The 144,179-nt window shown below is 37.5% G+C and overlaps 3 protein-coding genes and 1 long non-coding RNA gene across 11 annotated transcripts in view; 2 read left to right on the top strand and 2 right to left on the bottom strand.

The window, feature by feature from the left end:
• NEUROG2 (neurogenin 2) overlaps positions 1-1,098 on the bottom strand; it is a 1,112-nt gene extending 14 nt beyond the window's left edge. Inside the window, exon 1 of the mRNA XM_072623480.1 lies at positions 1-1,098. This exon is cut by the window's left edge and continues 14 nt beyond it. Coding sequence (XP_072479581.1) covers positions 126-992 — 867 coding nt within the window. The 5' untranslated portion in view covers positions 993-1,098 and the 3' untranslated portion in view covers positions 1-125.
• Positions 1,099-26,564: 25,466 nt separating this feature from the next.
• Positions 26,565-113,908, bottom strand: ZGRF1 (zinc finger GRF-type containing 1). 7 transcript variants are annotated; one of them, XM_072623555.1, is made up of 28 exons: positions 113,757-113,908; positions 109,618-109,749; positions 109,426-109,506; positions 108,437-108,496; positions 104,838-105,017; positions 101,029-103,282; positions 95,256-95,335; positions 86,948-87,031; positions 83,219-83,404; positions 73,975-74,098; positions 70,648-71,279; positions 69,904-70,042; positions 67,874-68,058; positions 65,888-66,084; positions 64,870-65,009; positions 64,033-64,176; positions 63,615-63,729; positions 62,019-62,278; positions 59,201-59,360; positions 55,202-55,279; positions 45,599-45,746; positions 41,398-41,525; positions 40,025-40,148; positions 36,691-36,867; positions 36,429-36,563; positions 35,372-35,633; positions 34,962-35,137; positions 26,565-34,882 (listed from the first exon to the last, which is right to left on the bottom strand). In XM_072623555.1, exons 2-27 carry the CDS (start codon positions 109,636-109,638, stop codon positions 34,986-34,988), a joined length of 6,246 nt encoding a protein of 2,081 aa, XP_072479656.1. In that variant the 5' UTR covers positions 109,639-109,749; positions 113,757-113,908; the 3' UTR covers positions 26,565-34,882; positions 34,962-34,985. The 7 variants fall into 7 exon arrangements, with proteins under 7 accessions (XP_072479656.1, XP_072479655.1, XP_072479659.1 ...); XM_072623554.1 differs by having other exon boundaries at positions 26,565-35,137; XM_072623558.1 differs by having other exon boundaries at positions 26,565-35,137; positions 101,563-103,282.
• Positions 80,047-103,774, top strand: LOC140513675 (uncharacterized). The gene is made up of 3 exons (XR_011970280.1): positions 80,047-80,155; positions 102,808-103,047; positions 103,144-103,774. It is a non-coding gene; the product is annotated as an uncharacterized lncRNA (long non-coding RNA).
• Positions 113,901-142,169, top strand: LARP7 (La ribonucleoprotein 7, transcriptional regulator). Of its 2 annotated transcripts, none has more exons than XM_072623563.1 (13): positions 113,901-114,063; positions 122,518-122,737; positions 128,303-128,403; positions 128,504-128,587; positions 128,898-129,062; positions 129,215-129,323; positions 129,403-129,789; positions 129,868-130,012; positions 131,812-131,951; positions 133,134-133,252; positions 135,827-135,986; positions 136,579-136,670; positions 141,921-142,169. In XM_072623563.1, exons 2-13 carry the CDS (start codon positions 122,536-122,538, stop codon positions 141,999-142,001), a joined length of 1,785 nt encoding a protein of 594 aa, XP_072479664.1. In that variant the 5' UTR covers positions 113,901-114,063; positions 122,518-122,535; the 3' UTR covers positions 142,002-142,169. The 2 variants fall into 2 exon arrangements, with proteins under 2 accessions (XP_072479664.1, XP_072479662.1); XM_072623561.1 differs by having other exon boundaries at positions 113,904-114,063; positions 122,534-122,737.
• Positions 142,170-144,179: the final 2,010 nt, after the last annotated feature.

Genomic DNA, 144,179 nt, shown 5'->3' with positions numbered 1-144,179 from the left:
AGTACTTTGCACCCACGTAACATACAACTAAACTGTCAAGTGAGCTGACTCGCGGGTTTGGGAGATGAAGGGGATGACTGAAGGAGCGCGCAGGGGCTCAGGGGGCAGTGTGGACAGCCATGATGTTACATACAGTCCCTGGCTATGGGGTGCAGAGGTGCGTAACGGTGTTTGTCTGGGGCCGGGGGTTGCCAGTAGTCCAAGTCGGAGCCGCCCCCCGAGCTGGCCGGGCTGGCGGGTGATAAAGTGCAGCTGTATGGAGAAGTAGAACTGGTGGGCGTGCAGGACGCGGACGCCGGACTGTCGCTGCAGCTCCACGTGGAGGCTGACGAGGGGCTGTCCGCGCCGCAGCTGCCCAGGGCCGCGCTGGCTCCCCCGGGGCTCAACAGCACCGCGGCGTCGGAGAAGAGAGCCCCGGGCAGGCAGCCCGCGCCCCCGCCCACGCCCCCGGCCCCGCAGTGATCGGCCAGCCGCAGGGTCTCGGTGAGGGCCCATATGTAGTTGTGGGCGAAGCGCAGCGTCTCGATCTTGGTCAGCTTGGCGTCCTCCGGGAACGTGGGCAGCACCTCGCGCAGCGCGTCCAGCGCCGCGTTCAGGTTGTGCATCCGATTACGCTCACGGTTGTTGGCCTTGAGTCTCCGGGTCTTCTTGATCCGCTGCACGGTCTCCGCGGTCTTGGCGCCCCGAGAGCTCCCCCGGGCCCGGCTCGGCCGTCGCTTGCACTCATGAGCCAAGCTTAGAAGGCGAGACGCGGGCTTGCCCTCCTCCCCACCCCCTCCGCCACCACCGCCTCCGTCTCCGCCCGACGCTTGCTGGGCTTGGGCCAGCCGTGGCCGCCGCCCGCGGGCCGGCGCGTCCGGGTCATCCTCGTCTTCTTCTTCCGAGCTGGAAGTCAGCGGGGTCAAGGAGGACGAGGAAGGGGAGGAAGAGCCCAGGAGCGCCAGAACGTCCTCTTCTTCTTTCAGTTCCAAGGTTTCGGATTTGATGAACATTTCTGTCCACGAGCGAAGCGAAAGGCACCTGTCGGGAAAGGGGCAAAAATACAAAGAAACTCAGTAATGACATGAATCGACCATCCGAAAGGTCTTTTCTTGGAAAGTATGAGAGATGGGTATCTTCTTAACAAATAAAATAAAATAAAACCCGCCACGACACTCTAATAGAATCCAGTATTCTTTTCTCCTGCCTCCAGTTGCACCTTCGGGTGAAGAATTAGTCAAATGCTTTTCCAGGCTCACACTCGTCGCCACTCTGCGCCCCCATGCGACTGTGTTTAGCCCTTTACTGTACCCTATTCTTGAACTGCTAGGTCGGCTGTGTCTTCTCACCCACCCTTTACACCTTTGGATCGCAACTCGATCCCCAGGGAAAGACACTGCGGGTCCCTGGCATTAAAGCGTCTTAAAAGAGAAAGGCAGCAGACAAAGAGCGACCACAGGGGTTAAATGGTGGCCATAAAAGGTACGGATAAATAAGAGAAGGAAGATGAGCGCTCGAAAGTCTGAAGCAGCTCCGAAACTTACTTGGTTCTCCTTAATTGCGTTTTATAATCTCTCTCTTGGGTTTGGGCTTCAGCCTGTGCCCTAACCTTCTTCTTCGCGTCCTGGAGCAGCCGGGCTGTGCTCACCACCTGGAGAGCGACCTCGTGCTGCCGATGTGCTTGTCCGGGGGAGCTCCTCCCCAACAGCCCCTTTGCCAAGAGTCGATGCAGGGGCCCTTAGCCCCCTTGGTCTTGTGTGTTTTGGTGGTGTTGCGTGTCTGTCTGTCAGTCAGTCCCGGTGGTGCAACTCCTGGCACGCGACTCCTCGACACTCCAGTTAAAGTGAAGCTGCTTGTGGTTCAATGGCTGTGTGTCTGGCACACGACTCTCCTTAAAACCCCTTATATACTACCAAGAAAACAATCAAATCTGCCCCCGGGGCCCCCCAGATCCCCCTCCCCCTGTCCTCCTCCTCCCTCGCCCCCCTCTTCCCTCCCCGGGTTTATTCTTTTCATTGCATTATCATCACTCATTTCTTTCTCTTTCTTAGCCCCTTCCCCCCTCCCCTATGCTGCCATCCATCCATCCTCCCCCTCTTCACCCCCCCCTTCACCCCTCCTCTTTATCTAATCAGCATAAAGTGGTTCTAAAGCTCCAGTCTGAGCTGGGAGCCGCAGCCCAGGCTGCAGAAGCGGCGGTGGCGGCTGCTGCTGCTAAAGCTGCTGTTGTCGCCGCCGCCGCCGCTCCTCTTTGTGATTGGTGGCTCGCGCTCGGCTGGAGCGTGCCGCTAATTTATTAATGAATGGTGGTCGCGAGGCGCAGCTGGCCAATCAGTGCACCCCGGACTCTGGGAGTTCTGCAAGCCACGCGCACCAGAGCCAGCTCCCTTTCAGCAGCCTCATTAGGGTCGGGGTTGGGGGGGCGGTGAGAGTGGGGGGCATAGGGGAAAAGGGGACACCGAGAAGCACGCACCCCCACCCCCACCCGCTCCCACATCCTCCCCATCCCGAAGCAAGAGGGCGGGAGTGCGCGCACACATGCTCACACCCTTCACTCTTTCATTCTTCCCCTCCTTTCTTCTCCTCCAAAGGGAGTTGAAGAATTAGTAGGATTCAGAATTCTAGTGGAATTAGTCCGGACTATGAGGCTACCTTCTTGAAAAGGTAGACCTTTTCTTTTTTATTTTTGCAAACCTATATTATAAGATGAGTAGATGGGAGTATCGATCCGTGACGATTCGAGCAGATATGGAAGTGGTGAAGACTCCCTTCAGATGGCTTTGGGGAGTAGAAGTATTTCTAAAAGATATACTATATTACAGCAGAATATAGAAATCATCTAGTCCACTCTCTTCATTTAACACAATGAGTAAACTGGGGCCCACCGAGTCCCAGAGTGGAGAAATTAATTGCTTAAGGTCATACAACTAGATAGCCGCTGAGCGGTGTCTAGAGATGTGTTCTTGTGTGTGTCGGGCGAGGCATGGTTTCCCAGGTGGGCCAAGTCTGGTTCTTTTGACTCTCAAGCGGTCCCTCAAGGTCTCGGGAGACTTTGGATAGGTACGTGATTCCAGTCCTAGAAGCTTTTCTATGAGATGAAATTGAAGGGTTGCTCTATTTCAAAACTTTCTGGCTGACCATCGCTCCTTTGCCTCTTCTGTCAGCTCTCAGTCATTTGACAGCTAATGTTCCCTATTCTTTGCCCCAACTACATCCCTTACCCCGAGACAATACACATATGGGAGGGGAGGAGGGCAGTTGAACATGTGTTATACCCGTGCATGGAAGGAAGGAGTAGATGGGTGGAGTTACAGGATAGTCTGGCGTGAGTGGTTAAAGACGTCCAGGACCCCTGTAGACAGGGAAACCGTCCTTTGCGTCGCAATTTGGAAAGGAAGTTGTGTTTGTTTGAATCCAACAGTTAGGTGCTAAATTCTTTTTCCTAAGTAGAAGAGATTTTGCTTCGATGTTTTTATTTTTACTTCGATGGATGTAGGGAAGGTAAGGGAGGGACAAAGATGAGGAGGAGAAGGTTCGCATTGTAAGCTCTCTCTCTCTCTCTCTCTCTCTCTCTCTCTCTCTATCATACTCTGTAATGTGAAGACTTTGGGGGTCTTGTTTTAGGGAAGGGAAACAACCAGAAAAGTCGTAGGTGTTTGGGAATTTTTTGTTTGTGTTCTTTAAAATAAATTATTTAATTATAGATTTTTAAAACTGGGAATCCTGGGGTGGTACCAAGAAAATAAAACACTTGCAAAGTGAAGCTCTCTGTACTCTAGGTTAACCTCCTTCCTCACTTCCTCGTTTTTGCAAACCATTTTAATTTTTCTCAGTTGGTAGGAAAGTTGATTTTTTTTTTCTCCACATCTTTTTTTCCTCATTGAATCTCTTTTGTAATCCCTTTCATTTAGAACGGGGATTTGTTCCCTTTCCTCCACTCAGTCCCTAAACAATCTTGATATTTTTCTTTGCAAATGGGATATTTCAAAGTAAATCTTTCCTAATTTTTCCTAGTCCCTTTCCTCCCTGTCCCTTCCCTTATTTTATTTCACTGTGCCAATAACCATGATGCTGTCAAATCTAAATCAAAGAGAACTCCTTGAGAAGTTAAACGTTGTGTGTCTAAAGATCGGATGCTAAGAAAGTCTAGGGGATGATCTTCCTACGATTTTCGGTACATTTCTACAAGACGTTATCAGTGAAAATCAAACAATACACACACACACACACACACATACACACACACACACACACACACACACACCAAGAAACAAAGAATGAAAAAGCAAATCCTGAGACCAGGGGATCCAAGTCTAAGCAGAAAAGTTATAAAGGCACGGAAAAGCTGGGTCTTTCGTCCAAAAGAACTAAACAATGGAAATAAAAGTGCATCATAAGGCATAGTCATCTTCAGCCATCAGCATCTATTCAGGGAAGCTGATAGTAAAGAAAAACAATCCACCAAATAGTGATGGAGACAAAGAAAAGATTTATTTGGCATCTGCTTTGGAAATGTAGTCAACCTGCAAAAATTCTCTAAGAAGTGCTGGTTTGTTGGAAGTAGTCAAATGAATTAAGAGAAGCGAGAGAAAAAGAACTGAGTTCCAGATCAGCCAATCTGCAGACCTTATGAGCCTCTTTTTTTCTGGGCTATAACTAATATTTAGTTTTATCAAGCTGGATGATTTGTTCTGAAGTTTATGGAATCTCGGGTTTACATTCAAAGCTTCTAAGAGGAAGTTAAAATGAGCTTCTTCAGTGAATTTGCCATTAAGTTACAGATTTATAACTGAAAGAGATCCTGGAGGCCTTCTAGGGCAGTACTCTTATTTTACAAATGGGGACACTGAGGCCCCAAGTAGGTTACATGACTTGCCCATTGTCATACACAAGTAGTTAGTAACCGATGCAGAATTTTAAGTCACATCATCTGCCTCCGAATCTTACTCATTTTCTATTGCATCTGCTTCCATGTGACAGGAGGAAAATCCCTATAGTTTGCACGGAAAAACTAAGGAGAAAACACACCATTTTGCTTGGATTCTGCGAAGACTTGTCTGATAACTTGGGGATAGGGGAACAGAGAGAGACGGGTGAGTGATTATGTCTAGTAATGCAAGTCAACTCTTTCTGTGCAAATTTATAGTCTTGTAGACGTTCTGTGAGTCCTGAAAAGTTAAGTGACTTGCCCAGGGTGACACAGACAGTATTGTGTCAGGAGTGAGATTCAAACTCAGGTGTTCCAGATTCTGAAGCTTGCTTTCTGTCTACGATGCTACTCTCTCAGGTTCTGTCTTTATCATTACAAAAAACAAAACAAAAACAAAAACAAAAAAACCACCCCAAAATAAAAACAAATAAAAATTCCAAAGTGCTTGCAGAGTCTTTTCTCCGCTGGAAATGGTTTACAATAAAAAGACAGGGAAGTTTTCTGAACAATCTATTCAGACAGCATTAATTTAAACGTTAAACCATACCTGGAAGCTGCTTGTACATAATGGATAATAAAGATATTACCAGCGTTTGTCTTGGGAAAGGGTCTATCAGATTCGATTTCTCTTTGTTCCCGGTAATAGGTTTGAGTCAAACCAAAACTTGAAGCGCAGTTTGAGAAAAAACAAAAGCAAAAACCTTTTAGCCTCCTCTCTCAATTTGTGCCCTTGGAATTTGGGTTCTTACTAACAGATCCCTTCAAATATTCCTAATGGATCCTCAAGGACCAGTTTTCCCTTGAATTTAGAAATACATCCTTGCTTAAAAACAAAAGCAGATGTTTAAGAACGTTCTCAAAAGGACTTCTTCGGCGCAGCCCCAGGGACACACACATACAGATACTGTCCCCTCAAAGGGTCGCACGGTCTTCGTGAAAGAAAGGCGATTTTGATTCAGACACAGATTCGAGGGCAACGTGACACAAACTAAACTTTCTTAGCACTCTTTTAACTTAGATAAATTCAAGAGGCACTTGTGTGGTCTAAAAAGATTGTCCAGATGAAACCAAGCTGAAATGTTCTGCCAAAAAAAGGGCGGGTGGGTGGGGGGAGAGGAAAGGACTGAATAGCATTGGTGAGGCTGGTGACCGAGGGCCCTACTGTCCAATGCCTGAACTGTCTGTCCTAAAGGGTCAAACTGTTCATCTTCAGCCCCTTTTCTATGCCCAATCCTACTTTAAGGGAAACAAAAGCTCAAAGCAGGCAGTTATCAAGAAACCAGAGCACAATGATTTAAACTCCTGGCAGGGTCTTAAGAACTGTGTGTGTGTGGGGAGGGAGGGGGGACCAATAGAAGCGGGGGGGGGGGGGGGGGAAGGAAGGGGGCAGGGGGGTGGAGATCTTTAGAAAAGTCTTTGTTGCTTCTAAGAAGCTTGAACTCTGAGACGACCCAACAGCCCTAAAAGTTTAGGGTAGGTGTTGCTGTGGGGCCTTCGGCGGCAGCCAATGCACACACACTTCGACCTCACAAGTGGCGCGTCCCCGCGGTCCCAGCCCCGACAACCCGCCTTTGCAGGTGAATGGGGAAGGGAAAATGGAGGAGCATCCCGTAGGAACAGGGTACCAGCCCCTCTTGGGCTTCAGACTCTCCACCTCTGGGGCAAAGACGAAGGGCACGAAGTGTGCTTCTCTAGGGGAACACACTCCACTTTCTTCCTCTACTCTAGATCAGCTTCCCTACTCCTCCAAGGAGTACACGTGCTCTCCCGAGACTCTGACCTGAAGGGCGGCTTCGTGAATTGCTCTCAAGCTTATGGATGAATATCACCGAGAAGTCAAAGGAAATGAGAAAGTGGAATCCCTAATAAGGTCACGTGTCCCACAAGTGGCTCATCCACGCTTCTGCGTCAGAATGCTCACCCGAAAGCATCTGAGCAAGGCAGAGATGGACGGTGAAAATAGCTGGGCAGGGACAGATTTGATAACTAAAAAGCAGGCTGATTCTCACTTCGCCCGACTTCATCCCCAATTTTTCGTTGCTCTGAGGTTTGCGCTCTCTGTGTCTCTTAGAACATTTAAGAGCTCGGAAAGCCTTGGGAAACGGGATGGAGAACTCCCTAAATTAAGCCCTTCCTGAGCACTAATGCACTTTGCGTTCCTTTCATATACGCGACCTTCTGGTCATCTGTGGGTTTCTCTCTCTCTCTCTCTCTCTCTCTCTCTCTCTCTCGCTCTCTCGCTCTCTGGCTCTCTCTGTCTCTCTGGCTCTCTCTGTCTCTGTCTCTGTCTCTCTCTGTCTCTCTGTCTCTGTCTCTCTGTCTCTGTCTCTCTCTGTCTCTGCCTGCCTCTCTCTCTCTCTCTCTCTCTCTCTCTCTCTCTCTCTCTCTCTCTCTCTCTCTCTCTCTCTCTCTCTCTCCCACTCCTTTCGGTTTGACTTTCCAAGATCTGAAAGCACACTTTCGTGAACCCTCGGGACTGACTACCTTGCTGAATCCGCTTCTTCTAGTTCTTCCCATCCTCACACATGTGTTTGGAGAAGGCGACGGAACTGGCCCAGTGCTAAAAGCAAACATGCAAACAAACTAAAAGTGGAGGGACTCTTTGGGGTCCTGCGCCTGCCCGAAGTAAGTTAGGGAAGCGGAAAGAGCAGAGCCCCTTATGCAATCGAGAAATTCCCAGTGGTCTCTTCTCATCTAGATACTCCCACTCTAGCAATCCTCCCTAAATCCTCCCTAAAAAGAGTCCTCCACCGGAGGGCGGGGCAGATTTAGGGTCTGCTGTGCGTGTTTGCCATCAGATTTGCAAGGCAGATGCAGAGAAGGATTCCTAGGTCTGAGGATCCTCTTGCCTTTCTAGTCCCCTACCTTTCTACCTCATCACACCCTGAAGAAAGTTACTTCTCTCCAGTCTTCTCACTTTTCCTAATTCTACTCCTGGTCTGTCCCTCTTCTTTCCCACGAAGCAAAGGAATCACTTGGGGCTTTGGTGAAGGCGCTTCAGCCTACGGATTATTTCCTGCAGGTATGGGCAGAAGGACAGCCGGCGGTTTAAATGAGGAACGAAGAATAGAAGGCCAAGCAACTCCTTCTCTCTCTTGCCCCCCCCCCCCCAAGAAAAAGCCCTCTGTGCCTGCAAAAAGGGACATTGGCTATCCAGGCGAAAGTGCAAGAAAGAGCGCTAATCGCTGAACCAGGAGACAAACACGATTACCAGCTCCGAGTCTTGAGTCAGAAAGTCTCATAGACTTTAAGATGTTAATCCCCAACATAATCCTTCCTTTGGCGTGTAGGAATAGTGCAGCCACAAGAGTGGTTTTGTTATTTATATTGGCGTTTAATAAAACTCAGCCAGTGGTGAATGGGCTGCCCACTCTCCAATGGTAATTAATTCCCTATTTCAGTGACCCAATTGTGCTGGGATAGAGCAGTGGGACCGTCCCAGTGCCCCAATCCCCCTTTGTGCAGATACACAGCTCTCGTGCTTCAACAGCTATGGAAACTCATTCTTTTGATGTCATTCAAGGAGCTTTCCTTGGGCATCTTCTCAACTTTAAGGACCCTTTTCTTTCTCCGATTCATGAAAAGCAGTGCGAGCTTGACCACCTCTGTAGAATTTAATGATTTGGTGAAAGGGCCTTTGGGGGTTTGTGTAAGGAGTTAGACAGAGAGAAAGGAAATTTGGTAGTCTGCGCTCCAGCGAGAACTGTCCCTAACCTGGAAAACATAAAACTCATTCAGGGGAATGGATAAAGATCTTAACAGCTGATTTCCCCCACCCCCACCGCCACTCCCCTTCACTGACACTCCCCTTTATTAAAAACGCATCGGTTTCTCTTTTGGAAATAAGTGTATTGTTTGAGGTTGCTAATGCAAAGGGGACTGTTAGGAAGGAGAAAGTAAAGGTCGACTCTTTCCACCTCCCAGAAATGCTAGGATTTTAGCTAAGGCTGAGGGCGAGGGAAATTGGTTTTGCATCAGAGTTGCAAGCAAGAACCAAGGGGTAGAGTGACCCGTTTCTTTTCAGAGTACAGTCTTAGTGAGTGGGTGACGCTAAGATCTGAGAAGGGTTTGCCCTTCTAAAAAAAAAATCTTCCTTGTATTCTCCTGTTACAACCAGGAACAAGTACTAGTAAAAAAAAAAAAAACCTACATACTGGAATTCTGCTAGCAAAACTAATAACGCTAATGATATTTCTCTACGCACAAATCCACGTTGGGAGTGAGGGGCCTGAAGTTTCCTCACTGAAAAGCAGAGGAACCCGGGGGCCCAACAGACTCGCCAGCGGGGGGTCGAGGCAAGAGGAGGGGGAGAGGAGGGAACAGAGCAGCAGGGGAGGAGGAATACCTCGTCCCCCCAAAGATCCTGCAGTGGCGTGGGTCGGGGCGGCTCCGCCAGACCTCCCCTCCCCGCACAAGTAGCTGTTCTATGTCTTTATACGCACTTCCAAAAAAAACTTCGCAAGTCACAGAAACAATTCAGAATTCAACTAAGAAAATACAGAGTGAACCATATGGCCTGGGTGGCTCGAGTCGGCTGCATTTTTCCCCAGACAAAGAAGGGATTGAGAGTTGAAGGAAAGGAGAAAAAAACCAACTTTCCGGCTGATGAAGCTGTTGTCTGGAGGCAATGATCCCAGATCTCAAGGCTTTATTCCAGGCTCCGACTGAGACGTGATATGTCATATGATTAGCATCTTTCATATTTACAAGAGTAGTATGGGCTGCCAGTCCTTAGAGAAAGGCGATAGAAAGAAGGGGGCATATGCTGGAATGGATTTAGCATTTGAAAGAGAAAAAAAGAGATCGGATAAATACACTTAAACGAGGATTTCGTTTTACTCCTGTTGAGTTCTAATGGATTGTTGATTGAGATTGTAGCGGACTCGGACCGAGGTGTCAGCAGCAGACATGCAAAGGAGACACGCAGGCCCCCGGCGTCTCCTGTTTCCATTTCCCACCTCCCAGCCTCCCTCAGTCCCTCTCTCCCTCCCTCCACACCTCGCCTATTAATGCCTTCAATCACCCCGAGGTGGGAAGGGGAGAGAAGAAAAGCTTTTAAAATAATAGAATAAGACACTCGTCCTGGTGCGCTCACATCTGGGCGTCTAGGAAACAAGAGAAGTGAGTGCTCAGCAGTAAAGTCAAGCTGAGAGCTTGGATGGGACCTTTCTCCCGGGCGCCCGCGGGGTCCTGCGCGGAGCGCCTGGTTCTGGTTCTGGCTTCCTTTCTCCTTCTTTCTCTTTCTAGGAGATTTAAAAATTTTCTTGGAATCCTGCTGGTCCGTCTGGGTTAAACAGCGAAGGTCCTGGCGCCACCCAGTGGAAACAAAAATCTCTTCCCTGGGTCCCAGAAGTGTCCATGGTCTTGAAGAATTTGGGGTTCAGGGCAGAAAGCACCGCAATCCACAAGCATTTATCAAGTGACTACAATTTGCTACGCACTATGGAATACAAAAGCAAAGGAAAACAGGTCCGTTCCTCAAGGAGTTTACATTCAATCGTGGGGAGCCTCAAAGAGTCCCATTCCGTCCTTATTTCACTCTGGAGCAAACCTAGATCCAGGGAATTTAAGGGATTTACCCAAGGTTACACAAGGCAGTGCAATGAATGTGAGAACTGAGACTTGAACCCAGGCTCTCTAACTCAAGAGTTGTTTTCAAAAAATGTACAGGGTTTATTGATATCTTTTGTTTTTACATTGCCTCCCGTATCTTGACCCCTCTCCCTAAAGAGTTATCCCGTACAGCAAAATAAAACAAAACAAAAAGATGAAGAAGATACTAAATTAGTGAAACAAATCAACACATTTAAATATATTGCATTCCATAGTCCGGGATCCCTCACTTCGGCAGAGAAAGGGGAAGGGTGTGTTCTCATATTTCTTCTTTGAGGCAAAACTTGTTTTTATTTTTTTATCATTTCCATTCATCTTTCATTGTTTCCTGGTAGTTTTTCTTACTATTTATATTGATGCAGTCATTGTATAATTTTTTTCCTATCTACTCACTTCATTTTGCATCAGTTCATGTTTAAGTCTTTTCATGTTTCTTTTACTCATTTCATTCATCATGTTCCTTATTGTAGCACAGCAATATTCCATTACACCCATTTGCCACAATTTATTTAGCCATTCCCTAATCTATGGTAATTTACTTTGTTTCCAGTATATTGTTCTCTCTCTCTCTCTCTCTCTCTCTCTCTCTCTCTCTCTCTCTCTCTCTCTCTCTCTCTCTCTCTCTCTTTCTTTCTCTCTCTCTCACACGCACGCATGCACGCACACGCACACACACACGCACACACACACACTCAAAAATACTGCTATAAATATTTTGGTGTATAAAGAGACATTATTTCAATGACCCCCTTGGGGTATATATATATACATATATATATATATATATATATATATATATATATGTATATATATATACATATATATATATATATATATATATATATATATATATATATATATATACACATCAGAGGACCCTCTGGATCAAAGAGTATAGATATTTTTGACAGTTCATTTGCATAAAATTGCTTTCCAGAAGGGTTATACTGATACACAGATCCACCAACAATACTTTAGTGTGCCTATCTTTCCACACCTGTTCCAACATTCACTATTCCCATATTATATCACCTTCCACAATTTGAAGAGGTTAAATCTCAAGGTCATTTTTATTTTAATTTTGATTAATATTAGTGATTTGGAGCATTTTTATGGTTGTCAACAGAGTTCTTCTCACTGTACCAATCTGTGTCCAATCATATCTGTCTTCAAAGTGTACACATGACACTAGGCAGAATTGTGAGTGAGGTAAAACTGTCCACATGAAAAATTGTTCCATTGCCTCCAAAGTGTGTCCTCTTAAGCCAAGTGCTCTTGATCTTCTGGCCCTAGGTAGAAATTGATATAACCTTGTGAGGAGGGGAGGAGTTGGGGTGTGGTGAAAAAAGTACTAGATTCAGAATGCCAAGGTTTAACCCCCAGATCTGCTCAACTTACTAACTCTATGATTTGGGGAAAGTAACTTAACCTCTGGAGCTTCAGTTTGCTCATCTTTAAAAGTGAAGAGATTGGACTCAATAAACCTTGCAGTTCCCTTTCCAGTTCTTAATCCCATAATTCTTCTCTAAATCCTAAATGAATGCAGACCTTTGTTTTTAACCCAAAGGAGGAATTTGAATGATGGAGAGTTTCAGGACAGGTAGAAGGTGGTGCCAAAGTAGGCTGAAAGGAGGTTTTGACTAGAGATAGGTATTTCAAGTACAGCATAGGTACAATATTGGGGCAGCTAGGTGGTGCAGTGTATAGAGCACCAGTGCAGGAGTCAGGAGGACCTGAGTTCAAATCTCATCTCAGACACTTGGCACTCATTAGCTGTGTGACCTTGGGCAAGTCACTTAACCCCAATTGCGTCATCCTGGGTCATCTCCAGTCATCCTGTTGAATATCTGGTCACTTGATTCAGATGGCTCTGGAGGAGAAGTGGGACTGGTGACCTGCACAGTCCCTCATTCAAAATAAAGTCAAGTGCAAGTCTTGTCATTATTTCTCTGATGGCATGGTCTTCTTTGGCAATGAAGGACAAACACACACAGGTACAATATCCCATTCCATAGGTGGTTTCTTATGACCTTCATTAAAGATAGGCCTGGGATTTATGTGTGATTGCATGGGAAACTGAACTTTAGGTTAGCACCAGAAGAATACTATAATTAAAAAAACAAACAAACAAACAAAAAACCTCTTTGTCTTAGTTCCCCATCCCTGTAAGCCATTAACACAAACCTCTCTCCAAAAAATAGAACTTTATGGCTTATAGTAATTTCAATTTGTTTTTATTGAATTCCAGAATCCTAGGACCAGAAGACCATTTAGTCCATTATCATATCACAGATGGAGAAAAGACCACATCCAATTGTTTTACAGGAATATGGCTACAGACTGTTTTTTAAAGATACATGGAAAAATAAGTCCTACAGACATTCTCCCTACTTCCCCCCCCCCCCCTCCACACACACATTCAACAGCAAATACATATGGGAAATTCTTCTTTATGTATAGTCTTCCTCATTTTTTTTCTATTCCGTTCTTTATATTCTGATGTATATATAATATATACATACATATATATGTACGTATGTCTATATATGTATGTGTATAATATATGTGTGTATATACATGAATATATGTGTATGTGTGTATACATATCCTAGCAATTTTGTATTATAGACAAACTCCCTTAAATTTAAAATGTATTTTAATTTTAAAAAAATCAATACTAGGGAAATTTACTGTACTAGAAGATTTTTCTTGACTATTTTTTAGTCTCTTCCCTTCCCTAGTTGATGGAAAGTACATCTACCAAGGAGTAGAATGCTATGAATTTCTATGAAACTCTGCATTTTTATAGCACCAATCACCCCAGCACATTGAAACTAGGTTGTATTATTGTCAATGCATGAGACAGCAGGATTGAGTAGAGAAAAGAAAGGATTTGCAAGAGGATAAAGGCATTCTTCTTACCAAATTCTCTTCTTCTCAAGGGATTTTATTTTTAAGGAGTTAGGGAGACCATTTTCTCCTGAAAAGATAGAAGGGGAGGCATAATCTCCCTTTACCAAGGATGTACTAAAAAAAAGAAACAAACCCTAAAACTAAGAGTTAGCTGTTTTCTAAAGTTTATCATGGAAAAGACAGCAAAGAAATTCTGAAAAGAAGAATAAGCAAACAAACAAACAAAAAAACCAAAACAAAACCTGTCTCCCCCACAAACACACATTTGTAATGACCTAAATTCCATCTACTTCAAATATATTGAATAGAACGGTTTTCCCTGCTCTTTTGAGAAAAGACTTGGAAAAGTTCTAAGATTAGCCAATGTCATTAAAAACTAAAGAAAAATGGGTGTTACTATTTGAGCAAATATGAGTAATCAGAAACTTTTGAGCAATCCTTTTGGCATATGATTTTAGCAACATGTGTATTAGGACAAAGTAAAATAATTAATTTATTGATATACAATGAAACCTTAGACCTTCTTATGGCTTTAGAAATCTTTTAATATACACTGTGTCCTCTTTTTGTTGTAATTATTTGTTTTTACATAATTTGGCATTAAGTTCATAAAATTTTGATGCATTCTTTAAACCTTCATCATGAAACCAAAGTGTTATCACATTGGATATTAATGAACTTTTGATGAAGATCCCATTTTCCCAAGCTTAGGCTTCATTATAGATTTTCATTGGAGTTTCCAAGTAGGGGACTTCCCACACCACTGAAGCATGTTTATTTATATCCAACCCTTGGATACATTTTTTAACTTTGTGAAAGGTAGCATGGCACCAGGTCGTGTTGTAAATAGTCTATTTGCTTTAGGAAATTATCCTAATTTCTACATAATTCCTATTTTCAACTTTTGTGAATTTCTCTAATTCTCAGTACATATTTATCAGAGTTCATCATCCCCCCCCCCCCCAGGGGGATATGACTTCCAAATTCAAAGTAAAAAGATCTACCTACACTTCTAAATATTGAGGGGCTTTCCATATTCTCATGAAGGTGCCCACATCTTCCAGGTATATCTAGATTTATTCCAGCAACAGTTTTACTGTAGCCATGGATAATGAAGTGAGTTTCATTATTAAAAATTACCTTTCCTCTCAATTTTCAGCACTTTAGCTTTTCTATCACTTAGGCTGTGAAAAGTGGGTGGCTATTGTTTTTGTATCAGTGGTTAGCAGTTCCTCTTTTTGTTTTAAACTGGTCTTCTTACTATTATTCCAACTCCATGAAACCTATATCACAATGGAAACGGATAAACTAAAACCTTTCCCACTGCCAGGTTCCTCTGAAGGTCTTTGCTTGTTTTCTGAGATTTAATTGAGCTGTTTTGCAGTAAAGGTTTCTCAATTTTTGGCATTGCTTTTAACCAGTCTTTCCCTGGTCTTTCAGTGTGACTGATTCTGTTTTGCTGAGGGTTCAAATGAAGCTTGAAGTGCTTTTGTAATTAGGGTGGTATTGTCACTACTCCCACAAGAGACAGACCAACACAGTTACAATCAAATTTTCTCAGGGTCCTATGGGTAATTTCCCCTGTTGAGAGGAAATACTCATCACTCTAGCTCCTGAACCTCCTCTGATGTGTTTCTATTTTTACAACCAGCCATTCACAATAAATGTACCCACATGGTACAAGATATTTATACAACCAACCTCCCACACTGATATTTTAAAATCTTAAAGAAAACCATTTATTTAGCAAAAAAAAAATACAAAATAAATAATATTTTCATGTATCGAAACAAGCACACAAATAATAAAATAAATCAAATTCCACCCATACATCTGGGTTATATCATTACTGGGAAAAATGAGAACATACTTACAGGAACTTGGCAGGGAAAAACATGGCAAGGGGTTGGGGGTGGGGAGAATCTCATGCTTGAGATAAGTCATTATTCTATATTTCGGGCTTTGATATCATTAGTGTGTTCAGATCTGCAGCACTATATAGATTTGATTCTGTGTTCACAGCTGCACAGTTGTTGGTCCTCACAAATCTTTACTTGGACAATTTCTTCTCTAATAGAAAGTGCCATTTACCCTCTTTAAATTTACTGTCACTCCTAAAGTGGCATTTAGAAAGTATTACCTCTTAAAGTGCTTAGCAAGCAATTCTCTCTAAAGCAAAGAACTGTAAAGCCATCAAAATGGCTGTCTCTAGGCTATACAGACCAGACACTGGATCCAGATGGCTCAGGAGGAGAAAGTAAAGTTGGTGACCTTGCACAGCCCTCCCTCACTCTAAACAAGGTCAAATGCAAGTCATGTCATCATTTCTTTGATGTCATGGCCTTCTTCGAAAACAAAGGATGAACACAATCTATGAGTAGACTGAGCTGCTGGAGTGGGGACCCAGCTAGATGGGTTACCCAGCTCAAACTCTCCTACTCTCCTGTCACCCCCTCCCCTTCCTTTGAGGTTTACTAGCTAGAGGTCCTTTTTTCCTTCCTTCCTTGACTGGACAACAATGGGTTCCTACCCAAGCTTCACTTAATGACTGGCTTACAGTGATTATCAATAATAACAGTTTCTGTTCCCTCCCAGGTTGATTTAATTATTTTTTTCTTTTGACACTTAAAAGGGTCATTCCCTGACTACTTCTTAAAGAGGCCTACTCACTCAATGGGTGTTACCTCCCTCTAAGTGAGTACCAGAAAAGGGCAGCCTAAGAAGACCAAGGTCTCCCATTGCATCCTGGGACATCTCCAGTAATCCTCAAGAATATCTGGTCACTGACCCAGATGGCTCTGGAGGAGGTGAGGCTGGTGACCTTGCACAGCCCTCCCTCACTCAAAACAAAGTCAAGTGCAAGTCATGGCATCATTTCTCTGATGTCATGGTCTTATTCAAAATTAAAGGACGAACACAACAACAGACCAGACAAGTGATTGCTTCACTGTCTGATCAGAATAGAAATCATAGAAACGTAGCTTGGGTTATCTTTAAACAAGGCAAATAAATCTAACCAGCTCACCAGGACACAAAGTAGCTGCAAAATCTATCTTTATGTTTTCTTCTCTTACAAGAAATGGAAGCAAAGAGTAGCAGACATTTATAAGAAATTTGGTCATTTTTTGACTGTAGATGGTGCTGAAGGGCAATACCTGTCACTCTAGCTCTTGGTTAGTGAAATAAGTTTTTTCTCCCACCAGTCAGAGGAATCATCTAGCTGAAGCCTTCTGTCAACTGACTGCTCCCCAACTCCAAGAGTTTTTAGGCCTTGTAGTATCTTGAATTAGGTTCCTTTCTCTAGTTCCCAAGTCAGGTTGCTCTCCCCTAGATGACTTAAATGAGAACCTCCTGATTCTCAGTGATTTATCTTCATTTAAAAATTAGCAACTCCCCCAATTTTTCCGGTTAAATTAATAGTCCTTTTATAATCACAAGTATGGGACCAACTATTTACATAATTTCTTTTTTTTTTTTATTTTTATCCTCTTCAGCAATAAAATAGTTATATTCAAATGTGATGAGGTACCATAAGTCCCTATTACCAAAGTCTTTAATACAATCTTCAAGCCCATTGGTTGTTTCATTGTACTCATACTTTTCCAGATTTTAAATAAATTAAAGTTATTTGTCTGACTCTTTAAGCCATAGACTTTTTGACACACAAGTAAGAACTCTTCCTACATTAAATGACAGGGTGGTTTAAGTCTTTATATTTATGTCACAATTCATTTTCTGTCCAAAACTTCTAAATTCCCATCTGAAAGCTGTCTTCTGCCTTCATACATGTATTTTAACAGTTTTAATAAGACAAAGTTATTTTCTACTCCCTTTTAAAAAATGTTCATGTACAATAGCAGCAGCATCTTATATCCTTTAATAGTTCATACAATTCATTCACTTCACATAAAATATCTTTTCTGTTCCTTTTACCACTACACCATTCCCTATGAACCTAACGGTATCAAAAAGGAACAACATACCTTACATTTGACTTCCCCAGACCAAGTGCTGTTGCAATATCTCTAACAGTCATTGAAGTGTGCTCAGTGCTATGACTTTAGCATGTTTCCTTGGAGAGCATTTATTTTTAGAATGTACAAAACTAAAAATACAACAAAAGAGAACAATGAAACTTATATGTATGGTATAAATCTAGCACTCATCAGACAGGACTAACTAAAGACGGGGCAATCAGCTCCATCTGTTTTCATTTAGTCAAACTTAGATGTTCTGAGTTAGCCTGGTATTAGTAAAATCATACGTGCATGACCATTGCTGTCATATAATAAAACCACATCAAAATTATTCCTTGACCTAAGTAATTCATGCAGCACTATACTTCAGATATAATTACATATAGGGGTAACAGTGCTTACCTGGAACCAAAATGTAGAGACTTGAGGAAGCTGTTGTAGTGCATTATTTTTTTTCCCTTGAAACTTGACAACTGCCACCAATTTTAGATGGTTTTTAATGGATTCCTCTCTGAATTATCTTTTGACTATTAGTATCCTAAGGATACTAAGGCCCTGGAAACACTTCATTTTTTAAAAATTATTTTATTTGTTTTCAGCTTTCTACACTCACTTTCATATATATTAGATTTTTTCCCCTCCCTCCCCCTCTTTTCTCCCTCCCTCCCTGAGATGGCATGCAATCTTATAGAGGTTCTACACATACATTCTTATCAAATACATTTTCACCTTTGTCATGTTGCATAGAAGAATTAAAATGAATGAGAGAAATCATAAAACAAAACAAAACAAAACATAACACAAGAGAAAATGGTCTGCTTCATTCTGCCATCCAATTCCATAGTTCTTTCTCTGGATGAAACACTTCGTTTTGGCAGTACTGATACATGAAAATATTTGTGCAAAATAGAATAAAGCATATTGTAGACTGTTTTATTTTATTTTTTTAATGTTATTGGTAGCTCTTGTCTTTGCATTGTAGTTATTTACCATCATCCCCTCAAGGCTGATTCCTTTCTTGTGACAATATAAGACAAATAAACAAAAAGATTCAATATAAAGACCATTCTGATATACGCAATAATATGTCCTAATATTCTCCCTAGTTAATCCTTAATAAAGTATTTGTCTTTTCTCCTTGGTCTTCAATAGTCTTTCTATTACTCAGTTCTTTTTGGTGATCTGTTCATTTAGATTATAGAAACTGTAAACTTTTAGAGGGTTCTGTTTATTTTATACTACAACAATTCATACATTTTTTTGCACATTTCTTTGAATTCTTTGTGTATGTCATTATTAACTGCACAATAATATTCCAATACAGTCATATATCTGTAATTCTTCAGTCATTTCCAAATTGATGGACACCAGTTTGGGTTTTTTTTTTCAGTCCTTTTCTGTAATAAAGAGCACAATTATGCCCGTTTTCTTATATCTTGGGCCTTCGTTTCTGTCTTTGACTTTCTTGAAACATGGATTTGAAACATCCCAGTGGTGGATCAAAGAGTTAGTCATAGTTCCAAACTGATATCCAGAACAGTTCATAGCTCCACTAGCTGAACCTCAGTGGACTTTCCTTCCCACAGGCCCTCCAATACCGACTATTTCTATCTTTGGTCATCCTTGCCACCTTGAATGGTACAATGTAAAACTTCAACATGGTTTTATTTTGCATTTCTCTTAATACTAGTGATTTAGAGTATATTTTCATGTGGTCATTTAAAGTTTGAAATTCTTTTCTAGAGAACTATTTATGTTCTTTGACAATTTATCTATTGGAGAATGGCTTTTGGTGTCATAAATGTGACAATTTTCTATATTTTGGATTGAACCATAATCTGGATATTCTAAATATTTTATTTATTCAGTATATTTTGGATATTCTAATACTTGGATATCATTAAATGACATTTAATGCACATATTTTCTCAGTTTTTGTTTCCTAATTCTGTTTTCATTTATTTTATTCTTGCAAAAGCTTTTCAATTTTATATAGTCAAAATTATCTTTTTTATCTTTAATAATTTTCTTTATCCTTGTTTATGAATTTTACCCTTAGTCATAATTGTGAATGGTACTTGATCTTACTCTCATTTTTTTTAATGGTGTGAGAGGCAGCATATCCAATTTGAGCTTTTTATGGTATATGGTTTACAATATTAAGATATTAATATCAATAACTTTCTATTTTTCCCAAGAGTCCTTGTCAAAGGGAGAGTTCTTTCCATCAGTCATTTGTTCTTGGGTTTAATAAACATTGTATTGCAGTTTTAAATTGTTTCTGTTGAAGGGAACTAGCAAAATAGTGAAGGCAATACAGCCCAGCTCTTTCAAACTATCACTTTAGCTAAGATCAAGGAAAAGCAACAGCTTTAGTGGTGAAAGAGAAATCCAAGGATAAACTAAGATTTTTTTTTTTCTTCCAGCCCAGACCAGCACAAGAAAAACAGCTATAGACCTGGGAACTGGAGAGGTAGTTCAGTCAGGAAGGACCAATGCAGAAGCAGTCTAGCTCAGGGACAAGGACTATGGTTTCCAACTGTACACACCTAGCAGGGAGCTCCACAGACCAAGGGAAAGCCTAAAGCTATGTCACTGATCTTAGATCAGGATGGTCTCATAACAATACCAGAACTAGAGCTAGAGCCTACAGCTGTGTATACGGAAGGGAATAGGGACCAAGGTGAAGCTAGTCATTGTGTACTGGAGCTGTGTAATGGTAATTTAGATGGGAAGATCTTTCCCATTTATTAATAGGCCCATGTGACCTGCCTGGGTCACATGGACGTCTGAGTCTGTGGTGGGAGGAGTTTGCTTAATGCATGGAGCAGGAATAGTGGAACAGGAAGAGGCAGAGCTAGAGCAGAGCTCAGAGAAAGTTAGTCATGAGAGCAGTCAGAGTGAGGAAGGATGAAGGCAAGCAGGCAGCTGAATAGTGTGAGTGAATGAGCTTGTTTGTGATTTGTTTAATGGAGCTGGTTTGTGAGAAACCTAGCAGGGGGAAGACTTGGGGATGTGTTGTCCTCTGCATTGTTGCTGTGTATAGATTTTATTACTATGGTGTCTGAATAAATGTTTTGGTTCTGTCTTCCACGTGGAGAGTCTGTTGTATTTTGCGATTCAGAATTGCACCAGGATGTTCATGGCCTCTGTAGATACTATGAATATTGCATTGGCACTACACTATGAAAGGGGGTGAATGTGCAACTGTATTGTCCAGTCTCCAAATCAAGCTCAGGACCCTGAAAAGCTCAGATGGGGAGGGATCCTATGAAACTAAGCCCCAGATTGGACTTCTTAGGCTTTGGAAGTTTTCAGATTACTGACCCAAGCTTTCCTTTAGGTTCTTGAGGAAGCAGCATCAGAATCCCAGATCACTCAGAACAGGATCAAACAAGGTCCCACCAATTCCTTCAGAAATAAGACCTTGTTTGGACAAGTCTTTTCTATTCTCCAGGTCAGTTTCTTCACCCAAAAAATGAAGAGGTTGGATTAGATGATCTTTAGGGTTCTATCCAGATCCAATTCTTCTGATCAAAAGTCACTCTTTGATAGACTCCTTAATTTACCACCTAAGGAAAATGGTGGCTAGTAGCACAAGGTCAATGGAAATGTGGCCTTTATACTCAATCACTTGAATGGATCTTTGATTTCACTGATTTAAAATTTCCTCCTAACAATTCAAATCACAATCCAATCATGCCTATCCATCGTGTGCTATTCATTTCTATGTCCTTCTTGAGGTATACGACAGGAAGTCTACCCAACATACCAGAGAGAGACCTTTTTATGAAGGTGGAGTGTATGGAGTGTTCAAGGAGGACTAGAATCTTTGGTATGATGGCTTGCCAAACCTCACCTCCGTAAAACTGTCTGGCAGACAGGCTAGTTGAACATAACCAATAGACCTCAAACCCATCAGGGAATCCCCCATTCACTTTTTCCAGAAGAATGGGCAAATGAGAACAATTTGTTCCAATGGCCATGGAGGTGGCTGAAGCAGGTGCTATAGAGAACTTAGAGCTTGGTCAGACAGTTTAGTTCAGGAAACAAGTGGATGAAAGATGTCTGTTGCCCAGATTTCAACATGTGTTTGGTTGGTCTACCTGTATAGCTTATCCATCAGTGTGTAAATCTGGGGAAGATAATACAGATGGACAATAAGTTGGGCCCAGAGCTGAGCAGGAGGAGGAAAGAGGGCTGAATTGACTTTGGGAAATTGTAAAGCTCCTTTAAAGACCTAAGCATTAACAGGAAAATGAAGGCCCATCTTTCTAATATCAACATTCTACCAATGTTGGGATATGGCAGTGAAACATGAAATACAACCAAAAAAATTAAAAATGAATGTCACAGAGAGTGCCATGGAGAAGGGTATGGTGAATATCAGTAGGCTAAAATACATAGCCAGTGAGGAACTCCAAGGAAGAACAGGACTAAATAAATGGTTAAAGAACTATATAATAAGATAGTTTGCCTAATGGAGAAAGCAAAGGATGATACTCTCTGGATAACTTCATTATATGTTGTTTGTTTGTCCTTCAGTTTCTGAAGCCAATCAATGACATTAGGAGGTGATGTCTTGACTTGAGCATGAATTGAAATGAGGAAGAGTTGACAGCCTCACTCCCTCTTCCAGAATCATCCAAGTTCAGTGGCAGGACAAAAGTCAAGCTAACTGACGGAAGTCACTTGTGCTAGGGAATACCAAGACAAAAATTAAAAAGTCCCAGCCCTCAAAGAGCTCACCTTCTCTTGGGGAATAAAACATGTAATCATGAACATAAGATAATCTAAGCAGGGTTAGAGCACTAGTGTCTAGGTTAGAGTTCTTAACCTTTATTGTGTCAAACACTCCTTTGGCATTCTGGTGATATCATGGACTCCTCAAAATAATGTTTTTAAATGCATAAAATAAAATACATAGGATCACTAAGGAAAACAATTATATTGATATAAAGATATCAAAATGTGTGTGTGTGTGTCAGAGAGAGAGGAGAGACAGAGAGAGAGAGACAGAGAGAGAAATGTTGGAGGTCACTGCAATACAAAATAAGGCAAAATTCAATGAATAGTTAACAAAAAAAGGTTTAGTTTGCCTTAACATAGTATGAGTAGGTAAAAAGGATACATGGATTCAGCTCTCATCTTTATATGGAAATTTGGCTGGTTATTAAGGTATGATGTGGTGAAGGACATGGTCTTCAGAAATTAACTGAGTCTGAGGAGCCCTGACTACACAGGTGGGACTTTTGTTATGCCCTTAGTTGACCAGAAAGCTTTGTCAAAGAAATGGGTCAGTGAGGTCCTGGGACTGCTTTGTTTCCTTCAATAGAAAACTAATCCTTATCACAAGAGGGAGGGAGAGGGGTGGGCAATGCTGGTACATATTATTCCTATCATATCTGGTTAAGATTTCCTATCAGGGGATTCAATTGGATTAATTCCAATCTAATAAGCATTTTTAAGTACCAACATCCAAAGCATTGTGCACCTTGGAGTTAAAATGACAAAATGAAAAACAGCCCTGCAGAATCCTCCTCTATATCATGCCCTATAACCATAGGTGTCACTCAGAGTTCTGTCCTAGGTTCTCTATACTATTTCACTTGTGATCTCATCATCTCCTATGAATTTAATCTTTATTCAGGGGTAGGGAGCCTATGTTCTGTGAAGTTTGGATTTAGTTAAAGGGCCAGACTTAAGGACCTAGACACCATATATGGTCTCAAGGCTGAGGGTTCCCCATTCCTAAGCTGATGATTTCCAGATCTACCTTTCTTGCCTTCATCTCACTACTGACCTATAATCTCCCATATCCAACTGCCTTTCAGATATCTCAAACTAGATGTCCAGTAGACATCTCAAACTCAGTGTGTCCCAAACAGAATCACTCTTTCCCCCTAGACTCTCCCCACTGGATACCTTCCCTGTTACTATAGAGGACATCACCATCATCCTAGTCCCTGAGACTCCCAGAGTCATCTTGGATTCCTCACTGTCTCTTACCTCCTATATCCCAAGGCTTTTTGATTTCACCTTTGCAACACCTCTTGCTTATACCTCCTTCTCTCCTCTGACATGGCCACCACTCTGGTGCAGACCCTCATTATCTCATACCTCCATACTGCATTAATCTACCCATAGGTCTGCCTGCCTCAAGGCTCTCTACTCCAGTCCGTTCTCCACTCAGTCATTAAAATTATTTTTCTAAAGTATAGGCCCAACTATGTCACCCCCTACTTTATAAACTCCAGTGGCTCCCTATTGCTTCCAGGAGCAAATACAAAATACTCTGTTTAGCCTCCTAAGCCCTTCATAACCTGCCCCTCCTATCTTCCCAGTCTTCTTATACCTTACTCCCTGACTCTTCCATTCAGTGACACTGGCCTCTGGCTGTTCCACCAATAAGATTACATGCCATCTCTCTGGTTGTCCCCCATGCCTGAAATGTTTTCCCTCCTCAACTCAGATTACTGATCTCCCTGGCTTCCTTTACATGGCAACTAAAATCCTAATTCAAAAGGAAGTCTTGTCTAATTCCTCTTAATTCTTGTGTCTTGCCTCTATTAATTATTTCCTATTTACTAAATATAGTTTACTTTGTATGTATTTGTATGTATTAGATTATAAGCTCCTTGAGGGCAGGGACAGTTTTTTGCCTCTTTCTATATCCCTTAGCATGGTGCCTGACCCATAGTAGAAGCTATATAAATGCCTTTTCTTTTCTCTTCCCTCTTCTAGATCTATGATCTTTGATTGCTCCCCTAGAAGACACAGTTTGGTATCAAAGAGATGCCCAAACCAAACCACCCAACTTAGGTTCCTAGTCCTTCTTAATAGCTTTGATTTATGTTGCTTCTTGCTTTTGTCTTTCACCTCCTTAGCATTTCAGATAATGCCCAAATACTATCTTGGCTAGTCCAGATCTGCCTTAAATCAGGAAGTATAGGCAGAATTTGGGAAACAAAGAATAAAGAGATAAGTTTAAAATAAACAAAGAACTTAAAAAATAACAACAATGTTTCAGGATCAAAAAACTGAAAAGACTGCAGTACAATTGGGATTATATTTTTTTCTTCTATAGCTTGTAATCAAATTCTAATTATATAAAACAAAAACACATCTTATATTAAAACATTCTTTTCACTCATCATCAATTACAAAGCAGACATTTCAAATCAGTGCTGAGCTAATTTTTGATAAAGAATATTTTATTTACAATTCAATAACCTCCCTGTAAAGCACCAATTTCCAGTTCTTCCTTTATTTAATGGGAAACAAATCAGATTAGTGTAAAGCTATTTCACAGCTGTCTTCTCTCAATTAAATGAAAGTCAACAGCATCCAACATATAGGGGTTTGCTCTTAGGGCATTCCAAAATCAGCTGCAATTTTTGGTCACAGGTATGTTAGTAAGCATTGTCACACACAGATACAATTTTCTGTGCAAGTTATCAGTCACAATACTCATGTGAACTTAACACCTTCCATAAATAAAGTTACAAATAACATAAAATCATCAAGGGAAAAATGATAGGGATACTTTCAATATACTATATGGAATTATTTTTATTTACATTTGGGAATTAAATCACTGCAAGTATTAATATGGAATTATCAATTATTAGTGAAATTTCACTAACAATTGGATTGTTCTGCTAATTAAAATGTAGCAAAGAGTAATTTGTCAAATTATTTGTAAAATGTTCTGATGAAAGGTATGAAAAATATCACCTAACTAAAAGAGTAAAAAAAGCTGTGTCTCCCAAAATGAAATCAAGCCTGTAGTAACTTGGCATAAAACCCAACTAAGTCAAACATTTTACAGCTCAAGCTGGGAGGAGATCAATAAGTTAATGAATGGAGAAGGAGTCTAATTTATAGCATTAAGACCACTTTCCCCTGGATCCTGTGTTTACTGGTGGAATTCTTTTTGGAGGGATGTTTTCTATCAACTGTTCTTGCCAAACCACTTTGGTAAACACATCTTTATAAAAATTACTTAAGACAGGCTAAATAAAATGATGTTCAATTAATAATCTTCAGGGGATTCACACCAGTCGGAGCTACAGTTGATGACAATGGAGAATTACAATACCCATACATTAGAGATACAACAGAAAAACTAATGTGGCTATGTACCCTTGCTCTGAGACCTGAGACTTAGCTGTGCGAGTGGGAGTTGGGATAAAGATGACCCAGAGCTTATATAGGTTAAACTTATAACAAAGAAGAAAAAAAGAAGAAAAAAAAATTCTTCAAAACTCATCAACACATTGAAAAAGTCTGAGATATTCCACACCTGTGGACTGCTATGTCTGCAAAGGAACAGGGGAGGTATTTTTTCATATCTCCTACTTGAGTCAATTGGTTATTATAATTTAAAAACTTTAAATTTTTATTATTTTGTTATTGTCATTCTTTCATATGGCAGATACTATAAAACATCTGGGAGTCTACCTGCCAAAACAAACCCAGGGACTATATGAACACAATTACAAAACACTTTTCACACAAATAAAGTTAGATCTAAGTAAGTGGAAAAACATCAATTGCTCATGGGGTAGGCTGAGCCAGTATAATAAAAATGACAATTCTACCTAAATTAATTTACCTATTCAGTGCCATACCAATCAAACTACCAGATAATTTCTAGAGCTAGAAAAAAATAACATCAAAATTCATCTGGAAGAACAAAAAGTCCAGAATAACAAGGGAACTAATGAAAAGAAATGCTAGGGAAGGTGGTCTAGCCCTACCAGATCTCAAATTGTATCATAAAGTGGCAATCACCAAAACCACTTGGCACTGGCTAAGTAACAGAGGGTAGACCAGTAGAATAGGTTAGGTACTCAAGACACAGTAGTCTGAATATAGAAATCTACTGTTTGATAAACACAAGGACCCCAGGTTCTGGGATAAGAACTTACTGATTGACAAAAATTGCTGGGAAAACTGGATAACAGTGTGGCAGAAACTAGGCATAGACCAAAGTCTGACACTGTGCACAAGAATAAAGTCCAAATGAATACATGATCTAGGTATAAAGACTGATACTATAAACAAATTAAGGGAGCAAGGAATAGTGTATTTGTCAGACTTATGGAGAATGAAGAAATTTATGACCAAACAAGAGATAGAGAACATTATGAAGTGCAAAATGGATAATTTTTATTACACTAAATTGAAAAATTTTTGCACAAACAAACCCAATGCAACCAAGATTAGGAGGGAAGCAGAAAACTGGGAAAGAATTTTTGCAACTAGTATCTATGATAAAGGCCTCATTTCTAAAATATATAGAAAACGGAGTCAAATATACAAGAATACAAGTCATTCCTCAATTTATAAATGATCAAAGGATATGAACAGAATTTTCAGAGGAAGAAATTAAAGCTATCTATAATCATACGAAAAAATGCTCTAAATCACTGCTGATTAAAGATGCAAATCAAAACAACTCTGAGGGACCACATCACACCTATCAGATTGGCTAACATGACAAAACAGGAAGATGATAAATGTTGGAGAAGATGTGGGACAGTTGGAACACTAATTCATGGTTGGTGGAGCTGTGAACTGATCCAACCATTCTGGACAGCAATTTGGAAATATGCCCAAAGGGCTACAAAAATGTGCATACAGTTTGACCCAGCAATATCACTTCTAGGACTCTTATCTCAAAGAGATCACAGAAACGGAAAACGGTCCCACATATACAAAAATATATATTGCAGCTCTCTTTGTGGTGGTCAAAAACTGGAAATCAAGGGGATATCCATCAATTGGGGAATGGCTGAACAAATTGTGGTATATGAATGTAATGGAATACTATTGTGCTATGAGAAATAATGAACAGGAAGACTTCAGAGAAGCCTGGAAGGACTTATTTGAACTGATGCTGAGTGAAAGGAGCAGAACCAGGAGAACTTTGTACACAGCAACAACCACAGTGTGCGAGGAATTTTTCTGGTAGACTTAGTACTTCATTGAAATGCATGGACTTAAAAAATTTCTAATGTACTCGAGGCAAAATGCCTTCTACATTCAGAGAAAGAACTGTGGAATTGAATCGCAGATAGAAATCGACCGTTTTCTTTTGTATTGTGTTTTGTTTTATTTTATCATTTCTCCCTTCATTTTAATTCTTCTATGCAACGTGTATTTAATAAGAAAGTACGTGTAGAACCTATATAAGATTGTACACCATCTCAGGGAGGGAGTGGGGAAGGAGAGGGGGGGAAGGAAGGGAAAAAATCTAAGATATATGGAAATGATTGTTGAACACTGAAAACAAATAAAATATTTAATTTTAAAAAATAAAACATAAATTTAAAAAATATTGTCATTCTTTCCATTTACATTATTTGTAGTCAATGTACACGCTGTTTTCCTCACTCTGCCTAATTTACTTTAAACTAGTCTACATGTCTTTCCATTCTATGTATTCATGATGTTCCTCATTTTTTACAGACTAATAAATTTCTACTAAACTTATGAACCATAATCTAGTTAACCATTCCTCACTTAGTAGGCATTCATTTTGTTTAAAGTTCTTGACTACTACTATGACTACAAAAAGTAATGTTCTAAACAATTTTTGGTATGGAGCATGCCTTTCTGTTGTTTTCCTCTTTGGGATATATTGCCAGGAGTAGGATTTCTAGGTCAAAATGTTATGGACGTTTTAGTTACTTTATTTGTATAATTACAAATTTCTTCTTATAATGGTTGTATTAATTCACAGCTCCACCAATAGTACATCATTATGTCTGTCTTTCCACTTCTCCCTCAACATGGGCTAATATCATCTTCTGTATTTTTTGACAATTTACTCAGCAAGAGTGAAACCTTGGAACTACTGTGATTTGCATTTTTCACATTAGTAATTTGGAGCATTCTATCATTTTTTTTAAGAGTTTATAATTCTTCTTTTCAGACTGTTAATATTTTTTCATCATTTCTTTACTGAGAAATAGCTTTTGGTCTTATATATTTCTGTTAGCTGTCTAAATATCTTGGATACCAAATCTTTATCAGAGTCATTAGATGCAAAGATCTTTTAAATAGCCTACCACATCCCTGATCCAACATCCTTTAATTTTGCTTGTGGAAAAGTTTTTTTAATTTCTTGTAATTAAAATGATCTATTTTATCTCTGGCAATTGCCTCTATTCTTTGTTTGGTTAAGCTACTCATAGCTGTAAATGACATATGATGTCATCTAATGTTTTTATGGCATGAGTTTTAATATTCAGGTCACACATCTATTTTTAATTTATTGAGGGATAAATTAAAGTATAAGAAGTTGCTCTAAGTCTAATTTATGCCAGACTGCTTCCCAATTTTCCTAGCAGTTTTTATCAAAGACAGTGTTCTTTCCTAGGTAATTGGTTTTCAAGTTTACACAACACTGAGTTCCACTATTTCTGATCATTCTTTGTCAAGTTTGTACCACTGTTCTGCTTTTTTAAAAAATGGTTTTTGATGATTGCTGTGATATAGACACACATAAATGCTGTGTGGATGTTTATACAATAATATGCATATTCATACACATAGTTTGAGGTCTATTAGTGCTATTTTCTTTTCATTCCTACTTTTTCATCATTTCCTTTTTGATATTCTAGATCTTTTGTTCCTCCCAATTTTTATCATCATTATTATTATTATTTAGCTCTGTAAAGATTTATTTTGGTAGTTTTATTAGTATAGCATTAAATTTATAAATTAACTTCAGTAGCATTTTTGGCATGATCAAACTGTGAACACTGATTTTTACATTGTTCTTTATTTCTTTGAGGAACATTTTACAATTGAATCTCTACAAATACTGGGTATATCTTAGTAGACTGATTCCCAATATTTTATGTGTTTGTAGTTATGTGTGGGACTTCTCTTTCTACTATGGCCTCTTGGATTTTGTTATTATTATATAGAAATGCTGTTGACTTTTTTTGGCTTTACTTTGGAGCTTGTGACTTTGCTGAAGTTATTGTGCCAATTAATTTCTTTGCCAATTCCTTAGGATTTTTCTGAGTAAACTATCATGTCATCAGCAAAAAGAAATAATTTGGACTCTTCTTGGATTATCTTATGCTTTTAATTTCTTTGTCTTTTTTTATTTATCAATTTGAGAAAATATTTATAAAGTGCTTAGCATGCATTCCTGGCACAAAGTTGATGCTTAATACCTGCTTGCTCCCTTATTGTCACTAGTTTTAGTTTTTTTTATCATGTTAAGAAAAGATCCCCCTATACCTTTACTATGCAGAGTTTTTAGGATAACCGAGTAAAATATTTTGTCAAAATTTTTTATAGCATTTACATATAGTGATCTATTCTCAGTATCAATGACAATGGAACCACCATATTTATCTAACAACAAACAAGCATAAAGTACCTACTATGTGCCAGGCACTGTGCTGGGTATTAGAAATACAAACACAAAATGTTTAAAATCTCAACTCTCAACAAGCTTATATCCTTATATAAGCTTATATCCATATATATATATGTATATATGTATATATATATGTCTCCTTATATAAGGATATATATATCCTTATATGTAACATATATAAGAATATACAAAATAAATTAAAAATAATACAAAATACTTAAATACGAGTTAGGAAGGGAGGGCATTAGCCCTTGGTAGGGTCAGGAGATGATTCATGTAGAAGATAGTGATTGAACTTCATGTGGTAAGTGGGTATTTGGAAGCAAAAGAGAGATGCTATGAGGTAGAGGTAAGAAAGGGAATGTATATGGGAATGGAGATGAATGGCCAATACAAACGCCCAGATATAGGGAGGTGGGGGTGATATGTGTGAGGAACAGAGAGGAGGCCAATATGATTGGATCATACATTGAGGAAAAGGGAGAGATATGTAAAGAGTCTGGAAGGACTGGTTGTATTAAGGCTGCAAAAGGCTTTAAAAGACAGGAAATTACAAGAATTTACTGAATAGGAAAGTAGTAACATGGATACATTTACTTTTAAGTCTTTATGGTGGATAACATATACAGCCAAAGAAGAAACTGAGACACGTAGAGACTATAGTCTATAGTGTTTGTTGATCATGAGGGAGACAGACAGACAGAGAGAGACAGAGAGACAGAGAGAGAGAGAGAAAGAGAGACAGAGACAGAGACAGATACAGAGAGAGAGAGACAGAGAGAGAGACGAAGGAAGGAAGGAAGGAGGAAGGGAGGACAGTAGGAAGGGGAAAAAAAGAAAAGTATTTGACGCAATAGAGAAACTCCAAACTTAATGACTCTTTTCTAACAAGCTGTTTCTCACTGATTTAGGGCCTATTCTAGCCTCTCATGTTATATACATAAGGCACCTCAATATAAAATGCTATATAAAATTGAATGCTAACATACTCACTATACATTTGGCATGCTTTTAGAGTGTAAAGACTGACATAGTCTCTCTTGAGGACCCATCCCATAGTCAACTGTCAAAAATGAATATTTCAAACTGGATATCCCATAGACATCTTAAACTCAACATGTCCAAAATAGAACTTACCTTCTCCCTGAAACCCAACCCTTCTAAACTTCACTCTTTCTGTCAGGGGCATTATCATCCTGCAAGCCAGGGTCCCAGATAAATCCACCATTATTCTTGATTCCTCATTCCCCTACCTCACCAAGTCAGTCAAATGCAAAATCTTCCTATGTCCATCTCCATAACATCTCCTAATTTGTCTCTTCCACTCACACGTCCACTCCCTCTGTTCAGGTTCTTGTCCATTGTCAGGCTCTTTCCTCTTCAATCTATCCTCCACACAGCTCTATTATTATTATTACAATTAAATATAATTGTCTGTTATTCCCCTCTCCAAAAGCTCCCTTTTACCTTTAGACCAAAATATAAACTCCTTTGTTTGACTTTTAAATCCCTCACAAACTGGCCTAATCTGCCCTTTCAGCCTCTATTCTAGTCACTGGTCCTTATTCTGTTTCTCATTCATGGCACTCCAGATCCTATCTCTATACCTCTGAACAGGCCATTCTCTATGGGATGCTCTCCATCCTCATCTCTGCTTCCTGGAATCTCTTACTTTAAGACAGCTAAGGCACCATCTTCTACAGAAAGCATTTCCTGATCCCAGCTGCTGTTGCCCACCCACTCTCCCTAAACTACTTTGCATTTATTCTATATGCACTAGTGTCATTTATGTGTTATTTCTCATGACAAAATGTAGGTTTTTTGAAATCAAGGACTGTTTCATTTTTTTTTTTTTTTTGTATTCCCAATATCGAGCAGCTTCTTTGACATGGGGGGCATTTAACAAATAAACGGGAGAAGAGTCAGAAATTCAGGGTATGAATAAACTTTGGCATCTTTTCTGTTGTGTAGTCCTTTATAGGCTCAGGGCCATCTTTCAAGAGTGAGGTCCTGGTTTCTAGGAAAGTTCCTCAGAGACCACTTGAGGCCATGAAGATCATGTGTTTATGAGAACAGGTTCCACAAAGTTTGGCATAGGGGTGAACCTCTTCTCCTTCCTTTCCTTTTTCTCCCTCAATCAATTACAGAGATCTTAAAGTGTAGAAAGGAGATAACACCTTGTTTCTCCATCAATCACTGTCTTAAAGCTGTTGGAAAGGAAAACTGGTGAAGCATTATTGATGGCCTACTTCAGACATGAGGCTTTTCTTAATCAAAAAGGGAAAGTCATCTTTGGAGCAGCTGTCCCCATGAGCTGATCTGACATTGCTTTAAAGATTTGCAGCCTTACTGTTGTTAGCTCTCTTGAAGCTTTATTTAATGGGAAGTAGTAGCCTTTAATAAATCTCTTTTGTTTTTGTGAGCTCTCCTTTTCCTTTCCTACCATGGTCATGATAGAACACACAAAAAATTCACTCATTTGGAGGAGCATCTGCTGCCCAATGTAGCAATAAGAATGGGTAGAAATTGACAAATTCTTCTTTCATTTTAAGGGGAAAATATCCTAAGAACCAAAAAATTGCACTGTTTCCCATGTATATTACAGAAAATTCCTTGGGATGTGCAACCATAAAAGTTATTTTGTTTAGAATCCTCTCAGCAGTATCACAAAGCATGATGGGAACAGGTGGGGAACCTGTGCCTCAAGGCCACATATGGCCCTCTAGGTCCTCACTTACAGCCCTTTAACCGAATCCTTGAACTTGAGGTTAGGATTCAGTCAAAAGGCTGCACATGAGGACCTAGAGGGCTCCATGTGGCCTCTAGGCTGCAGGTTCCCCATCTATAAGGATATACTTGCCTAAGGTGTTTATCATAGACTCTGTGCAGAATCCAAATGTGAGAGGAATTGTTAATAGACAGTGAGATTCTCCAGATGCTGTTTGTAGATGACATTCTCTCTGCTGTATCCAGCCCAGAACACCATGGTACCTATTAAATGAGATTCATGGTCTACAAAAGAGTTTAGCCTAGCAATACACAAGGAAAAACCAAGTGGATGAAGACAGAATGTATTTGCAGGGGTTATGTTATTCGGTCAGAGGAGTGGCTGCTAGTTATTCCATCAATACTCGTCTTGAACAAGCACTGCAGATGGACAGTGAGGTCAGATCTCACAGAGAACTGATCAAGAAGAGAGCAGGCTGGTTAGGTTGCATTTAGGAAATTATGTTGGGCTTAATGATTATATATTGCTACTTTATACAAGCTTCCATCTTATTAATGCCAATATTTCCCCAGATACCATATGGGTCTTATGCATCATGGATCATTGTGAGTGAACTAAGACTTCAGGTGACCCTGTAATGGTACTTGGCTGTAAATAGAGTATAACATATTGTCAATGATGATGTACATGCAAGAAATAGCATGAAATCATCAGACACTGTGTAGTTAGAAATGGAGACTTCTCTAGTTAGGTAGTAACAATATATGTGGCGCCCTGGTATTCAAAGACACTAAAACACCTAGAGGAATGTTTTTGCATATTAGGTAGATCTTCTGTGGAAGACTTGTGGAAAAGACGGAGGACACGGAAAAGAATCATGCAGGATGAGATGGCATGTGTAGGCTGCAAACTGCGCTCACGAAAGAAATGCTTGCTTACTCAGTGAATACCCAAGTATCTACGTAGCTTATGGTTAAATGAAGTCATGAAACTTATCTCTCCAGGATGAAACTTGGAAATCTCTCGATGTGGAAGTGTTTGTGCAAACATACTGAGTTCTCCAAGTGAGGGTGATTTTGTACACAATAAGGCCAAATTACAGGACTTAAGCCAATTTGGGGGATTGTGCTTTCAGTATCCCTGTTTTAGCCTTTCTTGGTATTGTTTCTCAGCTATAAAATGAGGGAAATGAATTAAATGACCTTTACTCCTATGATCTAAACTATAATAGTAATTAAAAGAAGTTTGTCATAATTAATGGTGAAAGACTGAGGTCTAGACAATTTATGTTACATTTAAGGAAAGACAAAATAACCTAACTTCCTACTATTATGAAATTACTATATTTATTATAGGATTTACTATACAAAGACATTCCTTTATATATTTTATAGTCAATGACATTTCCATCAATTTTATCAGCAGAATAAAAATGTTATTGTTTTAGGCTTACACAATGTTTAGATCATAAGACAAAAACATATTTTTGTCTTATTTTAAATTGTTTTAATTGGATACAAAGTTAGGAAGCATAATTTTAGTGTAATTTCAACTGGAGGCTACTAGATGGAGTTATCACTATAAAGACAGGATACTTTAAATACCCTTTTCCTTTGTAAGTATCTCATTATATCTGAAAAACCTCAAAATTACATTTGCCTATGTTGTTTTCTTTTCAAAAAGCAATGCATAAGTTGGCAAAACTGGCAGGCAGGTGCTGTAGTGGATGGAACACTGGGCTTGGAGTCAGGAAGCCTCATCTTCCTGAGTTCAAATCCAGCCTCAGACACTTACTAGCTGTGTGACCCTGTAAAATGAGCTGAAGAAGGAAATGGCAAACCATTTGTTTTCTGCCCAGAAAACCCCAAACGGGGTCACAGAGTTAGACACAACTTAAATGAATCAACAACAACAAAGCTGGCAAAAACAAAGCAACAAAAAGAATATTGCTTAGAATTATTTATAAGGTGTAGACACTGCCAATTAGGGTACTGAGAAATACTAGACCATATTACCCTTCTCCTGAAACACAGTTGTATTGTGAAAGACTCTGATAAGGATCCCAAAAGCAACCCTGAAAAAACCAGGAAGACGCCTCGATCCAGTAGGTGGAGTTTGGGAAACAACCACTTCAGAAGTTGCGCGGCTCTAGTTACCAACACCCCAAAAAGTTATGAGAGCGCAGCATTTTGTACTCCACTCCACTTCACCACATTTACATGATGGCAATAAGTTGTATTTCTTTAGATGAAACCACTGCTGATGTGTTTATTTACTATCAGGCGCTTATTTACAACATGTGTTTATTTACATCCGCCTCTCAGTTAAATGAAAAACTGTGGGAAAAAATAAGAAGAACAGTCACATTTCCTGTATCCAAAATTTGCTAATAAAAAACAAATTGTTATCAGATACCTTTTAATGTGCATAAACAGTAGGTTATATCATGTCTTTTTGTGAAAGAGACTTGTTTTTAGAGTTCTCTTTTTTATTTTTTTCTTTTTCTTCTGCCTTTTTCTCCAAATAACTTTTCAGAAGGAGGTTCAGGTCTGGCTCACATTGACTTGAATGCTGTAATCCGTTCTCTCTTCCTGAAAAAAGAAAAAAACACAGGACACAGATCTTTACTTCATAGAAGGCATGTTGGCAGAACCTCCTAGGCTAGTGAAATCAACTTCAGTGTTTGAAAGAAAATGAAGGTAAGTTATAATCATATCTGAATCATGCTGAAAACATAATGCTGCATTTTTTTACCCAAGGAAGAAAAATCTTTCAGAACACAAGTTTAATTCAATATTGTTAAATTTTTCCCATTTCCACTCTACCTTCACAGTGCTGGATCACCTGCCCCCACAGTCTGTTCTTCTTCAAACAGTCCAAATTCCCCACAATCAACAAGTGTCTTTTCCCTCGTGTCAGAGCGACATTCATTCTCTTTTCTGAGTCAATGAATCCAACTTGTTTTGTCCTGACACAGGACAGGATGATGATCTCCTTCTCTGCACCCTGAAAAGCGTCAACGGTGGACACCTGGACGGCCTTGAGGTCAGGGTGGTCACACTGCACGGTGCCAAAGAGAGCGCAAAGCTACAGAAGAGAGAAGATTGATTGTTCTTTCAAAGGTCCTTGTTTTGGGGGCTACTCTTTGATGTCTCCAGTTAGGACACTGAAGAACTCTGCTCATGCTCAGCCTACCAGAGAAACATTCTTGAAGCACGTGCTGGCTGAGCACAGATCACAAAACCCTGTGGCTGTTGGGTGCAAATGCTCAAGCACAAGCTTTCGGTTTTTCCAGCCAGGGGTCGACAATTTGTAATTCTTTATCCCTTTGCAACCCTAACTTATTTTGGCTAAATCACTTCTGAATTATTAGCAGGGCAAACAATACTAATTCCAAGACAAAACAGAACCAATCACTCATCCATTGATAATAGAATTTTTCTGGATGTACAAATTTGGGGCAGATGGACACACCACAGATGAAAACAGATTTTTAACAAGTACTTCAACGTGTATACATTAATATGTAGTGTCTATCCTTGATTTGCTGCTGAAATGTAATAATAAAGCCCATTTTTTTAAAACAAATTCAATACCATCTGTTTCAAAACACAAAGCATGCACCACACTCTCTCCTCTCTAATTTGTTTATTTGCATTCTTTTTGTAACAGCTGTAAAATGAATTTAATTAAACCTTGTTAGACTTACATTTAATTAAACAGACAAAAAGCCAGACCATTCAGACCAAAACCAGAACATTTTAGTTATAATTCTGTAAGTAACAATGGACTTTAAAAACCAAAGATGGAAAATTAGTATAAAATAAAAATGCCAAACAAGAAGGTTTTATGGTCACATCTGGCTAAGAGTGTAACACAAACCTTGTACATCTGTGATTTGTATAATGTTATCACCCCAATCATGGATCCTTCTATTCCGCTTGCAATCAGTGATTGAATAAGCTTGAGTGTAAAAGCAGCTTCTGCCACATTATGGAAACTGTTATCTCTTTCAATCTGGAACAGGAAACGGGTCTTAAATTACTCTCCATGAAAGGCCAACAAATTTTATAAGCAAAATTTTGTGGAGATTAAAAAAAAAGCTGTAAGAACCTAGTCTCTGTTAGAAATTAAAATTATTTACCTGTTCAATTCCTTTGACATTATAGAAACACAGAGTTGGCAACCATTCCAATAAAGGACTCCTCTCAATTTCTGAAATGCCATTTATTAAATGTCCTTCATAGAAGAGGTCATTTGCTATAGCACTGATGGCAGGGTGACAACGGTATTGAGTTCTCAGTAGGATTGCTTTGTGACCCTATTGAGTTTAAATATGGAAAAACAAGATAGGTAAAAGAAAAAAAAAACCAACATATTTATTTTTTTTCCAATTAAAAGGAACAATAATATTAAAAGGAATTTTTAAATTGCCAGATGTGCTATTAGGTGGGTTAAGAGTTAAATAATGTCAAATAAACAAATACTGAAAATCAAAGATGTTAACAGAAAATATTTCTACAAGAAAATTATATAATTCTCCCAAACTACAGAATTTAAATATTTCTATTTTAGACCAATAAATCCAATAAATAATAAATCCAATAAAATCTAATAAATCTTATCTGGTGTTGTTTTCATATGCTAAGGGAAGTTAACCTGGGCCAAAATTTGAATAGTGATCCTTAGGAAAAAAAATTATGGACAACAGAAAAAGTAATTCAGTAAACCATTTTCTTTCTCAGTTTATGGTAGAGAAGTTTTTCCACAATAACACTGCTGGAAGTGAATTCTTTTTATAAATCATAAAATCAAGATTCCAACTGCTTCAGGCTTAAAAACATCATTATACTTGAGAAGTATAATGGAATTCCTAATCTGTCTTAAATACTCTTAGAAATCTATGTGAAAATAGTTCTGAAATAATATTAAAGCATTTTGAAGAGCTTTTAAAATATTCCATATTAACAAATATAGGGCTAATGAATATATAAGCAAGCATAACCTATTAGGGGAAAGGCAACAGTTTCTATATGAGAAAAATATACCTCAGTAATCAGACACATTTCTTTGAAGGGTAAAAGGGAGTCAGTAGATATTCCTTTGGGTCAGCAAGGTGGCTTAGTAGATAGAGTGCCAAGCCTGGAGTCAGGAAGACTCCTCTTCCTGAGTTCAAATCTGGTCTTAGACACTTACTAGCTGTGTGACCCTGGGCAAGTCGCTTAACCCTTGTTTGCCTCAGTTTCCTTATGTAAAAAATGAGCTAGAAAAGGAAATGGTAAACCACTCCAGTATCTCTGCCACGAAAACCCCAAATGGGGTCATGAGAAACCAGACATGATGGAATGGTTGAACAGCAGCAACAAAAGACATTACTTTAATGTCTCAAAAAAGCCTTTGATTAAGTTCCATCTTAAAGGCTCTGAAAAACAGAGCTATCCTGAGATTTGAGGGAATTGTATGTTATTCCATCCCATTCAGCAAGGTCATAAATAAATGTCTTAAAGATTAGAAACAAAGGATAGGATTAAATGGATATTTCTGAGAGTAGAGAAGTGTTAATACTGAGGTCCTTTAGGGACTGGTGGCAGAACTGTTTGTATTTAGCAATTTACAAATATTGGGGAAAATACCAATAATGTTGAATATATAAATGAAGATTTCAAAAGGTTATTAAGCATATGAGTTTTAAAACATAAGCAAGTTATCTATGGCTAGCCTCTTTTGCCAGTGATTTCCACCTGCTAAAAATCTACCTAATCTTCAAGCTGAATTTTAAATATGATCTCTTCCATGAAAACTTTCCTTATCCTTCAAGCTGAAAGTATCTCTTCTAACCTGAACATTCTCATAACACTTTCTTTGTAATTCCCTTATGGGCTTACTATTTTCCTTTTTTGTAGTATTAATTGTTTACATATACGTCATATTTCTTCTACTTGATTTCTAAGCTCCTTGGGGACAAGGATCATGTTCTATTTATCTTTCTATATCCCTCAGTACCTAAGAAAATAGGTGATTAGTAAATGTTGGCTGAATATTAACAGAGATGGCAAGGATTGGGCAATTAAAAGTAATAAAAAGAGATTTCTATATGAGACTGAAAAAAATTAGGATTCAACTCTAGAGAGACAAAGACTACAAAGGGATAAGATTCAAGTTCATAAAATCTATGAGGATGTGGGAATGGAGTCACCAATTAGAGAACAATACCTGAAGCTTAGAATTAATTTTAGGGCACATTTTACACAGCTGATAAACCTAAGGAATTCGTGATCCACAAAAAGTGACAGAAGGTGGAAACAAAGAGACTGAAGAAAAGTTTAGATAAATTCATGGGAGAAAAGCACCCTAACGGATAATTCATGCAGTGGAAGTTGAAGTTATAGGAGATACCGACCCCCCTTCAAACAATCCTTGGCATGTCACTGTTGGAGTCATAATATTGGCCGGGATGGTCCATTGATTGTGCTTCATCTACCAGGAAGCCCTTTCCCTTTAGATCTCTAAGCTGCTAACCAGGCCTGGGATGAGGATACTCAGCAGCTCCATCTTCACAGGCAGGAGCTCCTGCCTTCACCAAAGACAGAAAGGGCTGAGAGCCTGAACCTCATGCCTCAATCAGGGAATTCCCCTCTTGTGATGCCCCTTACATTCTTAGGCATCTGTTTAGGAGGCCTAACTAGGACTCCTGGGTTTGATGTTTGTGTCCCAGTGGAAGGGAATTCCTTTCCTGTCATGGTCAAGGTGAGGCTTGTACTGCCTATCACACAGCATCTACTATGTGCTAAGCATTGTTTCTAGCCTTTGTAAAGTAACTCCAAAATACTATTTAATGTAGACATCATAATTCATCACCAGGTAAAGTTTTTCTTTGGGCTAAATTTCTTTTATTCAATGTGTAAGGCATCGTACTAGGTCCAGAAAAAAAAAGAAACAAGTTGTATTCTTTGTGATTTACTTCATTTGAAAAAGATATTTTCTACTTAAAATACTATGTGCTTCAATATGAACAGCAGAAGTCTATGCTGGACCAGATGTTAACAAATAAGAATAATGCACGCTTCAGATCGGTACTGTCACTGTAAAAATGTGCCTATCCACTATCTATCTATCATCTATCTATCTATCCATCTATCTATTTATCTATCTACCTATCTATCTATCTACCTATCTTATCATCTATCTATTATCTATCTACCTATCTATCATCTATCTACCTACTGGTGTAGTGAAGTGTTTTCTATTAAGATTTACTGCTATTATACAACATGACCCATCCAGCTGTGATTCTCTTGTATTCTGGGATGAGTCTTCACATAAGCATTTAGCTTATATTATCTGAATCAGCACTCATTACATTGCTTTTGTAAGTGTGCTTTTTCACATGGAGTATTTTGTTTTCCCAAATATAAGTTCCTTCACAAAAGTTGTATATTATGCCCAAAATTACTTTGGAGAATGTTAATTTTACATACCATTAAGCAGAGCCGGTCAAAGAGAGTCTGTTCCAACCCACTATCATGGGCACTTTCGGAACCCTGAATGGTAGGGGGTAGCTGTTTGGGATCTCCAACTAGAATTAGTTTTTCACAATCAAACCTAAAACAAAAATTTCAAAAAATCATAAAATTTAAATCTAGCTGACTGAAAAAAGATGTCTCTAAAACTAATTAAAGCAATGAAGGAATAGATAATTCACATTCATTTAGCCCAAAATCCATGTAGCTTTGATTGGTTTGGCTTTCTTAGGATACACACACATGCGCACAGCAGCATTCTATCAAATGCTTTATGAAAAGATTTTCCTGGTTTTAGACAAACATTACCCACCTGTGATTTCTTCCTTATTCCGAGCTGACTCTGCACTTTAAGCATGTTCTGATTATATTAATCAGCATTGTCTACACTGATGTATATATATATGTGTGTGTGTGTGTGTGTGTATACATATACACACACAGTCAATATATGTATATATATGCAATATGCAAATGTGTATACACACATGTACCCACATATATGCATAGACACACATTATATATAGAGAGTTAAGTTTATGAAGAAAGAGACAACTTTTATTTACTATCCAGTTGTTTTTCCTTATTCTGATACAGGGGTTCTTAACTAGAAGTTCATGAACTTGTCTTTTTAATATATTGATAGCTGTAGCTCAATATGACTGGCTTCCTTTGTACTCCTATATATTTTATACGTTTAAATTTCTGAGAACAGGCCCATCATGTCCCACAAATAAGGTGAGAATCACCGCTCTGGAGCCTCAAAACCAGAATAAAGTTAAAGCTGTGGAATGGGAGAACACCCTCTCAGAGAAGGGGAATCCTTAGTCTGACTTAGGATCAGCGATGATAGAGCTGGACATGGAAGGAAGTTCAGGAATCATCTAGTTCTATCCCTTCATTTCACAAACTGAAGAAGGTGAGGCCATGGGAGGCTGACAGCATTCCCTGAGATCTCACAGGTAATGTCAGGTGGGATCTGAAGGCAGGTCTTCCAATGTGAATGCCATTACTCCTTGCACTCTTACATGCTGCCTCTCCTTCTCATCCCTCAGTAGAAAACAGTCTATCTCTGTTACAATCTGATAGTTATTAGTAAAAAAACTGAGATTTCTCAGAAAATTAGACCTAGATGGTACTTCATAAAGTTTATCTGGACCAACTTCTGAGGAACAGAGGAAGTGTTTTTCTTCTTTCATTTAAAAAATAATCATTTTCTTTACCAATTTTCCGCTTAAAAAATAGTTAATTGATGGGATTTGAATCGCTAAGAATCTTCATGATTGTGGGATTTTAAAGCCATTTTTTTTTAAACAGAAAAATTTAATTACCTTGCAATGGGCAAGAGTGAAGCAGGTTCTGTCATCTGGCTGCACTCATCCAATACAACTACAGGAAACTTAAGATTATTCATGCATGGAAATGGGCAGGCTGCACAGGTTATTCCAACTACTTGTACCTGTATTTCAAAAAAATTATTCTTTTGTTAGTTGGAAAGTACTGACAGTTAAGCATTACTAAAAGGCTACCAAAAACTGTCCTATAGGGCAGAATCAGAGTTCTAATCTAAGAGTGGTAAATGACAATCTGAAATCTGGACCAGCTCATTAAAGTTCCCAATGTTTCCTTATCTCCACAGTTTAAACGGAAAAAACAGGATTGTTTGCTACTTAATTCATAGAACTACTAATAAGAATGGGAAGGATATTAGAATTTAGAATAATGACATCAAAAATGTCAAATATGAAATATCACAAATGTTTTAGCCTTTCAAATGTAGCTGAATGCATAATTCTCCCCTTCCCCAGGTTTAAATTTTCAATAGAGAAGAGTAATTAAGTTCATGAATTATTCTTTATTTACAATTCAAATAAACCAGTGCATTGTTTGGAATTTTAATATAACAACCTGTATTGATTATAGGCCAATACTTAATATTAATAAATAAAAGGAGGGGTGGGAGAGAAATTATATTTTGTAAGTAAATGTGAATCCCACATAGTCCTGAATTTCACTCCAGGCTTCTAGATTCAGAGACTACTTACACAGGGGAAAACCTCTGATCAAAGCATTAATCTTGACCACATTTATATTTACCCTTTGGAAAGAGAAAGATAATCTGTAAATTTAACAGAATCCTCAGCATTCCAAGTAGTCCATTCTGCACTCAAAAGGAATCTCCATCCTAACATACTGACAAACGGTCTTTCAATCTCTGCTTGAAGGCTTTCAAGGAAGGCAAACTCACTCTCTCCTGAGGCTGACCATTCTACTTCTGTAAAGCACAATTTATGGAGTTTTCCTGACATCAAGCTTAATGTGCTTCTGCAATTTGCATCTGCTGCTCCTGGTTCTGTCCTCTCGAGCCAAACAGAACCAGCCTAATCCTTCCCCCTTCAAATACTTGAGGATTCTCTCATGCCTCCTTCTCCCTCCCCACCTCCAGCCTTCTCTTTTTCAGGCTAAACATTTCTAGTTCTTTAACACAGACTCCAGGCCCTCAGCCACCTTGATGTGCATGGGGCTGTCACCTCTCTACTACTGGAAGCCAAGTTCCCATTGTAGTCTCAAGTTCACATTAGCTTGTTTTGGCTGCCACATCCCATTCATATGGAGCTTGCATTCCACTAAAACCTCTGTATATTTTTCAGACAACCTTCCTTCTAACATGCCTACCCCTTCTAATAATCATAGAATAATTTTTTTTAATCCAAGTGCAAAACTGTGGACTTCTCCCTGACAGATTTCATCCTATTTGATTGAACCCTATGCTCTAGTCTATTGGCATCAAACTCAAGTGGAATGGGATTCCCGATGGCTACATGTGAACTTTATTTATCTTGTTAAACATTTCCCAGTTCCATTTTAATCTGTTTTTAGAACACCAGAGACTTTTGCAGAATGAGGATCTTGAGTTGGATAGTTCTGCTCTTTCAGTCAGAATCTTTTTGGAGTCATCCACTTCTAGCCAGCCATCCCACTTCTGTGCCATCTGCAAAGCTGAGTGTGACACCTATGCTTTTATCCAAATCACTGATAAGAATGTCAAACAGCACGGGATGAAGCAAGAATCCCTAGGGTACTCCACTGCTGACATGGAAATGTTAATAACTATTCCTTGAGTCTGACCATCCAACCAGGTACGGATCCATCTAATTCTATTATAATCTAGACTTGCATCTTCTCCCCAGGAATATGAGAGATTTTATCAAATGTTTTGTTAAAATCTAGGTAAACTGTATCTATAGCATTTTCCTCCTGGACCAGTTTAGGAATCCTGTTAAAAATGAAGTAAGGTTAATCTGGCACAACCTGCTAATGAAACTGTGATGGCTCTTTCTAATCCTTTTCTAAATGTTCACCAACCTTCCCTTTAATGATCTGTCCTAAATTTCCCCAAAGACTGAAGTCAAGTTCACTGGTCAAAAGCTGATAGATCCTATTCTCTTCTTATTGTTGACAATCAGGACATTTATCCTTCTGCAATTTCGTGGCACCTTTCCCATTTTCCATGATCTTCCAGATATGACCAGCAGTGGCTCAAAAATCATACCTGTCAGTTCTCTCAGTACCTGAGGATGTACATCTGGACCAGGGGACTAGAATTTATCGAGGAAAACAAAGTGCTCTCTTATTGTCTCTCAGGCACCAACTTCCTCCCAGTCTTTTTTTTTTAAATCATCTTCAGTGCAAAGTTCACTCTTCTTGGCAGAGAAAACCAAGGTAAAGCACAAAATGACCTACTCTCATTTCTATTTTTAGTTCTCACTGTCCTATACACCTGCACAAAACTCCTATCCCTTCTTTAATCCTGCTTTTCTCTCAATATGTTTTAAAAAATCTTGTTGTCCTTTGTGTCCCTCACCAGCCTCAGCTCATTCTGAGCTTTGCTAAATGCTTTTTTTCAGTTACAGCATAAACTTAGCATGGATACTACACTCATGCATAGCTGAAGCTTGATCACGTCTTGGTGGTCGAGCTAGCACGTGTCAATTTCATATTTGCAGAGCTAATTTAAATGTTTCCGGGGGCAGATGTAAGAGAAACATTTCTGCGAAGACTGATCCATGAAGACCTAGGGCGCCCCTGGAAGCCATGGTTTCTCTGACAGAACATCAACAGCAGAGATGTTCATGGCTCTAGGAGCACCAAGTCCTTATCCTCTTCTCATCCCTATTCCACAGCTGCCAGGTATGGATTAGTTACAACTGCCTTATTATTTAGACTTTCTTCTGCAAGATCCTGGAGAGCTGGGCAACTATGATCAGAAGGCTGGATGTTAGCTCTTTTCAAACGAAGATGACTTGGGAGGCCAAAAGCTAACCTTTTCTAGCTTATCCCTACCCGGGAACGGTCACAACTAACGGCCTGGAGCTCTTGGATCATACAAGCTATGTTCAAACTTGTCTCTGTTGGAAAAACAGAAAAATGCCTGAAATGGGCTGGACTCCTTGGGTAGTGTATCTAAGTTAAAAGGAAAGGTTTCAGAATTTCTCAGAACCACTCTTCTCCCTGAGCTTGTGACACTGCTTCCTTCTAGATTTTATGACTTCTCAGTCTCCTCTGTAAGAACATCACACATGTCCCACTCTCAGAGCTCCATCCTAGGTGGGATTCTCTTCTTTTTCTATTCTCTCTCTTGATCTCACAGGATCCCATTATCATTTTCATGAAGACAAAACTCAGATCTGTATGTTCATTTCTCTCCTGAGCTCCAGTCCCACAATACCAACTGCCTGCATGTCCTATGGCCATATCAAATGTAACATCCTACCTTCAGGGAGAGCCCTGCCATCCTCCTAGTCACCCAGCCTCACAGTCTCTAAGTCAAGCTCAAGTCTTCCATTTCTCTCACGCCTAATATCCAATCAATTGCCAAATCTTGTCAAATCCATCTCCATCACATATCTAACAAGGGGAAGGAGGGTTGGGAAGGAGTTAGCTGTGATAAGCTGATACTGGGGTATGGGGGAGGGGAGTACAGAAACCAGAGACACTTGGTAAGAACAGACAAGAACCAGGGCTATATAGAAAATAGAGGGTATGCAATGGGGTGTTTTATGTTATGTGCAGCTATACAAGTGTTGCATAGCTTAAAGAAAACTATGTTTTCAAAACATTCTTTTAAGGAGATGAATGATAATGTATTCATGTACTGGAGAACAGATATCCTCTCATCAGAGGTAAATATGGTGTCTTAAATGTCTGGCCTATGTTTTTAAGGGGAGAACTTTTCCCCATCTCATATAATCAGTGAAATGAATCTATTTTTCTTACCTCACTAGTTTGTAAATTGAATAACAGTATTATTCAATGAATACAAAAATATTTCCTACTATGCAGTATAATGGACTGCTTTGGGGGTTCATAAGAAAAACTAAAAGGAAATTTTTATCGATAGAAATTTTAAAATACTACATTAAAAACAATTTAACAAAATGTTTGAGAAATGTCTACATACATTTTGGTTTTGCAGCCTCGATGTCTAACATACAGTAATTACTTAATATATGCTTCTTGACTGTCTGGTACCTGCTTCAGCAAAGCTCTGTTGGTGCCCAGTTTATGTTGTTCGATACTTTTTCTCACATATATTTTTTCTACAGGTGTCAGGTCTTCTTTCATCAGTGAGTGTAGCTCCTTTAATTGCTCATTTTCATTTCCTACGCCGGCATGCAAACTTAATGGAAAAAATTAACACAATATTATTATTAAGTTTCTATATCAGTGATAAGGAAGTCAGTTGCCTTTCCAGGGCACATATCTGGGATGTGACAGAGAGCTTCCAAGACTTGTCAAACCTGGTAACCACTGCTCACTTGCAGTGATCTGAGTAGGACTGAATGATGCCACCAGAAGGAACCTAGGTAGCATTTCTGGAAATTATAAAGTATTGGGCAAGAAACTGAAGCCCCCAGGAGAGCAGACAGAGTTTTTATCACTGCTGCTGACTGAAAGGGTAGAGCCTTAGGAAGAGAAAAAAAAAGTATCTGGGAAGAGCATAACTGGCTAAGAAGATGGTGTCTGAGAATGGCATACGGACTTCTACACTGATTAAACAATCAGCAGCAGAGATGAAAATACTGAGTTAAGAATTTTTTAATTCAAAAAATCTTGATAAGTAGAGCAAGGTGGAAGCTAAGGGCAACACAGTATTAAAATGTTCATCTCCAAAACATTTTGGAGAAAAGAATTATCCAATTTCCAAAAGCTTTGCCTCTAAAACTGAGAAAAGCAGGAAAAGAAAAAGAGTCAGTCAAAACCGAAGTACAAGACTAATTAAGTCAGATCATTCCAAGAGCATTTACAAATGAAGTGGGAAGGATCATGCAAAACGGAACAGATTTTCTAGCCTTAACAAGTAACCTATCTAAGTAGCACAGTAAAGGAGAAAGAGTACAGCCATGGTTCAAATCCTGACCACTTACTATAATTGTGATTTTAAACATATCACTTCAAATCGCTGGGTCTGAATTTCCTTATCTGTATAATGAGGTAGCTGGACTAGATGACCTCCCTTCCAGCTCTAAATCTAGGATCTTATGATCTGTTTTCAACCTCAGTGACAGTGAAACCCTCACATTTAGACTCAACTCATGGGTACTTCATGTGCTTTATGAAAAAGTAGACTTAGCACTCAAAAAAAAAAAAAAAGATGCTGAGAAGAACATGACCAAATATACACAGAAGAAATCTAGCCTAGAACTGCCAAAATTTTAAAGCTAGTCAAGGAGTGATTTTAAATACATCTAAAAGAGGGGAAATATTTCAAAAGATTAGGAAATATTGTTTTATCATCCAGAAAAGCCAATAGTGAAGACATTAGTAACTCCTGACCCATGTGCCTATTTTATCTATAAAAATACTGAAAATTATATAAAATATTTATAAGAAATGTCCATGTATATGTCAAGAGTAACCTTGATGAAAATATGTGAAAGGAAAAAGCAGGCTTTCCAGTGGATTATCCAGGGTAATTCACATCTTCACTGTCACATAAGTAACTGAGAGAAAGAATCAAAAATCCAATTGTGTGTATTTGTGGATTACTTTTTTAAAAGGCATTTTTAATGTAGATAAAATTAGGCCTTTAAAGTTCTACCTCGATATCTGTCTGCAAATATACGCTAAGACCTATCAGATCCTCTCAAAAAAGCAGAGAATACAAAGAACTTTTTTCAACAAACCTCCAAGTAAGGAAGGCACAAAAAAAAAGGAAAACGTGCTTGCTGGAGATGTTTATCACTATCCTGGACAGCCCAGGAAGCCAAGAGGGGCAAAGTCCAAATAGAAAATGGCCTTAATGTTGATGGTAAGGTCCGCCAGATGTTCCTGTTCATGAATAATGTTACATTTATTGTATCAAGCCCCACAGTATCACAGGGCCTCTTCAATGAGATCCATAGGTACTTAAAAGGAAATTAATCTAGTAATCCAAAGAGGAAAAAATTAAGTAGATGAAGAATGCATGTTAGCCATAGAATAACATGTAGCTCGATGTTCATTTTTGTTGGAGTTCATATATATTGCATAGGTATCACAGACAGACAATGAACCTGGCCCCAAATCAATGAATAGGAGAATAGTGTGTTGGGATATATTTCTGAAGTGGTGAAGCAATCAGCTAATAAATGCCATTTAAATATTTTCAGGACAATTAATGCCAAGATCTCAGAAAAATCAAAACGGCAAAGGACAACAGAAAGACGTATGGTGGTTATAAGAAGGCATTACCAAAAATGACATATAAGCAAGTAGTATTAAAAACACCATCAGGGAGGGCAGAGCCAAATGGAAGAGCAGCAGGAAGCTGAGAGAAATTATTATTTCTCTCTCATATCGTTAAAATTATTAAATTTTAATTATTAGCAAATTATTATTAATTTAATTATTAGCCAATTAATTACTAGTTGATTATTAAAATTGGAAAGATTCAGGTTTTTTTCCCATCCTACTTCCTTGCCCAATCTCTAGCCAATTAATGCAGTTGGGGAGACCCAAGCTCTTTTTCCCCCATCCTATTTCCCTGTCCAATCTCTAGAGGACAGGGCTGATAGAAAAGAGGATTAATATCCCCTCAGTCTGGGTATTGCTGCTCCACCCAACTAGGTCTAAGGGGAAGCTCCCTTTTGCTTAGGCTTTGGTGGGGGACACAGATTCTCTGTCTAGACTGCTCAAGTTCTCAGTATAGGAGTAGTCTCTCAGCCCCTCACTGTAATATTCATTCTCTCATTAACTGTTAACCAATCAGAGCTAACTGCCACCCTCAGGAACACCCCTCTTTCAAGGACATAGAAGCCACAAGCCTGCCACCATTACTGTCTTTGGCATTTGAGAATGCCACTGACCTTTTATTTAAAATGATGGCATTATTAATAAAATGACTAATTACCTAGAAATTACATTTCTTGAACTTTTAAATTCTACAAACTACAGTAAGTACTCTGCCCTACCCCCCCCTGGCAAACAAACAAACAAAAAACCTCTTCCAAACAGATCTAGAAAACATACTAGACCAAATTCTGATAGCGAATAATCTGAGAAAAAAATCAGTCAGTAATGATTTCTGGGCTGGGTCAGCATAGGGAGACAGACAGAGAGGTCTAAAGACCCTGATGACTGGGTCTGGTCAGGAGTACAGTTTGGAATATTCCAGGGCAGGGAGAGGTTGTGTATCATGGCAAGAGGATGTCCAAGATCAAAACCAGGGCACCACAAACTACAGTAGTATGCAGGAACAGGTACCAGTGAGCTCTTCTGTCACCCACTGTCTAGTTCCAGGTAACAGAGTAAGGGTGGACTGAGAATGCCCCCTGGGGTGGCATTCTGGAATAAGGAGTGGTCATAGGCCCAAGAGAAGCAAATCTAGCTGGGTGGTTCAAGGCTCAGGAATAGAGAGAGTTCCTGGTTCTTCTAGCCCAGATGGAAATTAAAGGAAAATAATCATGGTAGGGGGCTTCCAAAGGGAAGCTTGTATTTCTGTCCCTATGAACTATCAAAGCTTTCCAGCTGGCAGAGAGTGGCTAAGTCCAGCAATGTGTACTGCCGCTTTGACACCAACCCTGATCAGGAACTTGCAGAGCTCAGAACAGAGAATAAACCATCAGACTTTGCTCTGTATCAGACCACTCTGAGAGTTCCCAGCCTATTCCCGAGTTCATGACCATGACCACAACACAGCACTCGATACTCCTTCTAAACCAGCAACAGAACAAGCCCAGACCTTCCCTCCAGAAGTGCACAGAGCCTGAAGTCAAGACACAGGCCAGAAGAATGAGTAAACAAAAGAGAATCTTACCATTAAAAAGCTATTATGGTGGTAGGGAGAATCAAGATACAAATTCACAAGAAGAAAATTTAAAAATGCCTATGAGCAATACCTCAAAGGAAAACAGCTTGCGCTACAATTCAACTAGGATTCCTAGAAGAGGTGAAACAAAGAGCTGAAAAATGTTTTTTATAAATGGAATGAGAGTGGTGGGGGGAAATGGAAAAGCATAAGAGTTATGGAAGAAAGATCTCGAAAGGGTATTAACCACTTGGCACAAGAGGCACAAGACCTGATCTAAACAACAAACTCTCAGAAAATTAGAATAGACCAAAGAGAAGCCAACGATTACATCAGACAACAAGAAATATTAAAATAAAGCCAAAAGCCTGAAAAACCATAGAAGAGGCGGAGCCAAGATGGCGAAGTAGAAAGACGCACATACACATAGCTCCGAACCCACAAAACACAGAACGGCAGAGGGGACTAACCCAGGGCGAATTCTGCACCCGGAGACCACGGAATATTGGAGCGAGGGAGATTTCTGTTCCGGAGAGATCTGCAAACCTCTCGCGGGGGGTCCTTTGTGCCGTGGACTGGGCGCCGGGGCGAGAAGCAGAGAGCAGCCCTACCACGGCAGCGACAACGTGGGAAGAAGATCCGAGAGGGCTGCGAGACTGGATCTCCAGCGGCCACGCGGGTCCCCCCACCCACAGAGGGACCTGCAAACCTCTTGCAAAAGGTCCGTTGCGCTGCAGACGTGGAGCCCAGCCCGGACCTGTGGCTCTGAGAGGCACAGTCCTAAGAGGGCTCCAGAGGCGGGATCTTCAGCAGCAGCACGGGCCCCCCCACCAACAGGTGACTGACGGGGGTAGGTGAGAGAGTCTCTTTCGCAGGTTGAGAGGGGAGTGAGGTGCCCCCATGGCTCGGGCCCCCCGGGGGGTGGGGACTGAGAGGTTGCGGACGGTGGATCTCCAAGCAGGCGGGAGCCTGGATCCATTGTGGAAGGTCTGTGCATAAACCGCCTGAGGGAATTGAGCCAGAGAGGCGGCCCTGCCCCTGACCACCTGAACTTAATTTAACACTGAATAACAGCTCTGCCCCCGCCAAAAGCCCTAAGGCGGGAAGCAGCATTTGAATCTCAGTCCTCCCAAACGCTGGCTGGGAGGAGTAGGAGGCGAGGTGGGTGTGAGGAGAACATTCAGAGTTCAGGCCACTAGGTGGAGAATATGCCAAGAAAAGGGAAAAGAAATAAAACTATTGAAGGGTACTTTATCGGAGAGAAAAAAACACTTCCTCCCCTCCTTTCTGATGGGGAGGAACAATGCTTGCCATCAGGCAAAGACACAGAAATCGAGGATTCTGTGTCCCAGCCCACCCAATGGGCTCAGGCCATGGAAGAGCTCAAGAGGAATTTTGAAAATCAAGTTAGAGAGGTGGAGGAAAGACTGGAAAGGGAAATGAGAGGGATGAGGGAGAAGCATGAAAAACAGATCAGCTCCCTGCTAAAGGAGAACCAAAAAAATCTTGAAGAAATTGGCACCTTGAGAACTAGCCTAACTCAGCTGGCAAGGGAGGTGCAAGGGGCCAATGAGGAGAAGAATGCTTTCAAAAGCAGAAATAACCAAATGGAAAAGGAGATTCAAAAGCTCACTGAAGAAAATAGATCTTTCAAATCTAGAATGATACAGATGGATGCTTTGGACTTTTCGAGAAAGATAGATATCTCAGAACATACCGCGCAGATTCGAAAAATGGAAGATAAGGTGAAATATCTTATTGGAAAAACAACTGACCTGGAAAATAGAATCAGGAGAGACAATGTAAAAATTCTGGGACTACCTGAAAACCATGATCAAAAGAAGAGCCTAGACATCATCTTCCATGAAATTATCAAGGAAAACTGCCCTGAGATTCTAGAACCAGAAGGCAAAATAAATATTCAAGGAATCCGCAGAACACCACATGAAAGAGATCCAAAAAGAGAAACTCCTAGGAGCATTGTGGCCAAATTCCAGAATTCCCAGGTGAAAGAGAAAATATTGCAAGCAGCTAGAAAGAAACAATTCAAGTATTGTGGAAATACAATCAGGATAGTACAAGATCTGGCACCTTCTACATTGAGGGACAGAAGGGAATGGAATAGGATATTCCAGAAGTCAAAGGAACTAGGACTGAAGCCAAGAATCACCTACCCAGCAAAACTGAGTATAATACTTCAGGAAAAAAAATGGTCTTTCAATGAAATAGAAGACTTTCAAATTTTCCTGATGAAAAGACCAGAACTGGAAAGAAAATTTGACTTTCTAACACAAGAATGAAGAGAACCATGAAAAGGCGAACAGCAAAGAGAAATCATAAGGGACTTACTAAAGTTGAACTGTTTACATTCCTACATGGAAAGACAATATTTATAACTCTTGAAACATTTCAGTATCTGGGCACTGGGTGGGAGTACACACACACACACACATGCACACACGCACACATACATAGAGACAGAGTGCACAGAGTGAATTGAAGAGGATGGGATCACATACTAAAAAAAAAAAAATTAAATCAAGCAGTGAGAGAGAAATATTGGGAGGAGAAAGGGAGAAGTTATATGGGGCAAATTATCTCTCATAAAAGAGGCAAGCAAAAGACTTAGTGGTGGGATAAAGAGGGGAGGCAAGAGAAAAACATTAGGTCTACTCTCATCACAATCCACTAAAGGAAAGAATATAATGCACACTCAGTTTGATAGGAAAACCTATCTCATAATACAGGAGAGTGGGGGACAGGGGCACAAGCAGGATGGGGGGGAGGATAGAGGGGAGGGCAGGGGGAGGAGAATGCAATCCGAGGTCGACACTCATGGGGAGGGAAAGGACCATAAGAAAATAGAAGTAATGGGGGACAGGACAGGATGGAGGGAAATATAGTTAGTCCTATACAACACAACTAGTATGGAAATCATTTGCAAAACTAAACAGATATGGCCTATATTGAACTGCCTGTCTTCCAAGGGGAAGGGGTAGAGAGGGAGGGAGCCAAAGAAGTTGGAACTCAAAGTGATAGGACCAAATGTAATGTTATTACCACCGGGTAACAAGAAATACAGGTTAAGGGGTCAAGAAAGCTATCCGGCCCTACAGGACAAAAGAGAAGATGGAGACAAGGGCAGGGAGGGAGGATAGAGGAGCTTGGATCTGGGGGGTGGAGGGGAAAAAAGGCGAGAAAATTTGTAACCCAAAAATGTGTGAAAATAAATGTTAAAAGTTTAATTAAAAAAAAAATACAGTATTTTCTTCCACAAATATTCTCTCTGTAAGCAGATTAAAGATGATTTACTGAAGCCCCAGTAAAAAAAAAAAAAAACCATAGAAGAAAATATAAGGAATCACATAGCAAAAACAAATGACCTATAAAACAGAGTGAGGAAAAAAACCATGAATATTATGGCCAAAATCTAGGGCCAAAATCCAGATCAAAGAAAAAAAATAATTCAAGCAGTCAGAAAGAAATAATTTGATTACCAAGGAGCCACAGTCAGGATCACACACAATATAGGAGCCACATCTATTAAGGAGCAGAGAGCTTGGAATATTGTAATGCAGAAGGCAAAGAATATAAACTTATAGACAAAAATAACAGTCAAAAACACTAAATATAATCCTGGGGGAAGGGAGGACCTTTAATGAAATAATTTGGAAAAAGGAACAGCATCTTAAAGAATGTAAAGGATTATCATGCAGGAGAGGGATTAGACCTTGGCCCAGAGGGCAGAAGCATAGGATCAGCGAATGAAAGTTGCAGAGAGGCAGGTGTAGTCTTGATGTAAGGAAAGAATTCCTAACAATTAAAACTTTCCCAGAATATGAGGCAATAGTTTCCTGATCACTAAAGGCCTTTAAAAAAAAAATCAGAGAGGATTTTTATTCAGGTACAAGTTTGATTTCTGAGGTCCCAAATTTTGCGAAATTCACCACATGCAAAATGTAGAATTCTTCAACCTTTCATATCTATATGAAATAGATATGGTTCTCCTGTGGGTTGTCAGAATGTCTATTGTCTGGAATAAGATATTAAGCTGGATGGACAGCCCAGGGCAGACACTGCAGATGCACAATGAATGGGGCCCAAAATTAAAGAGGAATATGATAGTGGATGAAATTTACATTTAGGAAACCATACAGGTCTTTCAATGACCTCAAGTTTCTTTCTGAAACAAAATACAAACTTTCTGAAACTAATGTTCTTTTGGTGATAGTATAATGCTGTGAGTTATGTAATACCACAACTTTTGAGGAATCAAAACTTCAGGACATCAAAATGTTTTAATTTTATCTCATTTTTGAGATAGTCATGGTGAGCAAAGATAGATTATAATGTAGTTAGAACAGTGAAGTATGTACATGAAAAAGTATAAAAAATATTACCAAATTGACAAAGGACTAGAAATGGAGGTCATGTAGCAAAAGTGAGAAATAACAGATGGCTGGTTCGCATACTGCACTGATACCAAGATCAGGTTTAAGAGATGAAGGGCCAGGGTCCCAGTTACATTATATGGGTCTCCTCTATAGGAATAATGGAGGTCTCCCCAATTGATAAATGGTCAAAGGATATGAACAGGCAATTTTCAGAGGAAGAAATTAAAGAGATCTATAGTCACATGAAAAAATGCTCTAAATCACTGTTGATTAAAGATGCAAATCAAAACAACTCTGAGGGACCACATCACACCTATCAGATTGGCTAACATGACAGAACAGGAAGATGATAAATGTTGGAGAAGATGTGGGAGAGTTGGAACACTAATTCATTGTTGGTGGAGCTGTGAGCTGATTCAACCATTCTGGAGAGCAATTTGGAACTATGCCCAAAGGGCTACAAAAATGTGCATACCCTTTGATCCAGCAATATTGCTTCTAGGACCATATCCTCAAGAGATCATAAAAATGGGAAAGGGTCCCACATGTACAAAAATATTTATATCAGCACTCTTTGTGCTGGCCAAAAACTGGAAATCAAGGGGATGCCCATCAATTGGGGAATGGCTGAATAAATTATGGTATATGAATGTAATGGAATACTATTGTGTTATAACAAATGATGAACAGGAAGACTTCAGAGAGGCCTGGAAGGACTTATATGATCTGATGCCAAGTGAAAGGAGCAGAACCAGGAGAACTTTGTGCACAGCAACGACCAAAGTGTGCAAGAGTTTCTTCTGGTAGACCTGCAACTCCACTGCAATGCAAGAACTTAAAAAAATTCCCAATGATCTTTTAAGGCAAAGTGACTTCCACATACAGAGACAGAACTATGGAATTCAATCGCAGATTGTAACAGATCATTTGTGTGTGTGTGTGTGTGTGTATGTGTGTGTGTGTGTGTATTGCGTTTTGGTTTGTTAGATGACTTCTCCCACTCATTTTCATTCTTCAACACAGCATGACTACAGTGAAAATGTATTTAATAGGAATGTACGTGTAGAACCTATATGAAATTGTATGCTGTCTCAGGGAGGGAGGGGGTAAATGAGGGGGAGGGAGGAGGGAAAAAATCTAAGTTATATGGTAGTGATTGTAGAACACTGAAAACAAATAAAATTAACTAATAAAAAAATAAATAATTTTTAAAAATTTTTTAAAAAAAGGAATTAAGGAGGTCATGGATAAAAGTTGCCTAAGATGATAAATGGATAAATTGCAATCTGTACCCTCAGAAGGAGTATTCACATCAAGGAGAGATTATAGATCCACTGAAGCATGACTTTTTTCCCTTTATCTTCTAAAAAGCACAAAATTAAGTCAATGTTTCTGGAGATTGTGTAAGGTTCATTGACTAATACTGTAAGTCCTAGAACTAAAGATTCTTACCTGTAAGGTAGAATCGGCTTGGAAATCTTTCTAATGCTCCCAACTCTGATAAATTTATCAAACCCAAGACTGAGTAGCCTATATAAGGAAGACAAGAAGTAAGATTCTGATCATTTTGGAAATGAATTACAAAGTAAATATCTCCCCGCAAAATTAAAGTGAATGCCTCCCAAGAAGTCACTCTATGATACTAAAATATAAACTAAATGTCATCTAAATCAACTTTATATTGAAGGTACATGTCATTAAAAGTATCCTCAGTGAAATCAGATGTGAAAAGTTATAAATACAAAATACTTCAAGGATGCTACTGGCTTTTAAAAATTGATTTAAGAATGTTCAACAGCAAAATCCATGTCACAGGATTCTAATGTCGGTTTACAGCAAATAAACTCATTTTTCCAGTCACACTATAATTAGTCCTAGTCAAACTTTTCTTTTGAGACTGAAATATAATTGGCTATGTAATACTTAATGACATTCAAATATTGCTTTAAGATTAGTAAAGTGATTTATCTTTATTACAAACCACTGTGACAAGTGTTATAGCTATCACTGTTGCCAGTTTTCGAAAGAGAAAGCCAATGCTGAGAAAGTAACTTGGCCATCTTCATACAGTTATTAAGAATGTAAGGGAATTCCCCAACTGATAAATGGTCAAAGGATATGAACAGTCAATTTTCAGAGGAAGATATTAAAGAGATCTATAGTCACATGAAAAAAAGCTCTACATCACTATTGATTAGAGAGATGCAAATCAAAACAACTCTGAGGTACCACATCACACACCTTTCAGATTGGCAAACATGACAAAACAGGAAAATGATAAATGTTGGAGAAGATGTGGGACAGTTGGAACACTAATTCACCGTTGGTGGAGATGTGAGCTGATCTAACCATTCTGGAGAGCAATCTGGAACTATGCCCAAAGGGCTACAAAAATGTGTATACCCTTTGACCCAGCAACATCACTTCTAGGACTGTATCCCCAAGAGATCATAAAAATGGGAAAGGGTCCCACATGTACAAAAATATTTATATCAGCTCTCTTTGTGGTGGTCAAAAACTGGAACTCAAGGGGATGCCCATCAATTGGCAAATGGCTGAATAAATTGTGGTAAATGAATGTAATGGAATACTATTGTGCTATGAGAAACAATGAACAGGAAGACTTCAGAGAGGCCTTGGAAGACTTATATGAACTGATGTTGAGTGAAAGAAGTAGAACCAGGAGAACTCTGTGCACAGCAACAACCAGTGTGTGAGGAATTTTTCTGGTTGCAATGCAAGAACTTAAAAAATTCTCAGTGGTCTTTTAAGGCAAAATGCCTTGCACATTCAGAGAAAGAACTATGGAATTCAATCGCAGAATGTAGCAGATCATTTTCTTTTGTATTACGTTTGGTTTGTTTTATGATTTCTTCCATTCCTCTTAATTCTTCTATGCAACATGACTAAGGTGAAAATGTATTTAATAGGAATGTATATGCAGAACCTATATAAAATTGTATGCTGTCTCAGGGAGGGGAAAAAAATCTAAGTGATCTGGCAGTGATTGTAGAACACTTGAAAATAAATAAAATAATAATAATAATAATGATAAAAATTCCCAGTGGTCTCTTGAGGCAAAATGCCTTCCACATCCTGAGAAAGATTTCATCTGCCTTCTCACTGAGCCAGGACTCCTGCCTCTAAGCTTTGCTTGTACTGTGCTTTTGATGGAATTAAATGCTGCCTTCTTGGAGGTGGATGAACTATCCTGCTGGTAAATCCTGTGCAGTTCTCGTTTTTCATTTAGCAGCTTCTGTATTTCCCCATCATTTTCATCAAACCAGTCTTGGTGTGTGTGAGTGTTCTGACCCACATGAGTGAATGCGGTGCTGCGCACCAAATCTCTGAAAGCTGCCCACTCCTTTTCTGCTCTACTGTTGCTAGCTCTGTGTTGGCTCATTTTTCCCTCCAAGTCAGCAGCAAACTGTTCATGCTCAGAGAAGAGCGCTGATTTGTTGACATTAATTCTTCTGGTAGTCATTTTGTCTTGGGGTCAGCACTTCTGATGAAGGTAAATATTTAGCTTGGACAGGATAAGTCTATAATCAGTCCAGCACTCTGCACCACACATTGCCTTTGTCACTCTCACATCTTGTCTGTCTCTTCTCTTTACAATCACATAGTCTATTGGATGCCAACGTTTGCTGTGAGGGTGCATCCATGAAGTTTTATTGCATTTAGGTAAATGGAAGACAGTATTGGTGATGCACAAGTCTTCAGCAGTAAATGACCATTGATTGCTGTTGCTCTTTCCAACTTCATTCCTCCCTAGAACTCCCTGCCAAGCCGGGTAGTCTGAGCCTGCTCTAGCATTAAAGTCGCACAGGATTATAAGCTTGTCCTCTTTTGTCACATTGATGATAAGGATCTCTAGGTCTTCACAAAATTTTTCTTTGATTTCATCAGGTTTTGTCATGGGGAGGGAGCACAGGCACTGATGATAGTGGCATGGTGTTTTCCTGCAAGTGGCAATTGCAGTGTCATGAGTTTGTCATTCACTCCTTTTGGCCGGCATACCAGCTTGCTGATTAGATAAGTTTTGATTGCAAAACCCATGCCAGCTTCATGGCACTCCCTTTCACTGCACCCAATCTAGAAAAATGTGTATCCAGCTCCAGCTTCAGTAAGCCGGCCTTCATTTACCAACCTTGTTTCAATCAGGGCTGTTATTTGGATGCGATACCTGTTGAGTTCTCTTGCAACAAGAGCAGTTCTTCTTTCAGGTCTACTGGATTTTGTGTTGTCTATTAGTGTATGCACTTTCCATGTGCCGATGGTGAGTGGAATCATCTTTGCAGATGCTTTCATATATTTTGTACATTTTTTTTGTGTTTCGACAGCATAGTGGAATTCCCTGCCTGCTGCAGTAATCAGGCTAGGGTTGGGTAAGCAGGCAATGTTTAGGACACCTTTTCTAACCCCCTTCTTCACATTAGGAGGTAAGCAGTGCGATCCTTAAAAGGCTGCTCAGACACTCAGGGGGCTGCCGAGTCCCACTGCTGCTTCCAGTGAGAAATGACCTATGGCCTGGGCCGCCTGTGTGCAGGGTTGTGACTACAGCTCCCAGTGTATCTGCACCTGCTGCTTCATCACTTGCTTGTCGCCACAAGACTTTGAGGCACAATAGTGAAATGGTATGGGTGATGTCTTTTGATTTGTGCGTAAATTGGATTTAAGTGAGGCAGGATTACACAAAGTCATCAGCCTCACTCTCTCCTCCAGAGTCATCATAGTCCAGTGGCAGGACAGAGTCAAGACGGTTGGCGATGGCTCAGGATGCAGTGGATGACCTTGGCATCTTCAGTGTCTAACCAAGCTCTAAGAGCTCCACATCACCTGCTTCATCTGCCTTCATGGCCATTGGAACAAATTGTTCTCATCTGCCCATTCCACCAGAAGTCTTCACATGCTTGGGGCAGATACCCCCCTAATTCACCAAAGGGTCTGAGAACCCTTGGCTACCCTTAACCTGGTTTGGCCTGTCTGCCGAAACGGTTTCCCGGGGTGTGGCCACTGCACATGCTGTAGCTTCTTGGAGCCACAGTTGATAGGTGGAACAGGTGGACACCAAAGGTGGAAAGAACCCCGAAAAGGGCTCAGCAGCCATCACACCAAAGGTGCTAATCCTCCCTGAATACACCCTACACCCCTGACAATAAGTACAGTAGCCTAAATCCTATAAAACATTTTAATCTAGTACATTTAACAGCTGTGATACACTGTATTGTTCTTTTCATTTTTAATAGGATCCTACTCTCTCAGAAATATGATCCATGTTCAAAATATATCCTTAATCTTTCTTCTCCCATTCTGAATCCTTCCAATTTAAAATTATAATAGAATAATTACACAGTCTAGACATTTCACTATCATCTGCCCATGCAGATGGACAAATGATTAATGTATTATCTACATAGTTAACCACTGAAATAAAAAGTCTATACCTACCCAAGAAGTACTCTGTCCACTGCAACATTGGTAGAAGAAGAAATCAGAATTTTCCATGGCCTTCCATCAACACCTGTAGGAGTTGGACTCTTTTCAAAGAGCTGCACAAGGAATAAGATCACCACGGCCAGTAAGTAACTCTTTCCTGCTCCAAAAACACCTAGTTGTTTTGGAAGGTAAAGAGAGAGGGAGAGATAAAGAAGCAGCATTCTATATAAATGAATTCCAGAGACATGAAAAGGAATGTAGCCCAAATTATGTTGTATAGAGAATATTGCTACTTTCATTAGATCCATTCCCCATCTTTGCTTTCACAAAATTCAGCTCTGCCTCATAAAAGTTCACTTTGGTTCAGGGTAAATCCAACAGAGATTAGCTTAGGGTGGGAAAAGCTCCCCATGCAACTTACAGCTAAAGTCCTTGAAACTAGACAGAAGCATGATGTGTCAATTGCTAAAATGTCTTTTTGCTATGGTAATGTGAAAAGTTGTTAGCCTTAATCATGTTCCACCTTCCTTTGCAACAGTGCAAGACAGATGTTGCTAATTTTAGACAGTGACAGATTAGATCTCAGATTACTCTCCTCATTTTTAAGTGCTGAGGCAACATAAGAAACTTAACCAAATCTTTTTATTATCTTCCAAGACCACGAGGCAGCGCACTGGACCTAGAGTCAGAAAGACCTCTGTTCAAATCCAACTTCAGACACTTACACCAGATGTATGACCCTGGGCAAGTGCGCCACTTCACCTTTGTTTGCCTCAGTTTCCTCAATTGAAAATGGGGATAATAATAGCTCCTCCCTGACAAGGTTGCTGTGAGGCTCAAAGGAGATATCTGTAAAGCATTTAGCATGGTGCCTGGCACACAGTAGGAGCTATCTAAAGGCTTATTTCCTTCTGAGATGAGGGAGAAGAGAGGGAAGCAGCACAGTCATGTCATTTTCAAAATGTTAAAAAATGAGTTGTGACATACAGTGAGGAGAGAAATATGAAAAGTGAAACACTAAAATAGACACTGAAAATTAAATTAGCTATGCATCAGACACTATTATTTCATGAATAAATTGATGTTGTCTTCTGAAAACTCTGTGGAGTCTTTCTGTGTCCAAAGATTCCAAGATGGAAATTTACTCAAGAAGAAGGATGGGACACTCTTCAGACATAATCACAAATAATTCTGATGAGAAAGAAAATGGGCATGCCATAAAAAATATAGAAAACAAGATCAGAAACCTTTCATGACTTAGGTTAGAGGGAGAATTCTTAACCAAACAAGGCAGAAAGGAAATCACAAGAGACAATTTTGACCACATAAAATTAAAGATTTTGAGGGAATTTAAGCCAATGAAGATAGGTTTAGAAGTCACTTAATCCAAAACCCTTTACTAAATGTCTACTATGTACCTGTCACTGGGGGGGTACATGAACAGAAAATGGTTCTTAACCTCAACGATCTTGTATTTTATTGGAAGAGACAACACATATTTATATATAAATACACATAAAACAGATCGGCAATAAATACAAGACTGGAGGGTGGAGGGCACATACACTAGCAGCCAGGGACTCCAGAAAGGCTTCCTGGGGTATTTGGCTGAGTCTTAAGAAAAGAGAGAATCTAACAGACAGAGGTGAAGAGAGAGTGCCTCCCAGAGATGGGGCACAGCCAGTCCAAAGGGATGGTGATGCATACTGGAAAGTCACATATGGGGAAAAGCAAGAAGTCTGGTTTGGCTGAACTGCTGAGTAAGAGAAAGAGTGTGATGAGAGGCAGGATGGAGTCACCAGACAAAGATGTTTCTATTTGGTCCCAGAAGCAACAGGGAGCCACTGGAATTTATTGAGAAGGTGAGTGACATAGTCATACCTGCATTTTAGGGGAAGAAAAGAGAAAATGGCAGAGGAAAATAATTGCATTAAATATCACCAATAAATTTGGCATCCAAAACATTCAGGGAAATAACACAAATATGTAAAGCAAAAGCCATTTCCCAACAGATACATGGTCAAAAATACAAAAATTTTCAAAAGGAGCTATACAAGCTATAAATGGCCATAAGAAAGCATCCTTGGGGATAGATTATCTGTGAACTATATTATTGTATGATAGATTTAATATTAGTTGACTGATTTAACCTCAACAGCATTGACTAATATGCCAGGGTCAGCCAGAGGGTATCTAATCCCCTATGGTTCAGTTCTTGCCCATATTATTCAATAATTTTACCAATAATTTGGATGAAGGCATAGACAGCATGTATATCACATTTTTGAAGACATAAAACTTGGTGAAATTACCAGTGTTTGTATGATAAAATCAAAGTCTGAAATAGAGCTTAATAAGTATAGACAAGATATAATATAATAAAATCTCACCTGAACAAACATAAAATTCTGCACTTAGGTTCCAAAACATAACTGTACAACATAGCACAGCTGAGATTTAGCTTAATAGCAGCTCATGTGAAAAAGATTTAATGATTTTTGCTACCTGAAAGATCAAACTATATCAGTAGAGTAAAACAGCAGCCAAAACATCAATGGAATCTTAGACTGAATTTACAGAAGTTTAGTATCCCAAACAAAATGAAAGACCCACCATTATTCTTTGCAAAGGTCACACCTGGAGTACTATGTACAGTTTGGAGTGACACATTTTAGGAAAGACACTGGTTAACTGGAAGGCAACCAGTAGAGGTAAATGAGGATAAGGAAAAGAGAGACTATGTCACAACACAATCCATGGAATAAACAGGAATGTGTGTCCATGAGAGATAGCCAAACAGAACAACGGGCTTTCTCTTTTCACTCCTTACCATGTATGATTGTGATAGGAATGGTATGCTGCTCTTGGAGGTCTCGGACATTTTCATGTGATGTTATCATCTGTGCTATCTGAATAAGAGCTGTGGCCTGATCCATGTTTAATTTATATGTTTGAATCATCTCATCGGCTAGTTGTAATGCTGCTTCTGGGCTGAGTGGCTCACAGTTCTTGTTAGTACTCCTGCTGAAGGCTGGTGGAACAAACTTTCTTTTGTTGGTTCTGTTATTGCTGTGTTCAGTTTGGGAAGACCTAGCAAAAATCCAGCAAGGAACATTAGGTGAATTAGGAGTTGACTTTAGTAACTTAGAGAAATTACTGACAAGGAATTAATTAAGGAATAAATCAAAAGTAAGAAACTACCTTTAAAACGAGTATATAAGGCTTTGTTTTTTCTAGGACACTAAAATCTATCAGGATTCTCAAGTTTAAGAAAAATAAGTTTCAACTCTCTTAAGATAAAGTTACATTCCAAAGTGAATTAGTTACATAAGAACTTTCTTTGACTTCACTGTGATCATCAAAATAGACCTCTTCTAGATCAGCGCTTCTTAAACTTTTTCTGCTCACAAACCATTCAGCACTTCTTAAATTGTGGGAGACAACCAGGACCCTGACCTATCTAGATCATGTACTGATATCTATCTTATTGGATAGATGGAATAATTTTGAATTTTTATTACAGGTAAGAATATTTGAATTCCCAATGCATAACAAAAATATTAGTATTGAAAACTCAGATAAAATCTGATGAAACAATGTAGAAGAACTAGATATATAGTTCTCCAAGATCTTACTGGGGAGTGAAAGTTATTTAACAACACCATTACTTTTTATGTCTGCAGTTTATATATTTACACATAGTTCCTGTGTCCTGTTCAAAGCCTTTGCTTTGCTTCCATTATGTGCCTCATGCATAACAGATGCTTAATAAATGTTTGATGAATTGAATTATGACTATCACAGCCTTGGATGTTTTAAAGCATACATACTGTGAAATACTTCTTAGAAAAACCCATGAGAAGATAGTTTGAAGTAGAAAACACTTATTTTCATATTTTTTAATATATTTATCCAAGTTATTCTCTAAATAAGAAAAACTGGGACACAGTACTTGGGAAAATCATGAGTTATAAAGTCTGTTAATAATGATTAACATATAATTATATATACAATTAATAATAAAGCAATTATGAGCTGCCATGATTTATATTATAAACACATCTATAATACTCAATTTAAAGTAAATCTTCATAGTAAGTATAAAAAGAAGGTAGTGAGGAATGGATACACAGCATATGAAATTAATATGAATGATACTTGGAAATTAATGCTTGATTTAGACAGACAATGCCACTAGTATGCTTAATAGTCTAATGGAAAAGCAAACTGATTTATGATGAATTTTTTAAAAGAAACTAACAGTGTAATTACATTCCTTGAATGACACTTTGAATTTCATTTTCAATATTTATGGACTATGTGGATAGTATTTCCACATTCCTCTATACATATGTTGATGGTATTTTCACTGTCTTCCATATATCATTTGTGAATACTACTGAATCAATGATGATTAATTACATACGTTGTTAACAGGTGCTGTATTATAGGTAGAGTGGTTGGATTGAAGTATTCTTGCAAGTTCCTCAAAGTTGTCAGCTCTGTGCTAGCATTACAAATCAGTAAAGCATGAACCACCGCTAGAGAAAGATCACAAAAATGAACACTGATTTTAAAGGAAACCATTCACAAAAGTCTCTATAATAAATATTACTCAAAACTAAAACTTCATCTTTATGACTTTATCTCATTCTATTTAAAAAACACCCTTTGAGTAACCAGTAACAGGTCAAATGTGGGCACTTATGTGCCAAGGGAAATCAGTTAGAATACCATAAAACTTTCTCCCATACAAGTGCTATGCTTATACTGCATTTCCATCTTTTAAAACAAACAAAAAATAAAATTGAAAAACTACAGAGTAAACTAACAGCATTACTTACTGTCAGATGGCCAATTTGAAGGGAAATAGCCTTTCAGAGGCAAGAGTTCCACCTCATTGTATGATGATGGTCCAAAAAAGGCGCTACAAGCAATGAAAGTATCCAGTTCAAAGTCTAGGGTCTTTGAAATCACCCAGAGGTCATCTGCAAAAATATAAGCAGGACTTTAATGGAATCTTCCCCACCAAAGGTGACAGACCTGTTCTCAGTGTTCATTAAAGTTGAATTTCTCAAGTTTTTCTTACTGTAACCGATTTGGAAAGAAAAAAACCAGGGGAGAGAGTCAGAGACCCTTGCCAATCGAAGCCCTGAAATAGGCACACAGGGTAGGCTCACTATGTGCTGCTCCAGGTTGCTGGTGGGTAGGATTTGGTGCTGAAAAGTGGGTTGGCTACTGTCTGTGAGGTCACCATCTCTATCTACTCATGCCCAGGGGGATCCTGTTCCAGAGCTACCCCAGGGAAATGGGAGAGTCAGATGGTGTTATGATCATCTTTGGGAAACTTCAACAAACATGATTTAAGTACATACCAAGTGCAAGGAATTATGTTAGGTGCTGTGGGTACAAAGACAATACAAAGGGGTCCCTATCTTCAGTGACTAGGATCCAGGAAAAGAACTTGCATTCAGGAGATCTTCAGGGCCAAGGTGTCTTAGTTCAATTTTAGTGGGACCTTCCTGGTCTATCAAATCCAATTACAAGCATTTAACAGAGGTAATCTATACTATCAAAGTTATGTATGTGATATCTATCTATCTAGTAATATGTGTATATGATGCTAATGAGACACCCCATAAAAGGGGAGAATTTCCCCAAAGAGGATTAGAACAACTTACCTTTGCCATAGGAAGAAGAACTTTCTCTCCTACTCAGTTTAAGATAAAGTTTGCTTTTAGATTCATTATGAAATTCTGGATTTACGTGAGCAAATCTTTTTGATTTGCCATACTGCTTATTCTGAAAATCAAATCCTTTCCTGCAAAATGAAAGAAAGATATGCCTACAGTCTAAATAATCAGGGTGACAAAGTTGGGTTTGAAATAGCAGCACATGAGTCAATCTGAAAGTCTTAACACAGCATAAGAGAGTCATACTGGAGCGGGAGCCAAGATGCCTTCATTCTGGTCCCACTGCTGCCATGAACTGATGCAGAAACTGGGAAAACTTGAGTTCTCTGAATCTCAATTTCTTTATCTATAAAACTGGGGAAACAGATATGTCCAACCTAGCTCACAGATTGCTACAATAATGGATGTGAAATGATCTGAAAAGTATAAAGGCATAATATGCTATGCAAACCCTATGTATTAATACTATTATTTTGTAAATTTACCTCATCTGGTGCAAAAAAGTATATTTCTAAAAATGGTGCATGTAAATTTCAATGTATTCCAAATCTATTTAAAGGAATCCTACTGTGAATTATTTGTAAAGTTAATCTCACCCAAATGATTTTTGTGCAAATTTTTATGTAGGTAAGCTAATATTACACAAGATGGTATAATCATATATATATAAAATGTTTTTATCTACTTAAGAAGCACAAAATAAAAAATTAAAACCTTGCATTTTCTCACCTATAAGATAATGAAGAATTACTTCGAGGTAACCAATGATAACAGGTGCTGTTTCATAGGTAACTATGATCTCCCTTTGTATTTTAACACATCCAATGACAGGGAGGTAGTCTCCCTGCCACCTGCTCTCATATTGTTATGGTCTGCTGGTGTGGAAGGAAAAAGAGCTTTTGATCTGCTGCAGATCTGATTCGATTAAGGTGAACCTCGATTTCGATCAATGTGTTAGGATCACAAGTCTATTCTTCTGACAGAATCTTTAAAATATCTAACATACCTCACCAAAAGCTGACACTCCTCATAGATGGGTACATTTTGGCATCTTAAGTATATTCCAGTACTCTTTATATCATGTAACGCTGTGCAGGGTACAGAGTCTGCCTGTGTCAAATTAGCTGGGCTTACTTCTTCAAACCACTTAAAAAATTTACACTGGTTGGCCTTTGGTGCATCACAAGTATAAAAGAGACGACCCTAGGAATAAAAGAAAAGTAGTTAAAATTTAATTATAATGAAGATAAAAAATGGCACTGTTCTACTATGGTGTATTATTATAAACACAACAGAAGAATGAAATGATTTTTTCCTTGGAAATTGCTTAATTAAGTTCAAATCAAGAACTTTAATAGCTAATTATTAATACTGAGCACAGCACTCAAACAAAAACATTAATAGTACATTAATAAAAAGAACTAGGAATGAAATAGATGTCTAGTAATTGGGGGAAAGGCTAAACAAATGGTTGTACATGAATATAATGGAATATTCCTGTGCAGGAAATGGCAAACATCATGAATACAAAAAATCACAGGAAAACATACATGAACTGGTGGAAAAGTATAATAAATAGAGCCAGGAAAACAAATATACACCATTACTACAGGAATGAAGATGGGAAGAACCACAAAAAAATAGATATAAAGTAATGTTGTGAAGCTATAAAGAGCAAAGTTGGCCCTAGAAAAGATATATGAGATGATACCTTCTTCTGTTCCTGTGTAGAAGTGGGAGTAGAGGAATTCAGGTCTGAAACATTGCATATATAGATTTTCAATACATTGATCAATTTTCCTGAGTTTTTTTTAATTAAAAAATATTCTGTTATAATTGGATGACTCTCTGGTAGGGAGAAGGAGGAGGGATGTAGAGGGAAATATAGGCTATACAAAAAATGTTGATAAAAATCTACTTTTAAAGGTGTATATTCATATCGTATACAATTGCCCAGTCTTTATTCAAGTCCGTCCAATTTATCAAGCATTTTTTAGTTTTTAAAAATTACTGTTCTCTTTTTTTATCCCAAACTTAACAAACATCATCTCATATGAGAATAAACAACTAAAATGAGGGTCATGCATAAAACTGCAAGTCTCTATTATGTACTGGCTTCTTCCCTTTTGAAATCTAAAATAAATTCAACATGTTACTCTCAAAGCTATTCTGCTTGTCTGTGGCTTCCTTCTTTTGTCTTCTGTAGATTTCAAAAACATGTTTCAACGACCTTTTATTTTTCTTTCTTTTCTTTTTCAGCCTTGTCCCTGGTCCCCCTTTACCCTCAACTTCCCAAAATGATAAATAAGAAAAACAAAATCTCTATAACAAATATTCATAGTCAAGCAAAACAACTCCCTACACTAGCTATACCTGAAAACATATTCTGCAATTTGAGTCTAACAACTTTCTGGTAAGAGGTAGGTAGCATGCTTTAATATCAGTCTTCTAGAATCATGCTGATCACTCACTGCATTAGTCAGAGATCTTAAGTCTTTCAAAGTTGATTGTCTTTACAATGATGTTATTATATAAGCTGATCTCTTGGTGGATTTTGCTCACTTTTCTCTACATCAGTTCATACAAGTTCTCTCAGATTTCTCTGAAACTTTATATTTACAGACCATAATTTGCTCAGCCATTTCCTAAGTGGTGGGAAACTTGCAGCTCTTTGATTGAGTATTAATTAAGTACTTTCAATATGCCAGGCACTGTGCTACATGCCAGAGATAAAAAGATAAAAATGAAACAGTTCCTACCCTTAAGCTGCCTTTATTTATATGAATATAAGTACAAAAATAACTTGCTAGTCCACAAATGAAACCCTCTTCCAGGGTAAATTAGTACCAAGAAAGATGAAGTAAAGTTCCCTGGCAAACTGCATTTTGCACTGAATGAAAAGGTGATTGTTAGTTTAAATTCTACCAAATAGCTTCACTTTTTCCAAAGACATACCATTTTACAGTACCTAGTTGAAGCATCATTAGGATACCTTATTTAGGCCTTCCTTTTTAACCATAACCAGCTTTGCAGGCTGTTGATGATGACATGTTGGAATGCTGTTTCCTGTGTTTTTCTTTTTCTCTGCTTTCATTGATGTATAAAAAGAAATGTCAACTTTCAAAAGAGCTTGGTGCAACCTTTTGGACACTTCAAATAGCAATATGTTTAAGTGTTCTAGATTTGAAAAGAAGATAAAAAAGAGATGAAAATTTAAATTTACCTCTAAATATGTATACAGATGCTTTCTTTGTCTTACCATTAGGAATGAAATTTCTTGAGAGGCAAAGATATTGGAAATAACACTGGAATTGGGAATCAGAGGATTTGGTTTCTAGGTCTTACTCCACCACCTACAAGTTGCGACCTTGGACAAATCATTTTATAATACTATAAAATGGGAATAATACTTGGAAGTTCCTGTCTCACAAGATTGTTGTGAAAAAATTATTTTGTAAACCTAAAATCATGAGGATTAGAAATGAGATGATTATTATTAAATTTAATCTAAAAACATAACATGATTTGTCCTCATGACAAATTCTGAAATCAGACATTACTAAAGATCATCATTATTCATGAATCAATGAATGAGAGCAATAGCTATTTCATTTTTTATCTCTGTTGTCTATGCCCAGCACCTGGAATAAGCAGGAGATTTATCAGGTGATAATCAGATACCTATCAGGTGATTTAATAAATGCCTCAAGGACCTACTTGAACAAAAACAGTCTGTTCACACCTTAAGTTTCTTCTCTCATGCCTCCAAACCAATATTATTGCTACCATTAACACTAACATGTCATCAGCATTAAGTAATGTTTACAGAAGGCTCAGCATTTTATCATATACTTCAAGGAACCTAGCAAATAAAAGTGCCTAGTATGGAGCCTTGTGAAATTTTCAATCAATGAAAAATGAGTTCAAAGATGATCTTATTTTTGATCAGATAAACTTCATATGAGGAAATGGGCTACTGGCTACAATAGTGATGTAGAGCTCTATAGCTCTGAAGGACAGGAAGGAGATGATTTGATCAATCACCAGGAATTCATCTGTCCTTTTAAAAAACTGCCTACTTCCTTGAAATGCATAGAGAAGACTTCTTTGCTGATGAAATGAAATACTGGTGTTCATTGATTATTTCATATTTGTAGTTTGGTCCCAAGAAACCAAAGCATGCAAAATAATCTTTCCCACATTCCAAAGCCAGTTAATTTAAAACAGTAGCTTAAATATCCTTCTGCTTAGCTAGGACTATTTCAGATCATCATGGTGTGATGCCTGATACCTTAGAAGGAGAAATACATATTAGACTTGGGAATTCTTGGATGAGGATGCTCCCCACCCCCCACCCCACCTTGGTGCAGCTTAGCTCCTTCTCCGCAAGTTATATAGTCTTAGAGAGCTATGAGGTAAGCATTATTATTATTATCATCCCCATTTTTACAAATGAGGAAACTGAGGCTAGGAAAGTGTACATGATTTGCCCAGGGTCAGACAGGCAATATATGTGAGAGGGGGCACTTGAACCCAGGTCTTCCTGGCTCTAAGGCTGGCTCTCCATCCACTATGCCATGCTTTCTCTTGGTGATCTTATAAACTGCTCAAGACTTTGGACATGACATCTGAGCTAAGGTCTAGTTTTGACAGTCACAGAAGGTCATACACAGAGTGAAACTGGAGTTTCATTTTGTTCTCTTTCAGCTTCCTAAAGATCTTACTGTTCTTTATTTGGTTATTTCTGTGGATCAGCATACAGCAGCATTCTACAGAAACTTTAGCTTTGAAAAGCCAACCACAACCTCTGCAGTGTTTGGACCCACCAGTCAGCCATCTGAAGGATGTCCCTGTGGGTATGCTGACTCGGCTGGGCATATTCTCAGTCTACAGATCTTGCTCCCACCTTTTACTCTAGTTCTATATCTTTTTTCATAGATTACAGAACAAAAGTACAAAAGCAATCATAGTGGAACAAATCTCCCAGCCATGTTTTTTTTTCATTGAAAGACAATTTCATACCTATCAGAGAGGTTGTAAAGATCTGTTTATACTGAGCAGGTGACTGAAAAACAGCAGGGATGTGAATCTGTCTTTTGGGAATACCAGCACATTTTGATATTTGCCCACTGGGAAATGACAATGCACTGGCATTTATCTCCTGAAAAAGAACAAATTAACTCATCATAAAAATGATCAATTAGCAAGATTTTTTCTACTGATATGTCTAATAAAATGCACAATCCTTTTATTTACTAACATAAGACTTCATTTCTGAATTCCAGATAAGTATATTTTAATTCTAAATAAAGAACAACATGCCAGGGATAGTTATATATAACCCCATAAGGTTAAATAAGCTTGATTTTACTCTCCCTTCCCTCTCAAGACATTGAAATATTTTACTTCAGGGTAAACAACAGCATCAAAATATAAGTGACATGGATGAATCATTTTCTTGGCACAGTATATTCAAAATATATTACTTGATTCCTGGTATCCAGAAAAACCTTATATCAATGAGTGACATTTTAACAAGAATAATTCTATTAAGAAAACTCTTTAGTAGCAATACAAATGAGTTAATGACTATATATTATTATTTGAAAAGGTTAAAGAGAATAGCATGGGTATAGACCAAAAAATATTCATAGCAACAGTGAAATAGTTTTATTTGCAGTTTATTGTGCTGTTTTTTTCCTCTAAAAGGAAATGCTTTGAAATAGAAGAACTTTTAGAGATAACTAACTTATTACAGCTCCTCACCTGGGTACTGAAGCCACTGTGGGCGGTATGACTTAACATCTTTTGTATTTCTTCAGTCTGGGAAGTTTGCTCTAAATTCTCAAACAGTGTTTTCTTTCTGAAAACTGATTTCTGACAGAAATCTGCTTGCTGTTGATGAAGCATGCCTTTTATCATTTCCAAATGCACAGAGTCTTTAGGGTTTTTCTTGGCAGCCCCATTGTGATAATTTTCTGGTTCATCAAATTGCATTCTAGAGGCAGCAAAGAAGTTTTCATTCACTTTGACATCACTTGTAATCAAGCCACTTCGGGATACGTTCTGATATTTCAGCCACTTGCTTTGTTTGCTCAGAGGAGGCACCAGAGAGGAGAAAGAAAGCCTTACAGGTGTTTCTTCCCCAGACTTCTGAGAAAAGGAGGTTTCTCTATTCCTATCCTCAAGGCCAAAGAAGCTGACAGGAGAACCTGTTGACTCCTCATATGAGTCAAGCATAGGGCTACCAAAACACTTCTGGACTTCTGAGTCCATCCTATGTGAACAATTTTCTGAGACAGAGTGCACTTTAACAGGTGGCAGTGTAATAAGTGGTGTTCGAGTTCTGTGAAGTCTTTGGACGTGGACTTTATCTGAACAATTGAACTCTTCTATGCCTGAAAGGTGAAAAAAAAATTGATTAGGGGTCATTACCAATCCCATTGAAATCAATGTGTGTAGAATAAAAAGAAAAAAACTGCCATTTGACTTACAAGATATTATATAATTTAATATCCCATATTAAAATAAAAAATAAAGTGGATTATGTTATTAAATAAGAACTGTAAAACTTCACTTCTCTGAAATGAAGTTTTAGACTACTTGATCACTAGAGATGGAATGCTAAATTTAGAAAATACCAAGTACATCACTTTGGTTAGAAAATAAAGTACATTAAATCGAGAGATATGAGAGCAATCTAGAAAGGTTGTTTTAGAACCCTATGAAGGAGGGATTTAAGTGCCAGGTATCAATATCACTGTCAAGAAAAATATATCAACAACAAAAACAAAGATACCTAATGGCACAGAAGTGAAATTTCTAAATTTTACAGAAGTTATTTGCAAAAAAAAAAAAGGCAGAAAAATAATAGTGTGCGATTTCAATATTCTACTACTGAAACATGACAAATCACAAAGAATGATAAATAGAACACTATATCCCCAAGTCTTCCCTCCATTAGGCCTCCTTACAAACAAGTTCCCTTAGGCAAAATTCCTCTCTCTCACTAACTTGTTCTACCTTGGCTCTGTCTTGCTCTCTCCCAGCTCTGCCCCACTCTCATTTCTTGCTCCACCTTTCCTGCTTCACCCATTTGACAAACTCCTCCCACCATGCCATGTGACTCAGGAGCCATGTGACTCAGGCTCCATCACAGCAGCCAGCTGGGTCCAAGCTCAGAGCAGGTCACATAGGCCTATTAATGGGTGGGAAAGATCTTCCCATTCCATTAACATTACAGTAGTACTCTGTCATAAGATATCACTACTGAGAGTCCTTTAGTTCAAATACTCTGAAACTAAAAAGTCCAGGAAAGATGAAAACCTAGAACTCTTAGCATGGACACACGCTTGGAGGTAGAGGGAAGCACAGGGACCCAGGCCAAAGCCAATCAAGGTCAGTTATCGAAGAGACCAGCAAGGGGTCAAGTCTGGTCCTGGCACAAAGCCCTAGTTCAAGAACTAAGTCTGGAAAGGGAACCAACAACTATAAAGAATTATTACAGATACAGAGAGCTCTAAAAACTCAACACAGAAGAGATAATCACATTTAGGGAAATAAGCTAGATGACTTGGTTATTATTATTATTACACATAGTATCTTCTGCATGGGGGTTAACAATTGATAGATAATAGAAGTTTAAGGATTCATGTGCAAGCAATAATAATATTCTAACTTCATTCCATTCATTTACTATCTTTTCTCATATTCTTGTTCATATATTTGGACCTCTATACTCTCCAAATAGCATAAATAAAAAAACACCATAATCTCTGACAAGATTACTGTCCACTGCAAAAAGTGTCTGGAAGCCATCTCCACGAATGAAATAATAGGATGGTGAGAGCTGGGTGAATGGGGGACATCAAGGGGAGATATGCAGCCCCAAAAAGGGGCTCTTACACCAGAGAGGGGCTAGTCCTCTCTGAATACATCATATCCCCACAGTGATACCACTGAGCTCCTTTAACAAGTATTATACTATGAATGCAAGTAGCAATAGCGTTTTAAGAAGAGCACCAGATGGAGCTAGAAGACCCAGGTTCACATTAAAGCTCTGGGAGATGTTAGCTCCTTCATCTGTAAAGTGAGGAAGTTTGATTAGTTTATATGTTAGGGCATCTCCCAACTCTAAATCCTATGACCCTCAAGTCTGAGTGTTGGTGTAAACCCATTAAGTCAATAAAGCAACAGTGATAGAAAGTAGTAAACAATTCTAGTATGCTTTTTTTCAAAAGCAACTGCCTAGAATAGTCCTAGGACATTTGCTTTAACTCAAAACTTAAGCTCTCATCCATATTCCATTTTCCATATACTTTCTTCTTCCTGCCTCATCTCTACTTCCTCTTGTCTACCTATTATAACTTTCTTGCATTTCTTTTTTCATCAGTTTCTAACCATACTCCCCCTCTTCCACCAGTTACTCTTTGGAAACAGAGGACATAGCAGCAGGAATTTAGAGAAACAGGAAAGAAAGAGAATGAAAGAAAGGGAAGGATAATGCAGAGAACCACTGCAGATGTAGTGGAGGAGATGGCTTTCCCTTGCCTTTTCAGCCTTTGAGCAGTGGGCTAGAGGCTCAGTTTGGTAACTGTTTCACAACTCCCATGATTCTAGTGGGGGAGGCAGAATATATGCACTTGAGAAGAACTAAGAATGTGATGGGTGACAGCAGAGGTTGAGGCTTCCCAGACATTTCTAGGAGTCCAGAGGAAGTTGCAGTGATGGGCTATTGTAAGGACTCCTGGCAGGTGAAGGAACTCTTAGGGAGCTTAGGCTCCTGAATCCCCACTGGGGAAGTGCTGAAAATGTCTGTAGCTCTGCACAATAAGGAAGGAAATACAGTAACAGTAATGGCAATGGTAAGTGACTGGGGGTGACAAGCATTAGAAGTGTGTGACTAGAGGAATCAAGGGTCAGAGAGGGCACTGAAAATAGAATCCTTAGCAACAATTTATTTGGAGTTTAATATCAAATATATTGTTTTTAGTTCAGTAACAGTCACTCAATTACAAATGAAAATTTGCACAGATGGGCAAGAATTAACAAAAGAGTAACAGATATATTTAATACTGCAATAGCGAAGTTTACCAGATGATGTGCTTGCTTTCAAAGACTCCTCAGGTGACTTTATCATAATGTCTTCATTTTTTGGGCTCAAAGGAAAGGTTGAATCAGGGCTCAGTGTTGAGATCTTCTGCATTGGTAACATCATCTAAGCAAAAAAAAATTTAATAATGAGTCAAAAGAAATACATCAGCACACTAAGGAATTTGGATTGCCTATTATTCAATGTCTCTATTTTCTATAATCTAAATGTGCACATCAATAAATATTTAATTCTAATAATGCGTATCACTTAGGGACAAAGGAAATTGGAAAGTCCTTCCAAATAGGGTAGAGATAAAACTCCTTGATTCATTAAATCACATAAAATAAAAGGTAGAATGTGAACAGAAGCTACATTCTCTAAATGACTAAAGATTATCTAATTTGGGTCTGTTTTGGATATGGTCTTAAAAATGTATACAAGCATAGGCTTTAGAACTAGAAAAGTCATTTGAGATCACGTACTCCAACCTTCTCATTTTGAAGACAAGGAAAATTTAGGATCCCAGAGATTCAGTGCTTTGAACAAGGTTGCAAAAAGTAATAAGCAACAGGGCCAAGATTTAAGTCCAGAGGACCAGCTTCTAATTCCAAGGATTTCCATTACACCATGCACTCTCTCAGCTAACAATGCTTCCTCTGAACTCCTTAACACTGTCTCTTGTTCTAGTGTTTAATCATAAGCCAACATGGACCACTCCCTAACTCCCTGTGTCCTATTTCCACAACTAGACTACAAGGTCTTCCAAGGTAGGGAGTGCTTCTTATTTCATTATGCATTTAGCACCAAACCTTGCCAAGAGAGCTGCCCAAAGAATGAACTCAGCACAGGAATGAGAAACAGGGGATTAACGCTAAATGCTGTGTGAAACTGGGTAAGTCACTTCAGCCTTCTTGGCTTGTCTCTCATCTTCAGTAGGAGGCTGAACCGCATGAAGGTTCCTTACATTTCTAGATCTGAGAACCTGTGATCCAGAACTCTATCAATACTTGGTGTTTAAAAATTGAGTCTGACTGAAAATGTTACCATTTCATCCTGTAGACTAAGGGCCCTGGGTAAAACAGGATGGGTTCTAGGAACAGGGTTTGAGTCACTTTATTATAGACTAAATGAAGCAGATCTTCAGACCAAGAACCTTAACAGATACTCTTGATGGTCTCAGACCTAAGAATTACCCTACACAAGGCTAGTCCAGACAGAAGTGGCTACAGCCCATCAAAATGAACTTTCCAGACTAAGCCAGATTTGAACCCAACAGATTTAATTGGGCTCTATCTTAAGTTATTGTGTTAAAGAAGAATATGGTGAGTAAAGTGGCTATTAACTTGTAGATACTATTAAAAGGTGTAAAAGAATAACAACTTTAATTTTCTATTATATTTCTATACTAAAAGTTGCAGAGGAAATGCCAAAAATTTCCTTGAATGGTGAGAATTTCTTCACCTAGGAGTCTGATATTCTCAGTGAAATCACAGATCCATTCTCTGTCTCTTATTCTATTCTGTCCATCTGAGAATATGATTAAATTACCTTAAAATAGTTCTTCTTGGTGGAATGAAAATGGTGGAGTAAAAGCAGGGACTCCCCCTAAACCCAGTCAAATACCTGCAAAAGATGACTCTAAAGAAATTCTGGAGCTGCAGAACACACAGAATGAAGTGAAGCAAATCTCTAGCCCAAGATGGCCTGGAAGGTCGACAGGAAACACCTATCAAGCTAGGCTGGGAGCAGAGCACAGTCCAGCAAGGGCTGTGCTGGTACAGATGGGACCTGAGCGGACCTTGGGGGAACTGAATCACTGGCACCTCAGCAGTTTTCCAGACCTCACAATCCCAAAATGCCAAGGCCAAATTGGAAGGTCAGTGGAAAAAAACCTGTCAGACAGGTGTGAGGGAGTAGCGTGGTCTGGCCCCAGCCCCAGGGCAGAGAAGGCAGAGGAGCCTGTGGCCACAGTAGTAGCAGTAGGGACATTAACAGCTGCTGTTTCTGGAGCTCTAGGCCCACAGATTGTGGGGGAATCACGCAGCTGAAGGTACATCCTCCATCCCCATTGGAAGCAGAGAACTACCTTGACAAAGAGCTCAAAAGTCAAGTAAATGGTTGGGGAAATTAACAAAATTAACAAAAACCAGATAAAGAATCAGACTACAGAATCTTACTTTAGTGACAAGGAAGACCAAAATATACAAACAGAAGAAGACAACAAAGTCAAAGCTCCTCCATCCAAAGCCTCCAAGAAAAATATGAATTGATCTCAGGCCACGGAAGAGCTCAAAAAGAAGTTTGAAAATCAAGCAAGAGAAGTGGAGGAAAAATTGGGAAGAGATATGAAAGTGATATGAGAAAAATCATGAAAAATGATTAGGCTTAAGGAGATCCAAAAAATGATGAAGAAAAAGCAGAATTAGCCAGCTAGAAAAGGAGGTTCAAAAACTAATGAAGAAAATAATTCCTTAAAGATTAGAAAGGAGCAGATGGAAGCTAATAACTTTACGAAAAACCAAGAAATTATAAAACAAAACCAAAAGAATGAAAAAAATAGCAGACAATGCTAAATATCTCATTGGAAAAACAACTATCCTGGAAAATAGATCCAGGAGAGACAATTTAAAAAGGATGGGACTACTTGAAAGCCATGATCAAAAAGAGAGCCTAGACATCATCTTTCAAGAAACTATCAAGGAAAACTGCCCTGATATTCTAGAACCACAGGATAAAACAGATATTGAAAGAATCCACCGATCACCTCCTGAAAGAGATGCAAAAAGAGAAACTCCTAGGAATATTGTAGCCAAATTCTAGAGCTCCCAGGTCAAGGAGAAAATACTGCAAGCAGTCAGAAAGAAACAATTTGAGTATTGTGGAAGTATAATCAGGATAACACAAGATCTAGCAGCTTCTACATTAAGGGATAGGATGGCCTGGAATATGATATTCCAGAGGTCAAAGGAGTTAGGATTAAAACCAAGAATCACCTACCCAGCAAAACTGAGTATAATACTTCAGGGGAAAAAAAACAGTCATTCAATGAAATAGAGAACTTTCAAGCATTCTTGACAAAAGACCGGAACTGAACAGAAAATCTGACTTTCAAATACAAGAATCAAGAGAAGCATGAAAATGTAAACAGGAAAGAGAATCATAAGGGACTTACTAAAGTTGAACTGCTTACATTCCTACATGGAAAGATTAATACTTGTAACTATTGAGACTTCTCAGTACTAGGGTAGTTGGAGGGAATATAGATTATATATATATATATATATATATATAGACAGAGGGCACAAGGTGTGTTGAATATGAAGGGCTGATATCCAAAAAAACAAAATTAAGGGATGATAGAGAAATATATTGGGAGAAGGAGAAAGGGAGAAATAGAATGGGGCAAATGATCTCTCACATAAAAGAGGCAAGAAAAAGCATTTCAATGGAGAGGAAGAGGGGAGGTGAGAGCATAAGAGTGACTCTTACTCTCACTGGATTTGGCTTAAGGAGGGAATAACATGTACACTCAATTTGGTATGAAAATCTATCTTACACTACCGGAAAGTAGCAGGGAAGGGGAGAAGTGGGGGCTCGGGGATGATAGAAGGGAGGACAAACAGGAGGAGGGGCTAATTAGAAGTAAACTCTTTTGAGGAGGGACAAGGTCAAAAGACAGAACAGAATAAATGAGGGACAGGATAGGATGGAGGGAAATAATTATTAGTCTTTCACAACATTACTGTTATGGAAGTTTTTTGTATGACTACATACGTATAACCTTTATTGAATTGCTTGCCTTCTCAATGAAGATGGGTGGGGAGGGAAGGGAGAGAAGTTGGAACTCAAAGTTTTAAAAATGAATGCTAAAAATTGCTTTTATGTGCAACTGGGAAATAAGACATACAGGCAATGGGGTATAGAAATCTATCTTGCCCTACAAGAAAACAGAAGGTAAGGGGATAAGGGAAGGCAGGGGTGTTATAGAAGGGAGGACAGATTGGGGGAAAGGGTAATCAGAATGCATGCTCTCTTGGGGTGGGCAGAGGGGAGAGATGGGGAGAAAATTTGGAACTCAAAATCTTGTGAAAGTGAATGTTGAAAACTAAAAATAAAAAAATTAATAAAAGATAGTTTTTCTGTACTTTATACGTACACTACTCTGATTAGAGTACTATGGAAAACAACTGATGATTAGCTTAATTTTACGCATTTAGATTTCGGATAGCCAAATTAAGCTGCTAAAAGAACAGGCATTGGGTCGCTACATACTTTCTCACAACCCAAGGAGAGAATTTCTTGAAATTCACTTAAAATTAGGGAACTCAGAAATTTGAACTTACAAAAGGAAGAACATTAAGCAGTTATTTCTGTTGTTATGTAACACCAGAAAACAGGACAGAAAAACAGATCCTTTCTTCTCAACATAAGATAGCCCTTTTATAACATGTATATCCTCTCTTGCCTCTAGATGCTTGTATATGGAAAAAGATTTATAAACAGCTATGGATTTATACTGGTAAGACAAAGGGCTAAAGGAGTTTACAGAAGAGCTAAAAGAACAGATGAACTAACTGCTGAAATTTACAAATGGAGATATTAAACCTGCAAAAAAAGTGAAAAATGGGTCTTTCAAGCACCCCTGATAAGCAGAGGGGTAAAAATTGAGGGGTTAAAAAGGAGGTAATTATAGCAATGGGATGGAATCCTAAAACAATTAGAGCAAAAATTAATTAAGAGGAGATAAAGAGGGTAGGAATAGATCCTCAGGATTTCAATTTTTAATACCTTTTATCATTTTGATATTATAATCTTTCAGTTCAAGTAAAAGCCTGAAAGGTGGGTAGAAATGATAATGATTAAACTTAATGGGCAAAATCTCAAAAAAAAAAGTTTTCTTTCCAATGGGAAATATCCAAACTGGAGATTTCTGTTGGGAAAAATTAATTTATCATTAGATTTGCTTTCTAGTTTCCTAAAACTGAACAATGAGACCATCTGTGATATTATATTTCAATTCATGAAAAATTCACGGAAAAGAAATGCCAGGATCATATCATATACCTCAGTAACTTGGAATTAGGAAACTAAAAAAGCAACAGAAATGAGAACTATCACAAAACCAGTAGTCATGCTTAGTTGAGCATTCTCTGTTGAAAGGGATGTCCACTGCATTATAGTTTTCAATTAATTCAAGTGATTATCCAACATAACCACTCCTTTTTATAATGTGGTACTAAAAGTTGAGGGGCAAGTTTAGTCTACAATAGAATTAGAGAGAGCAAGAATATAATCTTAGCTGACATGGTATCATCCACATCCCTTTAACAATAATATGTAAAAATAAAAATCTCCCCAAGCTATGAAAGGTCCGTTTATACCTTGTTTGTTTCCCATGAGGACCATTCTGATAACTTCAAATTATGGTCCAAAGAATAAGATGACACAGTATTGCCAAAATCTGTAAAAGGGAAATCCAAAACTGTTGTGGGGGAAAAGAGACAACTGTACTTAGTAACCACCCCCAGTATTACTTGGTAATTTACAAAGCTAAATCTTACTTACAGGTATTATTTTCATTTGAATCCTTAGTAAAGTCAGTTGCCATTTGAAAATCATCATCTCCCCTGAAGTTTAGTCCTTCTTCCAAAAAGTTTTCTCCATCTGAGGACTTCAATATATGTACATATATAGATCTATATATAGATCTACTTACCTCAGTAAGACTAACTATATATACATAAAAAACTTTTTTGCTATGAAAAGAACATTTTTAAATCACAAATATGTCACTCTGGTCATTTAAATTCTGAGAAAATTTAAGAATATTATTCACATAAAAGCAAAGAAATTGTTTTCTAAATAAGCTACCACACCCTCATGAAAATCATTCAGCTTTGCTAACAAAGGAATGCTAATAGCTGTCATTTACATGTTTAAGGTGTGCAGAGCATTTACATATCTCTTTGGAAACTCGGAACTCTATGAGGTAGCCATTATGAGCATTAGCCCATTTCAGAGGTGAGGAAAGTGACACAGTTAATAACAGTTAATAAGTGTCAGAACTGATCTAGAACTGGTATCTCCCAACCACAAGTCCAGCACCCTAACCATCACGCTACACTCCTTCAATCCTTGGCAAACTTTGAGTCCTGTCCCCCTTATACGCCAACTCAGACGGTAAGAAGGTTGAGATTTGCAATCTCATAGTATGGACATTCTTTCCATTGAGACAGAATGACACTCATCTGTACCTCATAAGGCAGTGAGTTACTACGGGGCCCAACAAATCTCTAACTACTATAATACTTTTGTTAATATCTAGTCTGTGCAAATATATTCTCCTTATGAATAAGAAGGATACATTTTTGCCTCTTAGGATTTTGTCACTGTAAGTGCTATACTTTTTCACTGAGGAACATAAATAAACTAGTATTTTTTGCTAGAGAATACATACATGTAGGTATATTAATAAGTAATGCCTTTATCCATGTGTTAGATCTTTGTGAGCTGGAAATACATTCCCTTTCTCTTATAGAATCTGAGTCAGAATTTCAAATGTAGAGTCTCAAGGGAGGAATGACAAGGGGTGTGCTGTAACTAGCTTGAACTTATGGGAGCCACTGTTCAATTCTTACCGTGAGCATTTATACCTTGAAAGTCAGCAAATATAAATCAGGGCTTGATTTAAAGACGTATCATTATACCATGGGGTCTATACACACCTCTATAAGACTTCTGATTGCTAACATGAGAGAAGAAATCAAGAATACCCTAGGGACATACTAGATAATTATAAAGTATCCCAAAAGTGTTAGTTGTACCTTGCACCTTTAAAACTTCATCTAATTGCCCAATAATAACTTCATAGATAAATATCTGGCATCATAACACCTTCCATATCCCACTAATTAGCCAAATGAGAAATAAAGGAGTCTTACACATTTATACTGTCATCTATCACAACCAAGATAAGGACCAAACATAAACAAACTGGAGGAGAGAATGGAAGAAATCATCTTTCAAATTTATGGCTAGGGGAAAAGTTATAGACAAAATGGGACACAAAAGATTAAATGGACAATTATTATTACATGAAATCAAAAAGGTTTTGCACAAACAAAATCAATGCAGATAAAATAAGGGAAATAGGTAACTGGTAGAAAAATGTGTTGGCAAGTCTGTCTGATGAAGGTTTCATTTTCAAGATGTCTAAGGAACTGATTCAAATTTATAAGAGTAAAAGCCATTATCCAAATGATAAATGATCAAGGTATGTGAACAATAAGTTTCTCAGGGAGAAATTCAAGCTTTCAATAGTTATATGAAAAAATACTTCAAATCACTTTGATATGTAAAAAAAACAAACAAATCAAGACAGTCTAAAGTTCTACTTCATACTATTCAGACTTGCAAAGTTGACAAGGAAGGAAAAAATGACCAATGCTGGAATGACTATGGGAAAACAGGCATATTAATGCTAACTATAGAGCTTTGAATTGGTCCAACCATTCTGGAAAGCAATCCAGAGTCAAAAAATTAACAAACTGTGTGTACTCTTTGATCTAGCAATTCTACTCATAAGTCTATACTGCAAAGAGAAGAAATAAGAGGGAAATGAGTCCATATATACCAAAATATTTAAAGTAGCTTTTTGTAACAGCCAAGAACTAAAAACTAAGGTGGAGGGCATCAACTTGGGAATGGCTGAAAAAATTATGATACATGGATATAACAGAATACTATAAAAATGACTGAAGGGATGGTTCCAAGAGATCTGGGAAGACTTGTATGAACTGATATAGAGGGAAATAAACAGAAGCAGAAGAACAAATTATGCTCTAACAATAATGCTGTAAAGATGAACACCTTTGAAAGATTAATGAACTTGGATGAACACAATTCTCAAGCAAGATTTTAGAGAAGCAATTAGAAAGTATTTTGCCTATCTCCTGACAAGTAAGTGATGGACTCAAGAAACAAAATATATTTATTTGGATATATATTTGGAATATATATTTTTGAACAAGGCCAATGTGGGAATTTGTTTTGTTTAACTATGTCTATTTATTAACAAGGATTTTATTTTTCAAGGGGGAAGAAACCCCTCTTTTGTTTACATTTGTCTAATGTCCACTGTTTATATATCCAAATGATAAATGGGTGGGAAAGAGAAAAAATAAAACTTTTAACTGAAAGAATAAGATTAAATTTTTAAAAATAAGATGGCCAGAAGCAATAGACTTAATAAATTTTTAACGTGTTTCGTGAAAGTAGGAAATAGAGAGACCCAGGATTCACTATAACAAATTATTTCCCCTGAAAATTTCCTGTAAAAGATTAACAGGAAAAAAATAATAATAAATTCAACATACTGTGTATGGAAAGAGAGAATTAAATTAGAAGTCAGGAAAACTCAATTCTATTCATGGCAGTACCACCGATATTGGGCAATCTGTTTCAGTTCTCTGTATGTCAGTGTCTCCATCCATTAAATGGGGATAACATCTGTCCTACTTACCATGAAGGATTTAATGAGGACAAATGACATAAAAAATCTTTGAAAAGCATAAGATGTAATATAAATATTAGGTCAATTACAATAATCTATTCAAATGGTATGTATGAGGCATATCTGACAAACATTCAGAAAAGGCATATATATCACATGCACAATTAAACATTTAGCCTCTCACCCTTATCAATCAGCCTTAAGATTTGACTCAATTGCCTAATGGTATAGTAAATGAAGGAAGATCTAAAACAGCATGAAGATGTTCCACATGGGGCCCAATCAAGAGGTGGTTATATTCAATTTAGGGTTCATTTCAAGAGACTAAATTCTGAGATTATGTATAATTCTGAATCAGACTTTTTCTATTAAAACATTTATTATCATGCATATAGACTTCCATGGTGAGAGGCATTACTCTGCATATCTTTATCAATTTGTATTCCTACTTAAAATGGTGAGATTTTCTTTAGTGGACCAATTATCTTTTTCATTAGCTATCCTTTTATGCAGAAAGTAACAATTCTTTGAATACTTTTTTCTAAACAGTAAGTGATCTTTAAAATGATTTTTTTCAATCCTAATTATTTTTATATGAAGTTGTCTGCCCATGCACTATGATTCAGCTCTATAACTACTTTTGCTAGTATTACTATCTTCATAGAATGTATTTAGGTGTTAAAATAAGGAAAAATGATGTGCCAAAATGCAAGCATAAGAAATCTTTTTACCTGTAAGAAGTCAATCATCATACAACCACTAGGCAACTCTGGGGCCCACAAGCAAGGCCCTCCTGTGAAGTTTTCGTACTCCATGCTATCTGGATACTGATTCCACTCCAGTTGGGAGCACAGTCCTCTGACCATGACCTCACTAGAAGCTGATCCTGCCACTTGGTGCCCCTGAAACTCAACTGGCTAGAAACACATTAAAAATGAAAATATTTAAAATGCAAAGGGAAGATGAATCCATTTAAAATACCTATTAAGAAAATACACAGTTTGGTTTTCTATAAAACGTCAATTAGGGTGAATAATTGCCGAGGCATTGATTCTTATCTACTACTAGAATAGCAAGTGCCAAATTACTCAAATGTTAAAACTCAGGAAACATTTGCTATTCTGTCCTAAAGTATAAATAGAGAATAACTGAAATATAAATTTAAAAAAGAAACTAAGTATAAGAAGCAATACCTGTTCTGGTTTCCTCTAGAATATACATAGTAAATCCTCAAGATGTGTAATAGGCAAGTTCTTGAAAGTTACAAGGAATAACTAAACAGTGAACAATAGGGCCAACTAATCTTGTGTGTTTTGTTTTGCAAAGAGCTCTGAACACTTATAAGAAAGGAAAGAATTTCCTTTCCTTGGACAAGGAAAGTAAGAGTCAGGTTGTAGGGTAGGGAGGGAGAGAGAGAGTGGCCTGAACAGACTAGATGCTTTGGGAGCAAAGGTTAGAATGGAAATAGTAAGAAGGTTCCTGTATCTCTTCTATCCCTAAGAATTGTTTACTAACTCTGAGCTGCTCTCTGCTGCCCTCATGGGGATTATTAGTACTATACAGTAGGTAATCACTTTTTTCCACTCTGTAAGAAACTAACAAAGAGGAAGCAAAATGTGGGAAAAAGAACACTAGATTTAGAACTGGAGGATCTTGCTTTGAATTCTCTGTTACTCACTATGTTGTGACCTTGGGCAAGCCACTTCCCTCAATGGTCTTCAGTTTCCTTATTTATGAAATAAGGAGTTTGGTTAAATGATCTCCAAAAGCCCTTCCAGCGCTAAGTCCTATGACATTTTACTATGATGTTTAAAGGGAAACATAAAGGATTTATTTCTAAATAACCAATTGGCAAAACAATGAATAAAGATTTACTAAAATTTAACACAGAAATTCTAAGCCACAAATTTGAAAAGAACATAAGACCCCTAATATGCAATACAGGCAACAACTGAGGAAGATTTTCTTTTGAGCATAACGAAACATAAATTACACTCTTATCTGTTAAATACTTGCTTTTACTCTACTGTACTAGAAAATAAATATTTTTAAAATCCACATAGAAAAAGAGCCTTCTGTTTTCCCCCTAAGAATGTGTTTCAAATTCCTAATACATTCCTAATAGGGAGGATTATATCCCAAAGCCCGAAATCTATTTGACATCTGCCTCCATCACAAATGAATGCATTAACAATTGATTTGTTTATAGGTCATTGCCTACAATTAAGGTTTTATAAAGCTCCCAAGTTATGCAATTTGTATACTAGAGGACATACCAGGAATAGCTCAACAACAACGATGATGTAAGAATTCTAATCAATTCAGTGATCAATAGTGACTCCAAAGGATTAATGGCAAAGCACACCTCCCATCACTTGGCAGAGAGATGGTGTGGGGAATGAAGGACACATTTTCAAACATGTCCAATGTGCTGATTTGTTTTAACTCTACATGCTTGTTATAAAAGAGAGTTCTGTTTGGAGTGAGAAGAAAGCCACTTGGAAGTGAAAGTGATGCTCATTTTTTCAATGTATACACACATACATATGACATATGATATACAATATATGCATATGGTGAAAGAAAGAGAGATACAAGATATATCTCCATATAAATATATCTCTGGTAGATGATAAAAGACAATGTAATGGGACCAGAACAAAACAGAAAGAGATTAAGCTTTGGTGGCTTATTTAGTAGCTATTGCAAGTGGCTCTGTGCAACAAAAATTCAACTTTTCAACACCAATTATTCTCCCAATAATGTTACATGACTACAAACTATGGATAATCACCATTTCGAAAGAATCAGAATTTCAGCTGAACTTTGCCAAGACTCTTGACATATTTAAGGAGAATATCAAATTGCCAATGATGACTTCCATAGAAGAAATGATGAAAATAGCATCATCAAGGACATGGATGACTGGAAATGAAGGCCTGACTGTCGTACTGGAGTCCATGAAATATTAAAAGAACCAGAGAAAGGCCATCAATAATATTTGATGAAATGAAAAAGACTCACATATAGAAAAATATTTGTATAAGCACTTTTTGAAGCAGTAAAGAACTGAAATTTACGACGCGAATGTCAACTGAAGAATGAATGACTACACAAGTTAAGGTACATGAACATACCGAAGAAATGACTGGAGAGGGTTTCAAAAAAACCTGGGAAGCCTTGTATGAACTGATACAGAATGAAGTAAGGAGAACCAGGAGAACAATTTATACAGGAACAACAAAATCCAGGACTCATGATAAAAACATGCCAACTAACTCCTAACAGTGGCGATAGACTCAAAGCGAGGAAGGAAACCTATGTTTTTGACTTGTTTGGCTATGTGCTTAGCAATCTAGGGTGAAAAAAGGTTTTGGTTTAAACTTTTTTTTTATATACCCTTTTTCCAATTTGTCCAGTTAGATCATCTCTTTCAAATGGCTATATCCAACAGCATGAAATTTACTTACTAGATAAATGATGAAAGATGATAGAGACCACAGGACCAAGAAATTTTCACTCTAGTGAAAGGATGAGATATAAATAACCTCTAACAAAAGTTTGAATGTGAGATGTACATAAGAGAGGTCAATCACAAAAGGATGAGAAATTGGTGATACTGGATCATTTCTAAATGGAGGCTTAAGTAAGGCTTCACGGAGGAAAAGGCCTCTGAGCTGCACCAAAGGGAAAGAATAAAATGAGTGGAAATACATTCTAGATACAGAGGAAAGTCTATACCAAGTGCTCTTTGGCAATCAAGGGAAGACTATCAACCCCTTTCCTTCTCAGAATAACATTTTTAAACACATACAATAAGCAGGATTACAAAAGAAACCAATTATTCTGAAAGTTAACAAAATAGTTTTAAAAACAAGTTAATGCATCCTAAATTAAGAACCCCTGGTCTATGCAGATGCATGGGCCTCATTCATTAATTACTTCTATTTTATATTATTTCAAAAAAGAAAAAAACTTTATATGTAAAATATACTATGCTATTATGAAAAGTGCCTGATTTTAAAAAAACTAAACTTGTGATTCCATCAACATAGCAAGCTCTTGTGAGGAATATCTTCCTCTCTAATGCAGATCACGGACTGTTCTGCAATCTACAGAGTTGCCGGGGACACAGAGGGGATAACCTGCCTAGGGTCAAGCAGCCAATATGAGTTAAGACGCAGGCCCTGCTGTGAAGTCTTCTGACCCTGAGGCCAGTTTTTGCTCTCTTTTATTCCTTTGATAGAGCTGGCAGATAGAATATGTATGAACTAACTACTAATAAGGAAGAAGTCAACATTAAAAAAGAAATGGTCATAAAATATTCTTCTCAATCTTTAAACGATATCATGTCATTTTGGTCAGTGGTGTTCTGACTAGAAGAACGAAAGGCTGGGGCAAATGTCAGGAAATGTTTGCAAATCGACAAGGTGATCTGAAGAGTTCTTCATCATTTGTACCTTAGGTTTACAGGATTTCCTCTCTTTTTCCTTAGGTATGAGAGCTACAAAAGCATTCTCTTCTTCATCTTTCAAGGAAGAGGGCTGAAAAAAATAATTAATTAAAAAATAAGCATGTTAGCTAGAATCTGGAGTATATGTCAGGCCTTGATCAATTCATAATACCTGGTTTTTTATTTACTACGATAGGGGGAAGACAAGGTCTATACCTGTGATTTCATTAGTGTAAGGAGTTCCTAGTGAGGTAACTGCCTTCACCAATGCAGATCACCAACTCTTCCACAACTTAAGAGTCTTAGAGTTGCCCAGAACAGTAAGAGTTTAAGTGATTTGCCCAGTATCATGTAGCCAGAAGGTGTCAGAGGCAAGACTGGAACTTGGGTCTTCATGACTCCAAAGTTGCTTCTCACTTTCTATAAAGGTCCAGAAAAGGGTAACCAAAAGCCTTGAGAAAATGCTACATGAGGTTCAGTTGAAGGAACAAGGGATGTTCAGCTTGGAAGCTAAAGGGAAACATGATGGCTATGTTGAAGTATTTGAAGGTAGGACCATCTCTCATGTACAAAAGTAATTGTATTTGTTTGGCCCACAGAGGAGAGCCAGGTACAATCAAAGAGGCAAAAGTAAGCTTGACCTAATTAGGGAAGTCCAAAAGCAGACTAGACTGCTTCAAGAGAGGGTAGTTTTCCCTTTATTGGAGGATTTCAAGCAGTGGCTGGATGATCACTGGTTAGATATACTGTGGTGGGGATTCCTCTCAGGTGTATGTTGGGCTGGTCCTTTCCAACTCTCAAATCTGTGTTTCTTTTTACAAAGTAATTCACCACAACAACCCTGTGAAGTAGATCAAGTAACTATTGTCCCAAATGTACAGATGAGTAAATTAATATCCTATTCTGGTGCCTAATTATAGAATGGAGGTAAACTCGAGTTTTTGAAGACTATGTCAAGTACAGTACAAGCCAAGTTATCTCTAATAACTCTGGAATTTTTCAAGTATAGGTCCAGCAAAAAAGGAAAAAAATAAAAGGACTCTCAACTGATAGACTTCTAATTGCTAGACTGTCACTAGGTGACAAACTTTTCAGTCATAGCAACTTGTAAAATCTGGAGGGGCTGCATTATGCATTAAGTGGAAAACATGACCACACAAATGAAACTACATTTTTTTCTTTCAAAGCTAACATAATCTGAAGGAAAGGGGCCAGGCCTCTGATTCCAAGTCTAGCATTCTTTCAACAACTTTTAAATCCAGGAACCAGTCTAGAAATTTGGAAAATAGTTGAAATTTTCAGCTTTCAAAGAATGAAAAACAAAATTGGAGAACAACTTGTTTCTGTAGAATATGGATTTCAAATATCAGGTTGAGAGTGAAATTAGGATCATATTTGCTCTGACATAAGGGTCTTGAAGAATCCTTTAGGAAGGTTTAAAGAATATGGCCAAAATGCTTTCTGAGCCAAATATATCAAGAAAAGAAGGAGGAACTCCTCATAGTTCTCACTACTGTCCTTATTATCACCCTTCTCCTCTACTGTATTAAGGGAACCCAACTCTGAGCTGGAGAAATTAACAGAAAATAAAAAACCATAGCCCAAGACTGATGCATGTAACTCTCTCTGTGCAACGGCATAGTTCAGACTTCAGACTTTCTTCCCCAAGTTACTGTGTCAAAAATAAGAGCACACATAGAATCATATAGGGAAAAAAGTACATGTCTACAGGTAAAATTGAATCAAAGATTAACTAGTCACCACACTGAAATTTCTAGGTGCCATAAAAACCTTATATTCAGAATCGTCAAGCTCTTTACTAACTGATAACGAAATCTTGTTCCCTTAATACAATAGTAAATTGTTGAGTATATACCTTGTCAACTAAATACTTGTCAAGTAAATACTAAATAGTAACTATCTCTTTTACCCAGGAACCCTGAGGGTCTTCCCCTCTCAGTTTAATTTTTTTTTTTTTATAAGGGTCATCCTTGATTAACTACTTAAAGAGACCTATTCATTAAATGGGTGTATCTCACTCAAAGTAGAATCTAATAAGACCTGAGCCTAAAAGGGTCAGTCTTCCATTGCATCCTGGGCCATCTCCAGTCTTCCTGATGAATATCTGGCCACTGGACCCAGATGGCTCTGGAGGAGAAAGTGAGACTGGTGACCTAGCACAGCCCTCTCTCACTTAAATTAAAGTCAACTACAAGTCATGTCATCTTTTCCTGATGCCATGGTCCTCTTCAAGAATGAAGGACAAACATGACAGCAACAATTTTGTCAACCACCAAATCTATCATTCACATAGACTTGGAGATTTTTTTTTTAAAGAAGAAAAAAATGAAGAGAATAGTTAAAATCTTTTTCTAAGTTTAATAATCAACTTTCTTGCAATGTAAAATATAAGACAATAGTCACATTTAACTTATTAAGGTTATTTATTCATGTCAGAATAATCATACCTTGTTACCTAACTATATTTGTGAAGTTACTGAGTTTTTCAAGTTCAATAAATTAAATGAGGCATAAAATAAAGATAGATGTTCAATATACAAAAATGGAAGTGCAGTACATTTCTTTAGATCATGTCTGTATTATGATGTCAAGAGGGATAACTATTATTCAACCAGTTCTTGGGGGTCATGAAAAATGGGAAGGGTTCCCCAATGCACATGAAGAGGATATTTCTTTTTAATATTTTAAAAATAATTTATATTTTCTTCCAATTACATGTAAACAACAATTTTTAACATTTGTTTCATAAAACTTTGAGTTCCCAATTCTCTTCCTCTCTCTCCCTCCCTCCACTGAGAAGGCAAGCAATTTGACATCTTATACATGTGCAGTCATGCAAAACACATCAATATTAGTTATGCTGTAAAAGAAAACAAAGAAAAAACCCAAGAAATATAAAGTAAAAAAAGTATGCTTTGATCTATATTCACTCCATTAAGTCTTTCTCTGGAGATGGCAAGCATGTTTTGTCACAAGTCCTTAGGAATTGTCTTGGATCATTGTCTTGCTAAGAATAGCTATGTCCTTCACTCTGATCATCACACACCATTGCTGTTACGGTGCACTGCTCTCCTAGTTCTGCTCACTTCACTTTGCATCAGTTCATGTAAGTCTTTCCAAGTTTTTTCCTGAAAGCATGCTGCTTGTTAGTCTTCATAGCAAAATAAGTATTCCATATCATACACCACAACTTGTTCAACCATTCCCCAAATGATGGGCACCCTCTCCCCCTGAGTTTCCAATTCCTTGCCATCACTAAAAGAGCTGTCATGAATATTTTTGTACATGTGGGTCCTTTTCCTTTTTTAATCTCTTTGGGATACGGACCTAGTAGTGGTATTGCTAGGGCAAAGGGTATGCACAGTTTTATAGCCCTGTGGGGTATACTTCCAAATTGCTCTCCAGAATGGCTGAATCAGTTCACAATTCCACCAATAGTGCTTTAGTGTCTCACTTTCCCCACATTCTCTCCAGCATTTCTCATTTTTCTTTTCTGTCATATGGTACCTCAGTGTTTTGAACTGCATTTCTCTAATGAATAGTGATTTGGAGCATTTTTTCATGACTACAGGTGGATCTGATTTCTTCATTTGAAAACTGTCTGTTCACATCCACTGACCACTTATCAACTGGAGAATGGCTCTTGTTCTTACATACCAGACTCAGTTCTGTTTGAAAAATGAAGCCTTTATCAGATATTTGCTACAAATTTTTTTTCAGTTATGATTACTGCGTTATTTCCCTCCATTTTATTTTCTCCCCATTTATTCTACTCTTTCCTATCACCCTGTCCATCCTCAAGTGCTTTGCTTCCAACTACCACCTCCCACAATCCCCCTTCTATCAACCCTGCTCCCATTCTCTGATCCCCTTCCCTTCTTACTTTCCTATAGGATAAGATAGATCGCAGACCAAACTGAATGAGTATGTTATTCCCTCTTTGAGTCAATTCTGATGAGACTAAAGTTCAAGTATTCCTGCCTACTTCCCTATCTTCCCCTCCATTCTACCTCTCCCTTCCTCTTCCTCCCAGTACATTCCTCTTTCACATCTTAATTTTTTTTATTTATCATCCCACCACATTCAACTCATACCCATGCCCTGTCTAATACTCCTTCTAGTTGCCCTAATAATGAGAAAGTTCTTGGGAGTATCATCTTCTCATGTAGGAATGTAAACAGTTTAACATTATTGAATTCCTTATGATTTCTATTTTGTGTTGTACTGTTAATGTATTTTTAATGAAATTAATGCATTTTTAATGGAATGGGGAAGATCTTTGCCATCCATTAATAAGCCTACATGACCTGTTTAAGTCACATGAATTTCAGTCCCATGAAGCCTGTGGTGGGAGAAGCTTGCTGAATGAGTGGAGCAGGAAGGGGGGGAACAGGAAGAGACGGAGCTGGACCAGAACTGAGAGGAAGTTGGTCAGACTAGTCAGAGCTGGGAAGGACAGAAGAAGCCTGAGTGAGAGAAGGGCATTTTGCTTGAGGGTGCTCATTTGTGGGAAGGCCTGATAATGTGTAACTATGATGGATTTGGCTGTCTGGTATTGGGATTTGGCTTTCTGGTGTCTGAATGCATGTTTTTATTCTGCCTTCTACATGTAGAATTTGTTATATTTTGCGATTCAGAACTGTGCTGGCACATTCAAAACTACTGTTGGCACTGTGAATGTTGCATTGGAGCAACATGTGTTTACCTTCTTATGATTCTCTTGAGTCTTATATTTGAAAGAAATGTTTTCTATTCAGCTCTGGTTTTTGCATCAAGAATGCTTGAAAGGAGCAGGGGGTGGGGAGGGTAGCGCCAAGATGGCAGAGTAATAGTATGGACTTTCTAGAGCACTGTCACCAAGCCCAGTCAAATACCTGTAAAAAATGGCTCTAAACAAATTCTGGAGCTGCAGAACCTACAGAATGATGGAGTGAAGCAAATCTCGAGCCCAAGAGAGCCTGGAAGGTTGCCAGGAAGTGTCCATCGTGCCACGCTGAAGGCAGGGCACAGTCCAGCATGGGCCTGCCTGCACAGACAGAACCTGAGTGGGTCTTGGAGAGACTGAATCTCTCACACTTGTGGTGGTTTCCAGAATTTAGGACCCCCAAACACTGAAGATAAACTAGAAGATCAGTGGGAAAAGCCTGTGGGATCAGTGCAGGAGAATGGAGTGGTCTGGCCCAAGCCCCAGGGCAGCAAAGAGGGGAGGGGGTAGAGAAATCCATGGCACCCACAGGAACAACAGGGGCAGTTGCAGCCACTGTTGCTGGAGCTCTAGCCTCACAGATTGTGGGAGGGGATTGAGTGGCTGACAGTACATCCCCCACCTTCCTGGATCTATTTTCCAGGTAAGTTGTTTTTCCAATGAGATATTTCACATTGTCTGCTATTTTTTTCTTTCTTTTGGTTTTGTTTTATAATTTCTTGATTTTTCATAAAGTCATTAGCTTCTATCTGCTCCATTCCAATCTTTAGGGAATTATTTTCTTCAGTGAGCTTTTGAACCTCCTTTTCCATCTGGTCAACTATGCTTTTTAAGGCATTCTTCTCCTTATTGGCTTTTTGGATCTCCTTTGCCATTTGAGTTAGTCTGTTTTTTAAAGTGTTATTTTCTTCAGCACTTTTTTGGGTCTCCTTTAGCAAGCAGTTGACTTGTTCTTCATGAGACAATTTTAAAATTATGGGACTACCTAAAAGCCCTGATCAAAAAAAAGAGCCTAGATATCATCTTTCATAAAATTATCAAAGAAAACTGCCCTGATAGTCTAGAACCAGAGGATAAAATAAATATTGAAAGAATCTACCAATCACCCCCTGAAAGAGATCTGAAAAGAAAAACTCCTAGGAATATTGTAGCCAAACCAGAGTTCTCAGGTCAAGGAGAAAACGTAGCAAGCAGCCAGAAAGAAACAATTTGAGCATAGTGGAAATACAGTCAGGATAACACAAGGTCTAGTAGCTTCTACATTAAGGGATCATATGGCTTGGAATATGATATTCCAGAAGTCAAAAGAGCTAGGATTAAAACCAAGAATCACCTACTCAGCAAAACTGAGTAGAATACTTCAGGGGGAAAAAATGGTCATTCAATGAAATAGAGGACTTTCAAGCATCGTTGATGAAAAGATCAGAGATAAATAGAAAATCTGACTTTCAAATACAAGAATCAAGAGAAGCCATGAAAAGATAAACATTAAAGAGAAATCATAAGGGACTTACTAAACTTGAACTGTTTATATTCCTACACGGAAAGATAATATTTGTAACTCTTGAGACTTTTCTTAGTACTAGGGTAGGTGGAGGGATTATATACATATAGACAGGGGGCACAGGGTGAGTTGAGTACGAAGGGATGAGATCTTAAAATATAAAATTAAGGGGTAAGAAAGGAATATATTGGGAGGAGAAAGGGAGAAATGAAATGCGGCAAATTACCTGTCATAAAAGAGGCAAGAAAAAGCTTTTTCAATGGAGGGGAAAAGGGGGGAGGAGAGAGGGAAAAAGTGAAGCTTACTCTCATCACATTTGGCTTGAGGGAATAATAACATGAATACTCAATTTGGTATGAAAATCTATCTATACAGGAAAGTAGGGGAGAAGGGGATAAGTGGGGTATGTGGGGGGATGATAGAAGGGAAGGCAAATGGGAGGAGGGAGTAATTAGAAGTAAACACTTTAGGGGAAGGACGAGGTTAAAAGAGAGAACAGAATAAATGGGGGGCAGGACAGGAAGGAGGGAAATATAGTTAGTCTTTCACAACATGACTTTTATGGAAGTCTTTTACATAACTCCACACATGTATAACCTATATTGAATTGCTTGCCTTCTCAGTGGGGATGGGTGGGGAAGGAGGAAGGGAGAGAAGTTGGAACTCAAAGTTTTAACAAAGAATGCTAAAAATTGTTTTTACATGCAACTGGGAAATAAGAAATACAGGTAATGGGGTATAGAAATCTATCTTGCCCTACAAGAAAACAGAGGAGATGGGGATAAGAGAAGGGAGGGGTGTGAGAGAAGGGAGGGCAGACTGGGGAAAGGGGTAATCAGAATGCACAGTGTCTTGGGGTGGGGGGAGGGGAAAGATGGGGAGAGAATTTGGAATTCAAAAACTTATGGAAATGAATGTTGAAAACTAAAAATAAATAAGTAAATTAAATAAAAAAGAATGCTTAAAAGTCTTATGTTTCACTGAATATGTATCTTTTCCCCCCTGAATGTTTACACTCAGCTGTGCTGGGTAAGTAACTCTTAGTTGTAATCCTAAATCCATTGTCCTCTGGAATACCATTCCAAGCCCCCTGATCCTTTAATGTAGAAGCTTCTAACTCTTGCATTATCTAGACTGTGACTCCATGATATTTGAATTGTTTCTTTCTGCTGCTTGAAAAATGGGTTCCCTGATCTGGGAACTCTGGAATTTGGCATAAAATTCCTAGGAGTTTTCTTTTTGAGAATTTTTTTAAGAAGTGATCAGTGGATTTTTTTCAATTTCTATTTCACTCTCTGGTTCTAGTACATCAAGGAAGTTTTCTTTGACAGTTTCTTGAAAGATGATTTCTAGGCTCTTTTTCTGATAATGGCTTTCAGGTAGGATAATAATTCTCAAGGTATCTCTCCTGGATCTATTTTCCAATGAGATATTTCACATTTTCTTCTATTTTTTTATTCTTTTGATTTTGTTTTATTGTTTCTTGAGGGGAGCTGTCTCCAGTCATTCTGATTTATATCTTGCCACTGGATTCAGATGGCTCCAGAGAAGAAAGTGAGGCTGGTGACTTTCCAATTCACTTGCAAGTCATGGCATCACCTTCCTGATGCCATGGCCCTCTTCCAGAATGAAGGACAAACAACAACCTGTAAGTAGTATGGACTATCAACTGGGCAACATAGCTCCTCCCTCCTTTCCTCCTTCTGTTCCCTTTGTCCACAGAGGGGAATCATACCCTTATCTGGGGGTGCTCTGCCCAAAGTGGTGGGAGGGTGGAGATGATTACATGAGTAAGATAACTCATCTTAAGTTTTTTCATCTATCAAATGAAAAAATCTTACTGTGTGATCTCTGCAATTGTACCCAACACTATGACAATTCTACAAGCTGGAATGCTGAATTCATCTTAATCAGAATCCTCTCCCACTGCTCCCACAGGGCCTAGCATAGTGTCCTTACACATTATTAGAGTTTAATAAACTGAAATGGTTTACCCAAATGGATTATGTTCATATTAAAACTTGCAACAGACACTACAAATCCAGATTCATAAAAGACAAGAGCACACTGATAAAAATGAATTACCTGTTGGGTAGAATCTCGATACAGATTAAGAGACTCTGGTGTATCTGACGAATAGCATACTTCTGCAAATTGTTTCTTGGCTACAATGGACAAAAGTATATTGTTTAGATTATCTGTACTATTAAAATGCAAATAAAACTGTATACCTAAAACTAAAAGTGATGGATAAAATATAATTTGAAAATTATTTTATGATTAAAAGGTATTACAATTACATTTTAAGTTTTAACAGGAAGGGTTTTTACAAACTCATTGAAGACAAAATAAAAACTAGAATGGGGAGGAGTAACCTAGTGCAAGTTAAGTCTGAAGAAGACACAGAGTCTTCTTTCCAGCGGTATCTGGGTCAGTTGCTACTGTGGTAGCTCCTGTGCTGACCCTCACAGCTCTCCTGCTAAGACTCACTGGTTACCATCGAGCTTTTTTTGTTGTTGTTGTTAAATTCATTAACATCACTACAGGTACCACCAATAAATCATTTTTATAAATTGCAATAAGCAGAAAAATCACAAAAGGGTTCTCTGTATTTAATATATATATGCATACACACACACATATATAACATTAAAAATTGAATGAAATCTACTCATTTACCATCCCTCGTTATATGTATATATATTCATTATAATAAATTATTTTATGACAAGTATATGAATAATCATGCTTTTAAAATCATTATTGTCTCTAGATAGGATGCAACATATTACCAGCTAATTCTGACATGAAACCTTATGGTCTGCTTAATGATCCTAAAGAACTACAAACAAATAAGTTACCCTCCCCCATGCCTGTCTGACTGCTTATTATGTCATGTTGCAGTTGATTTACAAATAGGAAAAGTGTTCCTCTAAATATATTTATTGTAAGAAAAAATATATACATATATATCATAACTATCTATCTAATTAATATCAAGGGAAATAGTGAAAATGTAAGGATGAAAAGAGAATAGCACTTTCAGAACTTGAAACTATGTTATAAAGGAGAAATTATCACAGCTATGTGGTGTTGGTTAAAAAATAAAGAAGTAGAAGAGCTTGGATCAGAAAGAGAAGCAAAGGAACTCAACAACCCAATATACCAGAAAACATGAATCACTTAGTAAAGAACTCTCTATTGGACAAAAGTTCTAGGACGACTGGAAAGCATTAGGCGTGAACCAAAATCTTATGCTACATCCCACAATACATTCAAAATGGTTGTGTCCTGAATATTAAACATACTACAAGAAAAATAAAAAAAACAGAAGTACCTTCCATACCTTTCACAGCTATGCATACACAATGTATTCTAAACCAAACAAGGGATAGAGGCAATTATGAAATAAAAAACTGGTCATTTTGATTACACAAAATTGAAGTGTCACCATAAAACAATTATTGCAACTAGGATAAGAAGGGAAGCAGTAGGACTAGGCAATATGGAATTAAGCAAACGAAGTGACCAAAATATCTTTGACCCAGAGATGCCACTACTGCGTTTATACCCCAAAGAGATCTACTGGGGAATGGCTTTTGTTCTGTTAATTAAGTCCCCATATATGCCAAAATACTTATAATAGCACTCTTTGTGGCAGCAAAGAATTGGAAACAAAGTAGATGCTCATTAATTGGGAAAGGGCTGAACAAATTGTGGTACATGAATGTAATGGGATGTTACTCTGCTGTAAGAAATGATATATGTGATGAATACAGAGAAGCATGGAAAAAATCTATATGAACTGATGCAAAGTGAAGTAAGCAGAGCCAAGAAAACAATATATATGTATATATATATATATATATATACATATATATAGTAACCACAATGATGTAAACAAAAAGAACTATGTATGAAAAAATCAAAGAGTGTAAATAAATTACAAACATCAAGCAAGACTCAGATGAAGAGATATGGGAGAGGACACCCTCCAACTCAGCCCTTCACAGAGTAAGAGGTTCATACATGTGATTCATTGCACAAATTTTGGGACTTTTCCAATGTAACAATCAGTTGTACTGATTTTTTTCTTTTCTAAAAAAGTACTATTTGTTATATAGGATGACCTTCTTGGAGGGAGAGGGACACTTAAAATAACTATAATGCTGTAAGAAACAGAAAATATCATAAAAAAAACTTATTTTTAAAAAGTGAGGCAGGGTGATTCAGGAGAAACACTTCTAACTCTAACTTCTAACCAATGTTTCTAACTGTACCTCTGTGACCTTGGACAAATATCTTAATCTCTCTGGGCCTCAGTTTCCTTATCTATAAAAATGGAGGAGGTGTGCCTAGATGATTTCTATGATCTTCTCCAACTCTGAAATTATGATTCTATGAAAAATAAGATAATTGGAATCCATATTAATTGAAGGAAAAGTTTAAGTTTTATATCGATATAAATTTGTCACTGAATTTAATTTCTAGTTTTGATGTCTGAGTAACAAAACAACCAAGCAGTATAAATTTGAATATCCAAATTACTTTGGAAAAATTTTGGAAAAATAATTCTTTTAACAGAAATTTTCTTCCAAACAAACATCATTAAAAAACCACGATTTTTTCCCACAAATGAGAAATCTCATGTATAGAAATTTTAGTTTTTAACTATAATTACAAGAAAACTAAGTTTGGAAAGTGATTATTACAGTCACAACAAAAGCATAAATTATTTCTGATATCAAACTTAAACATTTAAGACTCTTACTTCTGATTTCATAATTTTTAAAAATTTTACAAACAGAAAGAGCAAAAATCAAATAAATTAACTTTAGTACTTAGAATCATTTCTATGGCATATCCCCTCCCAAAAATTACATGAAAGCAATGCTTTTATCTATAATTGCAGTAAAATTAAATTCTAAATTGACATTATCTCAACTATTATACAAACATTTCTGAAGCAAAGATTACTGTAGTAAAGCAAGTACTGTAACAAGTTCCAAGTGAATTATGATTAATTCCCTCTTAATCTACAAAACAGCTTTAGTAATTTGTACTGCTTTTTAAATAAATTCAAATATCCCAAATTGTTTCAGAAAAGTTCATTCTTTTTAAAAGAAATGTATTTAAACCAAAGAAAAAAAATACCTTTCTCTGACAGTCAAAAGACAGAACATTAAATTTTAGAATTTTTCCCAAAGTGAAAACTAAATTTCTAGTGATCATGAAATTCCTTAAAAGCATCATGTCATACTATACCTTTAGGATTTTGAACTATTTCTCTAGTCATATTTAGTTTCTCTTAACATGTTTTTCCTGACCATACTTTTCTCATCTTAATTTTGAAGATCATAATTTTTTCAAAATTACAAAATAATATCAATCTTTTAACGTATTATTACCAAGATTAATGATTCCTAATAGAGCGTTTAGAAATAACTACTATTTTAATATAGTTATCCTTCACAACACATATATAAAAACAAGACTTTCATCATTCTAATTTTTATAGCACTATAAATATGCAATATTTATCTGCACAGAATAGCATATTGTTACATCCCCTAGATTTGTTAAGATTGTGCTTTGGCTGTTACATTTACTATAATAATCATCAATACTGTGATCCACAGGTCAGTTAATCTGGTGTTCCTAAATTAAAGGTTTGCTTACTTGGTACTTCATTAGGGGCTATTGGCAAATCAAAATGAAAAGCCTAGAAAAGTGATTCACTCCATTTATGTTTACGTTCCTTAGAATGCGCTGGGATTCTTTAAAAAAAATAACAACATTGCTAACGTACTAACAACCTCTAACAAGACTAACTTAACATATCGCAGTGTTCAGTTTAGGAAGATAAGGACCAACAAAATTGACTAATCTGTTTGTCCAATTGAATAAGCAGCTATTACCCACAGAAATCACTGGTTTGCTAATTGAAGCTACCCAGAGAAATTTCCAGCATCATTCTAATATAATGCAAAACCTCTAGTGGTTTCTACTTTATCCAATCATCTGTTGCTAACAACACTGAACCAATATTCAAATTCAGTCTCAGATTTTAGGGGATTATAATGCCAGAGTTAATATTCTAGAGATGCTTTGGGAAGCCTTGTCAATTTTAGTTCTATTTGAAAGACTGCATAATAATATCTTTTTAATGCAATAAAAGAAAAATAAAATACAGAAAAATCTAAATTAGGATCCACAATAACCTATCACCATCTGTTAACAATGAGTTCACATACACATTCTCTTTCATTACGTCATGCAAATTTCTGTGCTAACAATTTGTTGTTTTAGTGACCATGTGTTCCTCATATAAATCCCGTTTACCAAATGTAACTTAAAAAATTCAAGTCTAAGAATTGTGGACTTTATTTACCATGTTACATCACAGTCTCCTCTATTATCTGCCCTATTTCCCTCCAATTTTTCCCTTTAATAAAGATCACTTAACTCTTTTAACGTGCAAATGCTTTAAAGGACTATATAGGCTAGAAGAAAAAATAACTAATGTTTTTTTCCTTGGAATTCAAAGCAACAGACCAAGATGGAGATTTCAAAATTATTTCCTATCACTACAATGCTTCACAATTCTGAAATCATCCAGTTTCCTCAAGGATAGATGTGGCCTTAAATCTTTTCATTAGCTAGACATTATTTAACCAACAAAATGTACTCCTTATTTTCTAATTACCATATTGTCTGGCTCTCAATATTCGATTCATTAGTCTCAACTTTCCCATTTCTGCTAAACTTTAAAACATTTGCCACTGCAAGCACTGGTTTTAACCTCAGTATTTTGGGACACTGGTCATTTCTTTGGTATGGGTGCTTCCTCTAGCCAACATAGACTGGAAACTATCTCAACTCACAGAAAACATCTTTGTGAGGAGCTATGGCCAGAAAAATTCATCACCTGATGGCCAATTTTCTAGTGGTGAGATTCTCTCCTAATTGACCTGGGCTGCTACTTATCTTAGATGTTGCCAAACGTGTGTTCCAACAATGAGTTTTCCAGTTTTTACTAACATGATAGGTAGGAGATAAATACCTTAGGGCTGTTTAATCTTGCATCTCTAGTGATAAGCTATTTTGATGATTTGGGGATGGTTGTTGCTAAATTGCACTTTTATAAGATGCTTAATCGTATCATTCCACCAATATTCTATCGTGGAATAGATCTTAAATCTAGATTTGTGTCAACTGCTTATAGGTTTTGGATGATTTTTATCAGTGAATACAAAGATAAGTCTCTAGTTTTTTGAAAATGGATTTTGTTTATAAGCTTCTAAAATTATAGGAAATATTTGCCTTTCTCTTATCATCTTTTCTAATCTGTGACTTTACAAATTTTTTTCCCCTTCCCATACCTGTTAAAAATTAAACATTCCATCATCCTCAAATTCTGACAAAACATATATGCTCTGCTGATTGAAAAGACTTTTAGGCCAAAAAGCATTAACCAAAATATGACTTCACTGGAGTTTATTTTCATCTAACAGCTAACAAATGCATAGTATTCAGTCACAATTCATTTGTTTCCCTTAAATTACTATGGCAATGAGGTGACACAAAAAGAAGTCATATAGAAAAGAAAAATAAGTCATGTTACACATGATCTTCCTCATTCTTTTGCTCGCAAGCTCCACAGGAGGATGAGCAGCCTGCTGGCCAGGCATAAGACTTGCTCTTCTCGGTGTGTTATGCCATAACCATAGCACAACTTAAAATTAAATTCTCTTAGAAAAAATAGCCATTAAAATGTACCTATGCAAACATTTTTGCTTTATTTTTTGCCTATTTCATTAATAGGCAGCCTCTCCAAATATAAGGAAATCATTCTAACCTGTGTTTTCAACTGGCTCACATGTCAGCTGAATTCTATGATGTTTCAAATCAGGAGTCTTCTCCTTCAATTTCTCTAAGCTTTCCAAAGCTGTACTATGTTCAGTCAGGGACCTTAAAAGGGACATGCTTTTAACTAATTTAGTAAGTCCAAAGGAATTTCCAGCACTGTCCCAATATTTCCTGCATTCTTTGTTAGTTTCTACCTTACTTTGTAAACTCTCCATACTTCCTGTATCCTCAAATTTGCATACACTTATTTCTTTAGAAATAGGAAAGGGAGTATCAGAAATTTGAGTGCTTGCTGTATCAAATATGTCCCCTTCGGAATCAGAATCACAATTCTGATCAGTATTTGAAAGTGGCAGGCTATCATTTTTAACTGGCAATGGTCCATCCTGCAAGTAATTTCCTAAAATACAATCATATTCACTGCCTTTAGTGAATAATAGCATATTATCTTCAGAAGCCTGAGTCATGTTTATGTTCGACAGAGAAGGCAGATGTAAAGTATTTTCAGTGTCTCCGGACTTACTTTGAGGGGGCACATGACTGTAATCAGTAACAGTTGGGTGGACAGATCTATTACAGTGGCCATTACTGTATATTAATTCATCATCGTCCTGCTTTGAGCATGAATCCCATTTGGTTCCTCTCCTTAATGTTTCAAAATGTGATGTATCCACTGTCATTTCTTCTTCAACATTCTCAACTTTAGGAAGGTTTGAGTTAAATAGTAAAGATGTTTCGTTACCTTTTCCAATTCTGTCAAAATCTATCGAAGTTTCAGTACAAATCTGTGAAGATAGAGTTTTCTTAATGGAAAATTCTTCTGGAGGACTAGAATTAACTGTTATCAAATGTGACAAACGTTCACTGTCATCTTCTTGATTGGTATCCCTACCCTCAAATTTCCTTTCAGTGCACATTTTGTCCTCAGATGACATTTTCTTTAGCCAAAGCTCAGAACCCAGGGGAAAGATGCTGCTGTTTTGTGATTCTTCCTCAGGGTCACCATTATCAAAATTATCCAGATTGAAAGTTACCTCCCAAAATGTTTCTTGTTTACTATTTAAATCTGTATTAGCATTAATGTTTTCATTTTCAGCTCTACTTTTAGAAATAACTGTGGTCAAATTATCACTTATGCAAGAAGAATCTCTTTGCAGTTCTGGATATTCCCATTCTGCCTGAGAAGAAAGCTTTGGGTGGCTCTCCCTTTCTGACACTCCAGTTTCATTCAGTTCCTGTACATTTTCTCTAGTGAAAACAGATCCTTTTGTGCATTTTATATGATCACTGCTGAATAGCATTTCACCCTTGGATTCTGATAAGTAATGGTGTTCATTATTGCTAGAGAGAATTGGTAAGTCTGCTCCCAGCTCTTTTTGACAGGATGAAGACACTCGAAAACTTATTTTCTGATTGCAGGTGGTTTGGTCATCATTATCTATCTGATTGTCTGTCTTAAACACAACCTCTTTTTCTGAACCAGTTGCAAAGAGATGCATCTCCTTTTGTTCAAAAGGATCCTTCAAATCCAAGTCTAAATTGTCATCCTCATCCTTTGATTTCTCTTCGATATCATTTACATCAGAAGAACTTACAGATAAACTCTTTGGTAGATAAATATCCCATCGGCTTCTTTTTCTTGCATTATTTTCTAAATGACACTGGTAAGGTATATTTTTTGTGCTACTCATTTCAGTAATCTCTTCTTCCCTTCTTATTACGCATTGTGGTTTAAGGGAGCCTTTTATTTCTTCTGTTAACTGTCCAGGAGAAAGACGTTCTACAACTTCCAAAGTCGGAGTCGATCTGGACTTTAAAAGGGCTAAAATCTGTTCTCTGCTCCTGACATTTTGTGAAGTGGTTGAGTCTCTGGTTGTCAGACAATCTTCTTTCATGTACTCAGGATCCAATGAAGAATCTGATTTCCTGGATGCAGAATTGAAAAAAGAATAATCATCTTCATCACAGAACACTTTCTGATTAGAAGTGAGGGATACAGGTGAAAGAAGTAAGGAGATAGACATATCGCTGGTGTTGTTATTCTTGTAATCAGTGACACTGTTACAGGCAGACAGCCCAACAGTGTCTCTATTTTTCATTCCAGTAGTAGAAAACAATGGAGGCGTGCAGGAAAATAGAGAAGAAAAAGTAGGACAAGACTCCTTCAACACAAGCGGTGCTGCCGATTCACCATTTTCTATGGTTGCCATTTTCTTTGGTACTTGACGTGGTCCTTGGAATCCCTAAGGGAATAAAATTAACATTAGCTGCGCCACACTTTCGCAAAGAATTTTAAATGATTTGACAACGAAAAAGGAATGTTTTCACTTTGCTAAAAAAAAATTAATATATCTAGCGTAATAAAATACTGTAAAGTTTACAAAATTCTTTGCATTTGTCATCTCATCCAATCCTCACAACTCTGTGAGATAGTCTATTATCCCAATTTTACAGATGAGGTCACTAGCTGAGAGAGAATAAGTGTCTTGCCCAGGGTCACAGAGTCAGTGTCAGAATGGAATCCAGTTCTTCCTGTCTTTAAGGTCAACACTTTATTCTATCCACAGCACTTCGTAGTTACCCCTAAAATGAATCAAAATACTAAACGTTGTTTTTGGTATGTTCAGTCATTTCAGTCGTATCCAACTCTTTGTGACCCCATTTGGGATTTTCTTGGCAAAGATGCTAGAGTGGTTTGCCAATTCCTTCTCCAGCTCATTTTACAGATAAGAAAACTGAGGCAAATGGGATTAAGAGACCTACCCAAGGTCACACAGCTAGTAAGTGTCTGAGGTTGGACTCATCAAAAAGATGAGTCTTCCTGACTCCACTCTATTCACTGCACCACCTCAATCACTGTATTAACTAAACTAAAATATATTAAAACATAAATATCAGCTAATAGTCAGATAATATTTATTTGTTCATTTTCTCACAGACTCTCCCAGAAAGGGGATTCAGTATAGAATTATACATAGAACCTGCCCTGGAGTCAGGAGGATCTGAGTTCAAATCCCCTCTCTTTATACAGACTGGCTAAATGACTTTAGACAAGCCCACTTAACCCTCTGACTGTCCCGAATAAATCTCTAAGTCTATAAATTACAAAACAAATTTTTATCTGCATTGGTTTAGAGAAAGATTTCTCAGTGCTGTTAGAAAGAGATAAAGTTTGTCCTCCACAGAAAGAAACATTTGGTAACCATGTGATTAGGAAGGAATACCGAGGAAAGAAACCTCAAGGTCCTGTTTTGGCAGTAGATGTGCCAAACTAAGGGGTGGAGATGAGGTCATGGTATTCCCTCAACTGCACTTGCTTAATAAGCTTCATGCATATTAACTGACACACTGTGCATAAGATTATGCCTCCATTTTCTGATCATGGGATCTATGTTGAAGCATGGTCAGAAGGAGGGTAAACATCAAGGAGTGATACATAGTGGGTGGGCTAGAAAGATTGTAACCCAGAAGAGCTGGGATCAATCCCAGTTCTGAAGGGAGGGACCAGGAAGTACCAACCTCATAAAAAGGCTCAGTTTGGCTTCTGTCTGTTTATATGTTCATTGTGAGCAGCACCTATGTCTCAGGACATGTAAATAAACCGCCTTCCTCTGCCCACTCTATTTTTGAATTCTTTTCATGAGAATGGTGTATTTCTCACAATGGGAATTCCCAATAGTAATGACATCATCAACAAAGTGAATAACTGATCAACTGTGATAGCTTCAAGATCTGTTGGTCATTTACAAGATTATATACAAAACATTCTCATTTCTTACTTTAAGTAGAAAAACTTACAGTAAACTTTCTTTTTAAACCAGTGGGTGGACATGGCTTTGGCTTGTTAGAAGGTCTCAATATATTTAATTTGGGTACTTCCATTCTAACTTCTAAATTGCTGGCGATGTTTTCAACATTTTTTACGTCTTCAATTGTGATTAAATATCGATCACTCTCTAAATCATCTCCAGGTTTCACCTATATTTTAAAGAAAAAAAGCCCCAAACATACACATTTGTTATCACAAGCAGTCAATGTGCAATCAAAAAAAGCAGCTTTTCCTAAATGATATAAAAATACAAATTTGTGTATCAATAAGAATCATATATTGATCATATCTTTTACTATCAAAATGAACATATATTGCACATACATTCAAAATTATACTCAATAAAGTACTAATATAAATCACTCCACTATATAACAATTTGATATAAGACTGTAAGTTGATTAAAGGCAAGGACTGTTTTTTGCCTCTTTTTGCATCCCTGGCACTTAGCATAGCACCTGGTACACAGGAGTTTAATAGATATTTACTGATTGACTTGGTTCATAAGTTACTAAAAATTGTTTTTAAATGCAAATATCTTATTACGGTCTTTAAAAGTTCGTGTCTGGTCCTTAACATAGTAACTGGTACATAGGAGGTATTTAATGGTTAGTGACTGATTGACAGATAAAAGAAACATGTTTAAAATACCTAAATATTATCAGATTTACTAGAAACAAGACCTAATTTGTTGCTGTTGTATAGTTGTTTTCTGTTGTGTTTGACTCTTCATAACCCCATGTGGGGTTTTCTTAAGAAAGATACTAGAGTGGTTTGCCTTTCCTTCTCAGTCTCATTTCACAGACGAGGAAAGTGAGGCAAGCAGGGTGACTTAGCCAGTGTCACACAGCTAGAATGTCTGAGGCTAGATTTTAACTTAGGTCTTCCTACCTCCAGGCACAACACTCTATCCGCTTCCCCACTGAGTTACCCTACAGTCTGATTTAACAATATACAAAAACTTTTTATCAAATTGATTGATGAATACAGTAACATAGAAGCTAAAAAGATTAGGGTAATGCATCAATACAAAGTAATACGCACTCAAGTCATACTTTTTAAATAAGTTCTCTACGGAGAAAAGAAATAGGATGGGAGAAATATCTGGAGTAAGTATATCACATAAGGTCTGACATTCTGAATCTACAAAATTGGTCCAATGTGTATATCCTATGATTCACTGCTTCTTGGGAAAAGCATAGTTAATGCAGTTGTTTCCAAATTTTGGGGTCTTACAACCCCTTCACACCCTTAAAAAATCACTGGCAATCCTCCAAAGAGTTTTTGTCTATTTGATTATAGCTATTGATATTTACCATATTAGAAATTAAAATATTAGTATTATTATGAAAATATTTTTGACCCTGAAAAAGTCTCAACGACCCAGGATTCCTGACTCCACTCCATGAGGATCACTGGTCTTCTGTATATGAGGCAACTTTTCAAAGCAAGGGAATACAAACTGTAGGTACCATATGAAAAGATGCTGAAATTCCTTAATCAAAGATATAATTAAGACAGAAGAAACAGCATCGTACAGTGAAAAAAGGGCTTGATTTACTCAAGAGGACCTAGGTTCAAGTCCTAGCTATGCCAATGACTACCAATCAATAAACATTCATTAAGTGCCTATGACACGCCAGGCACTGTGCTAAGCACTAGAAATACAAAAAGAGGCAAAAGACAGTCCCTGCCCTTAAGGAGCCTATGATCTACTGGGGGACACAATTTGCAAACAAATATCTACAAAACAAGCTATATACAGGGCAAAGAGGAAATAATTGACAGAAAGAAGACATTAGAATTAAGAGAGGCAGGGGAAGGCTTCCTCTGGAAGGCAGGATTTTCAAGTGTTCCAAGCAGAGGGGACAGCCAGAGAAAATGCCTGGAGTGAAAAGATAGAATGTCTTCTTCATGAAACAGCCAGGAGACCAGTGTCATTGGATCAAAGAGTATCTGGAGGGGAATAAGGTATAAGAAGACTGGAAAGACAGGAGGGGGATAGGTTATGAAAAGCCTTGAATGCCAAGTAGAACATGTATTTGATCCGGAAGCAAATGGAAGTTACCGGAATTTACTCTGTGATGGGGTGGGTTGTTATGTGTGACATGATCAGTCCTGTGCTTTAGTAAAATCACTCTGGTGGCTGAATGGAGGGTGGATTATGGGAAGGAGAGACTTGAGGCAGGCCAACCCACCAGCAGTCATTGCAATAATCCAGGTGTGACATGATAAGGGGCTGTACCAGAGTGGCAGCAGTGTCATAGCAGAGATGGAGTTGTTTTCAAGAGGCATTGTAAAAGTGAACTTCACAGGACTTGGCAACAGACTAGATATCTGGGGTGGGGGTGGGGAAGGTGAGGGATCCTGAAGAGCTGAGGATGACTTTGAGGTTGCAAGCCTGAGGAACTAAGAAGATGGTGTCACCTTCTATAATAATAGGAAAGGGATGTGGGGAGAGACACAGGGTTAGGGGAAAATATAATGAGTTCTGTTTGAACACGTTTGAGTTTATGATGTCAATTGGAGATTCTGAAATTCAAAGTCAGCAGAGATTGGGACAGGAAAGGTAGATGTGAGAATCATCGGCATAAAGATCCATGGGAACTGATGAGATCATTAAGTGAAGTAGTATGGAGGGAGAAGTGTTCAGGACAGAACCCAGAGGGACACGTATGGTTAAGACAGCATGATCTAGAAAAGGAGACAGAGAAGGAAGAGTCAAATAAGTAGGAGAACCAAGAAAAAAATGTCAATCTGAAAACCCAGAGAGAAAAAAATATCAAGAAGAGAGTGATCAACAGTGTCAAAGGCTGCAGAGAAATCAAGGAGAATGAGAATCAGGCAAAGACTTTTGGATCTGACAAGTAAGAAATCACAGGTAACTTTGGGGAAAGCAGTTTCAGTGGAATGATGAGGTGCAAAGTCAGGTTGTAAGGGGTTAAGAAGATAATGGCAGGAGAGAAAATGAAGGCATTGCTACCTGCTTAACCCTGGACAAATCACTTTAATCTCTCTGGTCCTCAGTTTCCTCATTTGTAAAATGAGGGGATAGGAATAGATGAACACTAAGGCCCCATCTAATTCTAAATTTATGATTTTATAACCACCTTATAGCACTAAGACAGAAAAAATAAGCAGAGTAATAAAGCAATGAAATATTGTGGTGCTACCAAAACAAGGTAAATATAGAGAATACCAAGAAACATGGAAAGGCCTATACCAAGTGAGGCAAAGAAAAATCACAAGAATCAGAACTGTATTCACAGTAAGAATTATCTAAAGAAAACAAAGAAAGAAAACACAAAAATATTTAGATACCTCTGAAAAGAAATAGAGAATAAAGTCATTTTTGCTTGCTTACTGTCATTGGGTTCAATCTTGTTATATGCTAAAGTTTTATGTCAGATTTTATTCCTTATTTTGGCTACCATTTTCCAGTTAATGGCTCAAGTTTACCACAAAAACATGAAAAACAACGTACTTTTTATTAACTATTTTCATAAAAAGGTTATTCCAAAGTGATTTCAGAAGTGATTTTAAAAATTAAAGAAAAATATTAAAATACCTCAGACTGTTTAAGAAATAAACTCTCCAAGCACTGTCCTTTGTCATCATATAAAGTTGCCTACATTAAAATAAAAATAACATTTAAAAAATGATGTTAACATGAAAACATTTTAAATTCTTTAAAACATTTTCTAAAACAAATGAACAACTATTGGATAAATCACATAAAGTATATTATTTGGCTTTGTCATATTTCATATGCCACCTATCACATTAAATAGTTTATACTCATTCACTTGTGGTAGAATTAATTGACCATTTATTCTAGCACTATGCTAAGCACTAAGCACTATAAGGGAGATACAAAGATATAGGTATTGCCCTTACAAGATCTTATAATAATACCTATTTGGGAAGATAAGAAGTAAACCCATTTATTTATCAGTTCAAAACATCATGCAAGAAGTAAACTGACATGGCATTAGGGGTGGTGTGAGTCTTGTGGAAGTGATATTGTTTTAAAAAGTAAAAACAGTGGACAGTCAGGGTGCAAGGAAAGGACAGGAGGTAAGAATTAAGTATGGAGTATTTGGGGGACAGTGAAGAAACTGTCCTATCAGTATTTGAAGGTGTACGTTAGAGAAAGGTAGGTGCTAAAAGTTCCACAGGTACAGTGGGAGCCAGGCTAAGGAATATGTATATCATTCTACCAGCAATAGATGGCATATGTCCTATATGAATTCACTTTTTAAAAATGTTGAACATTAATGTCCTGTATTTTTTTTTCCTTGAAAATTACCACAGGTAATTTGTAGGAAATCTTACAAATTCGCTCAAAGGCACAATTAAGAATTAGTTATTACCACTCTAATATAAATTAAATCAAATACTCATTGAGATTTTATTTCTTAACTACTCACTGTAATATTTGGATTTTTAAATCTAAGTCAGAGTCTATACATTATAATTGATGTAATTTTCCTAATGGTCAAATATGAATTTAAGAATTGAACTTTTAGACTCATTAATAAATTATCTCAAACGTACTTTATTTCTTGAGCAATTGATCTTCAGTATTCCATCTTGCCACACTTTTGATTTCTTCGTCTTTTGATGAGTATATAGTACCTTATTTATTAAAGCATAGAAACAGACAGTTTTCAATAATCCTCTACTTATATTAGTGAAATACATGAATCAAATAACTGAAATACTCAAATCAAAGAATTAAATACTTACAATAAATTCTTGATTTGCCATTGTTTATGCAGGAGACAAAGGTCCCCCACCTGGGACCAGCAAATTTTCAATAACTGTTAGAGCACTTGGTCATTTTGTTCTGGGCATATAAAGGATTCACAGAGTTCATCACTGATGAGAAATAAAAATACAAGCTTAAATTTGGAATGTATAAACTTAGTTATAACCTGTTCCAGGTACTTTACAAATATTAAATGTTACTTTTTTTTTGTAAATGGTCACCTGAGAAATAAATTCAATTCGAAACTTGTGTCAGAAAATAAATTTCTTTACTTGTTTTAAAACTGAATGTCTCCCAGCCTAGGCATGAGCTGGGGAAAGAGGAGCCGCCTTTTCTGAATTGCCTCAGAATCACCACAGGGTGGCTCCCCAGTGTTTTGAATACGATGTGTAGCTGCAGTCATACATCGGTAAATCCTGTAGCAGAAAGCACTCTTGCAAAGCCACTATTAACTGACACATTAAATAGGTTTCTGTGTTCTGGGGCGAGGCCTAAATCGTAAATGGTGGATTTCCTACATTCCATATAGAAAGTATGGTGGGTTTTTTTCTCGCGTTCCCTGTAACAGTCAATTCATTTCTAGGACATGTTTTAAAGAGGAGTTCAAATTCTAAAATTCTATGATTTTACGCAGAAAGGCTAATAGAACAAGATTATTTTATCATTAAGCAAAGATTCAGAAATGGGGATATTTAAAGGATTGTTATAACCAAAGAACTTAAAACCAAATGCCCAACCTACTGATGTACACATATGAATTTTTCTTTTTTATATACAGGCTAGTCCTCTAAAAATAATCTGTTACTGGGCCCTTACTTGGAACCTGCCAGAACTCTCAGCCTCCACAGGCTTTCACGACTCAGGGTTACAGCTCTGCTAACAGAGTAGGGGTTCTTCACTTCCTCACATCTATGTCTATAGGGCTGAACTAGTAGAAACTGATTCCAAACACAGGTCAGCTATAAGGAATTTAAATAAAATTCTATATTTGAGGAAGAATTTTCTGGATTGAGGATTGTTTGGGAAGAGATCTATTTGTGATTATTTAAGTAAAATGCTTTGGAGAGGGAGATTAGATTGAAAATGGACCAGTTCTCTCTTGCTGCATGGTTTATTTTCAATCAATCAACATTTGTCTAATTCAATTGATTTAATGATTGATTTGGTTGATTGACATGTTTGCTCAATCAATGACTACTATGTGCTAAACAATGTATTGAGCACTGGAGATACAAGTAAAGAACGAAAGATCTACTTGCAAGACATTTACATTCTGACATGTATTTACAAATATGTTGTCAAAGGCTCCGTACTTCACAAAGACCAGATATCCATTTACTAGTTCTTGTAAAATCGCTGCTAATCATCAGCTAGGTGGCGCAGTGGACAGAGCACCAAGCACAGGGTCAGGAAGACTTTTCTAATGTGGCCTTGGACATTTCCCAGCTCTGTGATGATGGGAAAGTCACTTAAGACTATTTACCTTAGCTTCTCTTCTGTAGAATGAGCTAGAAAAGGAAATGGCAAACCTCTCCAGTATCTTGGCCAAGAAAACCCCAAACACAACTGAACAACAACTGTTCTGGGTGTTTTAGGGGTTTGAGTTTTCAAGATTTTTTTTTTTTTTGCATCCTGCCCTATAGCAATAGTTTTTTAACCTGGGTCTGTGAAGTTTTTTTTTTTTATGTTAATAATTGTATTTCAATGTAATCGGTTTCTTTTGTCATCCGATGGATTAGATTTTATGCATACAAGCCCAATACTCTGAGAAGGGGTCCTTAGATTTTGACATATTGCCAAGGGAGTCCATGACACATAAAAAAGTTAAGAAAATCTGGTCCAGGACAATAGGCATCTGTGGGCATATTTTCATGGGGTCCCTTAGCTCTGCCAGGGAAGAAAATTACATTTTTATTTTCACTAAACTCTATCTGAAATTTATCTTTTCCTTCCATTTGAACGTAGGTTAAAAAAACCCAACATTCACCTGAGAGGTGCTCTATCACACCAGACCTACCAAAGGGGACCATGACCCAAAACAGGTGAACCCCCTCTCTAAAGGATCTTTTGTTGTTGTTCAGTTGCATCCAATTCTTTCTGACTCCATTTAGGGTATCCTTGGGTCGTTTGCCATTTCCATCTCTGGTAGATCAAGGCAAACAGAGGTTAAGTGACTTTCCCTGTGTCACACAGCTGGTAAATGTCTGAACTCAGGCTTTCTTGACTCGAGGCCCAGTACTCCACCAACTAAGCCAGGTTAAGTGACGTGCCCAGGGTTTACTCAAACCTAAATCCACAGAACAAACACATTTGAAGAACCACAGACCCAGATGAAGTCTTAAGATTGTTCGTTCCTGTCTCCACATCATCAAGAAGATACATTAGTTTCTCTAAGTCCTTCAGGATTGACTTCTGCCTTAGTCCCTTAAGGATCTCAAAGCACAGAAGTTGGGTGGAGGGGGACCCCAGGTGTCAATACAGTCTAAAATACCCTTACTACAGAGATGAGAAAACTGATGAGCAGAATAGTGATCACACAGGTAATAAGCAGAAGAGTTGAGATTCTCTTTGGCTTATCCCCCACCCCTTGTAGTCTCTACCCCCTAACTCTCGGGTTTCCTTCAAGTGGCAGTGCCATTCAGTTGTAAGCTTGAGGGTGGGGACCATCTTTTGTCTCTTTTTATATCCCCAGGGCTTAGAATGGTGCCAGGCATTTGGTAGGTGTTTAATAAATGTTTTTTGACTGATTGCCTCCCAATTTATAGCAGTCAGAATTTGTGGCTATTCACGTAGTGCTTATAAAATTTGCAAAGCTTCTGTGTTAACTCCTTTTATTATCACTTATAGGGTAGCTAGGTGGCACAGTGGATGGATTGCCGGGCTGGGAGTCAGGAAGACTCATCTTCCTGAGACACTTACTAGCTGTGTGACCCTGGACAAGACACTTAACCCTGTTTGCCTCAATTTCCTCATGTATAAAATGAGCTGTGGAAGGAAATGGCAAACCACGCCAGAATCTTTGCTAAGAAAAATCCCAAATGGGGTCATGAAGAATCAGACACAATGGAGATGGCCAAGCACCAAGACCAATACTTCTTCACAGAATTCACCCCCCCCAAGACCCTGCAGTGAACCCACCCGCAACAACACTGAAATACAGTACACCCAGACACCCAAACAGTCACAAACAACACACAGATATATGCACACAACACACACAAGACACAAACAATACACTCAAACACAGCTACACACAGACACAAACAATACACGCAGATATTCACGTGCACACAACACACACACAAGACACAAACAATGCACACAGATACTCACGTGCACACAACACACACACAAGACACAAACAATACACGCAGATACTCACGTGCACACAACACACACACAAGACACAAACAATACACAGATACTCACGTGCACACAACACACACACAAGACACAAACAATACACGCAGATATTCACGTGCACACAACACACACACAAGACACAAACAATGCACACAGATACTCACGTGCACACAACACACACACAAGACACAAACAATACACGCAGATACTCACGTGCACACAACACACACACAAGACACAAACAATACACAGATACTCACGTGCACACAACACACACACAAGACACAAACAATACACGCAGATACTCACGTGCACACAACACACACACAAGACACAAACAATACACAGATATTCACGTGCACACAACACACACACACAAGACACAGAGATACTCACGTGCACACAACACACACACAAGACACAAACAATAGACGCAGATACTCACGTGCACACAACACACACAAGACACAAACAATACACGCAGATACTCACGTGCACACAACACACACACAAGACACAAACAATACACAGATACTCACGTGCACACAACACACACACAAGACACAAACAATGCACACATACTCACAGGCATGTAACACAGACACAACACACATAAATAATTCACACAAAGATACCCACACGCAGATAACACGTACACACGCCACACACGGACACCACACACGTAACAGTCACAAAGACTGAACACACACAACACACAGATACACACACAGCACTCCCCCCAACACAAACACACCGAGGACGTTCTGGAGGGGGATCACCTGGCTCGGCAGCAAGCCTCGAGTTTCGAATTTTTCCCGCGCAGGCCGATGACGCGCTGCTCCGCGACGAGGCCCCGCGCAGCCGCTCGCGTGCCCCGCCCCCGCCCTCCGAATCCACCAATCGCGCGGCTTCTTCCGGTCCTGGCGCGCGCGCTCTCGGAGCGACGCCTCCGGTCGCAGAGCGCGTGACGCGCGAGGCCCAGCAACTGGGAAGAGCGGGGAGGAGGCGACGGTTTCGGAAACTCGCCGCGTCTGGACCCGTTGCCTGGGGGACTGAACTGAGTAAGTGGAGAGGTCGAGACGCCCCACGCGGGATGTCCCGCGAGGGTCAGGCCCCGATCTGCTTTATTATTCCGGTAGACTTCCCTTCCCGCATCTTCCCAATTACCTTCCTCTAACCCCCCTACACTTCCCCTCAGACCCCCTCCTCCTGCCGTTTGTCAGGTCGCATGCGCAGACGGGGGCCGGGCGTCCCCGCCCCCTCGCAGTCTGGGGGGGCGGGGTCTGATCCCCGAAGACACGCCCATCTCCCTAGTCTATCTATAAATATTCAGCGAGCACGGACCTTGACCAGGCTCTGTGCATTCCCTGGGTTTCATTTACCGCCTAATCTTTCAGCACGCATTTATTAAGCGCCACCTGTGTGCCAGGTCCTGTGCAGTTAATCCCTTTCGCTTTTATTGGGCTCCTGCCCCGCCCGCCTTCATCCTGGCCTCCTGGCTGCCTTCAAGGCTCCGCCCTCCTCCCACTTTGGACCCGAAACCTGGCTGGGTCTGTGTGCTGGGTGCCTTCCCCTCGGTGCTTCCCTCCAGGTGGTCGGTCCTGTGTTTAACTGTACATATGTGTGTGGGTACATGTGCATATACATGCGTGTGTGTAGGCACATACGTGTATTTGTGTACATTTGTGTATGTATGCGCATGTGTGTATATAGTTCTGTATATGTGTATATATGAATGTGGTGTGTGCATGCGCATGTGCATATACGTGTATATTTGTGTGTACACGCATGTATATGTGTGTATATATTGGTGTGTGTCTATGTAGAACAGTACAGGACTCTTTTTTTTTCCTTTCTTTGCATTCCCAGGGCTTACCATGATGCCTGGCACAATATAAACCTTAAGGTTTATACCAAATGCTGGGTGACTGGACTTGCCTCCCTTTAATTTGCCCTTAATCAGTCCACGAGATTTCATGACACCTGTTTCAGACACTTAGCATTCTGTAGGTTTAATTTGCCATTAAATCAGCAAACACTTAGTTGATGTAATGGACATGAAGTTGTAATAAAAGTATTGAAGTCAGGAGACTTGGGGGGCAGCTGCATAGAGCTCTAGGTCTGGAAGACTTGAATTCAAATGTGGCCTCAGACAAGTTACTAGCTGTGTGACCTTCCAAAAGTCACTCAAGTACCTTTTACCTCAGTCTCCTCCTCTGTAAAATCAAAATAATAATAGCACCTGCCTAGCAGGGTTGTTGTGCAAGATTAAAATAACATTTGTAAAAGGCTTGATTCGTATTAAACACTATATATTATTATTATTCCCAGCTCCATTACTTTGCACTGGGCAAGAAGTTGTTCAGTCTGGTTTCTTTCAGTCATGTCTGACTCATGATCCCATTTGGGGTTTCCTTGGCAAAGATACTGGAGTGATTTGCCATTTCCTGCTCCTGCTCATTTTACAGGAAAAAAAAAAGGAAAGAAAGGCAAAAAAGAGATCTGCACTCAGGAAGATGAGTTTTCCTGAATCCAGGCCTGGCATCTCACTGCTCTACAAGTTCAAATGTGACTTCATTTAGTGCCGATGGGATCTTGGGCAAGTCACTCAACTTCTGCTTGCCTCAGTTTCCTCATATGTAAAATGGAGGTAACAAGAGCATCTACCTCCTAGAGTTGTTGTGAGAAATGGGATATTTGTAAAGTGTTTCGTACATACTAAGCATTACACAGGTGCTGACTGCTGTTTTTATTCATCCTGGGTCTGTTACTTGCCCAGCTAAGGCACTGAACAACTCAGGCTCAGTTGTTTTGCCTTCCGAGCTACAAAAACTTTAAGTATGAGATTGGTGATGGATCCTTTTCTTATCTGAGACGTAGCCTAGTCACATTCGGACAGATTCATCCCCAGCTTGACTGTAGAATGTTGAATTTTTCATACCTTGCTACTCAGGAAGGTCTAAGCACAAAGGCCATGATGTGCATTAATATACCCATACAGTTAATTACAGATCCTTGAAGGAATAAAGCAGGGTTTGCCTGGTATACTGGTGAGACACAAAAATTACTAAAATTCCATTTCTCTTATTTTTTTACTTCTTTCTGAAAAGTAAAATGGTCCAGAGCATTTGTATTGTTGAAAAAAGATGTCACTGAGATAGTCCCCAAGTAAATTCGTTTTAGCTATAATAAAAAAATTAAAATATAAATAAAATACAAACTATAAATAAAAATTCACCTAACTCCAATAAAATAGATTAGTGGATGAGATATAAGGGACAGTGTAGCAAGATTTTTTTTTAAAGAGTCATTAATTTCCTAAGTGGAAATAACTAATATGTTGTCAGAGACAACACTTTTGTTGAGCTGTGCATATATTGGAATATACTGGAAGCTGAAAGAATAGGAACTTGAGGGCCCATACCACAAGGGAAAGTGGTACTGCCAATTTGTCTGCTGTCAATGATATAAAGGAAATGTGACATTCCTTTGTAGAAAAAGATAGCATATCTGTATATCATTTTAAAAATAGATTACTGTACCTTTTGATTTCTTAGACTTGTTCTTTCAAGTTGAAGGTAGACTTCATCATCGGTATATGGATTTTTTAAAATAATATTTTTCCCAATTACATGTAAAAACAGTTTTTATTAGCTTTTTAAAATTTTGATTTCTAGGTTCTCTCTCCCACTTCCCCCCTCCTCTTTCCCTAAGACAGTAAGCAATTCAATATAGGTTATACATGTGCACTCATGCAAAACATATTTCCATATAAATATGTTTTAAGAAATATTCTTACAGTTATGAGAGCATAACAGGTCAGTACCTGTCTTTATGCTTACCACGTAGAATTGTCCTGTCTTTTTTCTGTTTGCTACTTAATAGCAGCATGACTTTCAAAAAGTCACATAACGCTTTCCTCACCTACCAAATAGAAATTGTAATAGTTGAACTTAGCACTCAGAAAATCAAATGAGATAATGGATGTAGTTATTTAAATGAGACATCCTTTTCCATTATTGTTTCTTGGATTTTGTTATTATTGTGAATTTGTAGATTGCTACTTTACTAAAGTATACTAAATGTCTCAGTTTCTTTGCTGAATACTTAGGGTTTTCTAGGTAAGTCACCAGATAAGATAATCAGTAGACAGAAATAGTTTTAGCTCCTTTTTTCCCCCTTATGTCTCTGAGTTCTTTCTCTTTTCTTAACTGCTATTGCTAGCAAGTTTAGAATCATATCAAATAATGACCAGGGAAGGTTGAGTATTCTTGATATACTCCCATATTTACTAGGAAAGTTTCAGGTGCTTCCCCAATGCATATATTACTTGCTTTTAGCTTTAGATAGTTATTAACTTTTTTTTTAAGATTGCCGTAGGCCAGAGGTATCAAACATGCTGACATAAAGTTTGTTGTCATTGTTATTCAGTTTTGTCTGACTCTTTGAGACCCCTTTCAGGGGTTTTCCTGGCAAAGAATACTAGAGTAGTATTTTCTCCACCTCATTTTCCTGATGAGGAAACTGAGGCCAGGAGGGTTAGGTGATTTGCCCATGATCACACAGCTATTAAGTGTCTGAGGCTGGATTTGAACTCAAGTTTTCTAACTCTCGGCCCCTCCACTGAGCCACCTGGCTGCTGACATAAAGTTTAGTGGCCAAGTTTCTAAGTTGAGTGTGACACCACTGCTCTTTGACTGTATTTTGTAGTGCTTTTGAGCATAACAGGTTTGTACTTTGTCAGAGACTTTTTCTGAATCTGTTGAGATAATCATGTGGTTTTGGATGTTTTTGTTCTTAATACTGTTTATTTCTTTAATTGTTTTCCTTGATAGTGAGCCATATTTGCATCCCTGGTGTAAAAATGACATTTAGTTAAAGTGTGGTTTTTAGATAGTGTGTTTTAATAAAGTGACAGGTTTTAAATATTTGTGCCTCTGCTAGTAGTGGTTTGGGTATTGGCCTGAATTTTAAAAACCGTAACAACACCAAAAGTCAGCAACAGATCAGATGTGTGGGGTGCTGAGATTCAAATGGACTGGTCCGTGAGAAGCCCATTATCTCATGTAGCACTTAAAAGCCACTATTGGAGACAATAAGATTCATTGAAATTGAGTCCAGAGAATCCTACTTCAGCTTATGCAAATAAGTCTTTTCTTGTAGCCTTTCCCATGAGATTACCCCCTTCAGTTCATAGCTGTAAAACCCCATAGGTTTGCTAGCACCATGCATCATTGGCTAAATAGCATTCCTTGAAGATGGTACCAGGAGTGAGACTCAGGAATAATATCAGTTAACCATCTCGTAAGATCTTGAACTGCAAGTTCTAATAATCAGAGCTTCAGGTGAGTTCAACTGTCAAGGGCCATATATCCTAGACCTAGATAATAAATACTGACTATAATCTCACATTGTTAGCAATGAGAAATTCATCACAACTTGATAGAACTAGTACTTGTGCTAAGTAAATTTTTCTGTTCCTAAGTTTAACATCACTCAAATGATTTTGCTCTAAGATGCTTAATAACAAACATAAAACGCTTGGGATATAAAAATATAATAATTCCAAATTACATAGAGTTAACAGATTTCATGAAACATTGACTATAGTGGAATTTGTTCAGTTATGAACCACATTCACAAACATAGACCACTCTGTGTGTGTGTATATATATGTATATATATATATATATATATATATATATATATATATATATATATATATATGCTTTCATTTAGAAATACATTATTGCTAAAAACAGTAACCATCATCTGAGCTTTCAGAGACTCCTAAGCTTCTTGCTAGTGGAGGGTTTTGCTCCAGTGTTGATGGCTACTGACTAATCAGGGTAGTGATTGCTTAAGGTGGGGGTGGCTGTGGAAAAAGGACCTCTATGTACACACATATTCACAGCAGCTTTTTTAGTTATGGCAAAGAATTGGAAACTGAAGGGAATACCCATCAGAAGGGGCAAGTTTGTAATGGAATACTATTGTGCTGAGAAATGACAGCATGATTTCAGAAAAACCTGGAAAGATTTACGTGAACTGATGGCAAAGGAAGTGAACAGAATGAGGACAGTGTGCACACGAGAAGCAATGTTTTACAGTGATCAAAGGGAATGACTTAGCTATTCTTAGCAACACAGTGATCCAAAACAGTTCCTAAGGACTTATGACAAAAAATGCTATCCATCTTCAGAGAAAGAACTGATGGAGTCTGAATACAGATTAAAGCATCCTTTTTTTTTTACTTTATTTTTCTTGTTGATTTTTTTGTCTTTATTTTCTTTCACAACATAACCAGTATGGAAATATGTTTTGCATGACTGCACATGTATAAGCTATATCAAATTGCTTACCATCTCAGGGAAGGAGGGAGGTAAGAAAGGGAAGGAGAAAATTTGGAACTTAAAAATTTTTTTAGATGAAGGATAGTTGAAAGAATATCATTTTAAATTTAGACAGCAGTGAAGTTTGCTGTGTTGATTGACTTTCACAAAAGATTTTTCTGTAGCATTATGAGGCTTTTTGACTGCATTTTACCCTCAGTAGATTTTTTTTCAAAAGTGAAGTCAATCTTCTCAAACCTTACTGCTGCTTTTTCAACTAAGTTTATATATTCTTATGTCTCAGGGAATAGGGAGGCCTGAGGAGAGGGAAGAGATGGGAATAACCAGTTGGTAGAACTTCAGAACATATTTATCGATTAAGTTCACCATCTTGTATAGGCACATGTCATGGTGCCTCAAAACAATTGCACTAGTAACAAAGAAGATCAGTAATCACATATCACAATAACAAATATAATAGTAACAATAATGAGAAATTTGAAATATTGTGAAAATTACCAAAATGTAACACACAGACATTCTGTGATCACGTGCTGTTAGAAAAATGGTGCTGATAGACTTGCTCAGTGCAAGGCTGTCACTAACCTCCAATTTGTTAAAAAAAAAAAGGCAATATCTGTGAAATACAATAAAGCAAAGTACAGTAAAACAAGATGTACTTGTAGTAAATTGATAAGCGAGGTATAGTAGAATTGCCTAGCAGCTATGAGGGCCTAATTGAAGTGATGTAATAAAATTTTAGTGGATCCAGTCAGAATGGTTGCATGATTTTATCCATCTACATTCAGAAACACACATGTAGAAGTGAAGGCAGTAAATGGGATCCAAGGCTGAGACTTGACTGGGACAGCAATATAAGAAGGCTAAGGATTTGAGAGAAGACGACAGCATAGAGTTGAATTGGTTCACTAAGGAGTCAAGATGGGGAGAAGAAGAGAGACTAGTAAAGGTGAGATGGCCTGGGAGAGAATTGAGGGGTCAAGGGATTAGGGGTAATAGTGTAGCTAGTAGAGTTTTGTAAGAGAAGACAAACAGAGAGGTAAAAAATCAATTAGTTACACTTGGAGAAGAGGGGATTTGGGACTTGAACATAGATGTGGTATATTTGTGGGTGATGGCCAGATCAAAGGTATGACTGACCGTCTTTCTGTGTAGCTGAGGTGGGCTAAAGCAGTAGCTCATGGGTAGTGACTGGGTTGAAGAACTAATGGTTAAGATATTTGAAGGAGTTACATTAAAGTCCTCTAGTATAAGGGCAGGAGTTGAGGAGGAAGGAAAAATTATAAGCCTGGTACCAAATTCATTATGGAAGGAAGGGAAATGACCAGGTGGTATATAGGTAACAGTATTTTTCTGAGGTAGTAGATATACATGGCGTGAGCCTCAAAGGAAGAGAAGTTCCTGAGTGATGGAAGAAGAGGGAGAACCTGGAAATGACAGTGGAGAACAAGGAGTATTTCCAGCAGCCCCATCTCAGGCTGAAGGAAATGAGTGAAGGTGCAGCCAGTACTGGAAAGGGTGACTTGGAAGGCTGTGGTTGGGTAGAGGGTGTGGGGTTTGGGGTTAGCCAGGCTTAAGTAAGAGCTGGTAGATGGAAGGAGTCAGAGAGGAAAAGTTTAAGATGAAGGGGAGTTTGTTCCTTTTGAACAGGTATTCCAGAGGGAAGGCTTGGGTAGAATTAAGTTATAACTTTGGGGTGGAAAGATTAAAAGAGATGGGAATGAGAAATTGGGTAGTGGAGGGTGGAGGATGAGGTTTGGATGATGATCTGTAGGAGTTCAGAGTCATATGGAGGGGAAGGTTATGACCAGGTATGAGAATGTGCTCTCTACCCAATAGTAGAGGTTGGAGCCAAGTGCAGTATGACATGGGAGACATACAGTCAGATGAAAGGCTGGATTTTAGGCAGGAAGAGGACACAGCATGAGAAAGAAATTCAGTACCCAAGGATCAGTCATGTAAACTAATTAACAAGAATAATAATAGTAATCTATGAGTAGAAACTGATTCAGTTCAGGAAATATTTATTAAGCATCTTCTATGTGCTTTGGGAATACAAAGGTTGAAAAAAATAGAGCCTTCCCCTCAAGGAACTCCTTGTAATTGGTAAATGAGTAGATCATTGAATTGTGATAGGATTAAAGAAGAATTTGGGAAAAGATCATTTGTGAAAGGAGAGATCATTGGAACTGTCATCTGAGTTGGGACTTCAGCATTTAGAGATGTGTAGGGTGAATTGGTAATACACATGAGCACATAAATAGATGGCAGAGCATGATGAGAATGGGAGACAAAGAAGATTCTAAAGGAGCTAAGACCAGAAGGAGTAGGTTGGAGTCGGATTGTGCAGGTTCTTGAATGCTAGTGTTGGGTTTAAAACTTCTTTTATTTCTAGAGCAGTGAACCTTGAAAGGTTTTTGAATACATTAGGAAAGTTATACTTGAATGACAAACTGTAGCCTGGATAAGTTTAAGTTTTTCAGGCGAAGTTGTTTCTTTGTTCATACCTTAGTTCTTACCTTTAAGTTGAACTTCAATCATGTGTTGAGTTCTGTGAGTAGAAAAGGGCACCAGTGCAAGCTTGTTTGTGGAAGGTTTGCCCATGTTGAAATACTTGTGAGAATTCAAAGAAACCTAGTTACACCTTAACTATATGTAGTTCTGTAATGTCAGTGTAATGAAGTAGAAAATGAACTGTTAGAAGATCTCAATTTCACAAGTAAAAGCAAACAAAAAAAGGTTTAAGATTTAAACATCAGAAGCTCAAGATAGTGTTATAGTAAAGAAACATTAGTTACAGAAAAGTTGTAGATCCGTATCACTAGGAGGAATTTACAAACTGGTAATTCCTCCACAGTGATGAAATAAAGGGTCCAGACCCTCTTCTCTCTTCTCTCTCAATTGCCTGCACACAGATTATTTATGATACAATAAATGTTTATTGAAAATAAATGCAAGTCAGTGACTTTTCCTTAAGATTATGAGTGGAACATATTTGGAGAACATTAAAAAATGTTCTTATGAAATAGGGATTTTTAGATTGCTGATTAAAAAGAAAATCTTCGAAGAAATAATCCTTTGAAAGCTAAAAATAACTGAACTTTTTTATTTTAAAAATTATAGCTAATATGAAAAGGAATTTAAATGCTTCTTAAAATTCAGTTTCTAAACTTTATAGTAATGGAAACAGAAACTGGCAATCAAGACAAATCAATGGAAGAGGAAAGCACCGAACAGAAAAAAGAGGGAGAAAAAAAGAAGCGGTCAAGAGTCAAGCAGGTGCTTTCAGACATCGCTAAGCAAGTGGATTTCTGGTTTGGGGATGCCAATCTTCACAAGGACAGATTTCTTCGAGAGCAGATAGAGAAGTCTCGAGATGGATGTAAGTTTCCTCTTATACATTATATGTATTAACCATGTGGGCAGTAACTTTGTAATTAGTAACTTATCTATATGTGTTAATCCACAAATTCAGTGCAATTTCTACAAATTTACACAGAATAAATCTTTTTAAATACTTTATAATATAGTTAGCTTTGAACAAAGGCAAATAACATTCTTAGTGAAATTATTGGGTTCCAAGGTATGATTATTTTTGTAACTCTTATGTGCTGCCAGATTGCCTTTCAAAACACATTCTCCCCATTTGCAATTGCGCCAGCAGTGAAAACCTGTGCAGGTTTCTGCACAGTACAAGTAAGGTGGAGTCTTTTCTTTTTCAGCTGTTTTTGCCAAAATGTGACATAGTACACAGAGTAATATGAATTTACAGCTCTCTCGGGCTGTTGTTCTTCAAAGTATTTTTATCCTCATTTGTAAATGTTACCTAACCTTTGGGCACTTATCCAATACAAACTTGGTGGTGTTCTTCATTGAATATTGCTTTCTTATAAATTGTAGATGCTGTATTTTTGTCTATATATTTCTCTCAAATTTTTCTGTGTAATTTTTTTTCTGCTTTGATCATACTGTTTTGCAAGATCACTGGCCAATGAGTAAGCATGTTGTTGTATTTTTACTATAAAGCAGACCAAAAGCAGAGCTGTGAATTGATCGCTGAACTGTTCGTACATGTGACTTGGTAATGCAACTCTTGGATATATACCCCAGTCATGTCAAAGAAAGAAAGATCAGACACACACGCACACACACAGAGTTATTGTGGTAGCAAAAGAAACAAAAACCTGAAAACAATGTTGGATGCCCAGTAATTGGGGGAAGGCTAAAACAACAAATTGCAGCATATGAATATTTTGTTGTTCAGTTTGTTTCAGTCATGACCAAATCTTGGTGACTCCATTTGAGGTTTTCTTGGCAGAGATATTGGAATGGTTTGCCATTTCCTTCTCTAGCCCATTTTAGAGATGGGAAACTGAGGCAAATTGGGTTGAGTGCTCAAGGTCACATGCCTAGCAAGTGTCTGAGACCATATTTGAACCTAAGTGTTTTCTACTCCAGGCTTGGTGCTCTATCACCACCTAACTGCTCCATATGAATATAATGGAATATAATTATTTTGAGAATATACAGATATGAATCATTCAGAAAACTTACATGAATTGATGAACAAAATGAAGAACCTTAACAATTTACAACATATGTAATATATGTTCTATAGACAGAACTATAAAAACAATCCAGTAAGACAACTGATCTCAGATTAATCTCAGTGACCATACTTGGTCCTAGAGGAAAAATAATGAAAAATACTTGCCACCTTCTTACAATGGGCTAATTTGGAATGCCCCCTAAGCTGTCAGATTCAAGTATTCTTTCAGTTGGTTTTGCTTAAATTTTCTTTAATTACCCTCCTAAAAATTACCTTTTATCTATTTTTTATATGTTTTTATCTATACTTAAATATGTTTATGTATATTTGGCTACCTTAATAGACTAAACTTCTTGGATGCAAGGACTTTCTTTTCTTCATTTATTTGTTCATAGCACCAAACATATTTCCTGGAAAATAATAGGTTTGGTACTGATTGAAGGAAAGATTCAGTGGAGGACATATGACTGGCATAAAAACTAAAAGGCATCAATAAAACCTTTTTTTAAAATCAGTTAAACCTAAAGAAAAAAGATAGTTGCAAGTAAATATAAAAATGACTCACACGTTCAGCTTGGAAAGGAAAGTAAAGGAATTGATAGAGTTGGTTTTATGCATGAAACAGGGAACAAAAAACACTTAATAGAACTCTTGTTCATTTCATTTCATATTGCTCAAAACACTGTCCAAAACTTTAATAAAAAAACTGTGAAGATGATTATTTTATCTTTACTACCATTATTTCAAAGGATAAGGAAGTTAAGAAATTCTGGTAAGAACTTATTTACACCCTGCAAAATAAGTAAGTGTTTCATATTCAGTGACTTAAATAAAAGTGGAAATGCAGAAGTTGGCCAAAAAATAGTGGAAAACATGGTTCAGACACAAGAAACAAAAGGCAATGGTTTGTATTAAGTTTCTCATGCCTATATATCTTGAACATTTTCCTTAAGAAAAGATTTGAGTGACACTAGTTATAACCAGGACCAAATAATGACACAAAAAATGAAATCAGTTGTATTTCACAGGAAAGAACTGGTCATGTGGGAGTCATTTGTGAATCAGCTGTTTGTATATAGTTAGATTACTGAATTTTTAGAAAACTGATTAAAATTAATGTCATTAAAAATAGAAATAAAAATGTGTAGAAACAATTGAAAAGAATTCACTTGGGGGAGCCCCAGTTTTGACCTGTTGAAACAGGCTATTCATGCTGGAAAACAGCAAATGAATAAAAGAATAGACTGGTATCAAATGAAATTATTTGTAAAACTCTTAGCACAGTGCCAGGCACATAGTAGGCACTTACTGCTTTATTTCCTTCCTGCTGCCATTATATAGGAAATTGAATAGATGGAAATTAATCCTCACAAATAAGGGTAATGAAAATTACTTAAAAACTACCTTATTAGTCAGAAGACATTGGCAGTTAGAGAGAAATAGTAGCCAAGGACATTCATTTAACAGTTATTTATAATTTTAAAAGCCCTGAGTTTCCACTTCACTACCATCAGATTGGCAAAGATGACAAAAAGGGAAAATTGTAAATATTGGAAGTGCTGTGGGAGGAAAGGCACACTAAGTGGAACAAACTAGAAATTGGTCCAACTGTCTTAGAAAGCACTTTGGGAAAACAGCCCCAAAGTCATTCAACTAAGCATATATTGCTAGTTATATACCCCAAAGAATTCATAGTTTGGAAAGAATCCCTTTGTACAAAAGTGTTTATAGGAGCACTTTTTGTTCTTAACCAAGAACAGTAAACAGTGTAGCTACCCATCATTTGGGTGAATGGCCGAACCCATTGTGTCATGTTAATGAAATAGAATATTACTGTACCACAGAAGAAAGGAATTAAGGTTGCATTGGAAGGTACATGATGTGTATAAATGGGCTACACATAAAGCCAAAGAAAAGTTGTAAAAAAAAAAAAAAAGTGTCAACAGAGAGATAAGAAATAGGACACGGAGGTGAGCATCATGAAGAGATTTAGGGATATTTGGTGGACAGCCTGTGTGTGCTCCATCCTTCGGTATCCATAGAAGCTCAAGAGGTCAAAAGGAAGGTCTCTAGCACATTGAGCTTTGAGGATTTGTGGGAGTACTTTCACAAATTTCTCTAGGGCCTAGAAGGAATGGACTGATTGTGACCAGCTCAGTTAATCTGTATCAGTGAGGTCAATTAGTTATTCAGTATTTATTAAATACTTAGTATATACTAAGGATTATAACCTTGCCCTAAAGGAGCTTAGCTTGCAAGATTTCTTAGCTCTATTGAAGTACGTTATGAGAGAACTTTTCACTAGCCATTTTCCCAACAATATTTATTAATAAAACATTTATCCTAATTTATTAGCTACAAGTTTATCAAAAACGAATCTAGTGTATTTGGTGCCATATCTGGAGTGTCAACCATTGAGTTTTACAGCTTTTTTTTTTTCCTTATAGTTGGTAGCTTTGAGAAGAACTGAGCGTCACAAGTGTTTTGAGGTCAAGTCCACACAGTAATCTCTTTTATATGACTTGATCCATTCCTATGAAGGAATCCATTGACATTTTTTTTTACTGATATTGCACTAAATCTGTAAGCTCATTTAGAAAGCCTTATTTACCATATTGATCTGCTTTATTGAACCAGTCACAAACACTGAATTTCTCTCCAATTTAAATCTTTATTTCTGTCCTTTCAGCTTTATGCTTACATTTGTCCCTTATTTTATTTTTATACTTTTATTGGTAACATAAAATGCCAGAAGTTTCGTAAATGTATCTTGTAACCCACAACCTGGTAACACTCAATTTATTGTGTCATTTGTTCTCTTAAAAATAATGAATTTCTAGGGGGAAAAATTTTTACAATATTCACCTGATGTATCAAGCTGATAATCCTGTCAAAAGTAGGCCTGCAGGCAGCTCCTGTTGCAGCTTCTGGTTTCCTCGGTGTCTGAGTTTTCACAATATTTAAAGTCAAACAAGCACATATGCAATCTGCTCATTTGATACAGATTCCATTGTATTTCAGTTCTTGACAATTGACCAACAGTTGCCTATCTGTAACTGTCTCATTCTACAGTATCTCTCAAAGATTTCCCAAGTTCAGCATCTTCTAGTGATCGTATATGAATGTATTTCTGAAGGCAGGGACTTTGAATTTTGTTTTTGTATCCCCATTACTTAGCATAATAGAAGCTTTAATGTTTGTTTGAATTGACACTTTGGCGATTCAGAACACCTGAACTTGAATTTATGAGGACTTCAGGTGTTCTGTCCTACAGAAGAAAGTACTAGTTAATAGCCTTTGATTGTTATCTAGCATCAATTTCATCCACTTTCTTATTTGATCTTTTTCTTTTCCCCAGTTTACATCTATACCCCCAAGGCTTTTTTGGTATCTAGCTTTCCTGGCTAGCTGCATTGCAATCTCAGTGTTAATATTCCTGATGTTCATGTGTTAACTGTTCTGCTTTTGTATCCTGTTAACCAGCTTAACATCCTTTTGTGTCTCTTAAAAATGTATATTGAAAGAGTTCTTTGTATATTCACATTGTTCCATTGACTGCTTCCACTGTTCCTTATTGGAGTTGTTTCTTTTTATAACTGAACCTTTAATAATTTACCATTTGCTAAGTGAAACTAAAGGCTTTACTTAAAGTAGTGCAAAAATTGTATTTTAAATACTACAGTCTGTTTAAGTTTTAGATACTTTTTTTACGTATGGGCATTTTCTCCCACCAATTTCATTTTGCTCTCTTCTCAAACTAACAGAACTTCACATCTGTCAGAATGGTAAAGATGTAAAAAAACTAAAAAGATTTAATAGTGGCTGGGGAAGGACATTATTTTCTGTAAATTTCATATGGGTAAAGCTAGAATAAACCTTTCTCAACATATAGATAAGATGTGATGGTGCCACCTGAAGGACGAAGGTAGGGTTAGATAGCTAGGCTGGGGTTTTTAGATATGGATCAAAGTAGATAAGTAACTTGCCCAAGGCCTACTAGTCAGAGCTAACCAGAACTTACTTTTGGAATTTGAGACAGGCTAGGTGAATGATCCTTGTCCTCAACCCCTTAAGAGTTTTTGTGGGGGTTTTTTTTTTAAATAGTTTACATGAGTGCATCTCTGAATTTGGGTAATATGTAGATTCCAATGCTTTTCAAAAAAAAATAGGTACATTAACTTGATAACCTTGGATCCTTTATTTGCAGAGAAATAATGTATAGGAAAGTAATTTAAGCTTTGTACATAGGTAACATTGTGTGGCCATTGGAAACTTAAATTCAGTTTAAATTAGGGAAACATGACTTTTTGTAGAAATTGAAGTGGAAAAAAATGAATATTTCCTTGCTACACTTCGGTACAATAGTAGCTTCATTTTTATGAATTTTTACCCTTTTAGATGTTGATATATCACTTCTTGTATCATTTAACAAGATGAAGAAATTGACAACTGATGGAAAACTAATAGCCAGAGCCTTGAAAAGTTCATCAGTTGTAGAGGTCAGTACATTTAACTTCCTAGTAACCAAACATAATTTCCACAGCCCTCTATACATGAATAGTTTTAAGAAAGGCTTTTTTCTTGCTTCTCCTCCCCAAGTTGGATTTGGAAGGTACAAGAGTAAGGAGGCGCCAGCCACTGGGTGAGAAGCCAAAAGATGTGGATGACCGGACTGTATATGTGGTAAGGTTTATTTATAATTCTGAGGTTATGTAAATGAAGATGAGGGGTCACTTATTGGGCCTTTAGTATTTCGAGAATTTAATAGATGAGACCCTTGACTTAGTAGTTGTGCTCCAGGTCTTGTTCCTGTTCTCTTATCCTCTCCCCCCCCCCCCCCCCCCCAGCCTATCTCACTACAAACAGGTCTTAGCGCTGAGGTGGAGAAAGTGCAGGGATTTGTTTCTCCCCTGCCATCTGTAAAGAATTGATGCAGATTTCTTGAAACGTTGATTTTAAAGTTACAGCCTTTTTTTTTTTTTTTTTTTTTTAGGAATTGCTTCCCAAAAATGTCAATCACAGTTGGATTGAAAGAGTATTTGGAAAATGTGGAAATGTTGTTTATATCAGCATCCCTCATTACAAGTCTACTGGAGACCCAAAAGGATTTGCATTTGTAGAATTTGAAACAAAAGAACAAGCTGACAAAGCTATAGAGGTAGGTGTCAATACAGAGGTGAACTACCCCCACCCCCACACACTGAGGAGAGGAAGAGGGGTTGGAGCAGAGATATAGTAGTCATTTTAGAAGTTAAGACAGTTGAACCAAATGAAATATTAACTTGACTACTTTCCTATTTCTTTTTTAAGTTTTTAAATAATCCACCAGAAGAAGCACCCAGGAAACCTGGAATGTTTCCAAAGACAGTGAAAAATAAACCTATACCTGCCCTTAACACTAGTATCTGTAGAGCTGCTGGTAGGTCTCATTTTTCATATTTGGTTTTGAATTTAAAGGGGAAACATGACAGATATTTAATTATGTGCTTTGTATGCAGAGGAAAAGAAGAAAAAAAAGAAAAAGAAATCACGAATAAAAAAGGAAGGTGTTCAGGCAGCAGTGGAGACAAAGGAAACAAATACAGACACTCCTGATGAGCATTTAGAGCATTTAAACAAGCTTAAAAGGCACAGGACAACATCTGAGGGCTCTGAAGTGGGTAGTTCAGATATCCCAAGGCCACCTTGTAAGAAGGAGAAGAAGAAAAAGGAAAGATCTGATGTGTTGGGTTTACCTGAAGAAATCAGAGGAGGGAAGAGGAAGAGAAATAGTTCTGGAGATGTGGATACATTAATACCAACTTCAAAAGTCAAGAAGAGCTCTCTTAAAGAAGAAAGTGTTAAAGATGAGCATCCAAAAGTTGAAATGCCAAAAGATTGTAAAGGTAGAAATATGTCATTTTTGCAATTTGTTACAAGGTAAAAGGTTTAGTTAAAAATTGTAATCACATCTTCTCTTTTAGACCTAGAAGTTTCTACTGAAGAGGAGAAAGATGCTGTTGATATGAAAGATGGATCCCTTTTAAAATCAAAAAGAAAGCATAAGAAAAAGCATAAAGAAAGACACAAAATGGGAGAGGAGGTCATACCATTAAGAGTATTATCCAAGTATGTTACTTAACTAAATAAGAACTTCTCTTGTTTTAGTTCTGGACTGTTTTATTAAGCTGGACACATATATCCGTATGTACATAGGTAAATAAAAATAATCATTTGGATTGTAATAAAGTCTTAATTTGGGGAAAACTTAATGTCTTCCAGGCCATCACCATTGCTAAAGTGCAATTCCCGTTTACATATAACAGAGTTGCATGTTAGCAACAGTAGTGGCCTGTAGCCAAAGAAATTTTGTAGCCCAGATGGAAAAAAATCCAACAAAAATATTTAACAGTTTCTTTATAAGCCATTACAATTCACCACAACTCAAACACAGAAGCACTTAATTATTTACACAAATAGGTCAGAAAATCTTTCAAATATACATTTAAATTATATAATAGGAAAGTAAGACTCACCATCACTAAAACATGGAAGCACTTACTTTTTTAGAAACAAAGCAAGTAAATCCACGTTTAAGTGGTGGGGAGTCTTGAAAGGTAGTTTTGGAAGCCCAAAACCAATTCTTCTCTAACATCTCATCCTGCAAAAGTGAGAAAACTTTTGACTTTTTAATTTCAGATTATAGAAATTATACACTGTCAGCAGTAGCTCACTGTCAGCAATAGCTTAAAATGTGCCAATTTGAAATCCCCTCCACTGAAACATGGAAGCACTTACTTTTTTATTACGTAGCAGGTACCCCCATGTTAAAGCAGAGAGGATTCCTTGCCAAAAAGCTGACATACCGAAATACAGCATTAATTAAAACAATTCAGGGAATCAAACCATCCAGAATTTAGTGAATGAGAACAGGATTCACTCCTACCAAAACATGGAAGCACTTACTTTTTTTTAATCACAGAAAGTACCTCCATGTTAAAGTAGAAGGGGTCCCAATAATTCCTTTAAGTTCTTCTTTAGCAGCATAGTAGATTGGCCGGGTGGCAGGTTTAGTTTAGTGGATCTTCCATACCTTCAGAGAAGTACATTTTCTTTACCTTTCTGGCTCCCATCCCTTGGCTTTCTCTTCCTCTCCAGTGTGTGTCAAAGACTCTAGCTCCCCCTACTTCTCTATTTATACCATTCTTCACTCCGGAGTTCCTTTTGCCTTTTTATCTCAAAGAATCATTACATGAGTCTTTTGTTATTTTAATGTATCTGCTCTCTGGGAATGTATGATCCTGGGTGGATCTGGATGCTTTTTTTTTTTTTTTTTAAGTATACAGTTGTCAATGTTAACTGCTAAAACCATTACCACAAGATATCCTCCTCTTTTAAAAATCTCCTATCTATTTGTTTGATGGCCCAGATTAGGGTAACAATGAGTGTTCTCAGAGTGACCCAATAGTCATTGTGTTTCTATCTAGCAAAACTGGAACTGTTTGCAGAAACATCTACATGTTAAATATATGTAAATATATAAATTGCTTCCATTGGGTGTTTTTTCTTTTTAGAAATTCCTTTTGATGCTAGTAAATACTAAGGAATGCTATCACTTAAATTTGTGGGGGAGGGAAACCCAAAAACAAAGCTTTGAAAACTTTAATCTGTTGTTTTTCTAGAAAAAATATTTCTCTGATTAATCAATTAATCCCAGAGTTTATTTCCAAAAATTCATATTTAAGAAGCATGCCTAAGAATGTCCCTGGAGAACTAAAAGTACTGCATCTTTTATAGTTATTTTGTTGAGGTACTGTTGTTTACTTGTTTGCTAGGTTTGCTCCAAACTGCAGAGATCATTTAAGAATATGCATGTTCTTTTGCCATTAGTTGACAATAGTATTTCACTCATTTTTCTTCCTTTACAGGAGTGAATGGATAGAATTGAAAAAAGAATATTTGGCTCTGCAGAAAGCCAGCATGGCTTCTTTAAAAAAAACTATATCCCAAATAAAGTCTGAGAATTTAGGGCAAACGGACACAAACCCTGGAATAAAAAATGGCCATGGTAAAGACAATGTGATGGCGTTTATAGTTTACATATCCTTTTTATTTAAATGTTATCTTATTTGTAAATATGCCTCGTAAATGAAAACGTTATGGCTAATGTAATTTTCTTTAACCCATTTAATTTATAAATATTGGTCAAGGAAATAGATTTTTGGGTATTTAATAAGTAGAGACTGGTTCTCAGTAAATAATTAATTGTGTCTGAACATTTTATTTTGGAATGCTATTTAGAAATCAAGTCCTGTTTATTTGCAGGCTTTTTTTCTAAAATTTTTGTTGATTGTAAACTTAACCCTTCAAACAATGATACTTTATCTTCTTTTAGTTTCAGTCTCCTTACTCCCCTCTGTTTTTCAGTTTTCAATTTCAAGTTCACTGTACGTAGTGAGTGAGAATTTTATCTCACTAATCCAGTTTATCATTTCTTGTTTGGACAAAATCTTCATCCGCCTAATATTGATCAGCACATTTTGGAGCTCATATACTCAATACTCAATGAACTTCATGTTCTCAGTGCTCAGTTAACATCGCCTTTCTATAACTCAATAGAGTCACTGTACCAGAGGATTGAGAATACTTGGGTCTCTCTTTTGGAATACCTTCCAAAGAGAAACTATAATCTCGGTTGTAATTCTTTCCTAATGAAATAGCATGGAAATAGCATGTTGTAACAAGCTCTTAGTGAATCCTACCATTTGGGAATCCTTTAGATAACGTTTTCTGTTCCAAATAACTTCATGCAGATGAATGAAATGAGTTTTTATCTTTGCAGTAATGAGAGAGTGCATATGACTACCTCTATAAAATACTCATCTTTAGTTTGATTTTTTAAAAGCATTATCGTTAAATGGCTTCTAGGTAATTTTTAAAAATTGAATGTGTAATACCTGAGAGACTTTTCTCCACTTGGTTTTATATTTTCTCTGAAATCTTTAAAAACTTCTCACTCTTTTCCAATCCTGAAATAAAATTGTAGCTGACCCAAAAATAGGTTATCGTGATTTTAGGGATTTTGAAATTCTGGAGCAAAGTTGATTAAGAAATACTGATAAATTTAATAATTATTACAACCAACAAAAGAAATCCTTGTTTTGCTGTGATAATTTTATGTTACCTTTTTTCTTTGTTAGACTCGTTACCTGTGAAATTTTTTTTGTATTTTTCCTTTTCAAATTAACAGCAAACAGTGAAGACTGTCAGCCCCCTGAGAAGGTTAACACAATGGGACCCCAGTTTGTAAGTGGAGTAATTGTGAAGATCATTAGCACAGAACCCTTGCCAAGCAGGAAACACCTCCGGGTAAGGCTTTGAGCCTTTAGGTTAACCGTCACCTTTCCCTGGAATAACTGTACTGCCCTGGGAGAATATGCAAAACTGTTTAGACTAATCAGATTGGAATTTCTCCTTTGGTTGAAGCTGTGCTTCTTAAGTTTTCTGTTTGTTAGTAAATGGTAAACTTGGCCCAAAGCTTTAAGAAGTCCTTTTTGTTGTATAATAAACCTTTTTTTAAAAAACTTTTTAAATCATTGAGTTTAAAAGCGTTCAGTGGTTTACTGACTGATTTGAAAGTCAACTTTCCAATTTCAAACTTTTCTATTTGAAATTAAGTAGAATCTTGGGAAGATCTTAAAAGGCACATTAGGCACACATTTAATCATTTTAATTGTAGTGGAAGTTGATGACTCCCTTGTAGTGGAATAATTTTATGCTTGACTAAAAACTTACAATTGTTCAGTTAAATTGTTTTATTAAAATTTAAAAGACTACAAAATGTTTTAGTTTTTAACATAAGATTTTTTTCCAATGAAAATATATCTTTTCAGAAAAACTTACATACAATTTTTTTAAAGCTTGATCAGAATTTTAACTTGAAAGTAATGTGAAATTTTCTTAATATTTATAGTTTCAGTGAACATTTAAGAGAAAGAATTTTGAAGTATATTTACATTTCATATTTGTTAAACTTCAAAGCTTTTAATTTTCATTTATTGTCAAGCAGGTGAAGCTGCTAAAGAGAAAAAAAATTTTAAAGAAATCAGTTTATTCATGTTTTTTGACAGCTAGGTTGTAAATTAAGATGTGATGGTTGAGACAGTAGGGCTATCTGAGAGATGGCTCTTTTCAACTCTGAAATTCTGTGATTTTTTTTCCTAGTAATGATGATGGCATTTTACTAAGTCATCTCTGCTATCTGCTGTTGACTAATTCCTTTCATTAATGTCTCTTTACAGTATAACTTTTTCAAGAGATGAATATTTAGGTGCTCTGTACAGTTCTTTGTAAATAATGTAGTGTTTAATAAATGTTGAATTAAATTGATTAAACCCTTCCTGTCCTCTGGTGATTGACCCAAAAGGGACAACCTTGACCTCATTAGCACCAAGTTCTGATTCAGTGAGGTGGGACTGAGACTGTGACTATTCATCAAATATATATTAAGTACCTACTGAGTGCCAGACACTTTAAATTTTCAGGACATAGATCAGTATTGAAGATTGCAAATAGGAAACTAATTCAGGGAAAATGTGTCAAGTGAAAATAGAAAAAACATTGGTGAACACTGGTTTTCAAGTATTTTTTAAAAAGTCTTAGGCAAAAGAAGTTGGAAGCTTCAATCCTGGTAACGGTTCCATTACGTTTATCATCGAAAAGATTATATAATCCTAATAGCATTAATTTACCATCACCTGATTTACGAAAAGTAAATAACATGATGCCTCCTATCACTTCAAGTTTGGCTACTGTTTACTCTTTAACCAAAAATGATGTACTGTAATGTGTCACTCCGGTATCATTGAAGTAAGTTAAAAATTAATTCTCCAATTTCTAAGATGCTTTTGTTTTTTAAAAAAGGAACTACACATCCTGACTTGGTCCTTCGTTTTAAAAATGATTAACCAAAAAAAAAAACTTTCCCCCGCCTTGTTTTAATATCAACCAAGTTTCTTTGGGTATTTTTTGTAACCTAGATTAATCTTATAGCCAAAACTTACCTCAGAGTTAAGGAGGGAGGGGAATTAAAGGAAGATTCCTTTTTCTGTTGAGTAGCTCCAGTTATTTTCTTTTAATTTTATGGATGGGACTTGGAGAATTAAGAGTAGTGTCACATTCCTGCATAAGAGGATTGTCTTTGTAGAACCTGCTGTGACCAAAATCGATTAGAAATACAGGATCCTAGTTAATTTCCCCTCACAGCAGGTTTTTACAGGTAGGCTTTTCAGTGTTTGTGACTGAGACTATTGGTCTCATTTGTTTAGAAGAGTTTACTTAGGATTTGATAGAAACTAGTGAAAGACTATAGACCATGTGTTCCTCAGAACACTATATTTCAAAAGATTTTAAAAAGTCTTTTTATATAATGCTAACCAAATAACTTTAAAAACATTAAATTTACTTAAAGTTACTAGTGTTTTTTAAAAGGTATAGAAGAGCAAATTGCCTTCCCAGTGTATTTGTTTTTTTGATGTTGGGAAGGGGATTAGCTTTAAAAGTTAATTCATGCTGCTTTTTAAAGTTAGCTCTCAGATTTTATGTAGCATTTGAATACTACCTCTTTATACCTCTCTTCTACAGTCTTCACATTCCTTTAGCCCTTTAGGAACTTGAAGTGATATATAGCTACAGTCTCAGCTTAAATTGTAGAGGTGTGATTGTTAATATTTCTTTTTCTTGTTTCCTTTTATGAACATTTTTGCCTGCTCTAAAAGAAATATTTGGTATTACACTATTTATACTGAATAATAATACTAATTTTTGGATTTTTTAAAAAAGTATTCATTATTTATGTTCAGTTTTTGGTAAAGAGTGAAGTGCAAGTAATAAATGTGTTTATATAAATTACCTTACATTCTGTCTTTCTCCTGAGCTCTACAGGAAACTTTGGCAGTGATATCTGAAGTTGTTTATGTTGATGTGCTGGAAGGAGATACAGAGTGCCATGTTAGATTTAAAACTCCAGAGGATGCTCAAGCAATAATCAGTGCACATGCAGAAATTAAAAAGAAATATAATTGGAATTTTGAGATCCTCTCTGGTAAGATTTTCAGTGGCAGGAAATGTTAACTTGCTAAACAGTTCCTAAAAATTAGACAAACATAACAAGGGGTAGGGCTATCTTTAAGTTATATGAATGGCATATGGTCCTTGTGAGGCTGCCCACCAACCTCATTGGCCTGTATATAATTAAAATTGCACTACACCAGGTCAGATGATCACTTTTTGTTTGCACGTTTCCCATTCTTGCTCTCTTGTATTTTGGTGGTTGTGGTGGTGGTGGTAGCAGGGCCAGTGCAGTCTATAGATGAACAAGGAGATAGTAGACACAAATGTTTGTTAACATTTTTAAAGAATTAGACTACCCCCCATGAGAGGGGATGGGATATTTATAAAGGTGTTTGGACTATGATTATATTCACAATAATCACCATTTTTTTGTTCTAATTCTGGGGAGTTGGTTTTGAATTCAAAACTGCACAGTTCTTTGGGTAATTTCACTTCCCTTTTACAGTTGAAGCTAGAGATTGACTTTTCCACCCCATAATTTGAATATTTAAAAATTGTTTTAAAATCCTAATTTGTTCTCTATATGTGTAATTAATCAGTTGTCCATATTTCTTGTTTTACAGGTGACCATGAACAGAGATACTGGCAGAAGATTTTAGTAGATAGGCAGGCTAAACTTAACCAACCCCGTGAAAAGAAAAGAGGAACAGAAAAGGTAAACAGAATTACATCCACCTTTCTTTTCTTTTGCTTTTGTAACAAGTAACATGTTTAAAAGTGTTACTCAGTAGAGAGGTTTTTCTTTTCTTCTCAATTTTATATGACCTAACAAACACATTTTACTATAGTTCATGTAATTCCCCAGACCATACTGTTTTATTTGCCAAGTCAAATGAAGTCAACAAGCATTTTTTAAGGTCGTGGCCTACAGTTGGTTCCAGGCGCTATACTAAAGCACTGGGGTTGCAGAGAAAGGAAAAAAACATTATACCTGCCCTCAAGGTACTCACTATCTAATGGGGAAGGCAACTTGCAAACAACTAGGTACAAACTATATATATTATCAAAACAAAATTCTCTAGAATTCTTTTATAAAATTTGAATTAAAACTAGTTTGCCTCTCACCAAGGTAAGTACCTTTGGTATTTGTTTCTAACGTACTTTGTATTCTGAGTTAAGCAGTCTTGATTTCTGGCTCCTTGTGTGTTAAAGTTTAATGAAAAACTATTATTTGAAGAATGTCTTAAGGGTAAAATCACAATGTTTTCAGAGTAGTTTATAAAGATATGAGGCTTCCCAGATAAGATTGAGAAACCTTATGCATACTGTGCCTCCTAGTAATGGTAGTTTTATCACTTTGGGGAGCATTATTGTTTTAACCAAGGGATACAATCAAGACTTTCAAAAAATTAAATGACTTAAAAATAAATCACTTATTGCATTTTTTCTTAACTTTTGAATAGTATGAGTTAATTTAGAAGAAGGAAAATCATTATTGTCAGTTGGGTTATGTTTAATTTTTCCTGACCTACTGGGTACTATTAACAAAAATAACAGGGTTTTTTTTATTCTGGTTGGGAAAAAAATAGTTCTCATTACAGGCTTATCATATACATGATTTAAATCAGATGAGCATTTATTAGTTGCCTAGACTATGTGCAAAGGTGTATACTGGATGATTGAGAAACAGACTTTTTCTCCCCCCCATGCCACCTCCCTAAAAAATAAAAAAAAAAATCAGTGCTTTGGGGAAAATAATGTGTTCACATAGTAACAAAATTTTAAGGAAACTAGGTGATCAAAGAGGTGGAGTTAGAGGGAGCATGTCTTCTATCAGCTACATTAAAATTTGAGGGAAACCTAGGAGGGGTGAGAAGGAAAGGAGTCTTCAGAATAGAATTCTAAAGGAGTCTTCAGAATAGAATTCTAAAGAAGTTTCTCTGGCTGGTATGGAAGAATTATCCTGTCATGTAGAAATTATAGAGCCAAAGAAACCCATTTTTTAGGGATTAGAAACAAGAAACATAGTCTGTTTGCATTTATTTGCCCCTAAGTTTGAGATAGTCTTGATGAGTGACTAATTTGGCCTCTTATTTAGCAGAGTAAATAGAGCACAAGAGACCAACCATTCTCCTCCTGTAGTGGAATTCAGAGCTAGGAAAAGATCAAGGCTCTTTAACATAACTAAATAGAGATTTGGTACGCCTATTTTTTTGCTCTCAACTTGAGTAGCATGTGAGAAATAATAGTTAATATTTCCTACTAGTATATGCAGTATTTGTGCAATACATAATTGATTTTCTGACTTAAAAAAAAAAAAACTACCTTTAATCAGGATGCCTCAGATGCTATAAAGAGGTTCTTTGGGGTTTCTAAATTGTCTTCCTGAATGGAAACCTCAGTAGTCAGTGTGTGAGGACTTATTTGTTTCTTTCTGAAGATACTCAGTTCTGAAAAGTGTTTGTTTCAAAGCCCATTTGAGACTACTTAAATGCTAAAACCTTAATCCAAGAATATTTCACTGACTGGAAGTATTTGTTTAATCTTCTCCTCTAACGTTCAAAAAATGAATTGAGAAGTAGTTTATCTTTCCTAAAAAGGTAGCCCAGTGGGAGGAGATACAAAGATACTTAAATAGACTTGAATAAAGGCCAGGAAATGTACATGAAGTGAGAAATGCCATAAATATTGTGTCAGGATACTACGAAAAGTGATATTTTTGTATTTTATCCTTGCTACTTTACTGACTTGAATTATGTCACATTGTGTAATTTGTCATGAAATGTTGCATGTGGTTAGTGAGAAAGGTCTGAGAACGCAGACTGGATGATGACATTGGAACCTGACAGCTCTGACTGCAAAGTAGATTAGACTTTTGAACATGAGAGAAATAGTTGGTGGTGATACTGGCATTCAGTTCTCATTTTTGTAAAGCAGAAAAATGACTAAGTTAATCACTGCTAAAAGTTGGTTCTAAACAACTGATTTAACTCTTTAAATGTATTTACCTCTCATCTGCTCTCTGTGAATCCCCTAACCCTCAGGGGGAGATAACTGATAACAATGAAACAGGTTCAAATTCAAATTATTTTTCAGCATATAAAAAATAAATCACAATATTAGATCTGGCCATGTCTTTTCTATCTAATTTTTATAACAGCCTATAGAGAATAATAAAGATAACTTGTATTTTTCTAACGCATAACAATTTAGAAATCTTCCACAACAGTCCAGTAATGAAGTTAGTATCCCCATTATACTGATGAGGAGGCTAAGGCTGAGAGATTAAAAAGTTTGACCTTGAATCCAAAACTTCTAACTCCAGTTTTCTTAAGTCAGTAATTAAATATGATAGGTTGCAAAATTCAAGTATAAACATTGTTTTAATCACTTAATTTCAGCAAAAAATTATTAACGATAATAATAAAATGTGCTATATTTGTAGAGGCTTTGTTTGTAGTATGACCTTTTGTAATATTCCTGTATGTAGACACATATACACTTAACCGTCAGTGGGTGCATGCATTCCCTAAACAGGCACAAGTTACTGTAACATCCCATAGATAATGTTCATACTCAGTGGGCCAAATCCAGTGAATAACATTAGAAAAACTGCATGGCCTAGAGAACCAGTTGCCTGCCCCGGAAGCAAGAAAGCATGTGTGGTTTCAAGCCCTGCAACTTTGAAACCTGCTCCTCTCTGCTCCCCAGGCAGCTCTCCTAAGACTGTTAGAAGTGAATTACTGATCTGCATCAATTTTGAAGGAATTTTCAAAATCACCAATGAAGTCACAGGTCCAGCCCACTGCCACCCACATCCACACTGAGAGTCAGCAGTAATGATGAGGCTTTTATACAACAAAATAATACAGCAAAACAAATGATTAAATTTTGGTTTTGTTTATTGTAACTACCATATTGGTGACTTATGTATTATGATAGGGATCCTGTTTAAAGTAGGTGCACAATACATGTTGGTTGACTCTGTCTTAGAAAATGCAAGGTCTATGAAAATTAATTGGTAGTGAGTGATAGAATTTTGTAAGAGAAATATAATAATTCCAGAAATAATACTATGTGAGTTCCAATTTTTAGAGCTGGATCAGACAGACCTTGGAGGTTATGATGTCTTATTTTACTAATGAATAAACTAGAACATGGTAATTTCTGTGCATAAAATGTGAATGTTATAGTGAGTTTTCTTCACAATTGTGGCATCTATCAAAACATTCTCTGAGAGTGTTCAATGTAGTTGTGTTATAAAAATGAATTTGAAATTTTTGAATAAATGACTTAGATATTTTAAGCTAGGTAGTATAATGGATAGAGCTTAAGCCTGGAGTCAGAAAGTTCTGAATTCAAATGCAGCTTCACTTACTAACAGTTTTATGATCCTGAGCAAATCACTTAACCTCTATCTGCCTCAGTTTCCTCAACTTTAAAGTTGGATTAACAATGTGTACTTCCCAGGGTTGTTGTGAGGATCAAATGAGACAGTGTTTGTAAAGAATTTAGCACAATGCCTGGCACATGGTTGACACTTCGTAAATGCTTTTTTCTTTCTTCAAAAATAAATTCAGAGTAAAAAAAATTGTTTTTAATTAAAGGTAAAAGGTTAGTCAGGCTAAAATGATGATGCCCCAGTATTTTTATCTGCATTTTTAACTAATTGCATAGTTATATACTTCTTGGGTAGAAAGCACAAATTTAAGTTTAAGTCAAAGAATTATCTTTATATGATGTTCTAGAGTTATTATAGCATTCAAGTAATTAAAACTGTATATAAAAATTGAAAAATCAGAAAAGTAAATAAGTGCTCTAAAATATTTAAGAACTGTCTGGCCTGTTGGTTCTGTAATCAGCAATAGTCATAATACCATATGGTACAACCAACAGCTTACTACATGCATAGCAGTCCCTGTCCTCCTGGAGTTTCCATCTAAGACATTCAGTATGTAAACAAGCTAATGTGCAGTACAGTGAAAAGTGAAATACTCTGCAACTAGAGGGCCCAGGTTCCAGTTCCATCCCTTGGGCCTCAGCTGTCATCTCCAATGAGGTCTAAATGGCCTCTGAAGTTAGCAACTCAAAATATATGATAGGGGAGTACAGACAGACGAGGGGGAGTGCAAAGAGGAAGAAAGCACTGGCTTTGGAGAGACAAGGGACTCATGTAGCAGGAACAGATTTATAGCAAGGAGCACCTAAACCAAACAGGAATCCATGGATTCTCTCAGACTGAGGTGATAAGTACATGTGTCTCAGACATAGAATAAACACAAAGAATATGAAGATAGACAAAAATGGAAAGCAGGTGAGAACTAGTAAAAGGAATTACTCTAATTTAAAATAAAATAGTAAGGTTTTGCCCTAAATCCTTGTCAAAGCTGTATTAAGAATTCCATTGGATAGATAACCTGTGCCTCCTTTAGCAGTGTGATCTTGGGAAAACCACAAGCTCTCTGGGTTTCAGTTTCCTCACCTGTAAAAATAAAGTGGTCGGGGGAAGGGGGAAGTGGTGGATTAGATGGTCTTTTATGGTTCCTTCCAATTCTAGATCAATGATCCTATGGTATTGCTAATAGATTATTTGTAGATTGGTTTCTGATTCTGTTTTGTTAAGGAAAATTCTATTTTGATGCATGTACATTTTCCTACATTTTAAAAGATAATATTAATTACTACCTAGCTAGAAGCACTGATTAACTAGCAATCCTCTGGCTTTGGAGATTTAGGGTGCTTATTTATGAAATACTTTTATGACATCAAGTTTTCCAAGCCTATATCTGAAAGATTTATTGCTGGCTAAGCAAAGCCAAATAATAGTGTTCAAAAAAGATTTACTAAATGAAATTAATTATTTTTCCCTGGAATTGAATGTATTTGATTACAGTTAAGTGTGTATTGCGTATTTGAACATTATTTTCATTTTGGAACATACTCTAATTTCTACCTTCTCTCCTAGCTGATCAACAAAGCTGAAAAAATTAGACTGGCCAAGACTCAACAAGCAAGTCAGCACATTCGGTTTTCAGAATATGATTGAAAAAATTTGAATTTTGCTTTACCTTGAGGACTTATCAATTCTCTGAATACTTTTACTATTCTTTAAGAAATCTATTTCTTTCTGTTTTTTCTTTTCATCTTGGTACTATAGAATATTGTTTTAAAAACCTACTTTTAATTGAATTAAATTTAATTACTTTGAGCCATATGCTTTTTCCTTTAAGAGTGGGTTTTTTTATTTAGCATTCTTAAATAATTTATGTAAATCAACTGAACAAATGGTAAATTAACAATAAAATATGTTTTAGGAACTTTACAATTATATTTTTGAAGAGTGCATCTAAATTGAGTTAACAAGTTTTGATGATTACATAACTTAAACGTATTTTAAATTTTTTAACTTATTTTGTTTTGACACAACAGTCACTCCCCATCCAATAGCCAAGCATACCCAAATACATAGTATATTTTCCAAAAAAAAGTTACTTCTGAACGGAGAAGTTTGCTCCCAAAACAGAAGTGAATTAAAGTCAGCTACAGTGAGGGAGCTTGTTTGGGAAAGATTTGATAGATCTGGTGAGGAATTAATTCTGAGTTCTCAGACAGTACCAGCAGGGCTGGCAGAAACTGAACTGTTGAAAACAAAGAAAGAAATGAAGTCAAATTGGCATTCTGCTTCTTATCCTTTAGTTGAAATTTTATTTGATTACATTGATTATTTTAAGAAAATTCAAATGCTTATCAATCAGATTGATTACAGTTGGTTAACTCAGATTAATGCCTCTGACCATAAAAGGAGACTGGGGAAAATTCCTTAGTCAGTTTCATTGGAGAGGCTTGGAGTTTTCTGGAATATGCAGTCTAGCCTAAATCTTTGTGACTGGATGGAGCTACACAGGAGCCTTTGAAATTCCCAGCAGATGGTTGAGAAAAAGCATTGTTTCTGTTTCCTGTGGATTCAACGTACGTTAAATTGCCTACTAGATGTATTCTAGGACACCTGGGGTACCAAGTTGAAAAAAATGGCTTAGAGTGAGGAAGAGGAATGATAAGAAAAGTAAACTGCGAAGGGAGGGATCTGTGAATGCCACCATATCCCAAAAGTAGGTAATGCAGCTTAAAAATTAGAAAACCCCAAACTAGCATGGAGGCTACTTTCTAGTGATTCTGAGAGTTGAGATTTAAATCCTTGATTTCAATTAACAAAAGTTTACTTGTCTATGATGTGAAGCTAAGAATTTTGGGTTTATATCCAGAACTACTACTTCAAAGGTATGGTACAAGAACTTCTTACTGTTTGCAAAGAGTTTGGTAGACATAGCCAAGAATATGGTACTCTTAAAAGTATCTTGAAAGGTACAGAAGACATTCTGAAATGAAGATAGCCTTAGTCTATAAACAGTCAAAAACTATTTACTGCAGAGATGGGCCTGTCCAATAGCCCTTAAAACAAATGAGGGTGAAATTTGCTTGCTTACAAGGTAATAATCTATGTAAGGGATGAGTCATCAATTTAAAATTCAACCAAATAACCTCCATACATCACTGAAGATAAGTGCACAGCTCTAAGATAATTTGCCTTTTATTTAGGAAATCTGACAAACTGGAAGTGTCTAAGACCACTAGATGAGGTAGAACAGGAAGTAGGTCAAAGTTTCAGTTTCCCATTGAATTTTAGGAGAGTATGGAGAGATCATTTAAGGCCTGGGACTTGAACTGGAATAAACAGAGATGGGGAATTATGGAACAGAATATTTTAGGCCAGTAAGTAAAACAATCAGTTTAGCTGCTGTGAATGCAGCAAAAAACAAATCTGGAGTATAGGTTGGGAATAATTTACTGTTGGAGAGAAAACCTTGAAACCCTACCCCCATAGCACTAGAAAATTCGGTACTGATAATACTAAGAGGTATCCTGGGATTCAGAATCTAGTTGGGAACTGGGCATATGTATACCAAGGGTTCACAAATGCCAGTTGTTTTAGTTAGACTTCTAATGGTTAAGAAAGTTCTGCGAGAAGTAGAACCTTGTATTTTTAGAGGAAGTGCATGATAAATTAAGAGCTATAGCTTGCCTTTTGGGAAGGGGAACCAAGATTCAATGATAGGGATTCTATTGGCTCCTTGGCCAAGTCAACCACTTTGGTTGAAGCAAAAGGGTCAAGTCCTGAAAGACAAGGTTGGGGCCAGATTGTGAAGACCTTGATGGTCCAGTTGAG

Source organism: Notamacropus eugenii, chromosome 7 (genome assembly GCF_028372415.1).
Source record: "Notamacropus eugenii isolate mMacEug1 chromosome 7, mMacEug1.pri_v2, whole genome shotgun sequence".
NCBI classification, from domain to species: domain Eukaryota; kingdom Metazoa; phylum Chordata; class Mammalia; order Diprotodontia; family Macropodidae; genus Notamacropus; species Notamacropus eugenii.
The sequence above is the reverse complement of the archived record's forward strand: the minus strand, read 5'-3'. Positions and strand labels throughout refer to the sequence as shown.

Bases quoted from the DNA above. Each gene is read 5' to 3' on its own strand.
- LARP7 (XM_072623563.1), top strand. From the start codon at position 122,536: ATGGAAACAGAAACTGGCAATCAAGACAAATCAATGGAAGAGGAAAGC. The intron at 128,588-128,897 runs GTAAGGTTTATT...TTTTTTTTTTAG, and splicing joins ATGACCGGACTGTATATGTG to GAATTGCTTCCCAAAAATGT. The intron at 129,063-129,214 runs GTAGGTGTCAAT...TTCTTTTTTAAG, and splicing joins AAGCTGACAAAGCTATAGAG to TTTTTAAATAATCCACCAGA.
- ZGRF1 (XM_072623554.1), bottom strand. From the start codon at position 109,638: ATGGCAAATCAAGAATTTATT. The intron at 108,497-109,425 runs GTACGTTTGAGA...ATTTTAATGTAG, and splicing joins TCAATTGCTCAAGAAATAAA to GCAACTTTATATGATGACAA. The intron at 35,138-35,371 runs GTAGAGTGGAAA...TTCTTTTTTCAG, and splicing joins GGTGATCCAGCACTGTGAAG to GAAGAGAGAACGGATTACAG.